We start from the raw sequence: 144,179 nt of genomic DNA, 5'->3' as shown, positions 1-144,179 counted from the left end.
GGAAAGCTTGAGCAAATAATTTAAGGTTAGGAAAGTGTATTAGGAGAGCACCATCAGTGTGCAGGGAGTCTTGCACTTCCCCCAGGTTGGAGTGCATTTATGAGTGTGTATGGAGGGTGGGCGGATTTGACTTTTGTTTTGTGTTAGAAACGTCAGAGGAATCACCCAGAGGATGCATATCTGGTGCCAGGACCTTAGCACACTGCATAGCCTGCTCTCCAACAAAGATGAGTAAAATAAAGGTGTGAACACAGAAATGGCTAGCTGCAAAGGAGATAAAACTGAAATGGGATGGACTTGTGTTGCCAGAATTTGTCAGACCAAAATATGCATGAGTGTTTTCCCTGGCCTGGAAATGGATTAGATGAGAGAGAGTAGTCAGGGCTCCTCTGAGCTTCTACTCCGGAGGGCCCCTTAGAGGGCTGAGGGGCCTGCGAGATGATGTGGGAGGGCTACCGTGAGATGTCTAGCAGCTGAGAAAGAAGTCATAAGTGACCAGCAAGGAGAGAAGGATATTTATTTATTCAAATGTAATGAGGGAGATTGCAAAGAACTCATAAGTGCACACTATGACAGAAAAAGTCAACTTCAACTCTGGCGGAGCCCAGAAAGCACTGGAACTCACCATCTTATTGGTGGAAAAGTAATTTGCCTATTCTCTTTCCTCTCCTCCCTCCTTTCACCACTTTCTGTTCTTCTCTGGATGGGCCCAAAGCAGCATTGGTTAGAAAAACATGTTGTAGTGGTAAAAGCAATCAGCCAGGACAGAGGGGAAAAGCCAACCACTCCTGTCTTCGCCTTAGGGTGGGCTGGAGAAACTATCTAAACTAAGGCTTAGATTGTGACATAAGACTGGACGTATCAATCACTGAACTGAGACTATTTTGCAATTACATGACATTGGAGGACTTTTTATTATTTGAAAGTAACCAAAGAGTAAGTAGAACCTGCCCCAAATTATGTCCACAGAAATGGGAAAATGTAGTCCTGCAAAGTGAGGTTTTACAGAAGTAACAGTGGTGAAGAGGAGATTATTGTGTTGCTTTTCTGATTTCGATCTAGTACTCTTAACTATTCAATATAACAGATTAATTGAAGATAAACTTATGTGTGTCTCTTTTCTTCCTTTCTTTATATGCATATTTTCTATGATAGCTCTGCACGTGGTGTAGGGAAGTGATCAAGCATAGTATCACCGCAATGCATTGACCATGAAGCCCACCAAATTTGCTTTACAAACAGAAGATAGCAGCAGCATATCTGCCTTTTAAAATATCTTTGGTGAGATATTTAATGGCAAGTTAAAAATGAACAAATCAATAAATACTGCCCTATTGCCACTCTGGGTGACTTAAAATATAAAACCTATTTTTGAAGACTATGAATAATTAAGTTTATTCATTTGACCCAATGTTTCTGGATGTAAAACAAATACACAAAGCTTACTTTGAGTTCTTCTGAATGGTTACTAGAGGTAGCTTCACACTGTCTCACTGTTGAAATACCTTCTACGTCTATGAATGAATAGGTCAATGTTGGAAGGAAAGATAAATATTGCTAAGTCCAAAACCTTTGACTCCACAGGTAGACAAACAAACTCAGAGTGGTAAATAGGCATGGTGATTTCACATATTTCCATCTCTCCACTCTAGTGGAACTGACTTAAAAAGATCTAGAGTCTCTTTTCATTCCACCATTTACCAGCTGCACTACTTGTGGAAAGGCACTTGATGTAACAAAAGCTCTATATTCTTATTATAGAATGGGAGAAGTGCTATCTCTCCATCTCATAGAGTTGTGTTGTAGTTGGGATGATGGACATGTGTGAATTCACTGGAGAACCTGTACCTTTAATACATTGTTAATGAAAACAATAGCTTCCATGCTACTAAACTACAAAAATTTTGTTAGCTACCTGCTTAATGATATAATAAACAATAGTATTTTTTCATAGCAATATAACATCAAAATTAAGGGGGACTGTCGGAAGAGCTTGCTATCTACCTGGAGCCCAGAAAGAAGATGCCAGCCAAAGAAGGTCACTTGTCCCACAGTTGTAGCTTATCTGCAGTAGAGTTGAAAGATGTCTTCACCGGAAATTAATGTAAAGACATAAAGAGAGGTTAGAATTTATTCTGATTTAATTATCTTTAATACTTTCCTCTTGCTGTTTTTTCAAGAGTTTACTGGTTAAAGAAAAAGAGTTTACTTGTTAAAAAAGTTCACTTGTTAAAGAGTTTACTTGTTTAAAAAAAAATGTAGTCATTATTTTGACAATAAAGACAAAAGCACTGACACCTAGAGGTATTTCTTAAGTCAACAGTAAGGATCGAATAAACCACCTGCAAAACCTTCCCAGAAGCAGCCCATTCTAGACTATACTTTGAAGAATGGACTAAAAGTTGAGCCAGGTTAAGGATGATCTCTGACAGTGCCAGAGATTTGAAATCTCACTGTAGGGGCACCAGGGAGTTGCTGTACAACTTCCCTCATTAGGAACCTGGAGACTCTCTTATGGCTCACTTAGAGATTTGACCACTTGGCTTTAGACACACAATTTCCCATAACATCATTGAGAAACTTATAAAGACAATGGGAAAATATGCTTTAAGTTGGCCATCCTGACAGCCAGGAGTAGTGACCACTGAACCATGACGTTACATGTATTTGGAAGTATTCATTGTATCTGTATACTCTTCATTTTTCAAATTACAACAATCCTGAGTGGTGATTTTGTCATTGTTTACAGGGAAGTGATTATACCATAACTATAGAAATATGTTACAATAACAAAGTATAAAAGAAGTAACAGATGGGTATCTATTGCAGAACAATTTTGCCTTTCCTTAAATGTGCTTATAGTAAAACGAAGAAATGCAGATTTAAAAATACATGAGTAAAACATCTTTAAGAAGAGGTTTTAAGCATTTATCCATTAAACATCAAATGGTCTGTTTTGTTTTATTTCTGCAGAACATTAAACTTTTTTGTATCACCCAATGAAAGTCCCTGGTTGGATATATTTCTTGCTGTAAGTAACCACACCGATCACTTTGTTCAACCTGTTTACTTTACAGATTAATAAACAGAGGCCAGTTTACAGTTAATCGTTAGGAAAGGCAAATATAAAGCCCTGACATTTAGCCCTAGGTTTTTCCCCATTTTCTACACTGGATATGTTAACTCTGCTCTTTATTTAAATGATGCATTAACGTTATGAGTTGCAGGTGACTGGCACCAGACATAATGTCATTTTTCTGATTACACTCTATTCCCTACAAGATTTGGCATATGTTTTTCCTCCCAAGCCCTTCAATATTACTTTGCTGTAACAAAAAGTAATAAAAATTGCACTGATAAAATAAGGCATTATTTGAATAGTTTTTATCACTCTCTCACAAACAAAGGGTTCAGGTAGTTGGACAGATGGCTCAAGGAGAATTGAGAGGGTTTAAAAGTAATGAGGGGTTTGGAAAAGAGTCCTGACAGGAAAAAATTGAAAGATTTTGAGGGAATACTAAAAGCCCACCTCAAAACAGTAACAGTGAGTTTGTCATGGGATTAATCTGTGGGGTGATGCTATTTTTTTGCTGAGTTTTGCCATGGTCTCTTAAAGGGGGAGAGATATGGCCAAGTAACTGAGCTTATGTTAAAGGGAGTTTGTAATAGATTACAAAACTAACTACAACTATTCACTGCTCTCTGACTCCACACTCTTTGCAATGCAATACTGCACCTCATCCTAAGGCATGGAGTCTACTTCTCTTCTCTTCAAATCTGGGTGGTTCTTGGGACTTGCTTTGATCAGTACAATGCAGCAAAAGTGATGATATGCAGGGTTACATGCCTGGGCTCCAAGGAGACTTGCGTGTCTTTTGTCTTTCTCTCTTGAAATCCCTGCTTACTCCATAAGACCAGGCCCAGGCTAGCCTCACTGAGAATGAGTGAGCATGTGAGCAAGACCCAAGTTGACGCAGCTGTTTCACCTGAAGCTCCCAGTGATGTGACGACAAGCACAGCCACTGTCAGGAAAGCCACCCAACAGCTCGCTGCTGAGTAAGATACATACTCTAGTGTGGATGAGTGAATGCATGAAAGATTCCATTCAAGACAGACTCAATTACTCACTTGAAGAATTATGAAATAGATACGTGATTGTTGTTTCAATCCACAAAGTTGTAGTGGTTTATTACACAGCTCCTTTTAGTGCTTATTAGGGAAACTGCTTTGGAAGAAACCAAAGTGAGATAAGAATAGGGATGATAAACTTAGTGGAGGTGCACCAATATTGCTAGAAGGATACTGAGGCAAGACACTAAATAAAAGGAAAAAGTTACAAATCGGGCTTTCGGGGAGCAGGGTGCCAAGATGTATTTGAGGAGCTCCACATAGGTGATAACTGACCATTGCTTTTGTAATCCATGGCTACATCACTTTTCACGTCTCTGTGACCCTTCATTCAAGTGTTCAGAAAAGCAAATACAGATAGGTAGAAGAAAAGAAAGAAAGAAAGAAAGGAAGGGAGGAAGGGAGGAAGGAAGGAAGGAAGGAAGGAAGGAAGGAAGGAAGGAAGGAAGGAAGGAAGGAAAGAAAGAGGAAGGAAGGAAGGAAGGAAGGAAGGGAGGAAGGAAAGAAGGAAGGAAGGAAGAAAAGAAAGGAAGGAAGGAAGGAAAGAGAAAGAAAAAGAAAGAAAAATGAAGAAAGAAAGAAAAAGAAAGAAAGAAAGAGAAAGAAAGAAGAAAGAGAGAGAGATGTCTTCTGATGATGAATGAATTACTTGGCTACTCTTGGGTCAGGAGTCCACTCTGATGCAACCACACTCAGCTATGGATATAGCATAGATCAACACTGCCCATTAGATCTTTCTGAAGTTACACAAATGTTATATAGTAGGTTATGAACACAACTGCAAGGACCCAAATATATTGTACTGTTTTCCTAGATAAAGGAAATATGGGAAGTTCAGGAATGATAAACGTATCTATTTTATTTAGTTGGAAAAAATTGAGAATGAGTAGGAAGGTATAGTTAGCATGACTGGTAGGCCTTATAGAAGACAAAAGAAAACTTCCCCTTAGTCCTCTGAGGGTTCACTGGAAAATCAACTCACAAAAGGCAGAGTAACAGGAGAAATGGAATACAAATTTATTAGTGTGCATGGGGGAAATTACAGAGCGATTGCCCCACCATGCAATGGGGTAGAAATGGTTCTAGACTTTCTTAGGGGTGAGGGAGATGGGGAGTGTGGACGACCTTAGGGAAGTAGTAGATAATCTTTGGAAGAATTCCATGGGCTTGAAGAACATACAGTGGCCTGGGACAAAGTCTGCTGCGTTTACAGAGCAGACAGAGATTTGTGAGAAATCTGGTCAGGTGTGTTGACAGACTTCAGTCTTTCTTCTTGCAATATGAGTTCAGTCAATAAAAACTCAGGAATAGAAACCAGAGGAAATTGGCAGGTGCAGACTTTAGGCAGATAAAGGAACTTCAGAGAACAACTTTATCCTGTGCTTTGGGAGAGACAGAGGACAGAGAGATAAGAGGTTGGGGAAGGTCAGAAAGACCTTGAAGCTTCTTCTCCAGTTCAGCATGTCAATGTGCCATATTTTGATGTATCTGTTTTTGAGCCCCAACAGACTGAAGTTTAAAGTAAGAAGAGTTTTAGCACAAAGTGAAAAAATTAGGATCTGCAAAGGTTTGCAAATGGGTGGATGGATCTGCCAGGACATGGGCAACAGGAAAGAGGAGTTGGATTACGATAAGAAATCTTCTCTCGTTTCAGTGTCTCCTGGCTCAGCAGTTTTAACCATGGCTGCCTGGTAAGTTGACAAGCCAACCTAGACAACTGCAGTAAAGCTGCAGGATCAAATAAATGGCTCCAATTCTAGAAACTGGCAGACCCTCAGCGTGACAGGTTACCTATTACCACAGTTTCTTATTTCCTCTTTTTGTAATATTTTGTGCATTATTGGGAAAAAATGTAGAAATAAGTGTTTATATAATTGGGAGAATACCCCACTAGAAGTAAGTCTGGAAACTAATACTAATAACAAGTGGTACTGGAAATTACACTTGTATAAGCATTCAATTTGAGCTAGAATGGGAACTGTTCTAAAACACACACGTGCACACACACACACACACACACGCACGCTACTCCATCTTCATAATACCCACTAGGAGGTAATATTACCTTGTTTTATCTGATGTTATTATCTTTATTTTGCAGATGTGGTAGCTGAGGAAGAGACAGTTTAAATTTGCTAGAGTCAGCCTATGGTAACTGGGCAGGCAGGATTTGATGGATGGACTGTTCATCTAACCACATACTGTACTACTGCATAGGGCTCAATGTATACTATTAATAACCTACTAACAGAAGGCAAAAAAAAAACACAAAAATACAAACAAAATATAGATTCTGAAGACAATATAGTAAGAGAGAAAATTTCCTTAAGTCATTTGAGAAAGGGTGTGATGTACCATGTACCAACCGTGAGGTACATAATAACATGGCTTTGTGGTTCACCATGTGGGCTCTTGGGGCAGAATACTTGCATTGAAATCTAAATTCTGCCACCTACCAGGTGTATGTCATGTTTACCCTCAACTTCCTTATTTGTGAAATGAGGCTAGCAGTACAAACCACACAGAACACTGTTGTGAATTAACATGCTTAGAACAGTGCCAGGCACATGGTAAGCACTGGATAAAAGGTAAATTTTATTATCACAGGCAAAACCAGAGACTTAATTAAAAACTCATCTTGCATAATTAAGATCTCCACAGGCTGAGAGCATTAGTAAAGACTGGAACAGAGAATGTTTTAGGAAGTAAGCCAAAATTATACAAAATTGGGACTTGGGAGAACTACTGCTGTTTAAGTACATTAACATCAGACCAGGGAGAATCCTGAGTCACATGCTATAAAAGTTAATGGGGGTTTGGTATTTTTTTAAGTTAGGAGTAAAGCTAACTAAAATCAAATCTGGATGTTTCAATGACTGCTAGCACAGCCTCATGGCAAAAGGTAGGTCTGGAAAGTGAGACTGGAAGTTGAAGGCTATTGCTCCAGGGTGACCTGAGTTAGTGAGGCCTGGCTTACAGCTGAGGCAATAGGCGTCACAATGCAGTCCTACCAAGAACTGTGGGGACTTGCATCTGCAGGACATGGTGCCTAGAGGCAGATAAGATGAAAGAAGAGCCAAACATGACCCCAGAAATACAGCTGTGGGACTACAGGAGGTCTGTTTCCAGGCTAGAGGTTGAGAAGACACTGCAGCTTAGCAAGGCATGGTGGAGAAGAAAGGGGAAATCCAGAAGTGGGCAGCAGAGGAATTCTGACAGATGACACAGAGGAATCCAGAAAAAATATTTACCCTTGACAGGTCATATGTTTTAAGTACGATTGTCCTGGAATAACGTCAATCTCCCTGGCCTGGAAGTCATTATGTACTTCTGATTGTTCTTGGAATAAAACCTCCAAATGTTCACAGATCGGAAGAGGTAAGGCATGCTCTGCCTCCTCACCCGGCCTCTTTTCCACCTTCCTTTTGTCTATTTGTATTTGGGCCATAATGCGTCTTACTTAAAAATGGCAGCCCTAGGCCGGGCGTGGTGGCTCACGCCTGTAATCCCAGCATTTTGGGAGGTCGAGGCAGACGGATCACCTGAGGTCAGGACTTCGAGACCAGCCTGGCCAACATGGTGAAACCCCATCTCTACTAAAAGTACAAAAATTAGCCAGGCGTGGTGGTGGGCGCCTGCAGTCCCAGCTACTCAGGAGGCTGAGGCAGGAGAATAACTTGAACCTGGGAGGCAGAGGTTGCAGTGAGCCAAGATCATGCCACTGCACCCCAGCCTGGCAACAGAGTGAGACTCCGTCTAAAAAAAAAAAAAAGGCAGCCCTGTGCTTCTTTTCATACCCAGATTTTTCTCATTTTCCTCCCACCTCCTTCTCATAGTGAGATTTCCATTCAGATCTTGCTTCAGTGATGTGTTTTCAAAGAAATGAACCTTTGACCCTCCTTATATGGTCTCTTAACCCCTCATGGCAGATTCACCTACCTAATCTGTCCTCTGCATTTTTCCTGACATTCTTCCTTTTCCATTGCATAACCATGGAGGCATATGCATGTGCATGGCTGAGAGCATCCATAAAGGCTGAAAAAGAATACATATTTTCTTCAAAATCAATGACAAGAAATAACAAAAGAAACTACTCTTTTAATTGCATGGCTAATAATATTTATAATTTTATTTTGTTTCCTAACCATTTTAGGAGAGTAGGTAAAAATGAATAGCAAGTTAATTCTGTATGGAATAAACTCGTAAAGCTCGAAGTTAAGCCAGTTTGTTGACTCACAGCGAGTTAGTTTCCTTGGTAACTACATATCTTCCATTTTCAAATGGACCTCTATTTGAATTTTCTCTAAATGCAGCTTGCATTCCTCATCAGGATAGGTGTTCATTACAATCACACTGTGTTTGGAGCCGAGTGGGGAGGAGAGTGGCATTTTTTCCGGAGTAACAGCTGTGAAGATGAACAGATGCAGTTGATTAGCTGTGCGGTGTTGCTGATTCTAAGTAGTTGTTATGAGTATTGAAATGTGGCTGAAATGATACTCTTGGCAATAACAATTTCTGTAGCATCTTATTCCTATTCATCACATTTGTAATTCTTGTGTTTATCCAGTTCATGGGAATTTTCCTTTTATGACTATTTAGATTTCATTAGTCATCTCTTCTGTTAACATACCAAGCCATGGGTATGTTTGTTAGTAAATGATCATGAAGGAGAAATATGAAAGGAAATAGACTTCTTGAACTAAAGAGCCAAAAAAAAAAAAAAATGAGACAATGCATTCTTATCTATCTGGAGTCTGGTATTGAAATAATACAGAGCTATAGAATAAATATGTTAAATTAATAAATATTGAGCCCCCAATCACTCATTGAGATTAGGGTTTGTGATTTGGATGGTGCCCCAAATGAGAACAGGTTAAATCCCTATGTAAGCCCAAACCGTTATATGTGTTGTGTGCTGTATTGAAAACACCAACTGTCTGTCATGCTCATCTTTGTCCCATCAAAAAAATATGCGTCTTGATGTGTATGAGTGCATACTGACAGCACATTCTTTGTAAGAATATTGTAATTTTAATCTCAGTAGAAGAGACGACGACTGTCTACTGCCTTTGGAATATATTTATGTGACATATCTGATGTCAGGATTTGCCTTCAGACCCATTATAAAACTCAAGGGAGGGGTATAGGGAAATGTATGAACTTGACTTTTTGTAGTTTCTCAACTGCTCTCTTCCCCCATTAGAAAAACAAAACAAAAGAAAAAAACGTACTGGCCTGGCGTGGTGGCTCACGCCTGTAATCCCAGCACTTTGGGAGGCCAAGGAGGGTGGATCACCCAAGGTCAGGAGTTCGAGACCAGCCTGGCCAACATAGTGAAACCTCATCTCTACTAAAAATACCAAAAATTAGCCAGACATAGTGGCAGGCGCCTGTAATCCCCAGCTACTCAGGAGGCTAAGACAGGAGAATCTCTTGAACCCAGGAGGCAGAGGTTGCAGTAAGTGTTGTACTCCAGCCTGGGCAACAAGAGTAAAACTTTGTCAAAAAAAAACAAAAAACAAAAAACTCTATCATTAGCCATTTCTTAGGTCAGGGTAGAGATAAAATGGGGAGACTTGGCTTTGGTTTGGTGTGGTTAATGGTGATAAGGTTGGTTCTTAGGTTCATAGTTGCATTTCTGTCTTTGTATGTCTGTCCTCCAGTCTTCCTTCCTATGATGTATGCTTTTTGTTGCTGTTTTATAGAATTTTTAAATACACAGCACTCGACATTAATGAGAGTTATCTCCATGTAAATATTAAATTATAGCTTTGATCAATAAGATATATGAAGGCATAAAATTAACTTAGATTTTATATATTCACCTATGTAGAATAATTTGAAAATGTACAGAATTGAGTACTTAATAAAAGCAAGGAATGTGAAAATTCACCTTTGGCAATGTCAATATAATGGGAAAAAGTCAGGTTGATTAATTAAAATGGGGAGCTAATCGAAATCCTATATAGGACAACCTGACACTTGAGTGTGAGAAGCTTTTTCTATTTCATTTCAGTCTGGAATAATTACATTATGCCACAACGTTCATGTGGTACTGAAATAACAGTTACTGTTTATAAGCTCTCAATGTGGATTTAATGTCAAAAAAATCCCAAACTTACTCCAAACATTACCATAGGCAACATTATAGCAATGTGTCATATTTGACTAGACTACACATTAGACTAAAAGGGACCTGTATATACATGTTTTCACCCATGTCTTATAGCCTTAGTTGCTGAAGAACACACTAAAATGTGCCACTGATTTAGAATGACATGAGAAATCTCATGAGAATGTAAGTTAGAGAAGAAACTATTTCAATGAATGTGTCAAAAAAAAACCACTTTTAGAAAAACAAGAGAAGTATTTGGGTGGTCTAGTGACAGAAAATTCAGATTCTGCAACAGTGATCTAATGAACTTCTATCGGTTGTAAGACCAATATTGGGTATTGTGAGTGAGCTCAGTCTAGGTTTATACAGATGACAGTTAATGAGGGTCTGTCTTCAGTTAGTTGCTGTCATTGTGTTCAGTTTCAACAGAATGGTATTATCACAATATTCCTTATGTCCATGTACATAATTAATTTTAAGTTTAAATGAATTGGGAGGAAATCTTGATTTATAAAACACCAGTTGAGTATTCAGGAAGTTTTTTGTTTTAACCATTTAGGCAAACAGGTTTTTAGATCTGGGAACACTGGGACAACTAATCATGTCTTAAACATCTTAAACATTGAGTGTAGCCTGGATGCAGGGACAAGGTAGATCAGTCTATAGCCATACTGCCACATACCAAGCAATGCATAACCTGCTCTTAATTTTTCTTGACAAGGTCCTCCTTTCAGTAGTAACTTCTTCTCTTATCCACAATTATTCAATTTTAAAAAACGGCAACTTGAAGGTTTGTAATAGCTTATTTAGTAGTAATACTTGATGGAAAATGAAATGAAGCTACTTATAATGTCTCACTTAGCGTGAAGATTCATACATTTCTATACAGAATATTAATGACTGATTCGAGCCTCCTTCCACCAATTGCTGCAAGAGGTGTTTACTACGTTTCTATAGCTGAAACATTCTGGGTTTTGGGCTAGATTTGGTCCCAAGTGTTTCGGATAAAGTATTGTACACCCATATAGCTGCTACCTCTATGAGTATTGAAGCACACACACAACTTCCTTTTGGTATTAGATGGCCTTGGATGTTCCCTGGAGAGCCACATTCCCCCTGACCACATGATTCGCAGCCATCCTGGTGGGATGAACAGTGCAGGCACAGCAGCCAGGTCATCAAGGGTGCTGCCCAGAGCTTGAGCTGATTACTGTGTGAACTGCAGTAATTTTAGTTCTATTCATGTTTTACCCCTCATGTGCAACATGCACATGGCCATTCTTACCCCATGAGTTAGCTTTAGTAATGGAGGTGATATGTCTACGTACATAAAGCTCAAGAGACACAGTAAACACTTTATAAATGGCAATTATCAATATAATATGGGATTTTAAAAATGTTAATGATTCAGTAAAAAGAGCAATCCTATTAATGCAAAATTAAAATTGTTTTTGTTAAATAATGGAGTGACTAGGTCATGAAAAGTTTCTGAGAGATCAGTAATTTATAGAAGAGCTTCCGGGAAACTAAACTGATGACTCCAAGCGTACACAATACTTTTAAATAATTCTATCCTTCTTCCTTACATTTGAATGTGGAATTAGTACTCAGAACTCTGAAATTTGGATATAAATCACACAAGGTGGGAAAAGATATATACACAGAAGCAAGATTAGAAACAATTTTCATTTAAAAAATGAACACCACAATCCATCATGGAGTGTTAAAACCATAAGTCTCACCTAATTTTAAGTAAATTGAATGCATACATGCATATTAATAAAATAAATGGTGATAGAAAACACTTTAGTATAAGTTTCTAAACGTGTTTTTCAGTGTTTAGTGCCAACTTGACACCAATAAATAACAACCCTGTAAAATAAGCCATATTTTAATCTCATATCCACTTTGAAAATTAATATATTCCTTTATAATATGAACAGGGAATTATCTATGGGTAAAAGCATACAACAAACTGACAAAATTAGTATTAAATTGCATAATTATTATTAATTTAAATTGTACTCTAAATCTTTGGAATCACTTTTTTGTTTAACGTAGATTTCTTTATAATGTCGTTTTAACAAGTGAATTTAGTTATTGAAACTAAAATGAGAAAAAAGTAATTATGGCAAACGAAATTGTTTAAATTTCAAATGTACAACAGCTAATTAGTAGCTCAGTCTAATTCCATCACATAAGTACTTTGCTTTGTAATTCTAGAGTCAGTAAGGAATTAAATTCTATCCATAATGGATTCACTAGAAGAAAAATAAAGCCTCCGGAAGTCAGTTTTAATGTCTTTTCATTTGGAGTAGTACTACTATCCATGCAATTATTATATCAGCAAGAAAATCTCTCGCTTCAATAGTTCTAAACATTGCTAGCAGAGCAGGGGCTCTTAAGGAATGTCAAGGTTAATTATTTAGCAGTAATGACCGTTGTGGAGGACATTACTACAGCTTCCAGTATAATTTTTAGCAGGGTGGGGAAATATACATATATAATTATTCAGTTCGAATTGTAAAGTTATGGCTGTAAAGGCTGTAAAATATTTCATCTTAAGACAACAAGATATTTATTAACAGCTACTATTTTATATGTGTGTATCAAAGCATGATTGTCTCGTACAGTCATGTACTGTCTATGTGTATACTATATGATATGCTTGTTGATCATTTAGGTTTTCTAAATGATTTTGTTTCTTTACTGTTTTCTTCTGGGTATTTAACTTAGTGTTTCCAAAAATATTTACTATACAAAGAAGAAAACTGTGTGATGATACACCCTCACTGCAGAGCACTCTTCCCCTCTCTGCACCTGAGGTCAGGGAGGAGGCTGTGGGGCAGTGGGAGCGGCAAACAGACCCCCATGCACATAACCAGCTGGGGGCAATCCACTGGAGGGCTGCAAAGGCAGAGGCCACATCCGGAATGCCTACGCCTCACCCTGCTCTATCAGTTTTTCAGACTGTGTTTTAACTCTTCTCCAGCATAAAGTAAAAGAGTCTAAATCCCAGAATGCATCATTTTCATAGTCTAAAATTAAGACCGTTACAGACATTTATATTTTAAATTTGAAAATTGATGGTCCATTTCATGGTTAAATTGTGGGATATATAGAAACACTTTGTCACAAGAAATGAAAACATTTAATTTAGAATATATTTAATTTTTAAAACATGTAGCAATTGAACCTAGATGGTAATTTACTGATGTGAATTATTATATTCAGCTTTTCTTTTGTAGAATCAAACCAATTATTCCTGGCATGACTGAGGGGATAAATCTATGTGGCTGAGGCTTTGATTATGAAGACTCCAACATACCAGAATCAAGGAGGCTTCCATGTTTTATGGATAGAAGAGGGGGTGCCAATATCTGACTTTCTTGAATAATTATTACTGCTGTTATTATTATTAATATTTTCATTATGCAGTATTTATATTTCATGATGATTGATAAACCTTTGTATTCCTATCAACTTATCAACTTCATAGTAATTAACATTCACATTTTGCCTTATTAATTTCTTGAAAAATGCAGAAGTGAAGTTGTTAGTAGTATTTATCAGAAATACAATCTATAGCAGTGGCACCAGGGACTGGTTTTGTGGAAGACAGTTTTTCCACAGACCAGGGGGCAGGAGAGATGGTTTTGGGATAATTCAAGAGCATTACATTTATTGTGCATTTTATTTCTATTATTACATTGGAATATATAATGAAATAATTATACAACTCACCATAATGTAGAATCAGTGGGACCCCTGAACTTGTTTTTCTGCAGCTGGACTGTCCCTTCTGGGGGTGATGGGAGACAGTGACAGATCATCAGCCATTAGATTCTCATCAGGAGCATGCAACGTAGATTCTGCGTGTGTGCAATTCACAATAGGGTTCGCGCTCCTATGAGAATCTAATGCCCCCGCTGATGAAAGGAGGTGGAGCTCAGGCAGTAATGCGAGTGATAGAGAGGGGCTGTAAATACAGATGAAGCTTCACTTGCTCACCCGGCTCACCTCCTGCTGTGTAGCCCAGTTCCTAACAGTAACGGTCCATGGCCTGGAGCAACGGGACCCCGATCTAGAGGATATCTTCTTATCTCCTTCTATCTTGCTATTATCAAACTGTAAAATATTACCAATCATATTCCATCACTGATTTTTATGTTTGCCATTAAGGTTGAACAACTTCTCATCTGCTCAGTAGCATCTGATTTCTTCTTTCTTGATTAGACTATTGATAGTCTATGCCTATTTTTCTCCCCCCTTAATCTATTTCTTTTACTCTTAAGGACCCATATTTATTACATTTTCTGAATATGTATCTACTGTCAATTTATTCTTTGTCACATATTCTGCTTGTCTGTGGCTTGGCTTTTATCTGTGTAAGGGATCTTTGGGTAGCGCTAGCATTAATTTTTAATGTAATACTTTAGAACATATCAATTTGTATTTCACTAATTACTTTTTGTGTCATGTTTAACAAGTTACTCCCTACCCTACATTCATGAAATAGTCTCTTATACTTTCCTCTAAAATATTTATAGTTATTTCTTTTCCCCCTTTATCAATATAACTTTAATGCATTTTACCTTTTTATTAGATATAAATTTGGTTCCAGTGATGAGGTGAATTCACATAAGATTTGAAGCGGAGCCATGTTCTTTGTCCCACTGCTGCTGAAAAGAAATGCAAGAGACACATGAACATTTGTGACTCCCCTCAAGGCTGCAGTGCCTAACTGAACCACCACATATTGAGGTGAGAGATGGCTGCGACCCAGAGAGCAGAGGTGGCACTAGATGCCAGCAGATCTGTGGCTAAAGGGAGGGCAGTGGTTGTCAGCTACTTTCCCGGAGAGTGTCCTCAGCCACCACCCTCCAGTGCCCCAGAGGAAATTAATTTTAGGGAGGTATTCTCTTTCCAGTATGGAGCAGCTTTCTGTTGATCAAATTTGGGAGCCTGTAAGTTGCTTTTAAAAGCCAATCTTTTTATGAGCCATAAAATTCCTTCAAAATATTACTAAGATTATATTTCTGAGTAATGTGATAATAAGGAAATTGCAACACCGACGCTTTCTCTTCCTAAGTTGTGTCTTGACAAATTTTCTTTTTTTTTTTTTTAAGATGGAGTCTCGCTCTGTTGCCCAGATTGGAGTGCAGTGGTACGATCTTGGCTCACTGCAACCTCCGCCTCCTGGGTTCAAGCGATTCTCTTGCCTCAGTCTCATGAGTAGCTGGGATGCCAGGCGCCCACCACCACGCCCGGCTAATTTTTGTATATTTAGTAGAGACTAGGTTTCACCATCTTGGCCAGGCTGGTCTCGAACTCCTGACCTCAGGTGATCCTCCTGCCTCAGCCTCTCAAAGTGCTGGGATTATAGGCGTGAGCCACTGTGCCTGGCCAACCTGACAAACTTCCTAATTTACTGGCTTCTGTGCATTGCTCATCCTTCTCTCTCATTTGTTAGTGGCTAGGAAAAAGAAAGAAGTTTGTTATCTGAGAAATGTGAGTCCTTTTAAAGTCTCAGGCTAACAGAGGCATATAAGTGCAACACCAGTCTCTTCTCACTCTTCCTGGAGCTAAATAATGACCTGTTGAAGCCACTTGCTATATGGGCTTTACACTGACTGAAGCCAAGTTACCATAAAATGCCATATGCTGGACACCATAACCCATACCCTATAGTTCAGCGATGTATAGCCAAACCCTATCCAATGTTATCTCTGCAAACCAGTGAGAATTTCTGTCAACAAACTGTGTCAGCCCACTCCTTGTCCTCTTTTTGCCTACAAGAAACTGCTTGTAACAGAGGTCCAAGGGAACCCTCCCAAGGCAATGCCGAAGTGCGTCCTGAGAAGCTGTCCTCACTTAGGCTCAAGTAAATGCTTTAAAATTATTGTTTGTGCCTCAGCCTCTTCCTTTAGGATAACACTAATTAGGGCCCTCTGAATCAGCTGGTTGGAGAGAAAAGAGCCTGATCTTTGCTTTCAGGTTGGTTCCCCTTGTTTCAGTGAAGCAGGAGGAATTTGGGGAATGGCGCTAATGTCAGTCCTATTTTCTGCTGCTTTGAGAATAGAAACAAGTGCCTTTTCTAATTTTGTAAGACCTCATTTTACGGATTCTTAAAAATGTAGATTTCAGGCCACCCAAGGTGAGCCTCCCTCTTTTCAGGACTCCCTTAGTTCACCTGTTTGCAAACTGGCATCCCCTTGCCTGAGATAAGCTCACTTGTAGTGTTTTCCTCAACGCAGCAGAGGAGTGTCTGACACCCACGAGCATTTTGCTTTTCTCAATCAATTTCTCTACAGCTTGAGGCTCTTGGGCAACCTGATCTGTTTTCTGATCATTAAAGTGGCTGTTTTAGGAAAGCTTTACTGCAGCATGACAAGGGACAGTTTTCCAGGCTGGAATATCCGTTTTCTTACTGCCCACTGTCCACTCTCTAAGAAAATAGATTATGGTTCCATTCTCCACCCTCACCGTCTTCAGAAAGAAAAAAAAAAAAAAGTTGTATCTGGGAAGGGAGAGCCCAGCCCACCCAGTTTTAGCTAGGTACATGGCAGCCAAGCTCCAAACTAAATTTCACATGTAGGGAAGTTTACATTTTTCTCCTTAGGGGTGAGTCTGTTAAACAAACTGATAGTACACACATTAGCAGAAAAACAGGCTTACGAATTTTATTATGTGCACAGGAGTTATACAATAAATAAAAAATCTCAAAGAAATGACCAGATGGTTGCCCTTTTTACACCATCTTGAGGTTACAGGAAAATTGGGTCCGTGTGTCTTGTTCAGATGCTATCTTGGGTAGTCACCCCGCCCCTGAGGTCTGATGGGCATTATTTTGACTTGAGGGGATAGTGATGGACTAATTGTTAGCAGTCACTCCCCCAAGCAGGAGAAACAATGGGGGCTCTGAGCCTGGTTTGTTTCAAGATTAGCCTCTGGGAGAGAATGAGAGAATAGCCCAGTACAGTTTATGGGGGAAGACAAATCATGGGATGGGGAGAAGAGGAGCCTGGCCCCAACGGTGGTCTTGTTACATAGATGAAACCTCACAAGTAGCTGTCGTCAGAGAGAATATTCAGGAAAAGTTTCTTTAAGACATTTACGGTCCTCAGACTCTCAGTTAACCTTTCCTGGATCCAGGCAAGGGGGCAGACCTCAGAGACAGCCTGGCTACATCAGGGCAGATTCTCCACGGACGTATCAAGGCAGCATATCTACGCTCTCCCCGCAAGACAGTTTTGCAGGGCCATTTCTGTCTGCAGGTCCACTGAACAGCCATCCCAAAATATGCCGAAGTATATTTTAGGATGAAAAGTTTTGGCTTCCTTTATTCAGACCCCCACCTTATGTGAACACTGTTCAGTCTTCTGCCCCACAAATACTGAACTCAGAGGCACAGCTGCTGATCTTGGTCCCAGATCCCAGCAGGCTGTAGCTGCAGGTCTCTTTCTTGCTTTGCTTTTCTATTCTATTGATGGGACATAGAAACAATTTCCTATGTGTGAGCCCAATTCCATATTTTTGGTTTTCTCTTTTTATGTTTAGTCTATCAATTTAGGTGTTTGGAGAAGATAGAATGCATCAAAGTAAAAACTTACTGAATTATTTTGCTTTCAAATTGTGGGATATGGCCCTCGGAATAATTTGAAAACATGTCAGAGTAACAAAGTTTTATATACATTGTTCATTTCCTGGAGCATAAAGTGAATGAACATTTTTTTCTTTTTTAGACATTGTCAAATTTAAGAGCTTTCTAACTAAACCTACATATTTAAAATGATAAGTGAGTAAGAAGCTGAGGGAATATGTTCCCCATGTGGGAAAGCTTTGGAGGTCTTTGGAAGTCAGAGGTGCTGAAGTTATATTTACAGGTATCATCTTGTAACCAGACCCAGGTTTGGCTGCTCATCACTGAAAGCCAAACACAAGAAGCAAGGGTTGGTGGGAGGAAAAACAGGTTTAGTTCGAGAGCCAGCAAATTGAAAAGATGGTGAACTAGCATCCTAAAGAACCGTCTTAAATTTTAAAACTTACCATAAGGTTTTTTAAAGGGAAATTCGGTATGGGAGAGTGGGAGGGGTGCAGGGTGCAGGGTCTGTGTGTCTTATTTGATGGTTATCTTGGGTAGTCACACCTCCTGAGGTCTGATCGGCATTATTTTGACTTGAGCAGATGGTGGTGAACTAATTATTTGCAGTAACTCCCCCTAAGCAGGAGGATTCCACAATGGGAGCTCTGAGCCCGGTTTGTTTCAAGATTAGCCTCTGGGATTTCTAGGTAAGATCATAATTAGATATGGATGCACTGCCAGAGGAGAGTGTCTAGAGAGAGAAGAAATAAAGAGGTGAGAGGGGAGGCAAGGATGAGAAAGAAAGTGTGTAATTTTTAAAACTGAGATCCCCGGTTACAATCTCTGGCTGATGGGACTGTTTCTCCCCTTTCATTCTTGTCACTTTTATTTTTCTCTATTGAACATGCATTGCTTTCATATGAAAATTATTTAATTTTATTTGGTTTTAAAAGAAACTTCTAGGAAGCTACTCTACAGGCGTTTTTAACTTTTGCTATAAGATTGTCAGAAAAATAAAAATAGGCTGAAGATGATAACGATAAAATAGTTTTCAGCTGAAATGTCATAACTTTCCTGCACTATATTGTTATGATTCCCTCCTCTTGGAAGAAGAAGTGCAAGTGTCATAACAAGTTTAGATTAGATATTATTTGGGGATTATCAAATCAGGCCAGAGGGAAGACTTATTTTGTTTTGTGTTTTAACATTAACAAAAACACTCTGTCTTCCCAAGTCAGGTTATCTGGTGGTGCTATGGTGAGCAGCCATCGTCTCTGCACTGACTCTGACTGGCTTGCAGGAGAAGAGAAATGAGTGTGAGGTAACTTGCTGCTTTGGAGATGTTCCCAGGCAGGACAGCTCCACAAGGAGCAGGAGTGGGATATGTGTGGACCTGCACCAGGAAGAGGGCAGCTGGCCTGTGATGACTGGCCATTAGAATGAGTGCCATTAGAATTGCCTTTTTTTCAACTTGTCATGAGACCCAATCCTGTTTTTCTGCCTTTTCTGGAGAAAAGAAAGAAGGGGACCTGCAATATTAAGCCAACATCCATGAGGAATTGTCAACACCTCACCCACCATCAGTTGTATTCATGATGAGACAAACTGTCCAGAGAAAGCCACAGCAGCTCAAACCATTTTGGTTCAAAGTAGTCAATTAAAGTACTATTCACTTTTGTTATAGATTGTAGTATGAAAAGTATTTAGTTTGGTACAACAATAATATGTGTTTGCAGGAGGAATTCAAAAAAATTAAAATTTGCTGGAATATTATTGAAGCTAATCCCAACTGTCTTCTGCAAACCTCCCCTTTATATCAATTTGGCGTAGCTTTTCCAGTTGGCAGATAGAGATAATGAGATGACTCTCCTCATTGGTTGCATAACAGAAGCCCACACAGATCCCAGGGAAAGCTCTCCCAGGCTTGAGTGGGCTTTAACATATCGTTTGGTATTAGTGATCTTTGAGGGTCTTATCTTCCTGCTAAATAAATCATCCCAGCTCCTTTAAGCCTGGTGTTGTTTGTAATTTTTTAAGTTTCTTTTCTCTTTCTTTCATTTCCAACCAGTCAGCTTCGAAGAGGTCAATTTACTCTACAAATCATAGCCCCCAAAGTTACCCAACATGGATGAAATTACAGTAACAATTTTGTTAATGAATTATGTCAAATTAAACAAGCCAGGCACAGAATGACAAATACTGCATGATCTTACTCACATATAGCAATCAAAAAAGTTGATCTTAAAAGTAGAGAATAGAATGTTAGTTACCAGGAGTTGGAGCAGTTGGGGCAGGCTGGGGACATGTTGATTAAAAGATTCAAAATTTCAATTAAATGAGAGGACAAGTTCAAGAGATCTATTATACAACATGGTGACTATAGTTAATAGTATAATGTATTCTTAAAAGTTGCTAAGAGTGGACACAGAGTGTTTTCACCACAAAAAAATGATAGCTATGTGAGGTAATGCATATGTAAATCAGCTAGATTTAGTCCACAATGTATATACACTTCAAAACATCATGTTGTACATGATAAGTCCATACAATTTTATTGTCAAGTTTTTAAAAACAAAAATAATTTTTAAAGCAGGCAAAAATACTCACCTATGTGTAGTTTGCTGCTGTAATGCAAAATAAAATTTAAACATGCTTTGGTAAAATATTTTTTAACACACAAGTACGTTGTTACTTTATGCATAATAGAGAATACCAGTCCACATTTGTATAGAGCCAAGTGATGTGTAAAACATGCTTTCTCATTTCCTGTTGTAAATAGAATCTCTACTTACAGAATGCTTAGAGGAAGAAAATGCCTCTGATCTTTCAGTGCAAGCTCTCTGTGTTATTTTCTTCTAGAAATATTTATTTGGGCTAACTTAAAAAATGTTAACATACTGAAAAGATTTTCTGAATATAAGAAATACTTATTAGTATAGAAAATCTAATTTTGTATTAATTACAGTAATATTGTGCTTTGGAAAAACCTAATGCACCTCTCTAATTGCCTAAATTAAACTTAGAGCATAATTAAGTGCTGGAGAGTTTCATATTTCTTACCTTAAAAGTTAATTTTAATGCTACTGCCAAATTACGTATGTAAAAGAGATCCCAGCAAACCTCAATATAAGTTTGCAACTTGGAGATTTCTTTGTTTTCCAGTCTTTACCTCAGGGATTTCATTTTACAACTTTCACCTTCTAGAGGTGAGATCCTTACACATTACATAGGCATCTCTGCCAATTTAGATGCCACATACTATGTCATTGGATGCTCCAGCCATGCAATTTTCAAATTTAACAGGTAATTCAGGGCAGAAAATTACTTTTTTTTAAAATTTTTTTTATCAGTTATCATTTCTATTATTTTTCTAATTGTATTACTGTGTGTTCTCTTGTACAACAGGCTACTTACCTGAGACTCAAAGACAAATATGTTTCTCCCCATCCAATGCATATTTTAGATTTGTTATTTATTTATTTATTTATTTATTTATTTATTTATTTATTTATTTATTTTTTGAGATGGAGTCTGGCTCTGTCCGCCAGGCTAGAGTGCAGTGGCGCGATCTCGGCTCACTGCAAGCTCCGCCTCCCGGGTTCGTGCCATTCTCCTGCCTCAGCCTCCCAAGTAGCTGGGACTAAAGGCATCCGCTCCCGAGCCCGGCTAATTTTTTGTATTTTGAGTAGAGACAAGGTTTCACCGTGTTAGCCAGGATGGTTTCGATCTCCTGACCTCGTGATCTGCCCGCCTCGGCCTCCCAAAGTGCTAGGATTACAGGCGTGAGCCACCGTGCCTGGCCTTAGATTTGTTATTTTAAAGATACTAAAATAGTTTAATTTTTTTGAAATCTTATTTGTTTGTTTTCTATTGTTTTGTTACTTTCTAGTATTTACTTTGTTACTACTCTATAGACTATTGTAAATCTTCTCTTAAAAATTAAAGTGTAGAATACTTTTGTTAAAGAAAAATATTGGTTTATATTTCATTGTTACCAATGTTTTAAAGATTCAACAATTAGACCATTTAACTTATTTATGTACTTTTCAGCATTGCTATTAATGACAAAAAATATGTCAATAAAGATTCATCAGGAATTTACAAACTGAACATTGTAGGAATAAACAAGGTGGGTTTGAGGGGCAGAAGGAATCTGTATGATTGAAATTGATTGTATGAAAGAGAGTTTGAGGGTTATAGGAGATGTGGTCAGTGGAGATCTTGGTAAGGGCTTTAATTTTGTTCTATAAGTGAAGGGGAGTCATTGGAAGGATTTTGAAGGAGTAATGTGATCTGATATGCAGGTTTGAAGATCATTGTCAGCTATGTGAAGAAAAGAACAGCGAGAGGGGCTGGTGCAGAAGCAGGGAGCCCAGAATGGTGCTTGCTAAGGAGTTCAGGTGAAAAATGGGGATGTCATGGCTTAGACACTGAGAGGTGGAGGACAGAGGAGTCTAACAGGGAATATATGTTACAGAGAGACATGGAAGAATTTACTGAGGAATACATTTGAGTTATAAAATAAAAATAAAAGTAAAAATCACTTCTAGAATATTTAGTCCCAAGAAAAATGAAGAGTATTATCCCATATACTCTAGTTGGAGACCCTGTTGGAGAAGTGAGTTTGGGAAAGAGATGCAGAAAAGGAATTTTGCTCTGGACTTAGTAATTCGGAGGAGCTTTTATTTTTTACTTTTTTATTTTATTTTTTGTTTTTTATTCTTATACTTTAGGTTTTAGAGTATATGTGCACAATGTGCAGGTTTGTTACATATGTATCCATGTGCCATGTTGATTTGCTGCACCCATTAACTCGTCATTTAGCGTTAGGTATATCTCCTAATGCTGTCCCTCCCCCCTCCCCCCACCCCACAACAGTCCCCGGAGTGTGATGTTCCCTTTCCTGTGTCCATGAGTTCTCATTGTTCAATTCCACCTATGAATGAGAACATGCAGTGTTTGGTTTTTTTGTTCTGGAGGAGCTTTTAGACATTAAGTGAGGAATTCAAGCAAGCAGTTGGATATATGAGTCTGGAACCCAGGGATATAGCTGGGCTAGAAAATACATTTGTGAACAATTGGTGCTTGAGTTGTACTTACAGCCACCATGATGAATGACAATATGTACCATGAGAGAGAATCAGCATGAAGACAGAATTCTCCCAGTATGATGCTCATTTACATTTTCTTCTGGTGCTTTTATTATTTTCATTCTCTCTATTTGGTACATATTTTAGTTTTAGGGAGAAGATATTTAAAGTCAGCTTGTTTTTTAGCTTTAAAAAGTGTTTTGCAGGGGTCCATTCCAAGATGGCCTAATAGGAGCAGCTCCGGTCTGCAGCTCCCAGTGTGATCAACATAGAAGACGGGTAATTTCTGCATTTCCAACTAACGTACTTGGTTCATCTCATTGGGACTGGTCAGAAAGTGGGTGCAGCCCACAGAGGGTGAGGAGAAGCAGGGCAGGGCATCGCCTCACCCAGGAAGTGCAAGGGGTTGGGGGATTTCCCTTTCCTAGCTGAGGGAAGCCGTGACAGACTGTACCAGGAAAATCGGGACACTGCTGCCTAAACACCACGCTTTTTAGCAAACAGCACACCAAAAGATTATATCCTGCACCTGGCTCAGTGGTTCCCACGCCCATGGAGCCTTGCTCACTGCTAGTCCCAGATCAAACTGCAAGGTGGTAAGCTTGGCTAGGGGAGGGGTGTCTGCCATTGTTGAGGCTTGAATAGGTAAACAAAGAGTCCTGGAAGCTCAAACTGGGTGGAGCCCACTGCAGCTCAGCGAGGCCCACCTGCCTCTATAGACTCCACCTCTGGGGGCAGGGCATAGCTGAACAAAAGGCAGTCAGGTGCCCCTCTGAGACAAAGCTTCTAGAGGAAGGATCAGACAGCAATACTTGCTGTCATGCAATATTTGCTGTTTTGCAGCCTCTGCTGGTGATACCAAGGCAAACAGGGTCCGGAGTAGACCTCCAGCAAACTCCAACAGACCTGCAGCTGAGGGACCTGACTATTAGAAGGAAAACTAACAAACAGAAAGGAATAGAATCAACATCAACAAAAAGGACATCCACACCAAAATGCCATCAGTAGGTCACCATCATTAAAGACCAAAGGTAGATAAAACCACAAAGATGGGGAAAAACCAGAAAAGCTGAAAATTCTAAAAACCAGAGTGCCCCTTCTCCTCTAAAGGATCGCAACTCCTCACCAGCAATGGAACAAAGCAGGACAGAGAATGACTTTGATGAGCTGACAGAAGTAGGCTTCAGAAAGTCAGTAATAACAAACTTCTCCGAGCTAAAGGAGGAAGTTCAAACCCATCACAAAGAAGCTTAACACCTTGAAAGAAGATTAGACAAATGGCTAACTAGAATAAACAGTGTAGAGAAGACCTTAAATGACCTGATGGAGCTGAAAACCATGGCACAAAAACTACATGACACATGCACAAGCTTCAGTAGCCAATTTGATCAAGTGGAAGAAAGGGTATCAGTGATTGAAGATGAAATGAATGAAATGAAGTGAGAAGAGAAGTTTAGAGAAAAAAAGAGTAAAAAGAAATGAATGAAGCCTCCAAGAAATATGAAACTATGTGAAAAGACCAAATTTACGTTTGACTGGTGTACCTGAAAGTGATGGGGAGAATGGAACCAAGCTGGAAAACACTCTTCAGGATATTATCCAGGAGAACTTCTCCAATCTAGCAAGGCAGGCCAACATTCAAGTTTAGGAAATACAGACAACACCACAAAGATACTCCTCGAGAAGAACAACCCCATGACACATAATTGTCAGATTCACCAAGGTTGAAATGAAGGAAAGAATGCTAAAGGCAGCCAGAAAGAAAGGTTGGGTACCTACAAAGGGAAGCCCATCAGACTAACAGCAGATCTCTCAGCAGAAACCCTACAAGCCAGAAGAGAGTGGGGGCCAATATTCAACACTCTTAAAGAAAAGAGTTTTCAATCCAGAATTTCATATCCAGCTGAACTAAGCTTCATAAGTGAAGGAGAAATAAAATCCTTTACAGACAAGCAAATGCTGAGAGATTTTGTCACTAAGAGGCCTGCCTTACAAGAGCTCCTGAAGGAAGCACTAAACATGGAAAGGAACAACCAGTACCAGCCACTGCAAAAACATGCCAAATTGTAAAGACCATCAATGCTAGGAAGAAACTGCATCAACTAATTGGCAAAATAACCAGCTAACATCATAATGACAGGATCAAATTCACACATAAAAATATTAACCTTAAATATAAATTGGCTAAATGCCCCAATTAAAAGACACATACTGGCAAATTGGCTGAAGAGTCAAGACCCATCAGTGTGCTATATCCAAGAGACCCATCTCACATGCAGAAACACACATAGGCTCAAAATAAAGGGATGGAGGAAGATCTACCAAGCCAGTGGAAAACAAAAAAAAAGAAGGGGTCGCAATCCTAGTCTCTGATAAAACAGACTTTAAACCAACAAAGATCAAAAGAGACAAAGAAGGCCATTGCATAATGGCAAAGGGATCAATTCAACAAGAGCTAACTATCCTAAATATATATGCACCAAATACAGGAACACTCAGATTCATAAAGCAAGTCCTGAGAGACCTAAAAAGAGACTTAGACTCCCACACAATAATAATGGGAGATTTTAACACCCCACTGTCACAATAAGACAGAAGGTTAACAAGGATATCCAGGACTTGAACTCAGCTCTGCACCAAGCAGACCTAATAGACATCTACAGAACTCTACACCCCAAATCAACAGAATATATATTCTTCTCAGCATCACATCATACTTATTCTAAAATTGACCACACAGTTGGAAGTAAAGCTCTCCTCAGCAAATGTAAAATAATAGAAATCATAACAAACTGTCTCTCAGACCACAGTGCAATCAAATTAGAACTCAAGATTAAGAAACTCACTCAAAACCACACAGTTACATGGAAACTGAACAACCTGCTCCTGAATGACTACTGGGTACGTAATGAAATGAAGGCAGAAATAAAGATGTTCTTTGAAACCAATGAGAACAAAGACACAATATACCAGAATCTCTGTGACACATTTAAAGCAGTGGGTAGAGGGAAATTTATAGCACTAAATGCCCACAAGAGAAAGCAAGAAAGATCTAAAATTGACACCCTAACATCACAATTAAAAGAACTAGAGAAGCAAGAACAAACAAATTCAAAAACTAGAAGAAGGCAAGAAATAACTAAGATCAGAGCAGAACTGAAGGAGATAGAGACACAAAATCCCTTCAAAAAAATCAGTGAATCCAGGAGGTGGTTTTTTGAAAAGATTAACAAAATTGATAGACTGCTAGGAAGACTCATAAAAAAGAAAAGAGAGAAGAATCAAGGAGACACAATAAAAAATGATAAAAAAAATGATATCACCAATGATCCCAAAGAAATACAAACTACCATCAGAGAATACTATAAACACCTCTATGCAAATAAACTAGAAAATCTAGAAGAAATGGGTGAATTCTTGGACACATACACCCTCCCAAGACTAAACCAGGAAGAAGCTGAATTGCTGAATACACCAATAACAGGCTCCAAAATTGAGGCAATAATTAATAGCCTACTAACCAAAAAAAGTCCAGGACCAGATGGATTCACAGCCGAATTCTACCAGAGGTACAAATAGGAGTTGGTACCATTCCTTCTGAAACTATTCCAATCAATAGAAAAAGAGGGAATCCTCCCTAACTCATTTTATGAGGCCAGCATCATCCTGATACCAAAGCCTGGCAGAGACACGACAGAAAAAGAGAATTTTAGACCAACATCCCTGATGAACACCTATGCAAAAATCCTCAATAAAATACTGGCAAACTGAATCCAGCAGCACATCAAAAAGCTTATCCACCATGATCAAGTTGGCTTCATCCCTGGGATGCAAGGCTGGTTCAACATATGCAGATCAGTAAACGTAATCCATCACATAAACAGAACCAAAGACAAAAACCACATGATTATCTCAATAGATGCTGAAAAGGCCTTTGACAAAACTCAACAGCCCTTCATGCTAAAAACTCTCAAGAAACTAGGTATTGATGGAACGTATCTCAAAATAATAAGAGCTATTTATGACAAACCCACAGCCAGTATCATACTGAATGGGCAAAAATTGTAAGCATTCCCTTTGAAAACTGGGACAAGAGAGGGATGCCCTCTCTCACCACTCCTATTCAACATAGTGTTGGAAGTTCTGGCCAGGGCAATCAGGCAAGAGAAAGAAATAAAGGGTATTCAATTAGGAAAAGAGGAAGTCAAATTGTCACTGTCTCCAGATGACATGATTGTATATTTAGAAAAACCCCATCGTCTCAGCCCAAAATCTCCTTAAGCTGATAAGCAACTTCAGCAAAGTCTCAGGATACAAAATCAATGTGCAAAAATCACAAGCATTCCTATACACCAATAACAGACAAACAGAGAACCAAATCATGAGTGAACTCCCATTCATAACTGCTACAGAGAGAATAAAATGCCTAGGAATCCAACTTACAAGGGATGTGAAGGACCTCTTCAAAAACTACAAAATACTGCTCAACAAAATAAAAGAGGGCACAAAGAAATGTAAGAACATTCAATGTTCATGGATAGGAAGAATCAGTATCATGAAAATGGCCATACTGCCCAAGGTAATTTATAGATTCAATGCCATTCCCATCAAGCTACCAATGACTTTCTTCACAGAATTGGAAAAAACTACTTGAAAGTTCATATGGAACCAAAAAAGAGCCCACATTGCCAAGACAATCCTAAGCCAAAAGAACAAAGCTGGAGGCATCATGCTACCTGACTTCAAACTATACTACAAGGCTACAGTAACCAAAACAGCATGGTACTGGTACCAAAACAGAGATATAGACCAATGGAACAGAACAGAGACCTCAGAAATAATGTCACACCTCTACAACCATCTGATCTTTGACAAACCTGACAAAAACAAGAAATGGAGAAAGGATTTCCTATTTAATAAATGGTGCTGGGAAAACTGGCTAGCCATATGTAGAAAGCTGAAACTGGATCCCTTCCTTACACCTTATACAAAAATTAATTCAAGGTGGATTAAAGACTTAAATGTTAGACCTATAATCATAAAAACCCTAGAAGAAAACTTAGGCAATACCATTCAGGACACAGGAATGGGCAAGGACTTCATGACTAAAACACCAAAAGCAATGGCAACAAAAGCCAAAATAGACAAATGGGATCAAATTAAACTAAAGAGCTTCTGCACAGCAAAAGAAACTACCATCAGAGTGAACAGGCAACCTACAGAATGGGAGAAAAGTGTTGCAATCTACCCATCTGACAAAGGTCTAATATCCAAAGTCTATGAAGAACTTAAACAAATTTACAAGAAAAAATCAAACAACCCCATCAAAAAGTAGACAAAGGATACGAACAGACACTTTTCATAAAAAGACATTTATGCAGCCAACAGACACATGAAAAAATGCTCATCATCACTGGTCATCAGAGAAATGCAAATCAAAACCACAATGAGATACCATCTCACACCAGTTAGAATGGTGATCATTAAAAAGTCAGGAAACAACAGATGCTGGAGAGGATGTGGAGAAATAGAAACGCCTTTACACTGTTGGTGGGCGTGTAAACTAGTTCAACCATTGTGGAAGACAGTGTGGCAATTCCTCAAAGATCTAGAACTAGAAATACCATTTGACCCAGCGATCCCATTACTGGCTATATACCCACAGGATTATAAATCATGCTACTATAAAGACATATGCACATGTATTTTTATTATGGCAGTATTCACAATAGCAAACACTTGGAACCAACCCAAATGTCCATCAATAATAGACTGGATTAAGAAAATGTGGCACATATACACCATGGAATACCATGCAGCCGTAAAAAGGATGAGTTCACATCCTTTGCAGCGACATGGATGAAGCTGAAAACCATCATTCTGAGCAAACTATCGCAAGGACAGAAAACCAAACACCGCATGTTCTCACTCATAGGTGGGAATTGAACAATGAGAACATGTGGACACAGGGTGGGGAACATCACACACCAGGGCCTGTTGTGGGGTGGGGGGATGGGGGAGGGATAGCATTAGGAGGAATACGTAATGTAAATGACGAGTTAATGGGTGCAGCAAACCAACACAGCACATGTATACATATGTAACAAACCTGCATATTGTGCACATGTACCCTGTAACTTAAAGAGTAATTAAAAAAAAAAGTTGTTTTGCTTCACTTTTCTTTTCACATCTATTCTTATTTAATACTCCCCTTAGGGGTAATGCTAAAATTCCCAAGTTGAATTTTCCCTTATTTCCTTTAATTTTGTCACATAAAAGACAATCTGGATTAGATAAGGAAAGAGTTTATTCAAAAAGACTGTTGCAGCTGAAGGAAAGGATTGTTGCATAAAGGAAAGCAGACATTGCAAGAGGGAGAGCACGCCAAGGGTAAGATCTGAGGGTCTCAACTTTCAAGCAGAAAGAGCTTTTCTTATATATGGAGGGAAAAACAAGGCTAGAAGTAACTGGGCCTCTTGGAGTTAGGTGAGTCCAAGGAGTGAAAAGTAAATTGGTGAAGATCTTTTCCCTGAGGTCAGTTGATTCTTTCGGGGAGTTCGTGTAGAGAGATTGGTCCACTTGCTGTTGCTGCTTAACCTCAAGGGTGGGTCAAAGGCCAAGGGCCTGGGGGAGGCATTTATCCTGACTAAAATTTGGTCAAGTTAATAGGCATTTGGTTCAGATTGGTGGAGACAAACAGTTCAGCTAATTACTTGGAAGACAAAAACAGGATTCAGAGGACCTGCGTCTGGCCTGGTCACAGATATACAAGGGGGTTTTATCTAAATCATAAGGAGAAGGGTGGTTCTTTACAGTAAGATGACTCACGAGGATGGAGTTGTTGCTTAACCATCACTGCTTTCCAGGAGCTCAGACTCCGGTAAAGTACAACATTGTCTATTTCAATACAATGTTTTCTTTTTATTTTTCTTTTGCATCTTTGTTCTGGGAGAAAAGTCTAGGGATTGTTCTTGACTCTGCTGATTCTTTTCCAGTTTAATTTTTTATTCAGTTTCCAATAAGAATTTTTAGTTTGCAACTGCATTTTTTATTTCCTTAAGTTTTGGGGGGTGACGTAATCATTGATTTCTCTATCTGTCTCATCCTATTTTAGGCTTGCCTTTTAGATCTCTTTTACAGAAGCTTTGTCTTGAATTCTATCGTATACACTAGGACACTGTACATTTTATTCTCGCGTTTCCAGTAAACATTCAGAGCTATGCCTTTCCTCAGACTCTCCAGAATAAAGCTTGGATTTCTCATGTGTTTTATAAATCACCTTGCTTATTATTAAAACTTTTATTATTTTTTTCCCTTTATTCAACCACTGACGACCTGTGCTGGGTTCTGCTCTTTTTTCCATTGCTTGTTGTCAGAATCCTCTTTTTGAATCCAAAACTAGAGAGCAGGTTTGTTAAACACATATTTCAATTTTCACTCTGTAACCTACTTTCCCAGAGTAAGACTTAACTTAGGCTTGGTTCTCTGACACTCTCAAACATTGACACATACATGGAGAGTGTGGAAATGCACTCTAATTATTGATTTTCCTTCCCCTGTCTCCTCCATAGGTATTTGTCAAGATGTGATTCTTCCCTGATACTCAGTCTGCCAAATTTCTGATTTACGAGTTTTCTGTGAGATAGTCCATGGATTCAAAATGACAAATTTATGTTTCAGAGATAGTACTGCTTTGGGTTTGGCTGGTAGGGACCATGAATCCCAGAAGCCAAGGATACTGTAGGAAACAAATGACTGATGAAACTACCGTCTTTCAGGTGGGCAAGACTCAGATAATAACACTCCAGTCATTGCTGCGGTATAATTCCCGCTTCCATTATTTTGGTTGTATTGTTAGTGGGACAGGTCCTTTTTAGATTTTTGGAGTAAGTTAAATTATAATTTTAACTTCTTGTGTTATGCTGTTTCTTTTTGTCATACTCTTTAACACATTTTTAGTCTTTTTTAAAAGATGCGGCTGGCAGGGAGGTGGGAATTATGCTTAAGGGAGGCTGGAGACTGTGCTGAGAACAGTCAGCTATCTTCCATTTCAAACCAAAAGCCAAAATTTACCCAATAGGAGTGGAAAGGAATATTGAAACTATGCTGCACAATAATCCCCTCTCAGCCACACATATAATTTAAATCAAACAACACCAGAATCATGGCAAATTGGGCTACAATTTTTAATGTACTAAGACGTTATTCAGTAGCAAGTTAAAACTTAAAGAATGCATTTTAACAACTTTTAGAACTATTTAGTCAATTGCAGTAGCAACATGCCTAGGTTGTATCTACTCACTCAAACTGAAATAAAAGAATTGGAGAAATGTGTAAAGCATTCAAGCAAAGTAATAACCTTTCAGAAACACTGGTATAAATAGGCTTCGCATCACCTTCCAATCCAACTGATATGTAGTCATTTAGTCTTTGCCATTCACATTTTATCTCTTTTAAGACTATCTCTATAGTGCTTCTTTTTCAAATATTTTAGTCCAACATTCCATGCTGATATCGAATTACCTGATAGGAATAAAATAAAATGCTGTCAAGGTATATAACAAATACTGTGGCTGAATTTTCTAGAAGCTTTTCTTGAGTTATAATTTTCACATTATAATACAATTATTCTTATGCAATTAAAGCAAATGAGTAAAAATAATTTAGTATGAATTTAACGACTACATTTTAAATATTTGATTTACAGCCTTCTATATATGCTTTTTCATATAAACATAAGTGTTAGGTTGATACTTAACCAGACCCAAGAATGTTCTGGTTAATCATGAATGCATTAATCCTTAAACAAGTTCTGATTGATTTGATATTTACATAGAAGTTGTGTATTTAAAGAGTGTCAAGATGTTCAATAGACGACTTTACAGGATGTATTGTCAACAATACCACTACAAGACAGATTGACCTCTTATGGTGATTTTAGCTATTGTCTGTCCACAACTTAAGCCACATACAATTACTTTTGATTTTTTTCCCCTTAACACTCTGTATTACTTTTGCTTTTATTTCCATAGTAACCAACTAGCACAGGAATGTTCACACAGTTCTGTCAGCCTCAAATCTCTTGCCAAGTTACTCTGCTGAAAAGGTGCTACCTTTATCATATGCATGGCTCAGTTTTCTATTGAGTTATGTTTCTGGTTATTTAATGTGCATTATTATAAAATTTTATTTATTTTTTATTTCAAAAGGTACCATATTAAAAATTTAACAGTTAAATCCATTTATTATAGCAGCTAATTTTATTTTTCAAATTTAATAATGCTTCTTCATATATCGAATGTGTGAGTGTCTTTTAATCAAGATAAATAGGCTTCATTTAATCTTCGAACATCTAATATATTTTGGAATGTTAATAGTCATAAACAGGATTATTGAACTCTGTAAACCGTATTTTGTGGGGAAAACATCATGGAAGTAATTATTTTAAAATAAGATTTTAAAATGTAGACTGTACAAATTATGATTGATTTATAAGAGAGAGGAAGATTTATTCTGATTTGGGAGGAACCTCTGCATAAAGGAGCACTTGCCAGAAAAAAAACTTAGGGGAAGATACTTCAGAAGAATAATAGAATCACAGAAGACAGGAGATTGGGAAAAGGCCTAGGTGTTCAGAGAAAGTAAGAGACATAACGGTCCCAAAGTAGAGAATAATTGGAATGTTAGATGCTTGAAAATAATTTAACATAGACATCTGAATGAAACTGCAGTTTGTGAACAGAATATTTTGCTAAAAGTAGGAAACTGCCTGGATTAGGCAATCAAGGGCCAAAACATTCCTGAAGAAAGGAATCAAAACGTGTTTTTAAAAAAATAAAAATGGCAACGAGTTGGGGAATGGGATTCAAGGGAAGGGTATGTAGAGGGAACACATTTGGAAACAGCTATGTGGTTTAAGGAAGAAGTGGTGGTGGCCTGAACTACAATGTTCCACACAGATATGGAGAGTAAGAAGAGATTTGAAAGATATTTGATGTATAGAAGCTCCATGACTTATGTGCAGATGGGTAAGGAGGAAAGAAGAATCAAGAATGAAGTAGCTTTGACACTTAAGAGTGTGGCCATGCCTTCAATGGATAAAACGATACTAAGAGGAGATTTCTTGGAGTGGGGAATGAAAAAGTCTCATTATTTTGGTTTTATATTTTCCAGGTGGCCTAAGGTTTTTTGTTTTTGTTTTTGTTTTTTTGTTTGAGGTGGAGTTTCACTCTTGTCGCCCAAGGCTAGAGTGTAATGGCATGATCTTGGCTCACTGCAACCTTCACTTCCCGGGTTCAAGCGATTCTCCTGCCTCAGCTTCCTAAGTAGCTGGGATTACAGGTGCTGGGATTACAGGTGTGAGCCACTGCACCTGGCTGGTCTAAGGTTTTTTAAGCAGTCACACGTATGTGTGTTGTACTTTAAGACTAGCATTCTGATATTACCTGTTATTAGTGTTTTCTTGGTACCCGAGGTTTGTTTTACTTAGGCATGGAAAGTCACTTAGACTCAGAAGAGAAAGAGGTTTTGATTATTCTCACGGAATAATCAAATTCTAGAGAATCCCCCCAGAAAGAGGAGACAGTGCACGCTACAAGGCCACCAAGTGAGATGGGAAGGCAGAGAGGTAAAAACTGTAGATGTCTGCCTTTACTCTGGTTTCCCCGAGGAGAAATGGGAAAGGCCAGAAAAGCAAACTGAGCAGCTTTAGGATTGGATAGCTTTAGTACTGGATAGTTTCAATGATTTCTGCAGGCTCTGAGCTGCAGGGGTGGTCCTAGTTGTCTAGTACCTGACCCTGGTGTGCCAGAATTAGAGTGCCCAATAAAAAGAGGTGTTTGGGGTGTGGACTCTGGATGGGTCAAGGTGTGCCTGGGAAAGTTCTTTGCTGTCTCTAGGAATTAGCTAGCCTTGGAAGTGACAGCCCTTCCAGTCAGGAGAGCCCCAGATGTCAAAGCATCAAGAATACAGAAAATAAGAAAATATCGGCAGGGAGTGGTGGCTCACGCCTGTAATCACAGCACTTTGGGAGGCCGAGGCAGGCAGATCACAAGGTCAAGAGATCAAAGCCATCCTGGCCAACATGGTGAAACCCTGTCTCTATTAAAAATACAAAAAATTAGCTGGGTGTGGTGGCATGCACCAGTAGTCCCAGCTACTTGGGAGGCTGAGGCAGGAGAATCGCATGAACCCAGGAGGCAGAGGTTGCAGTGAGCCGAGGCTGCACCACTGCACACTCTAGCCTAGTGACAGAGAGCGACTTCATCTCTTTCTTTCTGGATTTCTTTCTTCTCAATATATAAACTCTTCTCAAAACATCACCTTTACTTCCATGACTTTACTTCATTGTATTAACGATATATATATACAGTATTAACTATATATATATAGTATTAAATATATATATTGCATTAACTATATATATTGTATTAACTATATATTATATTAACTATATATAGTATTAACTAAATATATTGTATTACCTATATATATATTGTATTAACTAAATATATTGTATTAACTATATATATATATAGTTGTCATTTGGAAAGGCATGACCTGAAAAAGAGGGCCCATCAGCACAAGCAGAAACAGAGGCACTCAACTCCTTTCTTACCACTTTAACAACAAAGTGATGAAATATCTGCAAAAGGACACCAAAGAAATACACTTTTTAAAAAATGCTATGACTGGGCATGGTGGCTTACAATTGTAATCTCAATGTTTTAGGAGACAGAGGGAAGAGGATCACTTGAGGTCAGGAGTTCACAACCAGCCTGGGCAACATAGAAAGACTCTGTCCCTACAAAAAATAAATGAATAAACAAATTACCAAGCGTAATGACCTGCACTTGTAGTCCCAAAGAAAGTCAAAGAAAGCTATATCTGTTATGTAAGTGTGAGCTTCATGTTGAAAGACTATCTGTATGTGGTTATGATGCCTATGCCTGTAATCCCAGCCCTTTGGGAGGCCAAGATGGGCAGATCATGAGGTCAGGAGTTCAAGACCAGCTTGGCCAGTATGGTAAAACCCCATCTTGACTAAAAATACAAAAATTAGCCAGGCATGGTGGTGGGTGCTTGTAGTCCCAGCTACTCGGGAGGCTGAGGCAGACGAATTGCCTGAACCCAGGAGGTGGAGGTTGCAGGGAGCCAAGATCATGCCACTGCATTCCAGCCTGGGAGACTCCATCTCCAAAAAAAAAAAAAAAAAAAAAAAAAAAGAACATTTCTTCTTTAGATCTCTTTGTTGTGTTGTACAAACTAAATTTTATGCTGCAAAAATGGACAATCAGGTACCAGTCCTGTAGTCATTGTCACTCAAAGATCTAGGCTGACAGAGGTGTCATCCCAATAAGCACCTGCGGTGTCTCCAGAGCAGTGGGAATGGACCACAGCAGCCTGATGGACGTCACTTCACTCATATTTCACCGAATAAGACAAGCCACATGACCACATTATCTTCAAAGAATGAATGTGCAATCCTGCACGGTGCGTAGAAGCTGGGAAGCTGGGACTATGTGGTAAACAGAAGAACGATATCTCGGCCTACTTTTCTTGCAGCAAATATTCTGCTCACTTGTGCTCCCACAGGAGAATGCCCTCACTCACTCTGTAAAGGAGACAATCCCCAAGCGTTATCCTACGCCATGATGCAGGAGCAAGATACCCCAATTTCAGTACTTGAAACACCAAAGCTTTACTGCTTATGTGCACTCCCCGTCCAGAGGTGGATGGGGCTCTGCTCCAAATTGTCGTGATCTTCAGGCCCAGGCTGATGCAAGCCACCATCTGGAACATTGATAGTCATAGTAGAAACACGTGTCCTCGGGGTTGCAGCCAAAATGGACACATTTTGTTTCCAGAGCAAAGGCAGGGAAGGGATTCCTAAGTTTTCCAAGACCCAAGAAGTCTCAGAAGTAGATAATAGGGGGAATGGTGGGGAGTGAGTGAGGAGCAGGTGCCCCGGTTGGAAAAATGTAGGGTGAAGTAAGGAACCCCCATCAGGGGTTTTGCAGACACTGGGACTGGTATAGGCTATGGCCCCCTTATCCCACAGAACTCCAAGCTTAGAAGGCTGAAGAGAAGAATGTTGGCTCACCCCTGCATCTCCATCCAGGTCCCAGAGAGCAGCCTAATAAAGACCCTTCAGAGATGGTGGTCAGAGTCCCTCCCTGCAGACTCATGGTCAACACCACCCCTCATCCACACAGACCACCACCTGGGGCTGCAATGACCTCCCTCTCCCACCCTATCTGTCCCCCATCTCCCCTAACTCAAATCCTTTGCTTCATCAAAGGCTCACCTCATTTCACTTCCTCCCAGTTTTTCATTGTTGCCTGAGTTCTTCGAGCCCACACATTCTCCTCCATACATTTATCATTTTTAGGTTTATATTTGTTGGAAGATCTGCAGAATGAGTATAACTGTGAGATGTCACTCAGTAACTGGGAAACTGAGGAGAGTTAAGATTTGAATAGGATTCCTTCAACTTTTCTCAACAATATGGCATCTATTCTTTATCTTTCCTGGATGATGCCCTTTTTATGTCTGGACAATCCTTTAATTTAAATGAGTCATCTTCTACTCTTTTTAAAGTCAAGATGCTGTATAAGGTGGTTGTCGTATCCTACCTTTGACATAGGTTGCTGGCTTCAGGAAGCTAAGCGGTGATCTGAGAATCATCCATCTCTGCAGAATACTGACTCCCATGTGGGAGAAGCATTTGAACGCTGGCTCTTCAATGCTGCTCATTGTGGTCATCTTGAGAATGCCGACCTAGAAGGTGAATATAGTCATGAATGTTTAACTCCAGGGACAAAACCCACCAAATTAAGGGTAACAAGGCCGCTGAAATCCATACTCATAGTGAGTCAAGGGCTGGGACAGGTCCCAATGTGTTTGTGCGGGTTTTCAAAATCATAAGGTTTTGTAAGGTTATGAATCACTATGATGGAGGAGGAAAGTATATTTCTAGGATTAAAAATGAGATTCAAGTGAGAAGTAAAAAGCTTTGGTCAACAAATGGATGCAGGCATGTGGTGATAGTTTTCCTTCTTTGTCAAAGTTGGCATATATCGCATTTTCAGTCAACTTATTTTAAAATCTGCAAGGCTCATGGGTGTCTGTAGTCACTGTATTACTTCAGCAAGCAGAGAGGAACTGCACAACTGAGAGACAGCCCTTCTATTGTTAAAGCTATTGTTATTTGTTGTGTGATTTTCATGAAATTATAAGAAATTTTGTTAAAATCTTGTCTCTTTACTGATCACTAAACATACAGTAGTTACTGCATACATTATTTTTAGAGCTTCCAGATGAAATCTCAACTTCTTTCATACCAGTAAGTTCTTTACACTGCTGATCTTGGGAATTTACATGAGGCCAACTTTTTGCTACCCAGGCTACTTTCCTTCACCTAGCTCCAAAAGATGTTACATTCCCCTGGTGTGGCTGCTGCATTGCAAAATCACACTCATAGTGAATATAATTTGCAGAGGTTTTACAGTGGCTTTGGGGAAATTAAAAAGTAGATTTCGATTACATTTTGTGACTTTCAAGCTTTAAAGATCTTATCAAGAATTAAATTAGGCTAACTTTCTCCATTTTTTTTTCTTTTTAGGGAGCATGCATTGAAGTAGTTCTTTTCTTCAGTGGTTGGGATAAAAACATCTTAATTTAGGTGTTTTAAAGGGTGATAAAACTGACCCTGCATGTTATAGACCAATCAGCTTCATTAATGCTGCAGTTAAATTGCACATGAGAATTTTACTGCAGTAGTTGGAGCTGATGAAAAAATTTAAAAGGACAGATCTAATATGTTAATGGTAGTTATGTAATTTCCCAAATATCCCAAAGCAAAGCAATTTTTCTTATCGAACAATGGTCTTGTCTTCACTCATATTTCAGTTTCAGTGTATTTATTCAAAGCAGGATGACAGGCAAAATGTAATTTGTGTAACTGTCACAGACAAGACTCACTTTTGTTGGAATCCCAGCCTGAGCTACTTGCAGTGACCTCTGATTGCTTTCTGGTCTTCACTCAGGGCTCAAGATATTAAAAATTCACAGCTTAGTCAACAATAAAGTATTATTTGAGAGGGATTGAAAAGCCTTGCTTCCACTTTATTAATGTGTACCTGATTTGCTTAGACAAATGTATTTACATACACATCTGCATGCATGACAATAAGTATTTGTCTCTGAATGAATGCTTATATTCATGTACAGCCAACACTTGCAAGTGATTACAACGTGTCCAGGATTGTTTTAATCGTTTTGTATATATTCATTCCTTCGGTACTCAAAAGAAAGCAGCCTCTCAGTGCATGAGCCCACGTGTCTATAAATAGCATGTGAATGTAAGGAAAATGAGCCTGGGCCGTAGAGATCTAATCCGGAGTGCGCACACACCTTCTGGACAGCTCCCCGCACACCTGCTGCATCATCTCCGAGAGTGGGGCTTCAGCGATTGTATTTTTAACAAATTTTTAGGTAATGCTGGTGCTTACCAAAATTTATAAATCACTGTTTCACACAGACATTGTCTTGTTTTTCTTATATCATTTTCGTAATAGGAATTCTAAAACTGGTAGTTAACAGTTTTTGTGTCATGACATTCTGTGGCTTCAATTCAATCCTTTCTGACATTTCAATAGTTCTCAGATCCACTCTGCACACAGTAATCATGTCTTAAAGATTAACTACTCCACACTCTAGAAAGCTGTTATCACTGATCATATACTCCCACTACTGATAACTTTCTTTTCAACATTTATAGGTTTTTTACTGCATCCCCTTATAAAGACCTCCTTTCCTCTATGTAATATCATTCTGCATGGCCTGGTCCATTCTCACTTAAGTCCACATTCCCTTTTTTAATCATCTAGGCACAAAGGCAGTTCTCATGCACCCCCATTCCAGTTGGACCCTCGCCTTGTCACGCAATCGTGTGGCCAGGTAATGTTTTTCTCATGGTCCCTTGGAGGACTCTGCCGCTCCATCACTGGCCTGTGTCAGTCTGTCAAGCACAGCATTACTGTCTTTGTAGAGGCTGGTCCATCTTTTATGAAGAGATAATCAGCTTTACGTATCTACAGGTGTTCTTTCCTATCAGGTGAGATTATAGCAAAACAAAACAAAACTGGGCCTTTGTTACCTCCAGTATCAGTTACCTCCTCCCTGCTGGTGAAAGCACGCAGCTAAGTCATGACACTCTGGATGGAGAGCTCTGATCTACGCCAGGCTCTGTTTCTCACGTGCCAGGGATCCCGAGCTCTCTCTTCCCACCATGACGTGGGGTCTTTTATCTGCCGTTTCAGGCTCGGGAGAGAATGAACAGCTCCCAGGCCGATTCACCCTTGGAAATACAAACAGACACTTTCTTGATGATCTTTTTAGTTTCATTTTCAGATTTATTTGTACAGACAGTTTCCTTGTAACATCCTTGGAACTAACTTTTAACCGGGTGGCACAAAAAAAAAGGTATTTATTACATTTTTATTGCTAAGTATAGATTTTTAGAAGCAGAGATTATAAAATATCAAGAATTGGATTCCAGCTCCAATTCTTCATTTCTCTGATGCCATAATGTTAAATGGAGCTAAATGCACATACATCTCTTACTATAATGTGTGACTCTGGAGAGGCTATGTCAAGGTCAATAAAGGGCATAGTCATCCATAAATGGAAGTCATATATGTCACGTTATTGGAGACATCCCCAAATGGCAGTTAGTTAGTTTATTTTATAGTGTATCACAGAATGGTAGAACTTGGAGGGACATTTTAAGATAATCTCTTCTGATACCTTTATTTTAAAGATAAGGGAATGAAGTGCAGGGAAATTACAGTATTTGCCCAAGGCTACAGAACTACCTAATTACTATTTTCCATAGTATAATAAATATATATTTAAAATTTGCATCCATTTTCCTACAGAGAGAAGGTATGCAAAAGGAGTTTATAATTCATAAAGTAGAGAATACAGGGGCATATGTAAACATGAAAATTGTTGCTGAAAAAGATTGGGGATTTTTCAAACTCATAATTAATTCATGCTCTATCATTCTTTTTTAACTTTAGGAATTTGAATTAAAATCCTATTTTCATATACCTGTATATGTAAATACTCAAACAGACAGGTTACACAGAGACAGGTTAACTCTGTGTAAGAGTTATGGTTGGTTGCTTAGCTTTTATTCTATTCTATTTTTTGTTGAATATAGCAGGGCAGTGGGGGAATCTGAGAGCTGATGTCACTTGTAGTGTCTGGTAAGTACTTACCTTCTCAGTAGGGTAAGGGAAGCTGGCCATAGAACCACAGGACAAGATTTCCAATACTAGTTCTAATGAGACCATGAGGCAAAGTGAGATGAGAACAATTTGTTAGAATTTAAAGCTGTTTCTAGATAGCTTTCCTTCTTGAAGTTAAATAAAAATGTACCTGTAGAATTATGATCTGCTGCTTCCTTTTCTTAAAAATAAAACTTTCCATATGAAGTTATTTAGTCCTAAGTCTGCTTGTAAACTTCAGCAAATTATTCTATGTCTTTGAGTCTCAGTTTCCTTATGTAAGAATTAATTGAATAAGTGCATATACATCACTCAGAGCAGCACCTCACAAAGTGTGTGTGATCTTCATCATCTGCCATAATAGTTGGTAGCTTGAGTAGTAATAGTAAAACTGTCCACAGGCATAAATTTTCAAGGAAACATCAAGTTCCTTGGAGGAGAAATATTTTAAATTGGCTTATGTTTGTTCTACATCTGTTTTACTTCACTTATATTCTACCATTTGGCAGCTTCTCTGACCAACCTTTTCTAGCTTAAATTGTCATCTCTTTCCTACATTCACATTAATGATGTCTTGGAGTTTCCAGGACTATTTACAATAGAGTACTTTGTGACATTGATAAAGCAGGCATCATAAAACAGGTATGGGAGTAGATAGTGGCAGTAAGTAGATAAAGAGTACAGTTTTGAACATGTTAAGATGAAAAGCTCATTGAAAATCTACATGGGCTTTGTCCTACAGGTCATCTGGAATTGGTGTCTGTAGCCCAGGCAAAAAATCAGGATTAGAGTAATGGCTTCGTCTGAAATTATTATTACAGATGCAATATTTTTATTTGTGGAAACGAATAAAATCATAACCTAAGAAGAATAGATAGAAAAGAGAAAAGCACCAAATTCAAAACATTAAGATTAAATAGGCCAAACACGTAAAAAGAGAAAGAAGGTAGTGCGACATCATTTCGGGATGTGGGGAGTAGACCATAGTAACCAATGCTCAGGAAACTGGAACTCTAAACTGGATTACGCTTTCAAGGATTAAGGATAAAACTTTGAGGAAAAATTTCCCCAATTCTGTAATTTCCGTAAGGTTTTACAGATGGGTAAGAAATTTACAGAAAGGCAGATAGTTAGGAAATATCAGAAATTTACTTAAATATCTGAGAAGAAAAAAAGTATGAGAACTTGCAGTGTGATTTTCAAGAAGAAACAGAGAAGCGTAGGTACTCACTGTGTATTTATTGCTTTCAATGTATTTTTATTTATTTCTATGCAATCTTTCCCTTTGGCTGTAGTGTTTGCATGTTTTTGAATCCCCTGTTTGGGATCCTGTGTTTCCATATACCATTCTGTGCATTGCACAAAATGTAGTTTTCAGCAGCCTTTTAAATCTTTTTGTTTGGGGTCACTGGGGATTAGACATAATTAACAAATGTAGCCAAGTGGATGCAAATGCTACAGTCCCTCCAGGTCCTGCTGAATATATCTGTTATTCTCTCTGCTATAATTATATCCATATACTCACATGTTTCTTTCCATTCAGAACTTACACATTTATTCTAATCTTTCATCTAAGAAATATTTATTGAGCATCTTCTAAGCATTTTTGGACCTCTGAATCTAATAAAGAAATAATATATAACTCAGACCAAGTCTCCCATTCACAATTAAAAAATATTGAAAAAAAATACAAAGCCATCTACCGGATTGAATGGGAGAGCTAACACATTATGGAGGCATAACTGGCTGTGATCTGGGGAAGGATTAAGAAAAGGCAAATTAGCTCAGTATGTGGTGCCACTTTGGGGCAATGGGATTTTGTTTGCTCCAGAATGAACAAAAATGAGAGGATCAAAGGTTGCACAGAACTTTTGACAACCTCTGGAGTCTCAGAGGAAGAGACAGTAATCTAGAACCTCCCAAAGTGTCAGATCTATGGTTAAAACTCTCCACTTTGGGCTGGAAATTCACATGAAAAACCTCTGACTTCTTCTGGGCAAGGGTAAGGCAGACACTCACAGACTGCAGCTCATGTTTAAGTCATCTCAGTTTCTGAAATTGAATCAAGCTGCTTCTGGATTATTAGCTACTGATGGAAGTACAGAGAAATTCTCTTTTGAAGGAGGAAATATCCTAGTTTCTAAATTATTTCTGCAAACAATTTTGGAAATTAAATGTCTATTTTAAAAGAAAAAATATCCAAAGAAGATGAGGAGATGACAACAAGGAAACCAAAGAAAACAAAACAGACAGCAGATAAGACACAAAACAAAAAAGCAAGACTTCAGGGACTCCAGATATGAGGTTATTTGATACAAACCTTAAAATATATGTGTTTAAAAGAACTAAAAGAAGATGGAGGATTTTGGTAAACAGTAAGAGTCTATGAAATTATAAGCAAAAATAATAGAACTAAAAAATAACTAAAATTAAGAACTAATGGGTACATTCTACAGCAGCATAGACACATTTGCAATAATAACAAATTGAAAAATATACCCAAAAAAATTGTTCATGATGGGATACCAACGGTGAAAGAGAGTAAGAAACATACGAAAGAGTGTAAGAATTCTAATATACATTTCGCTGAAGTCTTAGAAAGAGAAGCAGGACTAAGAGGTAGAAACAAATTTTTGGTTATATAGACACTGTAGAAAAGTAAATATAGCCAGAGACAGAAAGAGAAAATATTATCTTCAAATGTAAAACAAACTGATAAGTACATTTTCACATATGGAAACTAGAAAAAACTAGAATTATATTTATAAGGATCTGGGGAAAATTGCCTACCTAGAATTATATTGCAAATGAATATATCTTTTAAGAATGAAATGGAAATAATGACATTTTCAGATTAACTAAGAGAATTCCTCATCACCCGACCCACAGTAAAATAAATACACATGAATTACTTCATGCTAAAGTTAAATGACTGGCAGGAAGTTCAGAGATTTAGCAAGGGATAAATAAAATGAAAATAATGAATAGCTAAATCTAAGTGAAAATTGAACAAAACAAAATGAATTTCTGTTGGGGCATACACACAGGCACATGCGTATATAAAGGGAGATCTCTGTCTCTTTCTCGCTCTCTCTTTACACACTGAGAAAATACAAAGGATTTGTATGGAGCATACACAAAGCACTGTTACACTGAATAATAAGACAAGGAATATAATTTGTAAAAGTGTGCAAAATATTTAAATACACATTTTACCAAAGATATACTAATGACTAATAAACAAATGAAAATATCCTCAACATTATTTGTTGTTAAGGAAATGCAAATTAAGATAACAATGAGATAAAGATGCATTTTATTGTATGTCAGTTATATCTCAGTATCCTGTTTAAAAATATAAAAAAAATTAAATGGGCTAAATACTGTTATTTAAAAGCAGATTAGCCAGACTAAATAAGAAAACCAAACCATACTATATAATATTTAATGAAATATATCCATCATGTAAAGATACATAAAAAATGAGAAGGAAGTATAGAAAAGCTACACATATAAATAACCAAACTAATTTTTTTAATAATGGCCAAATGAACCCAATTAAGGTAGAAGGAAGGAAGCAATGCAGGAAAGAACAGGAAAATAAAACAAAAAAATATGAACATGTATGGTATGTTGCTAAAGCAGTCCTTGGATAGACATGCATAGCTTTGAAAACCTCTATCAGGAAGTAAGTAAGATGTCAAGTCAATATTCTAACTTCTACTTTAAGAAACTAGAACAAACAAAGCTAATTAAACTCACAATAAGTGGAGAAAAGGAAATAGAAATTAGAGGAAAAAAGAACTAGGAAATAAAAATTATGAAAATTAATAAAATAAAATAATTGAAACAAAACAAAATTCACAAACATTTAGCTATATTGAGCTGGAAAATAAAAAGAATAAGACACAAGTTTCCAAATATCAGAAATAAAGAAGGGGACATCACTATTGACTGTACATATTTAAAAAATTATAAATGAATATCTTGAATAATTCAATTAGACACCTAAAATAAAATGATAAACTCTAAGAAAAACACAAATTAGCAAAACTAACATTCAAAGAAACGAAGAATATGAATATACATATATCAAATAACATCATTTAATTAATAGTTAAAGTTTTTCCTGCAAGAAAATTCCAGATCCAGACATCTTCACCAGTAAATGTTATTAAATATTTAAAGAAAAGGTAATAACAATATTTCAGATATTCTGTGAACAAATGGAGAACACCTCCCAACTCGTTCTACAAGGCCAGTATTACCCTGATACTAAAGACAGACAAAGACATTACAAGAAAATAAAACTACAGATGCCCAGCCCTGACAAAGACATATGTAAAATCTTTAACAAAATATTAGCAAATAAAATTCAATATCTTAGAAAAAGGACTATAAATCATTAACAAATGTCCTGTGTCTCGGGAATGCAGAGTAAATTTCACACCTAAAAATCACTTAATGAAATGCACAATACAGGCAGGAATAAAATAAAGAACAAACACTACATGGTCATCCCAATAGATGAAGAAAATGCTTTTGAAAAATAAAAAACCATTCATGAGAAAACTTCTCAGTAAACTAGCAACAGAAAAGAAAATTCTCAATCTCATTAAGTGTCTCCAGAAACACAGTAATATAGCAGGAGAGATGTGAATGTTCAGTGCTTTCCCCTAAACAAGACAAAGATGTTGACTTTCACCAAAAGTAAAATAAAACCAACGAAAACAAAAAAGACTCTAGATTGGACAGAAAGTCATAAACTTGACTTTTTTCACAAACAGACCTCAATCCTGAATGTAGAGAATCCTTGGGAATTCACACACACACACACACACACACACGCACACACACAGAGTTAAAACTAAATAATTAGTTAAAGTCTCAGAAAATAATGTCATGTAAATATCATTTGTATTTCTATACACTACCAATAAAACAAAGAAAATAATATCAAGAAAACAAAATCTATATCATCAAAAGGAATAAAATATGTCAAAATAAATTTTTAAAAAGCAATATGAAATGTATGATAAAAAAGACAAACATTACTCAGAGAAATCTAAGATGGAAATGAATTGAGAGGTATTACATGTTCATGGGGTGGATGCCAATTTTTTTTCCAACACTGACAATAAATCAATGTAATCACACACATACACAAAAAAATACCAACAGGCTTTTGTGGGTAGAACTTAACAAACTGACCTAAAAATGTATTTAAAAATGCAAAGGACCCCAAATAGCCAAACCAATTTTGAAAAAGAAGACCAAAATTGCTGATACAAGCTATCCAATTTTAAAATTTAGTCTAAAGCCACAGTAATCAATAGAGTGTGGGACTGGTGCAAGGAAAGGCATAGAGATCAATGAGACAGAACTGAGACTCCAGAAATAAGTCTTCATTATTATGGTCAATTGAATTTTGACTAGCATGCCAGAAAAATTCATGGAAAGATAGTATTTTCCCAAATGATGTTGAGGTAATTGGATATTCTCACACACACACACACACACACACAAACACACACACACACACAAATAACTTCGATCTTTGTCTCACACCATGCACAAAAAATCAACTCAAAATGGAACATTGACCTAAATGTAAGAGCTAAAGTTACAGAATTTGCAGAAAAACATAATAAGAGAAAATGTTAATAACATTGAGATGAGCAAATTTCTTTCAATATTACAACAAAAGCAAACTCATAAGAGAATGATTTGATAAAACTGAATTCATTAAAATTAAGAACTTTTGTGCTCCACGTACATTAATGAGGTGAATTTTTTAAAAAGTCACAAACTAAGAATACATTAGTATGTTATATATAGTGTTAATGACATTCGAATGTGTAAAGAATTTATAACTCAATTACAAGCAGACAACTCTATTCCTCTTTTCTTTTTTTTTGAGACAGGGTCTCACTGTGTTGCCCAGGCTGGAGTGCAGTGATGTGAGCACAACTCTCTGTAACCTTGAATTCTAGGGCTCAAATGATCTCTCTTGGTCTTCCAAAGGGCTGGGATTATAGGTGTAAGCCACATTGCCTGGCCAGTTTACCATATTACTTGGCATCCTAACCTGGGAATCTTCAAAGATAAATGAAAATATATGTCTATACAAAAATATATAGTCAAATCAAATATTCATCATAAGATTATTCATAATATTAAAAAAATGGAAATAATTTAAATCTCTACCAACTGGTGGACTGATGAATAAAATATCCATACAATGGGCTATTCTGCAGTAGGAAAAAAGAAGAAAGTACTGGACAAAATACAGAAGTGCACAATGGAATCATACAATATATGTAACCTTTGCCATCTGGTTACATTTATTGTATGATTTCACTTATATAAAATATCAAAAAATGCACGTTTTATAGATAGAATGATTTGTGATTACATAAAGTTGGGGTGGATGTGGGGATTAACCTAAAAATAAGCACAAATAAACTTTTGGGAGTGCTGAAAATGTTCTAAAACTAGATTTTATTGATGCTTGCACAACTCTACAAATTTACTAAAATATCACTGAGTCACACGTAAGTGAAATTTCTGGCCCATCATTTGTACCTCAATAAAGTTAAGTTAAATGTTAGTTGAGTTAAAGTTAAGAATGTGAAACAATTAAAAATAGAAAAATATCAGGGATATAGACTAGGAGAAAAATAATTGCCACATAAATAAGAAATATGCCTTCTATTCCATGTATCACATTCTATATACAAAAAGCATAAATCAATAAAAATGAAACACCATATAAAAATGCACAAGTGAATTCACAGGTCCTTTTCAAAAGATGATATTTAATTGCTCAATAACCACAGGAAAAAGTCCTCAACCTCATCACTGCTTAACCACATTAACATACCATTAGAGTAACACTAAAATGGCTAAAATCTTTGTCTGAGGAAGTATTATTGCTTTTGAGTATATCAAGCATGTGGAGCTTGCATGCACTTTTGGAGGAGGTAGGTGTACATTGGTACACAAGTCTGGAGACCTAAAGTGTGCAGCACACTCAAGAGATGTGGCGAAGAGACTCTCACAAGGACTGCAGAACATCCTCAGCAAAGCCAAAGCCTGGACACAAACCACGTGCTCATCAAATTATAATTGATAAATACATCATGATATATAAATTCAATGGACTGCAGAAATAAGCACCAACAACTTACAGGCATCTACAACAATGAGGTCCTATCATAGAAACATAATGTGTAAAAGAAGACAGGTGTAAAATATATATTGTACGATTCTACTTCAAAAACTTAGAAGTTCAGAATACTATAGGATTCAAGAATACAAGCTCATGTAGTATAATTATAAAAAAATCAAGGAGGTGACTAATAAAACAAAACAATTAAGGAGTGGAAGGGGTATTGATTGTCAAAAGTATGAAGGGATTCCTGGCAATTGGCAGTGCTCTCGGCTTGCACTGGATGGTGGTTATGCCAGTCTTTGCTTTGTGAGAAACCATTCATCTGCACATTGATTCTTTTGTGCCCTTTGTCTATACATACATCTGATATTTCACAATGATAAAGAAGAAGGAAACCAGAATTTTGTTTAGTATGGTACTTATATGGAAGTGTATATTTTTGGTGGAAAATTTATCTCAGAAGAAGAAATAAGTGTTTCCGGCCAGGATGACATCTGAACACTTTTTAGAAAATGGTAATCATCAACACATCCATAACTTATTAATGTACCTCTCAAAAGTTTTCTGTGTTTAAATATTCCTTTGGGAGAAAAGGGGCTACAGAAAATGAAAAACAAGTGTGCTTGGATAGTCACACCATGATATATTAATTATGCTTCTAACTTTCTACATGCTGTGACACTCCCATTGGCAGGGGAAGGGAGATTGGAGATGGTTAAAGAAAACTATTCCATTGCTCAGATTTATGATGTTTTGGTCTAAGTAATCGACATCATGGTGTTACCAATAAATATCTGCTAACAAGTCTAATAAATTGGACTTTGCCCTATTATATTAACATGCTTTAGGGAGCAACCCCCATCCTATAGGCTTAATAATATGATTTTTGTCCCTAGCCCTTTCCCTATCTCTGGACAGGCTGGTGTCTCCACTGAACATGAAGCAGCAGCTGACCACTCGCCCTAACATAGGCCTGCTGTCTATCAATATTTGTAATTTCTTGTGTATATGTGTGTTTATTTCATAACTCCCTTCCCCATCAAACCGTATTCCTCAATAAACAGCATGAGTGTACAGACCCCATTGCACCAGGAACAGTGAATTTGTTAGCTGAATAATTTAATTTCAGTGCCCCCTTCGCTGTCCATGCCTGAATAAAAAGAGTCACAAGAAAATAGATGTTTGTCTCCTTGGCTTTAACACCAATAATAAAGAAATTCTCTCCAGCAGCCTATGTGGCCTGAGAATTTTTCTCTTGTTTCTGTGCGAAACATTTTTCTCTTGTTTCTGTCAAGTATGACCTTAAAGAGGAAAGTCGCTAAACCAGTGGTGTGTAGGAGATGTGACTTCAAGCAGCCGAAAATTCCCTCAGCCATTTTTTACAGTTTGCATCTCGGTGTAACCAGTTATCTGTATTTTCTGGGTTCACATAAAATTCTAACTTTTTGAAGAAGGAACACATGAAAAAGGAGGAGACCAATTTTGTCATTAGCATATCCACATTTCCAATGTATAATATTCCTTATGTCAGAAAACATAAATTGTATAGCAGCAGAATGATTAACTATATTGACTCCATAACAAAACACTTCTGAACCACCAAAACTCATAGATGTTTGAATAAAATAAATAGAAGAAAAAATCTTCAAGGAATAAATAGTGAGACTCCAGTATCCCAAACAAAAATAATTTTGTATGTAGGATTCTGGAAAAAATAATTGCTCAATAATTTTCCTGACAATTTAATCATGTCTAACTGATTGGCAACTCAGTGGAATAGATAATTTTTGAGATACAATTTAAAACTTTCTCATAACAACTCAACAATAAACATAAACCAAATCAAAAATGAACAAATAACTGGACTACACACTTATTTTAAATGTTTGATTAATTAATTATTTTTAACTTCAGATTCTGGGGTTACAGAATGTTTGTTACATGGGTATCTTACATAATGGTGGGGATTGGGCATCTGGTGTTTCCATTATGCAAATATTGAACACTGTACCCAGTACATAATTTTTGAACCCTCAGCCCTCTGTCCTACCCTCCCCTATTTTGGAGTCCCCAGTGTCTATTATTTCCATTTATTTATTTATTTATATATATTTTTTGAGATGGGGTCTCATTCTGTCACCAGGCTGGGTGCAGTGGCGATCTTGGCTCACTGCAACCTCCAACTATCCGGTTCAAGTGATTCTCCTGCCTCAGCCTCCCGAGTAGCTGTGATTACAGGCACATGCCACCATGCCTGGCTACTTTTTGTGTTTTTGGTAGAGACAGGGTTTCACCGTGTTGCCCAGGATGGTCTCGATCTCCTGATTTCGTGATCTGCCCGCCTCGGCCTCCCAAAGTGCTGGGATTACAGGTGTGAGCCATCGTACCCGGCCTATTATTTCCATTCTTTATGTTCATGTGAACCCATTCTTTAGCTTCAACTTGTCAGTCAGAACATGTGATATTTGATTTCCTGTTTCTCAGTTCACTTAAGATTATAGCCTCCAGCTCCATCCATGTTGCTACAAAAGGATGTGATTTTATTCTTTTTTAATGGCAGAGTAGTATTCCATGGTATAAACATACCACATTTTCTTTATCCAATCAACTCTTGATGGACACTTAGGTTGGTTCCATAACTTTGCTATTGTCAATAGTGCTGCATATACATAGAAAAGCAGATGATTTTTTGGTAGAAGGAAGCCTTTTCCTTTGGCTAGATACCCAGTAGTGGGATTGCTGGATCAAATGGCAGTTCTATTTTTTGTTCTTTGAGATATCTCCATGCTGTTTTGCAAAGTCGAACAGACATTTCTCAGAAGAAGAAATAAAAGCATCCATCAAACACATCCAAAAATGCTGAACATCATTAATTATCAGAGAAATGCAAATTAAAACCACACTGAGATATCATCTTAGCCCAGTGAGAATGGTTATTATTAAAAATTTTTTTAAAAAGCAAAAAACAGATGCTGAGGTGGATGTGGAGAAAAGGGAATGCTAACACACTGTTAATGGGAATGTAAATTGGACTAGATATTTCTACCAAAAAGACTTACAAACAACCAACAAGCACATAAAAAGATGTTCAACTAATCATTAGAAAAATGCAAGTCAAAACCACAACGAGATAGCACTTCACACCCATTAAGATGAGTATAATGAAAGCAAAAATGTCAAGTATTGGCACAGTTAAGGAGAAAATAGAACCTTGTACATTGTCGGTGGGAATGAAAAATGGTGTAGCTTTTATGGAAAATTATATGCATGTTCCCAAAAAAATCGAAAGAAGGAACTTGGACAGATATTTGTACCTCCATGTTGTTCATAGCAAGATTATTCAAAATAGCCAAAAGATGGAAACAACTCAAATGTCCATCAATAGAAGAATGGATATACAGAATGTGATATATAGATACAGTGGAGTATCAATCAGCCTTAAAAAAGGAAGAGGATTTTGACACGTACTGCAACATAGATGAACCTCGAAGTTAATACACTAAGTGAAACAAGCCAGACAAAAAGAACAAATATTATATAATTTCATTTATATGAGGTACCTAAAAAATTCAAATTCATAGAGACAGACATTAGAATATGGTTGCCAGGTATTGGGAAGACAGGTAATGGTGAATTATTGTTGAACGGTTTCAGAGTTTTAGTTTGGGAAGATGAGAAATTTCTGGAGATGGATGACGGTAATGTTGCATAGCAATGTGAGCATATTTAATGACAATGAACTGTACACAAAAAAATGGCTAAAATGGCAAATATTATATTAGGTATATTTCTACACAGCAAAAAAAGTTCTCTAAGTTTACTTCTTGACAAAATATTGTAGTCAATGTGCGTGCTTTACATGTCCTTCCCACTTTGGAGTATGTGAGGCTTCTTACATTTTTTTATTCCTGAGCACTACATATCTATCTAGATCTAATTCTTTTTTCTGGATACATCATTCCTTTCTGTTCTTCTTTCTAGGCACCCAGAAGTCTTCTATTTTCCATTTCTTTTAAATTTAGTTTTGGGTACATTACTTACATTAGCTAGTAGAACTTGTTGCTTTCAGCAGAAGCATTTCATTCCCATTGTTTGATTCTCCAGCTCTCAACTCCCTGTCGGTAAAGAGTATGGAAGCACATACTGGTATAAAGGGAAAACTGGAGCCTTTGCATGGAGAAAAAATGCTGTGAAAATCACCCAAACCTGAAAGTAACTGTACATGCAAGAAATAAACTTTTGTAGTTTTAAGCGCTTTCTGATTGAAACAGCAAATTCAAACACCCATCATGTCATCAAAAATAAAAACATTTGACACTATCATATGTAAGAAATGGATGACTTCTTTTATGCTCTACTGGTAGCAGTAAAAATTGATGCATATATATTGGAAGATCAATTTATTTATGATATTTAAAATGCACACATCCCATCAGGGAGTGATTTCACATCTCACTACATGATGTGGAGAATCACTCCCACATGCCGTGAAGACATACATGTAGAGATATTCGGTATAGCATTGTTTTTAACATTCACACATCAGAAATAAATGTCAATTAATAGAGTAATGACATAGAAATTATGTTTATAAACAAAATAAAACACTAGGCTGCCTCTTAGGGAACATAAAATAGCTCTCTATGTGTGAAATAATGAGTTTCAAGATATGGTATTTGAGAGTCTCATGATAATTTGAGCTCAATGATACAATTTATGTAACACAACTTCAAATTCCAAGTATTTAAAAGGAACTATTAGGTAAACTCCTTGGTATGTAGGTCTAGAAAGATTCCACCAAGATTTACAATTATAATTACAGTTCTAACATAAGTGAGAGGAAAGGAATTGGAAGTGCTGCAGAAAAGGACTTTGTCTTCTCTAACAATGTTTGATTTATTGTGGCAGGGATCTATTCACATATTCCTCATGTATTCACAACACAATACCTGTGAGTTCCCCCTTTGGTGATAGAAGACTAGGTAATTCAGACCAACCAGGCCTATGAGAAAAACTTCAAAAGCCAAAAACAACTAAATAACTGCTTCTGAAATAATGAGAGAGCTAAAAGGAAGTGAAGAATTACACAGTCAAGATCCAGGAAAGAAAACGTCTTTGGCGAGCTGGGCATTTGGGATCCCAAATTTAGATGCTGATTTAAGAAATTACAAGCTGAAAACCTGAGCAAGTTTTGGAAGTTTTGACAAGTGTAGACAAACACAAATTGAAATCCTAGAACCCACCAATCTGAGGAAGGACTGTTCACCCACATATTTTGGGGACTGAGATGTGAAAGGCTACATCATCAATAATGATTAGACCAGATACAGCCAGGCACATAATGGATAGGAACTTATAAAAAGTTATAAAAAGATCAATTAGATAATAGAAATAGACCAACAAAAATCCAGATAATGAAGTTTTCAAATGCAAATTTTAATATAACGAAGTTAAGATATAAAACAAAAATAAAGAAAAAAGCAGGAATTTCAGGAAAATACTGAAAAAAATGGAAATTCTAAAATGAAGAATTAAAGTAACTGAAGTTAAGGAATCAATGGAAGGATTTAACAGCTGGTTAAACATACAAATTAAGACAATGGTATACTGAAATGAGGAATAGAAATAATACTCTGTGAAATGTGAGGAGAAGAAATTAAGGTGTAAAGTGTAAACTATAAGATTACAGGGTTGCTACAAGAAGAGTGCCATTAGTAGAATCTCAGCCAGAAAGGGGAAGATAGTACAGTGACAATATTTGAAGATATCATAGCTGAGGATTTCTCAAAATTGACAAAGTACATCAAGCCAAGATAGAAGATGAATTATGAACCACAAGCAGGACATACCCAAACAAACAGAAACCTAGCCACATAAAAATGATATAGCTAAAAGACAAAGAGCATGTGTATTAGTTTGTTTTCATGTTGCTGATAAAGGCATACCTGAGACAGGGAAGAAAGGAGGTTTAATATGACTTACAGTTCCACATGGCTGGGGAGGTCTCACAATCATGGCGGAGGGTGAAAGGCACTTCTTACATGATAGCAGCAAGAATGAGGAGGAAGCAAAAGCAAAAACCCCTGATAAACCCATCAGATCTCATGAGACTTATTCACTATCATGAGAATAGCATGGGAAAGACCAGCCCCTATGACTCAATTACCTCCCATTGAGTCCCTCCCACAACACGTGGGAATCCTGGGAGATACAATTCAAGTTAAGATTTAGGTGGAGACAGAGCTAAACCATATCATTCTGCCCCTGGCCCCTCTCTAATTTCATGTCCTCACATTTCAAAACCAATCAGGCCTTCCCAATAGTCCCCCAAAGTCTTTTAACTCATTTCAGCATTAAGTCCACAGTTCCATGTCTCTTCTGAGACAAGACAAGTCCCCTCCACTTATGAGCCTGTAAAATCAAAAGCAAGTTAGTTACTTCCTAGATACAATGGGGCTACAGGCATTGGGTAAATACAGCCATTTCAAATGGGAGAAATTGGCCAAAACAAAGGGGGTTTAGGCCCTATGCAAGTCCAAAATCCAGCGGGGCAGTCAAATCTTAAAGCTCCAAAATGATCTCCTTTGATTCCATGTCTCACATCCTGGTCATGCTGATGCAAAAGGTGGGTTCCCATAGTCTTGGACAGGTCTGCCCCTGTGGTTTTGTAGGGTACAGCCTTTCTCCCGGCTGATCTCATGGGCTGGCGCTGAGTGTCTACGGCTTTCTCAGGCACACAGTGCATGCCGTTGGTGGATTTACCATTCTGGGTTCTGAAGGACAGTGGCCCTCTTCTCATAGCTCCACCAGGCAGTGCCCCAGTAGCGACTCTGTGTGGGGGCTCCAACCCCACATTTCCCTTCTGCATTGCCCTAGCAGAGGTTCACCATGAGAGCTCTACCCCTGCAGCAAACTTTTGCATGGACACCCAGGTGATTCCGTGACATCTTCTGAAATCTAGGCAGAGGTTCCCAAACCTCAATTCTTGACTTCTGTGCACCCACAGCCTCAACACCACATGGAAGCTGCCAAGGCTTGTGGTTTGCACCTGAAGCCTTGGCCTGAGCTATACCTTGGACCCTTTTATTCATGGCTGGAGCAACTGGAACACAGAACACTAAGTCCCTAAGCTGCACACAGCACAGGGACCCTGGGCCTGACACATGAAACCATTTTTTCCTGCTACACCTCTAGGCCTGTGATGAGAGGGGCTGCCTCAAAGACCTCTGACATGCCCTGCAGACATTTTATCCATTGTCTTAGAAATTAACATTTGGCTTCTCATTACTTATACAAATTTCTGCAGCCAGCTTAAATTTCTCCTGAGAAAATAGAATTTTATTTTCTATCATATTGTCAGGCTGCAAATTTTCCAAACTCTTATGCTCTGCTTCCCTTATAAAATGGAATGCCTTTAACAGCCTAAGTCTCCTCTTGAATGTTTTGCTGCTTAGAAATTTCTTCCACCAGATACACTAAATCAACTGTCTCAAGTTCCAAGTCCCACAAATCTCTAGGGCCTGGGCAAAATGCCTCCAGTCCCTTTGCTGTAATATAGCAAGAATCACCTTTACTCCAGTTCCCAACAAGTTCCTCATTTTCATCTGAGACCATCTCAGCCTGGACTTTATTGTTAATATTGCTATCAGCATTTTGGGCAAAGCCATTCAACAAGTCTCTAGGAAGTTCCACACTTCTAGAGTTCCAAAAACACTAAAGTTCCAAACATGCCCACATTTTCCTGTCTTCTTTGGAATCCTCCAAACTGTTCCGACCTCTGCCTATTATCCAGTTCCAAAAAAGCTTCCACATTTTCGGGTAACTTTTCAGCAGTGCCCCACTCCACTGGTACCCATTTATTGGGTTAGTCTGTTTTCACGCTGCTGATAAAGACAAACCTAAGACCAGGCAATTTACAGATGAAAGAGGTTTAATTGGACTTACATTTCCACGTGGCTGGGGACGCCTCACAATCTTGATGGAAGGCAAGGAGAAGCAAGTCAAGTCTTACATGGATGGCAGCAGGCAAAAAGAGAGATTGGGCAGGGAAACTCCCCCTTATGACATCTTCAGATCTCATGAGACTTATTCGCTATCACAAGAACATCAGGGGAAAGACATGCCCCCATGATTCAATTACCCCCTACTGGGTCCCTCCTACAACACATGGGAGTTCAAGATGAGATTTGGGTGAGGACGCAGCCAAAACATATCATTATGAGAAAAATTAATAAGCATTCAGAGGTAGAAGAGAGATTACCTTCAAAAGACAACTAACTGACTTTTCAAAAAAAAAAAAAAAAAAAAAATAAATAAAAGCCAAAACCAATGGTAGGCATTACCAAATTTGAAAGAAAATGCTGGCAAAACTATTATTCCTTATCAACTATAAATGTGTGTTATGGATAAAGCTGAAAAGGAAAAAAAATAGTGACAGTAATCCTGTGCCAACAAGTATTCAAAAGAAAAGTAATCCATGTTTTAAAAAATCAATCAAAAACACTGCTTGATCTCATATGTAAGAATAAATTCCAGGATGATTGTTGATCTTAACTTGTAAAAGATAAAATTTAAAATCATAGTGCTTCCCATGTTCATTGCAGCACTTATCATAATAGCAAAGACATGGAGTTAACCTAGGTGCCTATCAATGGTGGATAAGAAGAAGAAAATGTGGTGCATATTTACCATGGAATACTACACAGCCATAAAAAAGAAAATAATCATGTTTCTTGTAGCAACATGGATGCAGCTGGAGGCCATTATCCTAAGTAAATTAACACAGGAACAGAAAACCAAATAATGCATGTGCATACTTAGAAGTGAGAGCTAAACACTGGATACTCATGAACACAAAGAAGGAAACAATAGATACCAGGGACTGTTAAAGACAGGAGGGAGAGAGCAGGGTAAGGGTTAAAAAACTAACTCTTAAGTACTATGCTCACTTCCTGGGTGATGGGACCAATTGTACCCCAAATCTCAGCATCACACAATATATCCAGGTAACAAAGCTGAACATGCACCCACTGAATTTAAAATAGAAGTGGAAATTATAAGAAATAGATAAATAAAAATAAAACAATAGTCGTTCTAAGAGACATTAAAGAACAAAAATCCTGTGTCATGTCAGGCTGAGAAAGGTATTGTAACATAAAAGTGTAAATCATAAGTGAAATTTGATTAAAATAAACCACCTTAATATTAAAAAAAAATTAATTAAAATTAAAATTTAATTAATTTAATTAAAATTAAAATAAGAAATAAACCACCTTAAAATCAGAATAGCAAGCTACCAGACAACACAAAAGCAAAACATTATGACATCAACAGGCGCTTTTCAAAGTAGGTACCTTCTGTGGTAGGCAGCTTCCAAATTGGCTTCCAATGATACCTACCTCCAGGTAGTCACACGCTGACCAATTCCCTCCTCTTGAGATTAGCCTGAACATGGATACTAATTAGATTCTGACTATAGAACAGAGCAAAAGTGAAGAAAAATCGTTTCCAAGATTAGGTTTTAAGCAGACTGTAGCTTCCAGCATGGACACCTGCTCTCACTCTTTGTCAGCTCTTTCTGAGGGAAGCAACACGTATGTGTCCTGAAGGGCACTGTGGGGAGCCCACAGGGTAACTGTCAGCGAGACCTAAGGTCTTCCAATCACAATTTTAAGGGACCTGGAATTGGATGTCCCCACCGCTGGGCCTGGAGAAAATTACAACCCCAGTGGATGCACTGATCATGGCTTTGTGAAAGACCCTACAAAGACACTTGCTAAGCTGTGCTCAGACTCCTGACCCAAGGAACTGCAAGGCGACACGTGTGTTGTCGTAAGCCAGAAGATGTTGGGTAAGGTATTAGGCACCAATAGATAATTAGTACAAACCCAGGTGTTCAATAAATATTTATAAATCAGCTTAACATCATTATTCATTAGGAAAAACCAAACTGAGATACTACTATACACTTATCAGAAATACTAAAACTAGCAATAAATTCTAACATTACTATATACTGACGAAGATTTCAAGCAATAGAAATTATCATGCATTGCTGGTTGAAATATAATTGGTATAAACATTTTGGAAAACAGATTAAATATGTGTATAATCTTTAACCCAGCAGTTACACCTTAGTCCTATAGCACACATGAAAGAAATGAGCACTTGCAAAAATGACACATTATATTGCTCATGTCACTGTTGTCTTTATTTATAATATCCCCAAACTAGAAACACTTAAAATATGGATCATGGTTAGAAAGGAAAAATTAGTTATATGAACACAAGGAAATACGGTAAACTACCAATGAAAAAATACACAAACCGTTACTTGCAAAGGCACAGATGAAGTCACAAAATAATTCACAGCATGAAGGAATGATTAGTACAAAAGAACATAGGTTGTTTTATAAGGCGAGGTCTAAAAACAGGCATTTGGTTATCATCTAATCTGATGAAGGCCTAAATAGAACAAAATGTGGTGGTAGGGTGAATTTACTCTTACTGCTTAGGCTGAGACGTCCACCTTCTGCCCTCCCACATCAGTGCCCCTGGTTCTTAGGCCTTCAAACACAGACCAGGACTTACGCCAGTGGCTCGCCTGGTTCTCAGACCTGTGGGTTTCTCCTGAAATGTATGGCTGGCTTCCAGGGCTTGCAGACAGCTGGTTGTAGGACTTCTCAGACTCCATAATCAGGACAGCCAATTCCTCATGATAAATCTCTATCTCTGTATCCATATATATCCTGTTAGTACTGTTTCTCTAGAGAACCCTGACTAATACAAATATTAAGGCATGATTAGTGAATGTCAGATGTGTAAGGGGCCATCTAAGGTATTGGAGGTAAGGATTTTCTAAGCTCCATGGGGTTACACAGATGTCCTGTGGACTTTTCTGTATATTCCTTATACTTCCAAAAATTAAATGTAAATAAAAAGCAATTATTTAAAAAGAGAAAGAAAACCTCTGCCACTTTTCTGTTTCATAGAGGGAAGCTTATTTTCACTGCCAATGGCATGTCTAAATTGAACCCTATCAGCCTTTGGAAGGAAGACAGTTCTCTCCGATTTTGATGACATGTTGACTGCATGCTTGTTTCATTGTCAATCGTCAGATTTGTCTGCTATTATAGATAATTTAGTGGGAATCTGAGAGAAGTCTTACTGGAAACCAATAACTTGTTGAGAAAATACTACCTCTCTAGAATTTAAATATCTCTTTTTTAGATTAAAGTTATTGAAAATGAATAAAGTGATTTATTATAAGGCACCACTATTTCTACATGTTAGTAAAAGTTATTAAAATGATAAAATGCCACTTCTGTAAGATATAGTAAAACACATAAGCTATACATTACATTTAGAAGTTAGTGGTGGCAATAAAATTGGTAGAAATCTTTTTGTAAAAAAGTAAAACATATTTAAGATCTGTAATAGAGTTTATTTCCTTCAGAAATATGTTTCTTTGAGAAATTTATCATGAGAAAATAATATGTTAATAATATTAGAAGCAAAGATAAATTGAAAATGACTCAATTTTAAGTAGTAAGTAGTTACAACTATTTACTGTAAAAAATGAGACACTAAGAGAAGACTAAACAGAAGATGTTAATGAAATTATTGAAAATGTAAATGTATACAATTGTTGAATTCAATAAAATATGAAACGGAAAATTGTTGATAGAATGAATGAAGTGGTGTTAAAAAAGAGGAGTGACTATGTTATTGTGGTTTCATATATTTTCTTTCTGAAATTTTCAAATTAAAATAGTTCAGGTATTTACATCGACAATGAAAAAATAAACGTCTATCAAGCATTTTAAATGTCTAAGGCACTCACTACACACCAGCACTACATATGCTGTTTTCCTGGTTGATGTTCTTAAAGACAGAAAAGTTGAGAGCTGAAGATTATTTGGGATCAAATTATGAGGCATCACCATCAACCTCTTTTACTATTACTAAAAAATGACTATTACTACAACTTTGTCATCTGATTTGATTTACATTTCTATGCAACCTTAGCCAAATGTAATAACCATCTTGGAAGCAATTCTGACAGCATAAGGGTAATACCACTCTTAATTTGTTTTTTTGCAGTTATAGAATGAAGTATAAGGAGACCCATAATTTATTCCAGTTTTCCAGGTTCTGGCTGTGTAATCTTTGGTATATAATCTTTCTATTTCTTCCTTCATTCCCTGAAAAATGAGTGAATTCTAATATAACAGTACATTTATAAGGTATCTTCACACTTCCAGTTTTTCTGGATCGGTGTAAAATTTCACTAGCCAAGTAAGCTTGTTATATTAATTTGTTACTTTTATAATTCTGATTCTGAAAACATTTTTTCTAGTTAACAGCAAACTGGAGCTTATTTGCAATTACCACGAAACTCCCTAGAGACAGTAGTTATAATGGTAATTAGCACCACAATTTGAATCAGATTGATCATTATCTAAAAAATTAACTGATTTGCTAACATTTTGATGATTTATTTTCTTTCTGAGATGACAGCTTACCCAGTCACATCTAAAATTATCTGTGAATTGTATAAATTCACCATCAATTTCGAGGTATTTTAGTTTAATGTTGCAGCACAGGATTTTTTTTACAACATTACAGTTAACCTAATGGAGCATGTTTTGGTTTTAAGTTTTAACTAATTGACAGAAATGTTATTACACTTCTCATTGGAAGTCCTGCATTGGACTTCTCTAAAATACATTATTCTACTCTGCTATTTTAAAAATCCGATTTATATTTTATTCTCTGCTGGCTAGCTTAGAGTGAGATACAATAATTTATATAGGCACTTATCTTTTTCTTTTTTGTTAACTTCTGTAAAAGACATACAACATGACAGCATGTTCTATGAAGTCATTACTTTCCAGAAATACCCTGCAGTCATGGAACACAGACTAAAGTTATTTGACAAAGTTTTGCAATTAAATTGACAGCATGTTAAGGTCTAGAAGCATAGCCTGTCATCTTTGCATTTGATTGGTCTCTTATAATGACTCTCATTCATATTTTTAAAAAAGGCTTTAACATGTAAACAACTTTTCTAGTTGCCTAATTTTTACAGTTTCTTTTAAGATCTTTTGCATAGGACAGGCGCGATGGCTCAAGCCTGTAATCCCAGCACTTTGGGAGGCCGAGGCAGGCGGATCACAAGGTCAGGATATCAAGACCATCCTGGCTAACATGGTGAAACGCCCCCTCTACTAAGAATACAACAAATTAGCCGGGCGTGATGGCAGGCACCTGTAGTCCCAGCTACTCGGGAGGCTGAGGCAGAACAATGGCGTGAATGCGGGAGGCAGAGGTTGCAGTGAGCCACGATCGCGCCACTGCACTCCAGCCTGGGTGACAAAGTGAGACTCTGTCTCAAAAAAAAAAAAAAAAAGATATTCTGTATGTGTTTCTTTATTAGGAGTAATCAGGTAACCTGAAGAAGGCAAAACAACTTAAAGACATTGTCTGCTGCTATGGGACCTGCAGGGACAGGGTAGCTGTTACAGCCAGGGTCCTATATCCAGGGAAGTGGATGAGCTACAGGGAAAGACATACTTCTAGGAAGGCTACCAGGGCTGGAAAACATTCATCAATTCCTTCTTTCTAGACGTGTTATCTTGTGTGTTTTTTCATTTAGGAGTCTTATGCTTCCTACCTGATTAAGTGAAAAAATTTACCTGAAAGTCTACTTGCTCATCCATCATTCATTCATTCATTCATTCATTCATTCAGAACGTACTGCAGAACTCAAGGTTCGGCGACCTAGAGGAGAGGCCTGTACAGACTATGAAGACTGCGTTTTATTTCTGAGCCAGCTCAGAATGCATAGGAGAAACAGAGAGGAAGTCAACACACCACTGGGCAGCTCCTTCCATCAGCACCCTGGGCGTTGGGATGGCAAAAGAAGGAGCTCTCTAGGCTTCGACTGCCCTGCAGGAGGCTGGGCCAGCACAGGGTGCTTCTGCAACTGGGTGCACACTGTCAACACAGTTTTGGTGCCTAAAAGTGGTGGTTGCAAAAAGCAAAATCTTAGAAAACTTATGTATTTAAAATAGGCAAAGTGGCCATAGAATAAACAATGTAACTAAATATGTTTTCTGGCTTTCTGCATTAAAATATGTTTGCTGGAAAATAACTATTTTCTTCAAGAAATAATTATTTAAAAATAAAGAATTATTTAAAAATGATATTTTGAATACAATTGACTTACTATAAAACTCTTACTATAAAACGTTGTATTACAAATTGAGTAGTCATTCAGAGTTTTCATTGCTTCCTAGAATAATGCACAGTACAAATATACAATAAAGCTTCCTGCAATATTCCCATATAATGAAATTCCATTATTAATATTTTTTGATATTTTCTTTAAAATGTTCTATATATTTTACCTATTTGAGAACATATGTTATATACAGTTTTGTCTTCCTTTTTCAGCAATGACCTCTTTGCCTTAGGCCATCATTGAAAGCTTCCTGAGGCCTCCCCAGAAGCTAAGCAGATGTCAGTGACATGCTTGTATAGCCTGCAGAACCATGAGCAAATTAAACCTCTTTTCTTTAGAAATTAACCAATCTCAGATATCCCTATAAGCAATACAAAGAATTTCTGTTATAAAATTCTATTTCTATTCTATTCTATTTCTGTTATAAATTTCTTGTGAAATCATGTTAAAATATATTAGTTTTTTCCTATTACACCTTTAATAAGTTGAAAAATTTAGAGAATACAAAAAAATCAAATACTGGATTCAAAACAAAAAAAAATTGAAAATGATGCCACCCCAGCTGATAAATTTGTGTTAACCACATGGCTCTCTTTCTTTACCTCATAATTCAAAATTAAAATCATTAAGCTATAATTATTCCACAGTCTTCTATTTATATAGTCTCTTTTTATGCATGAATATGTGATATATTATTTTTTACAAGAGGGTGATTCCACTATGAATATTGTTTTGTAACCTGAATCTTTTACCCAAAATGTGTATAATGATTATTTTCTGATTTCCCTAGTCTTATAAAAACATGTTTCATATTGCTGCAGATGAGAAAAAAAAGCATATATACATATATATAATTTCATATATACTATTTCTAACATTCCTTAAAAGCTATATATATATGATAAATGTGCTTATGACTCTGGGAAATTTACTTAACTCTTTTGTGCTTGAATTTTCTCATCAGTAAAATGGAAATGAGGATAATACAGCAACAGTTAGGTTACAGTCAACAGAAACCAGTCTGGGTATTTCACTTAGGAAATCTAACATGGGAAATTGGTCATTCAGTTATTGGAAAGCTGAAAAATTAATAATCCAATAATGCTGTAGTGAAGTGAGATTAATATCCTCAAGAAGCAGGTATGGCCCCTAGAACTTGGGGAACAAAGGGCCTCCAAACTGGCAGAACCTAAACAAAAAGCCAACAGGTAAAGGAGTGTGAGAAATACACAAATTCCCAGGACACGCATCAAAGCACATAGTATAGGATGGCCCCAAAGCTGAGAGACCACAGATAAATAACTAGCACAAGTCCACATCACAGGGATGGTGAGAGAATTAAATGAACTGATACACACAGAGCATTTACAGCAAAGCCTGATAACAGGGTAAAAACCAAATAACTGTTGACTGGTATTATTATTACTTAATTAACTTAAATCTCTCATTACTTATTTTCTTCATTTTTTATCTTAAATTTCAAAATCCTTGTGATGAATTAGCTGAAGAAAAATTGAACTCTAAAAACTACATGGTGCAGGAAGTCTGAGCAGTCACTCACTCTGATTGTGTTTCCCTTTTCTCCAGTAAGAAGATGCTCCCGATTGAAACTTTATCAAACCATTAAGTTTTTTGTTTGCTTATAATTTTGAGATATTTTTTTTTTTTTTTGAGACGGATTTCCTTGGTTCTCTTGCTGGGTGTTTGCAACCTCCGCCTCCCAGGTTCAAGTGATTCTCCTGCCTCAGCTTCCCAAGCAGCTGGGACTACAGGCGCCTGCTCCCATGCCCGGCTAAGTTTTTTGTATTTTTAGTAGAGACAGGGTTTCGCCATGTTGGCCAGGCTAGTCTCGAACTCCTAATATTAGGTGATCCACCCGCCTTGGCCTCCTAAAGTGCTGGGATTACAGGCATGAGCCACCGCACCCGGCAAGATGGCATTTTTAGAACAACAGACATGACCACTATTGTTTTCTGCTGCACAGTAGTGACGATGTGGAAAGAAGGCTGGAGGTGTACACATTAAATTCACGGCAGAGCCACACAGGAGGGGTGGAGAATGGGTGCCAAGCAGACCACGCTGCACAAGTCCCTGTGTCACTGCAGGGTTCTAATCAGAGAGTGGCTTCATTTGACTTATGTTTATAAAAATCACTTTCACATCTGTTTGCAGTCTGATTGGGTGAGGATGACAAGTGAATAATCAGGGTGAGGATTTAGGAGTCTGTTGATGTAATCTAGGTGGGAAGTGACTGTGCCCAGACTCAGCTGAGGAAAGTGCACCTTAATGGAAAAGCAAGTTTTGAGATCTATTTTTAAGAAATAAATGACTCACAATAAGTAATACTTCCTTTAGAAAAGAAAGGAAATTATCTCATCAGTACTTCAATTTTTATATATTTTAGCTGCATATTTTATTCTATTGTCTATACAGAAGACCTAGTTTTACTTACCATTATTTGAAAATAGAAATTGATGACTACTTTGATCTTAGAAATGATAATTCCTATGATATATACATATCCAATATATACTTATCTTAGAAATATATATAATGTATATATTAGTTGTTATTTTAACATATTTCCAACTATTTACAAGCAATGGTACTGTAAATACCACGGCTTGGTTGGTTGTAATTTTATTTGACTGGAATGAAAGAAAGACTAGAATGCCTTACAAAAAAATTGAGTGTTAAGGAAAACTAGCATGAATAAATGCTAAATATTTCAATTAGGTCACACTGCGGCATAAGTTTCAGATTTAAAATGGCCAATTTTAAGTCCTTTCAGTGCATTTCCTTATTAATAGATTCAAGAAGAGAAACCTATAAGGAAGACACTTAGTAAGTGAGATACTTAGGACTTGAAATAGATTGAGAAGAAATGTTTGTTTCAGGATAGTAAATGCTACTTCCCTTCGGAGGCCTGGAATGATCTGAAATATAATATCTATTAGCAAGTTAAGCAATATGAGTATTTAAAGAATAATGCTGAAAGATACTATGAAGCTCTTACTTCTACAATGGAGGACTAGTCTTATACTTTGGGAGTTAAAAGCTAAACAAAATTAGGTTAAAATAGCTAGAAATCTAACTTTTGGTCATTTTAGAATTAGCCTATGAATTGGAAAAGTAGTGTGATAAATAGCCTCTTCCTGCCCTCACTATTGTTACAGTTACTAACTAGAAAGCAGAGAATAGAGTGACTTACTTAACAAAAGCTGAGTGACGGTCAGTCAGTGATCTCTTCTGGCACCTCCATAAACAAAACCAGAAGAGAAATCACAGCAGTTTCTACCACATCCAAGTTCTTAGAAAAAAAAAAAAGAATGGAAGCATATGGCAGTCAGTAGTTTTGTCTTAGTCTATTTAGTATCGCTAGAAAGTAATACCTGAGGCTGGATTATTCATAAAGAAAAGAGGGTTATTGTCTTGTGATTTTGCAGGCTGTACTAGAGGCATGGCCGCGTCTGTGTCTGGAGAGAGCCTCAGCCTCCTTAGGCTGCTTCCACTTACGACAGAAGGCGAAGGGGAGCTGGCAGGTGCGGAGGTCACAGGGCAAAAGAGAAAGCAAGAGAGAGAGTAGGGAGGTGCCAGGCTGTTTTTAACAACTAGCTGTTGGGAACTAATAGAGAGAACTCACTCATTCCTTGAGGCTTGCACCAAGACATTTATGAGGGATTCACCCCATGGCCCAAACATCTCCCACCAGGACACACTTCCAACACTGGGGATCATATTTCAACATGAGCTTTCAGGGTGACAAACATTCATACTATAAAATATTCCTTTCAAGATGTAAACATGTTAGTTTATTTTTAGGGTCTATCAGTCCACAGGATGTTAAAATGCTAGCACCTCTAATAATTTATTGTCTAGAAATGCCAGAGAAAAGTTAAAAGTCAACTACTTCAGATCAATCTATTGCATTAAATAATGAACATATTATAAATTTGCACATTACTATTTGGAAATAAGTTGATATAATGCCTTTAAGATGTCACCTAGGGCTGGGCGTGGTGGTTCACGCCTGTAATCCCAACACTTTGGGAGGCTGAGGTAGGCGGATCACCAGGACAGGTGTTTGAGACCAGTATGGCCAACATAGTGAAATCCCGTCTCTACCAAAAATACAAAAAATTAGCCAACGTGGTGGTGTGCGCCTGTAATCTCAGCTACTCGAGAGGCTGAGGTAGGAGACTTACATGAACTCTGGAGGCAGAGGTTGCAGTGAGCTGAGATTACGCCATTGCACTCTACCCTGAGTGACAGTGCAAGACTCCATCTCAAAAAAAAAAAAAAATATGCCACCTAGAAGGAAAAGGCTGACAAAATTGGTTTACCTCATAATAGAAACTATGTTTCTTATAATACACTAATTGATTTACTTCCATCAATAAAGACCCAAGTGGTCCAATCTTTCAAACAACATCAGAAGATGATATTAGAAATCAAATTTCAAATGAGTTTAGAAAACATATGCAAAATATTTAAGAAAATAATCTGCTGGAAGATAGCTGTGGTGGTTATTTGGCCATTTCCTCAATGCACATGCTGATTTCAGGAGAGGATACTGAGAAGCTGAGGAGCACATCAGAACTTTGGACAAACTCACAAGGGTAATGCGATACATTCAGGAGTTCCAGTCTGCTGAGGGAGATCTGCTAATCCTTCCCAGGACTTTAGGCCAGGCCAAAATGAACTAAACTCACATCTAAAGGAAATTCTTTCATACAGTACAACATGAATGAATCTGAAGGATGCTATGCTAAGTGAATAACCCAGTCACAAAAAGACAGCTTCCATTATAGGAGGTATCTAAAGCAGTCAGACTAGATGCACCAGAAAGCAGAGCAGTAGTCAAAAAGTTAGGAGCAAGTGGGGAAGGGAGAATGGGGAGTCGTTGGTTGTTGAGTACGGAGTTTCAGTTTTCCAGGATGAAAAGCGCTCTGGAGGTGAATAGTGGCAATGGCTGTATTAATTAAATGTAATTAAATACATTACAAATGTATTTAATACCCCCAATACACTTAAAAATGGCTAACATGATAAATTGTATAGTATGTGTCTCTTACCACAGTAGAAAAAATTGGAGGAAAAAAACTGAATTCTTGATTAAATTAAGATGAGATCAGTTTGCCAGAGTTCCTGATTAACTCCTGAAAGGAAAGCTAACCTCTAAAGGAAAATATCATCCAAGGTTGCAAACAATTTATAAAATCTTAATAGTCATTGACCAGCAAAAATCATGCATAACCAGAAATTGGAGGAGGTAAGATGTTATGATATTCAAATAACAATAACATAAAATGAGAGCACACTCACAGAGGATCCAGATAAAAGTATTATCATGGCGGGCGCAGTGGCTCACGCCTGTAATCCCAGCACTTTGGGAGGCTGAGGCAGGCGGATCACGAGGTCAGGAATTTGAAACTAGCCTGGCCAATACGGCGAAACCTCATTTCTACCAAAAAATATAAAAATTAACTGGGTGTGGTGGTGTGCACCTGTAGTCCCAGCTACTCGGCAGGCTGCGGCCGGAGAATCACTTGAGCCCAGGAGATGGAGGGTGCACTGAGCCGAGATCACACCATTGCACTGCAGCCTGGGCAATAAGAGCAAAACTCCATCTCAAAAACAAACAAACAAACAAAAAACAAAGAATGATGAATACGGGAAAAAGCATCAGAGACACAGGGTACCAGTGAGGGGTCTAAAGTACATGTAATTGGTGTTCCTGAAGAAGAGGAGAGAGTCCAGGCAGAATTCACAGCCATGGGGATTACTATATAAATCCCAGGCTGGAGAAATAAAAAGAAAATTACATCTATTCACTTAGAAGTAAAAGTGTTGAGGGGGTACAAAAAATATAACTTCACAAATAATACATTACCAAAAATTAGACTGACACCTGACTTCTTAATGGAAACCATGCAAGACTGACATGAAATGATGTACTTGAAATCACCACAGGGAAGGTCAGAGATGCTGGAAAAAATAAGAAGAAACAAAAGTGGAAAACAAAGCAATAATAACCTATGTCACAACCATAGAAACATAGAAAAGCTATTGAAGGTCCTTTAATTTTCTGAGAATAAGTACAAGAAATAGCTCATTAGAATTTGTTAAGTCAGAGGTTCATGTTGGAATCTCCAGGGTAACACATGAAGTAATATTTGAAAAGAATGTAACTTCTAATATACCAGAGATAAACATTAGAATTACAAACAATACTCTGTCACCTCAAAAGAAGGTCATATGTAACAGAAATAGAAACAGAATACTCGGAAGAAGTAAAAGAAAAACAAATGAGAAGAAAGTATATTAAACACAAAAATATCAAGTCTCACATTAAATATAAAAACTAAGATTATCAGACTAGATTTAAAAAAAATCATGTACTGCTTTAAAGAAATACCTAAATTTATAAGGATATAGAGATGGTGGAAGTGAAAGAATGGAAATCGATTTATAGAAAAACACAAAAGCATAAAGCAAAAAATAAATAAATAAATTCTGGATGTACTATAATAATATACTACACAAAGATCCAACAAAGTAGATGTTATTATGCATTATTAGAGAGAAAGTTGAACAATATAATAATAATGTTTGAAATCACCAGACAGATACAACTGTTCTAAATTTTGTGTGCACCTGATAACAAGCTTCACACTACAGAAAGAGGTAATCTATAAAACTCAAAGGAAATATTTTCTTAAATCCTAACTGTACTAAGGGATTTTCATGTCTCTCTGAATATCAAATAGTCCAATCCAATAGCAATTTCGAGAGCACTAAGGGCTTACATAGCATGATTTCAAAAGCACACTCGTTGATATTCAAGTGGCACTATGCCCCCAAACTGTAGAATACACCTTGTTTTCAAGTGCACAATTGACCGTGTTGAATAACAAAGCAAGCCTTGACAAATAGACAAGATGGAAATCACATAGAGTATGACACCTGATGAAGGTGCAGTTAAAGTAGAAATCAATCATTAAGAAGAAAGACGAAGAGTAGGAGGGGAAGGAGAAGGAGAAGAGAAGGGAAAAAGAAAACAGCTAGGTCTTCATTTTCCCCGCTGACTTCCCATCCTATTATCCAGAGGGAATGCTGTCAATTATTTTACATTTGCTTATTTTTCTTTGAACCTAGAGTTTTGTTTTCTTCACATCCTCCAACAGATCTATACAACAGCTCTCATTACAATTCTTACACGGTCCAATGTGTCACGTCCTTGGAGAAATGACTGATTCCACTGCAGGGGCAGAGGAAATGCAAGATGAAACTGGAGCCAACACCAAGAAAACAAGTGTTTAAAAAAGACAGAGACGGAAAAAATAAAAGATCAATGCATTCAAAAGGACAAAGGAGCCAACCTGAAAGAGCTTCTAATGGCAAATGCTGAGAAAATGTAAGCTACCAAATCGTGATACTATTGGATTTTAACACAAAGAGTACAACCCATATCTGTGCTGATATAAGTAAACCATAGCATAAACGTTAAGTGGGGGTAAAGGGGCACATCTTTCTTATAGAAGAATATCAAACAGTAATCATGAGAGGAATGATGGAAACAGAAAGTCACCATCTCTGTGGTAAGCTGACCAAAAATCCACAAACCCAGTCTAGTCATGAGAAAACATTAGGCAAACCTAAATTGGGAGACATCCTACAAAATATCTGACCATCACTCCTCAAAAGTTTCAAGGTCATGAAAGCTAAGGAAAGACTGGGAAAGGGTCATACATGAAAGGAGACTAAGGAGATAAAAGCAACTCAAGGTAATATGGGATCTTGGATTGAATCCTGGAAGAGAAACACCAGCGATTTTGCAAAATCTGGGTAAAATCTTTATTTCAGTAATAATACTGTACCAATGTAAATTGCTTAGTGTTGATAAACAGACCATAATTTGTTACATGTTAACATTGTGGGGAAGCTGAGTAAGGGATATACAAGGACTCTAGACTTTATTTGCAACTCTATAAATCTAAAATTATTTCAAAATAAAAAAAGAAAAATAAAAATCAATAAATAGAATTCTTCAAAGGTAATATCATAAACGTGATGGTTTCAGGAGAGTCATAGTAAGGGTTTGTCAGTGGAGTTTCTGATGAAGTTTCTTTTTCTCTCATAGCCTGGATTTTTGGATGGAAATTATTCTCCATACCAAAGAGAAATCTGGGAAGAATATGCTGCAAAACTTGCACATTTAAATTTCACACATGGTATTAATACTCTGGAATTAATTTTTTGTAATTTGTTTTATATGATAATTAGTGAAAATGGCATAAATATATTTATAATATAAAGTCTTATATTTTTATTATAAAATGTAAATCTATCTATATTTTACAGATAATTAAAACATAAATTAAATAGTATCTACCTAAATTTCTCATTTGCAAATGCCAGCATTTTATGAATTTATGTGTTAGGTAGTAAAATAATATATTCATTATTCTAATTGCCTATTCTTGTTATTTATATTACATATAGATTGTTCTTTTTAGATACCCATGGAATATCTCTGTGATATCTTATATTTAGATTAATCAATTGTCTTTTTTCATCTATTTTTGCAATTGAAAAACTGAATGAAAATATTGATTCCTACATAGAGAAAGATTCTTTATGGGAATAAAACTCAGATTACTTTCTTAAAGATATTGGAATAAAATCTGTTTTCATAATAATATGGGAAAAAACTACATGTGTAAATTGAGAATTTTTAAATTAATCAAAACAGAAAAAATAAAAATTATATTTTGAGGTTTATAAAGATAAATTCATTCATTCTTTTTGTAGAGTCATGTAAAATACCACTATTTTCTCATAATTTAAAAGTACTAACTTAAAAATCTAAATATTATGTAGATCGTGTACAAAACATTTTCAACCACTTTGACACTGTTTCAGTATTAATCACATTATGAAGAGCATATTCTTCAAATAATGATTACAATGATGTTAGCAATATAATTTTTCTTTGCATTGTTTATATAGATTGTATGCACATTTGTATATGTAGAATCTCAAAATATTTTTAAAAACCCTCAATTGTGTAAAATCCTTTCAATAAACATAGGTATTTTAATCTTGATAGCATCAGGCCTCTGAACCCAAGCTAAGCCATCACATCCCCTGTGACCTCCACTATACATCCAGGTGGCCTGAAGTAACTGAAGAATCACAAAAGAAGTGAAAATGGCCTGTTCTTGCCTTAACTGATGACATTACCTTGTGAAATTCCTTCTCCTGGCTCAGAAGCTCCCCCACTGAGCACCTTGTGACCCCCAACCCTGCCCGCCAGAGAACAACCCCCTTTGACTGTAATTTTCCACTACCTACCCAAATCCTATAAAACAGCCTCACCCCTGTCGCCTTTTGCTGACTCTTTTCGGACTCAGCCCGCCTGCAGGTGAAATAAACAGCCTTGTTGCTCACACAAAGCCTGTTTGGTGGCCTCTTCACAGGGACGTGAGTGAAAGAAAGTATACTAGAACTAATTTTTAAAGTCAGCTAAGGAGGTCAGCAATGTAATATCAATAATTTTTTAAAACTTGTATTAAAAGTTCAAGATGCAATTTTTTGAGGGACCATATTTTTGCTATATCTTTCAAAACGTACATATGTGCACACATACAGAATTATCATATTTCAGTTACATATTTATATTTGTGTTGTTTAAAGATAATGCCTGATGTAAGTAATATCTTGACAATTTGGGAACCACCACCCAAGGTTTAAATTTTCAGTAAATCAGAAATTGTAGTTACAAGTTATTGCATGGAAGGTTTTAACACAGGTGTTCAAATATGAGCACTAATAAAGCCATGACATTTTTTATTTCTGTATTCTCTTGCAAAGGTACTGTAAACACAGACATAAATTACAAATGCTATTTTGGGGGATTTTTCTGGTTGAAATTTCTATTAGCATCACTGTGTTCGGGATGTGATATTGATAGGCACCAACCAAGGAAGCTGTCCAGATTTGTGGCTTCTTATAAGTGCTTTGTGGGGGTCACTGATCATTTTTGTTTTGGTTTGGTTTAACTATTTCAGAGCTGGTTAGCACATGGCTTCTGTCTATGTGATTCCAAATCTAACATTAGATAATCTCTTTGTTGAGGACCCTTAGTAGTAATTGTCTTGTTTTGCATGCCTAGCTAGTGTCTACATTCAGCAGGAGGTACAAGAAGAACTGAAGTCTCCTCCATTTCCACCACTCATTTCAGAGTTAGTTTCAGGAAAGCCCTTGGCTTGGACAGCTGAAGAATCAGCACGTTCTGGCCTGGACTTTGTGGACAGATTTGCCTTGCAGACAGAGCTCAACAGACCCCCAAAGGGCTGTGCCTGAGAAACGTTTGTAATGAGACCAGCTCCTACCCTGCCCACTTTTTAGCATAGCCTGTTTCCCAGACTCCCCTGTTGTACCCCAGGAAATGCATTGCCCCTTCCTTAAGTCCTGACTTTAAGCACAGAGACCAGGGGCACGGTGTCATCTGAGGCACTCTCTGCTTCTTCAGCCCATTCCTGTTGCTTGCTGTACACTGAGGTTTTGAGTACCAGAGCTTTTAATACTAAAGTCACCAACTTTTATAATCAATACCTTATTATAAGGTATTAATAACATAATATCCTCACCTTAAGGATGATAAAGTGTGAGATATGGCAAAGTTTCTCTTCAAACAGCCTGATCAGTCCTTCACTCTTTAATTTCCAGTACCTCTCCCTTTCTCTTTCTTTTCTTTCCTTCTTAGCTTCCCTCCCTCCCTCTTTTCTTTCTTTCTTTCTTTCTTTCTTTCTTTCTTTCTTTCTTTCTTTCTTTCTTTCCTTCCTTCCTTCCTTCCTTCTTTCCTTCCTTCCTTCCTTCCTTCCTTCCTTCCTTCCTTCCTTCCTTCTTCCTTCCTTCCTTCCTTCCTTCCTTCCTTCCTTCCTTCCTTCCTTCCTTTCCTTCCTTCTGCTATTACTACATGGCCAGGCATGCCACAGCACCAGTGGTGTTATAAGCACCAGCTCACATTCCTTTCCTTATTGGGGAAAAGACTGACTCTGTAGCTCGCCACAGACAACTGCTTCCCCCTCTCCCCTCTCTCCCTTACGTGCCCACCTTATCTAAAAAAAAAGTTTAAATATTTAGACAATTGGGCCTAGCTTAGATTGTGAGAGGTCTGACCCCAACCAATGGGGAAAGGGCACAGGGGCAGAATTTGCATCAGGAATAAAAACTTTCACTCTCTTTGTTCTGAGTGCTCTCTGCTCTCGCGGTGACTGGCCATATGGGATGCACCCCTCTGTGCAGAAGGAAATTTGCTTTGCTGAGAAACCCTTTGTCTGAGTGCTCATTTTCCTTACGACTCCAAGCTCTTTCTAACATAAAGCTCATGACAAATTCCTCATGCACATTTACTGCAAATGTTAATCCATTTTAAATGCAGTCAATACAAGAAAGAATAATTGTCTTTAAGTGTTTTTACTGTGCACATCAATGACAAAGGTCAGTAGCAAAAATTAGTTTTACATAAGTTTTTCTATTTTTTACTAGTGATGGTTTTAAGTCTAAAAACAATTTTACTCTTCTCCCTAAAGGACTCTAATCCAAGTAGACAATGATTTCTACACCCCGTCAGTAAACACAATTTTTAAAAAGTTTTGTAGGAAAATACGTCAGTCTGAAAAAGATACCTGTAAGGAGAAATATTTAGTATACATAATTTAAAATGGAGCAGCTAAACTAAGTTTTTATAGAGATATTGTATATTGCTTGTTTAACTTTTTATCAGGTAAAGCAATTTTGTATTTCTAACATTAATAAAACAAATGTTAATAACATTATCATCACATTCAAAGAATTATTATCATCATTATTAAGATAGTTTTAAATAATATTTTTATATGCTACTCTCCCTGGATTATAAGACCAAAATTACCATAATATAATTTTGTTCAGCTGTATAACCCTGGACAGCTACCCAGCTTCTCTTTTCCTTAGTTTTGCTATCTGGAGAAGGAAGATAGAGAAGGAAGACAGGAGGCCCTGCCTCAAAAGACTGCAGTTAGAAAAAAAAAAAAAAGTAATAACATAAAAAGCACCAAGAAAAGCACCTGACACACATTGAGCCTCAAAGAATTGTCCATCATCATCACTATCGTTTACACTATAAAAGCCCATTTATCTTCTATTAAAGAAAGAAACAATTATTCTGACTCTTGTTAAGTCAGGAAGGCTGGGCTTGGTGGCTCATTCCTGTAATTGCAGTAATTTGGGAGGCTGAGGCGGGCAGATCACCTGAGATCAGGAGTTCAGCACCAGCCTGACCAACATGGTGAAACCCCGTCTCTACTAAAAATACAAAAATTAGCCCAGCCTGGTGGCGGGCACCTGTAATCCCAGTGACGCAGGAGGCTGAGGCAGGAGAATCACTTGAGCCTAGCAGGTGGAGGTTGCAGTGAGCTGAGATCACACCACTGCTCTCCAGCCTGGGCAACAGAGTGAGACTCTGTCTCAAAAAAAAAAAAAAAAAAAGATAGTCAGCAAGACTTTCCTCAGAACCACAGAGATGAGCATAGGGATTTCTTCAAATACAAAAAGGAAACGTTGGGATTTACAGCCAAGGAGCAGGGTAGGGGTCATGGGACAGAAAATGACTAAGAGGAAAATCAGGGGTGAATAGGATTCTGGCTAAACAAATCTGAAAGGATTCTTGCTGCAGGCAGGCCAGGGTGATCAGACACCATTTGGGGGATGGGAGGGGGTGAGGAATTTGACCCAATATCCGGGGTGATGTAGTTATCATAGGTGTGGATGCTTCCTAAAGTGACTTAGCAGGATCTTTTAAACCTGGGTGACGTGGGTCTGACAAAGACAGACACTGGAGGCCGACATGAGTTTTTATTTTAACTCATGAAAAGCTCATTGCTGTTGGTTGTAATAGATGTAGTTTACCCAATCTACATTTTTATTAACTGACACCGACCAAAATATTGACTCATCCTGCAGCTATTTGATTTTGGGCTTTAAATTGATCTGGTATTCCCCCTGGGACTCCAATTGGGTCTCAATAGACGTGAGCGTCAAAAGACCCATAAGGGGCATCTCTCGCTTTACAGTGTCTTATTTTTCCTCCTTCTGGCTGATGAAATGCCAGGGTGAAAGGGATAGCCAAATGGACTAAAGCACAAGTGCCACTCCAGTTATTCGGCAGAGTGCCAGTAAAGGCCCACCACAATACCACCACACATCTGCTCAGGGAGGAACAAGGGCTGACTGATTGACAATCTCTTGAAAACTCTTAAGCTCACTGCATCCCTTCAGGTCTCCAAGGAATGCTAAGTTTTCTCCCTGTCATGAGAGACACGAACTTAGTGTTGGGAGATGGAAGCTGGATGGTCCTTGGGGGCTGACCCACAGGGTGCCAGACTTCGGGATATAGCAGAGAGAGTTTGGCATGACCTATTAATCCAGGCTGTAGAATCCTGGAAAAGAGCTATCATGCAGCCCACACCTGGTCGACCGGAGGACCACCCTAGTGGAAAGGGGACAATCTGGGCCTCTGGTCTGCCACATGCACAAGCATAACAATTGCTTTTGTTTAACGTGTGGATGAATATTTGATCTATTCCAACCAGGCATTTGCATCTTGGTATCCTGTCTTAATTGCCAAAGTTTGTTTTACGTCTTTAACTTCTATGATCCTGTAGTTAAATGAATGTATGGTTTTAAGAAATTACAAAAACCAGTTGGGGCAGTCCATCCTTGCTCTTTAACGGTCCACAGAACATTGGACCAACTATGGCATAAAAGCTCTACATCGTGGGGCAAGACTCCTGGTTGACACTGGGGTCTTCATGGAAATCTCCCCAGATTAAACGGTTCCAATTTACTAATGCCCAGTCTGAGGAGAGTCAGGAGGGACAGAGGTACTTTTCTGAAGTAGATAGCTGTCTTTGATTTGGCGAGTCCCCACAGGGTGTAACAAGGCAAGCATTAAATGCAATACTTTGAGGTGAAATTGACTTGGTTATGTTAATAATTAGATATTCAGCAGTGTAGTGAGGAAAGAAGAAAAAGTAATAGAATAGATGAAAGAGTTAAATTTTTCTTAGCTTTAGTTTGGTAGGGTTTTCCACTGGGACTGTGGCTCAGGACTCTGGAGGGGGTGGCGCTTTGACTCGGGTGTGATGAGTCCATCCCTTTTTCGCTGTACTAACAGCAGTCTCTGTAGTTAGCAGCACAAGGTAGGGTCCTTCCTAGGCTGGCTCAAGTTTTTTTCTTTCCACCCTTTGATTAGAAAGTGATCTTCAGGTGGCCGGGCGCAGTGGCTCACACCTGTAATCCCAGCACTTTGGGAGGCCGAGACGGGTGGATCACAAGGTCAGGAGATCGAGACCATCCTGGCTAACATGGTGAAACCCCGTCTCCACTAAAAATACAAAAAATTAGCCGGAAGTAGTGGTGGGAGCCTGTAGTCCCAGCTACTGGGGAGGCTGAAGCAGGAGAATGGTGTGAACCCGGGAGGCAGAGCTTGCAGTGAGCCGAGATCACACCACTGCACTCCAGTCTGGGCAACAGAGCGAGACTCCATCTAAAAAAAAAAAAAAAAGAAAGTGATCTTCAGGCTAGTGCTTACATAACTAATTGTCTCTTGGTGGAATTCTTTCTCCCAACCTAGACAAGAACTGAGGATTCCTGCACTTCCAGGTAACAAAGGCAGAGTCTTTGTCATTCCTTGGTCAAAACTGGGCTTCTTAAGATAGCACCTATATTCCTTTCTGGAGGCTGCTGAAACAAATTGCCAGAAATGGGGCAGCTTAAAAAGGAGAAATTTATTCTCTCACATTTTCGGAAGCCGAAAGACTGACACCAAGGTGTCAATAGGGCTACATGCCTTCCGAGGGTTCTAGAGAAGAACTTTTCTTGCCTCTTCTGGTGTACAGAGGCCGCCAACAGTTCCAGAGTTTTCCTGAGTGTTGGTCACATTACTGTGGTCACTCCCTTCCTCTTCACGTCAACTTCTCTGCTCTGTGTCCCTCTACTCTGTGTGTCTCTCATGAGGACACTTGCCACTGAATTTAGAGACAACTCAGATAACTCCCTATAGCATATTTCCAAATTCAATGCAGAGCTGAATTTTAAATGCTATATTTCATTTTTTTCTGGTTTGCAAGGTTTCCTTTTTGTTATAAAATGAGTTAATAAAACTTATTAAAATAACCTAATTATGCCAAATACTCTAAACATATTTAAAGTAAATGCACAGCATTCAAAGATAACAAATATTTGAACATAAGTTGTTTGCAGAAGCCTAAGTGATATATTTTAAACTTTTTTTTGCATCATTTACTCCTAATAAGTGTTTGGAGCTAAGAAATCCAGAGCTTTTAAAAGGTCCACTTCCAGTGTCTCCCATGTTCATCCAATTACAAGCTATTTTAGGTTATTTTTGTTTCAGAGACAGATATTTAATCTTGTAAGAAATGGCAGTCATGATCCAAATGGAAATATACTTAAATCATCTTAATTGAGTTGAATCACCCAGCTACTGGGAATTTTCATGTGGAATTTTCCCAGGTAAAGAAGCACAAATTGTTGAAGTGCTTGAAATTATTTTGTACTTTCCCTCGTTCATGAAGTTTTTATATCCTTTTTTCCCTAGTTTTTTTTTGTTTGTTTGTTTTATCACTTTCCCTTTCTTTCAAACTAACTATAGTGGGAACATAATTCCTTATTTTAGGAGGAACAAGAAGTGAATTCATGTAAGCACATCATGGGAAATCTCTTATCCTGAGAAATAGTTTACACCACCTGCCTTTTGCAATCAGATGCATTTCCTGCATTTCTCACTGAGCTCCATAAATTCATCTGTAAATCTGGCTAAGGACATTCTATTTCAAGCATTACCTGAGTGTAAATAGTGGGCAGGGATTTCTTTGTAATCTACAATGAGTATGCAACAGAATGCAGATTTCAACTTCATTTTTTATTTTTTCTGACTCGAGAGCTAGAGTATCTGCTAGGTTCTGTGCTATTCATTTAAAAATTAAATATTTCTAAGTTGAATTAAAATATAAACAACCCAGGACATACACTGTTTATGAGAAATATACCTTAAGCAAGATAGAACCAGAGTAAACAGCTAATCTACACAAGGCGAATATGAATTTTTAAAAAAATGAATGGATGACAATATTTATATCAGAAGAACATGTGATTTAATATTTCAAATAGTGTTATATTTTATTAGTAATGTATACAATCACAAAGATGAAAATGGCAAAAGCATATTTTTGTGATAAAAACATCAACATATAGAAAATGAAGTCTGTGGGAAATAGATAAAAGAATATTCAAAATCAATATCCTCATGTAAAATATTAGTATAATTACTTCAGTTAATGGCTGATAAAATAGGAACATTAAAGAGAGATGTGGTTCTTAAATTATTAAGTAGTGGGCTCTAACAACATGAAAGAGACCTCTCTCCAGTGTGTAATTGTTGCACATTGCTTTATGGGATTCAGGAACCACCTAAGGCTCTAGTTTTGGAAATTCCATTGAATTAGCTATAAATAATATATACTTAAATTTTTGGAAAAAAAATCATATTAATGTCAAATTTTACATTTTAACCTATTTTTCTCATAGAAATCTTATCACTTATTTCAATTTTTATTTATTTTTAATCTATACTTTGGTAAGCTTCTTGAAAACAGGTGTTATGTCTATTTAACTCATAATAGTGTAAAAACTATTATGTAGTATCTATCAATTCTTTTTTGATTTTTGTTTTTTTATTAATCTAGGACTTTGTACAAAAAAAGTCGTAGAAACAAAGACTAACGCTGCAGAGTATCCATGGCATCTAGATGACAGTCTCAAAATGTCATCTCACTGAAAGTCACTAGGGCTCTGCAAGAGCAAGTTTAGAGTGCAGTCTGGGCAGTAAATGTACACAATAAGCCTAATGGTCTCATCACAAAAAGCAAGGAAGCTACCACTGATCGCCAAAAGGACACATTTGACAGATTTGTTTAAATACATAAACTTATAAAGACACAAAATACACACACACACACAAACACACACACACAAATACACACACACACAAACTAATCCCACAAATATTCATGCACACTCACACCCCTAATTTTTCCCATTGGTTGATATTTACTAATTAACTTGTTATCTAAATAAATTTGAAAAAAAGAAGCATTTCTCTTTATTTTCTTGTTCACATTTTATCTCAGGCAACCATAACATTGATGAAGATATGTGAGTAACCAAATACTTGATGAGAAAATGTGTCTTCTATAGAATATTTTATTTTTTAAATAAAAAAGGAATGAAAGAATTAGAACAGACCCATTTGCAACTCCTGTTGAGCTAATGGATTTAGTCAGCGGTCATCAATAGCTGCTTACACACACATAAAGGGAGACAAGCATTTACCAACTGGCTCCTTTAGAGAGGCAGAGAATGCCAACTATGACACATTCTTGTGAAAACATCAAACCTGAGTCTGATTAAGATCCTGGATACAATCACGAATTTCTAACAATTACAGGGATCAGAGGAACATATGAAGTGGCCCCACAGTGATGCAGTCAGCAAAGTCCAGGCTGTGGAAAAAAAAAAAAAGCTACAGGACCATAAAACTTAAGTCCCTCAATGAATAATTTGAAAAGTTATTAATATACACCATATAAAAGATTTAAAAGACACCACCAACCAATTTCAATATGTACTCCATAATTTGATAGATTCTTGATTTGAACAAATAAGCTAAAAAACAAATTGAAATAAAGAAAAATGAACACAATGTAACGATATTAAACATAAATTTTTAGGTGGGATACAAACATTTTATTAAAGCTTAAAAAATGATCATGTTTTGAGATATATCTTAAATTATTTCCAGATAAAACAATATGGCATTTGATTCAAAATAATTCAAAGGGAGTGAGGAATTTTGTAGGAATAGAGTTAAAGTAAGATTGTTCATGATTTGTAAATGTTGTAAAATCATGGCAATTAAATAGGGCAAATAGCAGTTTATTTTGTTATTTCTCAACCTTTATAAATGTTTAATATAGTCCTTTATTAAAAAGTTTTTAAAATGTACCTCGAACTAAATGACATTTTTGAAATAATTTGAGTAAAGAATTTTAATAAATGTTTACATTATTCAACTAATTTTTTACAGTTTATTTGCCCACAAACAGACTTTATTTTTGGTGAGTCACATTTATCGAGTCTTTCTGAATTATTTAAATTAGTCATCACAAATTCGTAACTCTTCATTTGCCCATTATTTTTCAGCAATTTAACTGTTTAATTATCACAAAAACTATAAGTGATATAACTGCAAGAAATAAGCACAGCTGACTTTTAGTAAGTAAACAGCTCAGTTGCTAGAAAATATGTTGGAAATTTATAAGATGTCCTATTAGTCATTCACTTGCTGAGCATTAGCAGTATGATTTCTCAAGGAAGTAAAGATTACTAATCTGGTAAATTGATTAAGCACAAATTGCTCCTACTTCTTCGCAATACATCCAGAAAAATCACCTGATGTCTTTCTGCAAATAAGGCTTCACATGAAATTATAGGGCCATTGATACCTAAAGAGTTCAATTAAGTGTCATTTTCAAGTCTTCCTTTTATTTTCATCAATAAGAAAATAACATAAAAGGCCACTTATTATGTTTGGGGAGCACAGCTAATGGTCTTATCCTTGATTCTTCACTTTTTTCTATGTCAAAATCCACAGCTAGGCTGGGCATGGTTGCTAGCACCTATAATCTCAGCACTTTGGAAAGCCGAAGTGGGAAAATCCTTTGAGCCCACGGTTTGAGACCAGCCTGGGCATAGTGAGACCCCATCTGTACAAAAGGATAAAAACGTTAACCAGGAGTGGTGGTGTGCTCCTGTGGTCTTAGCTACTTAGGAGGCTAAGGTGGGAGAATCGCTTGAGCCCAGGAGATCAAGGCTGCAGTGAGCCGTGATCACACCACTGCACTCCAGCCTGGCTGAAAGAGCAAGACCGTATCTCAAAACATAAACAAAAACAAAAATCCACAGCTAGATTATCAGTTAATCAATTATAACCCAATTTATTACTCTTCTTGGCCCAGCAGTTGATGTGAAATAAACTAGTTAAGGACTGTTTCTAAAACAAACAAAAAGCAATTATAGGGAGGTCAGGGCAGGATCTTTACAATAAGCTTAAAAAGTGATAGTTTTACAGCCCCATGGAACATACATACTGGAAATGCAGCTTTAGACTTACTCAACATGAAAGACAGCAGGAAAGATCAAACCCCATTGTAAAACCAGACTTAACAAAAATATCTCCCAGCTATGTGTACTGGCTTCTTGCTGATGTCACCTGCTGAGCAAGTAGCCAACTGGCAAAATAAATCTGCTGAGCGTGTGATTAGGCGAGCACATAGACGCCAGAAGAGAGGCGTTTGAACCCTGCTAAAGGAAAAAAAGGAAGTAGAAAAGACCCGTACCATTCCCCAAACGCCATGAGTATTGGAGGTATGTTCCTCTTTTGGGGAACAATGTTAGGAGGAATTGACTTTTAGAGTCCATGTACTAAGGATGAGTTTCTATAGAAACCCTTGGACTCTTCACCTTTGAATGCCCTACAAAAATAATATATACTTATCATTAACTTATTGTGATTTTTCCATTACTCACAGTCAAATGCATTTTTATCAACTGTATAAATTGAATCCTCAATAATATTAAATAAATTATGAAACTGTAATATTCTGTGACATATTACATTTGATCCATAAAACCTGCCTATCTAAATGAGAGTATAATTTTAATTGTTGCAAACTAGTATATTTTATATCAAAAAAGAATGACAGGATATAGTAGTATTTAAATAATTACAAAATAAAAGCATTCGCCTGAAGCAGCTGTTAAAAATAATAAGCTGAATACAAAATTAGCTCATGTTATATAGTTTATGGAAAAAGTGTGTTGTAGAATATGGATTTCATGATTATATATTTTTGTAATTATTTGTTCTTGAATAGCTGATTATTATAGCATAGTGTACCATATTTTATCAAATTATATAAATTTGAAATGTCATGCTGTTATGCCAACAAAGCTGCTAATAATGGTTAACTCTGAGTAGAAGGATTAGCGGAGTGAGGGCATATTCATTATTTTGACTGCATTTGCATCCAAATTGTTGATTATTTTACAACAAAGATGCATTATTAACATGATGTTTAAAAATAAAAGAAAAACTTATAATCATTCCACCTCATTATGAAATAAATATACATTATTTTTTAAATTTAGTATTTTCATGCCTACTACTTAGAAAAAATATAAAAGCATATTACGGCTGCATGCAAATTTTTAGTAAAAAATCAAATTTTCAGCCATAGCAGTTTCTTTCAGAAAGCCATTTGCCAATAAATATGTTTCAGTGCATTTTCAAGGAATTTTATTCTTAAGAATATTTCTTAAGAAAATAATATGATACTTAAATATCTATATTTTTCAATCATATTTATATATTTATAATTAAAATACTAATTGCAACATGCAAGTTAAAAATTGATACAATTAAAAACAAATCATGTATTCTTTGTGAGGCAGTGGTTATAAGAAATTAAATTTACAAACCAGATGAATTGCTTTTCACATGAAAATGATGACTATGCGGAACCAAAGCTAACACAGAATGAGCTCTTCATAAGTGTCATGTACTTCTCCAATAAATGTTATTTTTGCTTATTTCAGAGGAGAAGTCTTGAGTTTAGAGAGTTCTACTTGCCTGCCCAAGGCCACAGAGGTAATCAGGAACAGAGCTTGTATTTTAGACCCATTCTACTGACTTCAAAATATTTAAAAAATATATTTATGATAAAGTAGAGGAATAAATAACTTGCAAAACCAGCAACTGAAAAAACTAATTTAATCTTTGCATGTTCGAGCTAGTTGTCTTAGGTTAGACTACAACAAAATACCATAGTCTGGGTAGTTTAAACAACAGACATTTATTTTGTACAGTTCTGGAGACTGAGAAACTCAAGATCGAAGTGCTGGCCCTTTAGGTCCTGGCGAGGACTCTGTCTGGCTTGCAGATGGCTGCCTTCTCCAGTATCCTCACAAGGGAGAGAGAAAGGAAATTCTGGTGTCTCTTTCTGTCCTTATAAGGGCACTGATGACATCATGGGGATCCCAACCTCAGGACCTCATCTAAAGCTAATTATCTGCCCACCTCCTAATACCATTACCCTGTGGGTTACGTCTTCAACATGTAAATTTCGGGAGGACAGAAACATTTGATCCATAAAACCTGCCTATCTAAATGTCAACATAATTTTAATTGGTGCAAACTAGCATATTTTCTATCAAAAAAGAATGACAGAATATAGTGGTATTCAAATAATTACAAAATAAAAACATTCACCTGAGTCTATTCTTACCATACACTTCTGTGGAACTCTGAATTTTGAAATTAATCATGGAATCATAGAACAAATCCAGGGCATATGAAGCATCTCATTTCCATGTGCAGTTCCACCGGATTCCGTGTTCTCTGCACAGAGTCCCCACAACCAAGCCACTGGCACACATACTAGGGTACTGGGGACTTCCACCCAAGTGCAGACGCGAAATCATGTCATTAAATGTTAAATATGTACCTAAAATTGTATAGTTTGCATGATAGAGTGTAAAGGAAATATATCTTTGGATTTCATATACAATCAAATTTGGAAACTTGCTTTTTTGAACATTTCCACATGAGGTGTGATCACTTATATCTTGCAACGCACCCACCCAAAAACACTGGATGAGAATGTTTTTTTCCTGGTTTTGCAAAGTCTTTAGCTAAGAAAATGTGGCCTTTAATTAATCTCAGATAACTGTATCAATAGAGTGTTGGTCTTTTTGCTCTACTCACTAAGGAATCCAAATACAATTCTGCCGGATTATAGAAATTTTCTTTAGCTTTGGTTTATATTTAATTATTCCAAGATCTCTCCTTTATTACCTGACCTTTTCCATTTTATTCTTGGGCTTATTGTTTTTAAAATTATATTAAGTATTTGTCGTATCTCAAATCATCTTGGTTCATTTGAGAAGTCTATATGGTATGTTTTAAAATTATATTTATTTATATATTTATTTTTCAGAGATGGGGTCTCACAATGTTGCCCAGGCTGAACTCCTGCACTCAAGTGCTCCTCCTGCCTCAGGCCCCTAAGTAGCTGATACTACAGGTGTGTACCACAGCATCTGGCTATTTTCTGAGCATCATTAAGTAGCTAACGAAGTAACTTACAACTACTAGGCTTTAAAAGTTACCTTGTTTCATTATTTTGGAAGACAGAACATGTCCTATTACTGAATATCATCTTAAAGAGTATTCAGATTTCAAACAGCATGTTAAGTATCAAGATTTTGATGATTAAAAGATACCTGCTTATGACCAATTGGCTGAATTTGAATGGACAGCCATCCTCTTTTAAAACATTTTAAATAAACACAGAAGCTCCTCCTGCCCTTGCTTTCTGTGCTGATTGATCTAGAAGGGGCCATCTCCATAGTCGTGTTGCCTCATGTCCATGTATAAACTGCAGTGCCACACTAGTTTACACAAAACTCACCACCTGAAGAGAGCAATTTAAAGAGTAAGAGAATTTGCTTATAAATACCGAGTTACTGCCACGCGGTGGCTCACGTCTGTAATCCCAGCACTTTGGGAGGCCGAGGTGGGCAGATCACCTGAGGTCGGGAGGTCCAGACCAGCCTGACCAACATGGTGAATCCCCGTTTCTACTAAAAATACAAAAATTAGCCACATGTGGTGGCACATGCCTGTAATCTGAGCTACTCAGGAGGCTGAGGCAGGAGAATTGCTTGAACCGGGAGGCAGACGTTGCAGTGAGCCGAGATCACACCACTGGATTCCAGCCTGGGCAACAAGAGTGAAAGTCCGCCTCAAAAAAATAAATAAATAAAATAAGTACTGGGTTACCTATTACCTCTGACACTCAGTTCCTGGAGACAAGAGGGTCTATGAAATGTGCACAGCAATGTGCAGATGTATGCTGCAGGCTGTGCTGTCAGGCAATCTACAATCTACAGAGCTCGACCCTGCTGCTCGCTCTTTGTAAGTTAACTTCCAAAATCTAACTTTTTTCTCATTTGCATTAAAGATAAGGATAATACAACGCAGGATTTTTGTGAGGGCTCGATTTTGCAGTACATGTAGGAATTAGTCTAGAGAAGGCTTTTTACACGGTGGCAGCTGAATAAATGTTATTTCCCTGCATTATTTTTTTAATTTCATTTTTAGTGTGATTTTAATAGTGTATGTTGCACATGCGTGTGTTAACTGTGTATTTGTATTGTACTATAACATGGGTCTTTTATTTAATTTTTTTGAAGATCAAACATTCTGTAAGGTTTAGTAATGGAAAAACAAATTATGTATAACTGAGCAGTTGGCTATCCATCTAAAGTGAAGGAAAACCTTCCTAAAGGGGCATCACACTTTTGGGATAGGAAAGAAGCCTGTGTGTAGAGAGTGAGGAGTAAGCACTGGTGACTGGCATTGTCCTGGACATGTTCTGAGAGGGATTTTATCAGAACAGAGGCCCAAGGGTGAGTAGATCCACCTAGAGCAAGCTGACCAAGATGATGCAATAATGCCTGGGAGCATGACTGAAGCAAAGTGCCTGCCATCCAGGCAATCACAACACAATTCTGAACCTCACACCATCTGCACTGGGAAAGCTGGCTGACTGCATGTCGATTACCTGAGAGGAGCAATCCCCTGTGCAGGATCTGTAACCTGCCATTCAATGGCCATGCTCAAAATTCCCCAAGACAATAAGCCAATGTGCCCCATGTCCAGGGCGTTTTGGATAAAGGGTGCCCACTCTTATGGTTGGGTTAAATTAAGCATGAAAAGAACTTTTTCGGCCAGAATAACAAGATACTACAAGATTAAAACCAACCCATCAAATGGCTATCAGTCATATTCAAGGATAATATTAATACCAACAATTTCATAGGTATTTGTGCATTGTAAGAAGTTACTGCAGTCACATTTATTTTCCTGCAAATATAAATGTATGCTTGACTCTAAGTTTTCAAGATACTCTTTAATGAAGTCATTGTTTTACTTATGTAAGATGACTAATATCATTTTACACAGTGAGCTAACCTTTTATTATGCAAATCATAAAAAGGTAAATAATAAAAATAATATCCTATATGTGATACAAGGCTTTTCTATTTCCTTTCTGTTCCTGTGCACCTGCCGTAATGGCATTCTTTTGTTGCCTCAGCCTAAGATATATATATATTTATACACACACACACACACACATACACACACACATATACACATATACTAATTCTGCATCCTTTGTTGCTATGGCTTTGCTTTTCTTCCAACATAATAATTTACGATAAAATTCTGCTATCTCAGCAGGAAGATTTTACTTCTATGGCTCTTGGGGGCTTAACAGATTGCAAATTATTTACCCTGTAATTCCTTCAGAAGACATTATTTCCTTTAATTTTGTTTAAAAACTCACAAATAATCCATATTGATTTTAAGACACATAGGTTCACTGAAAGTTTGAAAGTATGATTCAATATAAATTTTTTTTGGTAATTTTAAACTGGTCTGCAACTATTTTGTTGAACAGTTTTATAACTGTCCACTTCTTATAACCCAATACGGTGTGTTTCCAGGGAAGAGTAAACAATCTTTACCTTCCATCTGTTTCAATTTTCTCTTCTTGTCAGTTACCTCTTTCCTTGGCTAACCATGGAAACTCATAAACATCAAAGTTGGTTCATTTGTATTCCTGTTTCCAAACATCAAATAAAGCCATCCATAAATTAATTTTATGAGCAATTAAGTTCTTCCAAGTCAATACTTTCTAAATTGATTTCTCTTTTACAATCAAGACACAGTTTAGCTTCATTTTATAACATTAGGCACAGCTCTCAGATAGTTTTCCATTTTAATTTTGGTGTCTACTTACTTTTTATTTTTTTAAGTAAAAATAAAATTTGGCAAGAGAGAGAGTGAAAGAGAGTAAAAATACTTGAAAAAGGTTGGTGAAGGGGAGGGCTGATGCCATGACCTGAAGAACTAAGTGGTGAAGGCAAAGGGGTACCTGCAGGAGGGACGCTGTGGGGGTGGCCTCCAGAGCTGACACTTAGCAGGCACAGGGAGGGGATTCAAATCAGCCAGCAGCCCGGGACAGACACGGGACATTCAGCATGTGTTATGGATGTCAGGAGATGTGGTTTGGGATAAACATTTGGCTTCTCCAAAGTCTTCGTATGGTCACCTGGAAGAAATTTTCACATAACATTGACAACTTTGATTCTAAGACTGTTTGAAACAATGCTAGAAAAAAATAAAAAAAGGAAAGTGGGGAGGTTCCCCCAAATTGTATGCCTGTTCCGAAGAAAAATATACAGTGTTGGTCCAAGGAGAAATAGAAAGTCAAATATTACTTCAAATGGTTGCTACAGAGATTAAATAAAATGAGATGATAAAAGGGTTAGCACAGTGCCTGTTTATAATAAGCTGCAAATGTTTACGGATCGTATGCTTATGACTGTGATTATCATTACTATCTGTATCAAGGTTGTAATTGTAGTAGCCTTTTCTTTACTCATACTTCCATTCTTGTTTCATTTTATCTATGTTCTTTACTTCTCTCCTTTTTAGGAAATTACTGCTGGCTAAAACTTTTTGTCTGATCTCCATGGGGGAAAGGGATGGTGCAGATTCAAGAAATAGCTCAACTGTTGGAATTCTGACTACACTGCAAGATAGAGTCCCCCAAGCTTATCGACTAAAATCAGGCAAGACCAGGGTACATCAAAAGCTTTAGATCAATTTGTTGAAGGGAAGGCTGAATCCATTATCAAAACACCATTGCAATAGCATAGTATAACGGTGACAAAGGAAAAAATCAGATACATGGGGAAAACGAGTACCTAAGTGTGAATCCACACGTGTCATTGAAGAGATTAGTATTAGGTTGGTGCAAAAGTAATTGCAGTTTTTGCCATTAAAAGTAATGGAAAAACTGCAATTACTTTTGCACCAACCTAAAATGAAAAAATGAAACAAGAATGGAAGCATAGCTAATAGCATGAGAAAGAGCTTGTGAAAGCCAGGAGCCAGGAAATAAGATGCATCCCTTCTCTGGAAATCACTCTTTTATGCACACTATGGCATATTTAGCATGAAGCAGAAAACACCTGTTGTCGGTTTGGGCTGCTATACCAAAATAACTTAGACGGGGTAATTCATAAACCACAGAATTTTATTGTCCACAGTTTTAGGGACTAGAAAGTCCATGATCAAGTTGCCAATAGATTCAGTGTCTGGTGAGGGCCCCTTCTTTCTGGATGGCATTTTTTATGTGTCCTCACATGGCAGAGGGGCAGAAAGGACCCAAGAGCTCTCTTAGGCCTCTTTGGGTACTCATCCCATGCATGAAGCTCTATCCTCATGGACTAATCCCCTTTCAAAGGCCCTACTTTCTAATATCATCATCTTTGTGATTAGGTTTCAATACAGGAGGCTTGGAGAGACACAAACACTCAGACCACAGCAAACCCATTTTTCTCATGCTCTTCATTCTGGACGGGGCAAAGCCATGGGCTGTCTGGGTCCACCCTCTACAACAGCACTATCTCACTTAGGAAGCCCTAGCCACCTGTGGGTAGTGACATTTTGACAGTCATGAGTCTGAAAAAGGTTATGTTATAAATGTAAAGCACACTCCATAGTTTGAAGACTTGGCACACAGAAAAAAATGTAAAGTATCTCATTAACACTTTTTAATATTGTTTATGTTGAAATGATATTTTGGATGTTTTGTACTGAATAAAATATATTAAAATTAATTTTATCTGTTTCTCTTCACTTATCTAAATATGCCTACCAGAAAATACAGAATTGTATCGATGGCTAGCATTATATTTCTTTTATGTAGAACTGCTCCAGGGATCTTGCTCTACGCTCCTAGTTCTGACTATAATATTTCAAAGTACTGGGCTTGGCTGTCATGTCATTAGGAGTGCAGTATTTCCCTCAATGCATCCCTGTTCAGATGCTCTGTCAAGGTAGTTATTATATTAAGGTGTGGTCTTCAGGGCAGGATGTGATTGAATCCGGGAAACTGACACAAAGGAAGAAGACATATAATTAAAGTTAAACAGGTCATGAAGTTTCCATTATAAAGTTGTCATCATTAGCCCAGGCACACACACTCCACCAATTTAAATTTATTTATTAAATTTAATTCTCAAAGCACTGTTATGAGCTTGATACTACTAGCTTTGTTTTATGGATAATAAAACTTATACTTCCAGAAGACCAGTAACTAGCCCGAAGTCACAATTTAGGCAGTGGAGCTAGAATTTCAGTAGAGTTCCATGCTGAACTCAGTGCCACAGTCTCTACGAGCAAGTGCCTACTGCACCCAGCTCCAATACAAAAGCATCGTACCCAGGAAGTGAATAGTCTAAAAATTTCTTCTCAAAGGAATTATGTAAGGACTCAATAGGTCTCCAAATCCATTTGTGTCTTTATTTGGATTTCAAACTATCTCCTAAAGCTAAATGTGTTCAGGATGTACTATTAAATGAAAGGATCAAGAATCTCTGAATAACTTCTAGTCTTAAAGAAAAACAGCATACACATTACAGCAAATTAAACATTCAACTGGAATTAATTCAAGTAAAACTCAATACCTGACCTAGTTTTGAATGTTTTAATTTGAACAGTTGTAAACAAGTTGTGATTAATATACTCCTTCAGCCTACATTAATCGATTTGTGCTTAATAAGGAAAACAAAGACGATTAAGAACTAGTTTTTGTTCTTTTAGACTAAATAGCTTGTAGAAGAGGGAGGGAATGCAAGAAATTAATGTGATGAATTTTTGTAAATGCCATCATAAATGTACAAGATAGAAAAGTGACAAAGTTAAAATATTAACACGGATTGGAAGAGAACAGAAAATGCTTAATGGAAGACTATATGTAACAAGACAGAGAGGTGAAACAGCAATGCACAATCTGGAAACCTTAGATCCTGGCAATACCTTTTTTGCTCCCAATAACATCCAACAGGGGAGGTCAGGCTGGTATTGAGTAGCAACCTTGAGGAAGTGTGGAATGTGTCTAACCGTAACTGTGGGGATGGAAGATGAAAATAACATTGAGGAGATACACAATGAATTAATGGATTGCTGAACATCTTAGAGTCTCTAATTATCTTGCTCGTGGGCTTTTCTTTGCTCACACTCAGCTGCTAAATCATAACAGCAAGAAAGGCAGACGGGTGATCAGTACTGTAGTGTCAACTTATACTATCAGAGCAAGATACAGTTAAGGAGGCCAGGTGTTGAAGAGTTTCAGCAAAAGAGTGGATAAATTGGCATTCTGAGGGATTAAACTTCTTAAGGAATAAAGCTAAGAAAAGGTTGAAGAAACGACAACGGGAGTGGCCAAGAGCCTGAGAATAGTATATCTTGACTGTCCAAGTAGAATAGTATATCCTGACTGGCCAAGTACAATGGGTTAAGTGAGGGATAGAGGTGAAGATAGATTAAAAAATAGGTTGCTAGAATTCATACTTTATTAGTTTATTGATTTTTAAAAATTTGTATCCCTAAATACCCGTAAATGGCATTGCTTAAGCAGTATAATACTTCAGATGGAAAGATTACACAGCTAGTATTTTTCTGTAAATTTATCCGGGGAAAATAAGTTAAAAATACAAATAATAATGATCTGGCATTGAAATTTACCTCTGCAGAGACTATAAAAAGGCAATATACTATTAGATGACAACAATGAAATATCAAAGGTCATATATTCTTAAAGATATTGTTTAAATTTAATATATATTCTAACAAAATATCCAAAAATTCAATTCCTTTCACTTTATTTCTTAAACTGTTCATATATAAGCAAATAATCTATGCTTTTTTAAAAAAGAAAATATTTGCTGAGTAATGATTAACATAAAGTCAGTGCAGAAGTGTTTGCGCAAATGAAAGGGAAATTCACCCGTGGGGGATTCCAGCAGCAGGGACCCGCTTGCCCACTCCTTGGAGAGAAGGACTCCAGTCTTCTGCTGTGGGTTCCTGTGAATTTCTCTCATCCCAGAAATTAGTCCTGCTTGGGCCCAGACCTGATTTCAAGAACAGGTTCAGTAGTTTTAACAGCAGAGAATCTCAGTGGCCCCCTCGGTCTCTTCCCCACTCCTCCGTCCCACCGGACGCCCGTATCTCGGGCCCTTAGTCTGGGAGCTGGGATTGCGGGACTCGCGGGGCTGCGCCAGGGCTGTGCCGTTTCGCCTGTCCACGTCCCCTCTGGTGGAGCCCCAGTAACCGCCGCTGAGCCGCACACAGCGCAGAGAGAAACCCACCGCAAAACCGGTGTCTGGGTACCCGCGTCTCCCCGCATGTCCAGCTTTCAAGGAAACAGGAAGAATTCTGTGAATTCCACCCACCGGGCATGGGAAAGTGCAGCATTCCCAGTCCCGCCCGGCAGCTCCGCGCACTAAACCCGGGCCATGGCTGCAGCGCCCCGCAGTGAGGAACCTGAAACCGCGGAGCCCCAGCTGCCCTGAGCGCCCGGGGGTTTCTGGTCTCGTTGATAATCCCTGCAGCGTGGAGTGCTCTCGTCCTGGGTACTCTCCAATCTATTTTGGCTATCTAGTAATAATGGGGGGAGGGAGGGATGACTTCAGAAAAGAAAGGAGAAAGTCACGACAAAGAACAAAAATAAACTCATTGTAAGTACAGAGCGGGAAGGGAGACAGCTGGGGCCAAATGGAAGCCGGGAATACTGGTGCGGGGAAAAGGCTTTGCGAGGCCGCCAAAAGCTGAGCATGGCCTGAATTATAGGGACAGATTCAAGGTGCTGCAGCTCAACAGATTTTAATCTTCTTCCTACTAGTGAGCATTCGAAGTTACTGGTCCTACGGAGCATTTTCTTCCATATTCTCTGATTTAGACATAACTGATAAAAACAATGATATACCAAAATTAAAATATGAGCATAGGTATCTATCTGTATATCTGTAAATATAAAGGTGAAATGTGAGCTTCTGAAGTTTATTAGGTAGTAAAAATTGAAGAATACTATTAAGTCACGTATTGGCAAATTTTGTTTGTTGACATAGAAAGCATGCTTCAAACTGTGAGTAAAATTGATTTCTGAGATCTATGTTCATGGAATAGAGAATAAATTCTTTTTCAAGAGCAAGAACCCTTTAAAATTAAATATAATGCAATTTGTCGAGAAGACCCCTTTTCAAGGACTAGATGATTATCTCTGTTCCTAAAATAAAATCTCATTTCATAACCGTACTGAATTTTATAGAAGAGGATAAAATAGGAGTTGTTACAGTAAGCATTTCGACAAATCAATTGACACTTCAACTAAAATCAGCTTAAATTTACACAAATAGCCGTCCTTTGAACAGCACTTAGTGTCATGCCAGCCCCAGTGCTAGGTATTTTTAATGCATTATGTCATTTATTATTACAGTTATGGTAGAGATGAAGAAATGAATTCTGAGATTTAACAAATTAAATAATACCCTAGTGCCATTTTTAAGATTGGCACAGGTGGAATTCCAGCCAAGGCGTTCTGATCCCAAGGCCCTTGCTATGAAGCTCTCAGTTATTCTCCACCCTGCCTTTCTCAACAAGGCAAATGGAGGAAACTTTAGAATAGATCCATATTTATCCAAACAAGTAGTGGATACATTTTTGCATTAATGTCTCTAGGTGGAATGCTCAGTTAAAACTTTGTAACAAAGATCAGCATCATAAAATGTTACAGACCCTTACACAGACCCCCATACAGACCCCCACGCTCAGTCTCTCATGTGTGCATACAACAGTGTGAGCGCCTCCAAATACATGCAACACTCATTTCTACATTCAGGTCATATTGTGTCCGGAATTGGTTCCTTCCAGTGGGTTCTTTTTTTTTTTTCAGACGGAGTCTCGCTCTGTCCCCCAGGCTAGAGTGCAGCGGCGCGATCTCGGCTCACTGCCAGCTCCACCTCCTGGGTTCACACCATTCTCCTGCCTCCTCTCCCCCAGTAGCTGGTACTACAGGCACCCGCCACCATGCCCAGCTAATTTTTTTGTATTTTTAATAGAGACGGGGTTTCTCCATGTTAGCCAGGATGGTCTCGATCTCCTGCCCTCGTGATCCATCCGCCTCAGCCTCCCAAAGGGATGGGATTACAGACGTGAGCCCCCGCGCCCGGCCCCACTGGGCTCTTGGGCTTGCGGACTTCAAGAATGAAGCTGTGGACCCTCGCAGTGAGTGTTACAATACTTAAAGATGGTGTGTCCCCAGTTTGTTCCTTCTGTTGGGTTCGCGGTCTTGCTGACTTCAGGAATGAAGCCGTGGACCTTCACAGTGAGTGTTAACAGCTCTTAAAGGTGGCACACCCGCAGTTGTTTGTTCCTCCTGGTGGGTTCGTGGTCTCACTGACTTCAGGAGTGAAGCTGCAGACCTTTGTGGTGAGTGTCACAGCTCATAAAGGTACCAGGGACCCAAAGAGTGAGCAGCAGAAAGATTTATTGTGAAGAGCTAAAGAACAAAGCTTCCACAGGGTGGAAGAGGACCCCAGTGGGTTGCCACGGCTGGCCCGGGTGGCCAGGTTTTATTCCCTTTGGCCCCACCTACATGCTGCTGATTGGTCCGTTTTACAGAGAGCTGATTGGTGCGTTTTTACAGAGAGCGGATTGGTGCATTCACAAACCTTTAGCTAGACACAGAGCACTGATTGGTGTATTTACAATCCTTTAGCTAGACAGAAAAGTTCTCCAAGTCCCCACCCCCCCAAGAAGCCCAGCCAGCTTCACCTCTCAATATGATGATACATTTACAGCTCAGGAGAGGTCTGATTTTGGCCTGATGAGAAGGAAGTCACCATTTTTTATCATACATGTAATGGGTTTTCCCAGAGCAATACCTTTTCACGCCTTCTATTTGCCTTCCAGTGGTCTGCAGGAGTCCCTGTTTTGGAGCTGTCCATTTTGCACTGCAGCTTCCTTGTCTTGCCAGTTTCAAAGCTCCGTGGTCCACGTTGCTACCAGTTATCTATGTTCATCGGCATTACTCTCACTAGAATTAGGATTGAGAACTATTTTCTTTCTCTCTTTCTCTCTCTCTCTTTTTTTTTTTTTTTTTGGCCCGCAGAGAATCATACTTGAATAACTGGCTCTGTTCAAACCTTAATCTGTTAGATTTTCACCTTGTAAAAGTGTAAATTAGCACATCCTTTTTACACAAGTCTTTTCAAATTTTTTCTCTCTGGCAAATAATACTGTTAATAAAAACTAAAAAGTAATTTTTTTATTTTACTATTTTACCACTCATTGCAATTATAACATAAATTATTGAATATTAAGATCATTATTTCCCTTCCCTTCTTCTGTAACTCACGTGCTTTTTTTCTCATTTCGTGTGATTTAAGGCAAGCTAGCAGGCTCTTCTGTCTGGTCTTCCTCTGCCATTAAATTTCCTCCCAAGCACTCCTGTCTCAGTGACCAGTTTCTCTCAGCTGTTATATCATGTATAACTGGTATTGCTCCTTGAAATCTCAGACAGAGTGAAGCACCTCTTTCTTCTCAATAAAATTGTAAGCCTCTCAAACCAACAAATGCTTTGTGAGACAAAGAACCTACGACTGATGAAGTTCTTTCTCTCCCTCATGAGGAATAATGTCTTTCTAGTTGGAACTGCTTTCTACTTCTTTTTTTTTTTTTTTTTTTTGAGACGGAGTCTCAACTCTTGCTCTGTTGCCCAAGCTGGAGTGCTGTGATGTGATCTCATCTGGCTGCAACCTCCACCTCCTGGGTTAGAGTGATTCTTGTGCCTCAGCCTCCCATGTAGTTGAGATTACAAACACACACCACCACACCTGGTTAAGTTTTGTATTTTAGGTAGAGATAGGGTTTCACCATGTTGGCCAGGCTCGTCTCAAACTCCTGACCTCAAGTGATCCAACCCCTCAGCCTCCCAAAGTGCTGGGATTACAGGTGTGAGCCACCACGCCTAGCCAAAAACTGCTTTCTTTGATGGTGTCTTTAAATAAGTTGCTTTTTGTCTGATTGTGGCACTAAGCACAATCAGTCCTTGTGGTTACTGGGATTTCATCTTTAGTATCAGGAACATTAACTGGCCAAGCAATGGTGTCATCTTAAAGTATAAGACTATCTCTCTGTTGATAAGAATTTGGTGAACTAATCTAAGCCAGCATCACTGTATATAAGGAGCATACTCAACAGGGATTTCTATTAAATTAATAGATACTAAAAAGATTAATAAATAAAATATACAATTATTAAACAACCATAACCTAAATATACAAAATCTGTTTGTATTTCACTAATTATTTTGCCAATTCAAGATGTTTTCTGTAAGTTGTGTTAAAGTCTAAGCTTCTGCAAGACTATTCTTGTTCCCACAGCATTTTGTATGTTTAGGTATGTTTATGTCAGATGCCTATATATTTATGACTGTTATAATCCTCCTGATGAATGGACTCTTTTATCACATATGATTACCTAGATTACCTACTTTGGCTCTGGAGACATTTCTTGACATAAAATCTATGTTGTCTGATGTAAGTATTACTAGTCAGCCTTCTTTTGTTTACCATTCACATGGAATGTATTTTTCCATCTCTTCACATTCAGCCTGTCTTTAAATCTTGAGTTTTATTTTTGTAGAAAGCAAATAGTTGGATTTTGTCTATATATTTACCTTTACAAACAAGTTTCATCATTTTTTATGCTATTATGTTGTTGTTTAGTTGTCCTTTCATGTCAACTTGAAAAATTAACTTTTTGTAAGGCAAGTCAAGTAGTGAGGCATTTCTTTAGTTTTTGATTGTCTGAGAAAGTCTTTGTCTCCCCTTCATTTTTGAAGGACAACTTTGCCAGGGATGGTATACTTTTTTGGAAGTTTTTCTTTGTCTTTTTTTTTTTTTAGAGAAAACAGTTTATCTCATTCCACTCTTTTCTGGCATACAATGTTTCTACTGGAAAACCCACTGATAGTGTTATAGAGCTTCCCTTGTATGGGACAACTCATATTTTTCTTCCTGCTTTCAAAATTCTCTGACTCTGACTTTCAACAGTTTGATTACAATGTATTTTGGTTTGGGTTTTTTAGGTTCAGACTTTTGGTGTCCTCAGGGCTTCCTAGATCTGAATGCTTTTTTCTTTTCTAGATTGGGAAGCTTTCAGCCATTTTTTTTTTAAATAAGCTTTCTTCTTATTTCTTTCTCTTCTGCTTCTGAGACTCTCAAAATATATTGATCTAGTTGATGATGTCCCATCATTTCGTAGGCTTTCTTCACACATTTTCATTATATTTTCTTTATTCCACTGAATAGATGACTTCCTATGATCTGCCCATGTGTTCATAATCCTTTCTTCTACTTATTTATTCTGTTGTTGAACCCCTCTATTGACTTCTTCAGTTTATTTATTGTATTCTTCAGCTCTATAATTTCTGTTTGGTACTTTTCAATATTTTCTATCACTTTACTGAAATTCTTATTTTGCTTATGCATTGCTCTCCTGACCTCAATGAATACACTTATGCACATTATTTTCTGTCAGATAAATCACATATATCCTTTTCATTAGGATTGGTTTATGGAGATTTACCTTTTTTAATTAATTTTCTTTGTCTGCATCAGTGCATTAGATAAAACAATGACTTCTCTCAGTTTACACATACTGGCCTTTTACAGGAGAAGACCCTCATCGATATGCCTAGGTAAAGATTCTGGTGCCTCTCAAATGTCTGTGCTGGTCTCAACCACCACCTTTGTTTTTAGCAGCCCCTGGAGTCTAGAGTATGTCAAGTCCCATGAGTGCCCTGAGACAGGCAAGATAGAAGCTAGTCTCTTAATAGAAGCCAGAAAAGTTGGGGCACTAGATGTGTGTTCTAATAACTTTTCTCTGCAGAAAGACAGAGCTGCAATTCTTGCTCACTCACTTTCTACTAAGCTGGAGAGGGGAACTGCAACAAACATCTACATGCTTGTTCAGAGTGCACTCTCTTTTAAAACAGTTATTTTCTCTCTGTAGCCCTCAGAGGCCTAGCCAATGTGAGGCCTCATCAGTTCTTGGAGACAGGCAGGTTAGAAGCCAGTCATTCAGTCCCTACTGGAAAAGTAGGGAAGTCAGATATATAGTAAAATGCCTTATAGTGAGAATTGAGAAGAATTAGTTTTATTGCTGGGGCAAGCTATGAGCAAGCAACAGGAAGTGCCCCCACACACTCATTCAGGCTTTCAGGGGAGAAATGATTGCCTGTCCCATTAGCTCCCAGAAACAGGAGAGTTAAAAACCAGATCCTTGGGAAGCAGATGGAAAAAATGAGGCACCAGATGTATAGTATATCACCCAATCAGAAATGAGGATCTGGGTTATAGTCTCTGTTCATTGTGCTGAACTGAAGGGATCAGCCACAGTGAGTGCTTGCACTCTCATTCAGAACTATCCTTTGGCTCATAGTCCCTGGAAAACTAGTGAATCCTGCACCCACTGACTTTCAGAAACAGGGAAATTAGAAGCCAGACCCTCATATAGCAGCTGGAAAATTTGCAGTGCTAGATGTGTGGTTCAAATCTTTCACTCCTCAGGGAAACATTGGAAGTTGTGACGTTCCTCCTGATTGCATGTCCTGTGCTAGGGAAGGAGTTTATATTGAGATTGTGACTCAGATTTTCGTATCAATTTCAATATGGGTATTGTCTCACTCTCTGAATGTGCAGCAGTTCAAATACTTACTGGATTTCTCACAAAGAGAGTTAATCTATGTCTAGCTAGTAAGTTGGGGGAAGGGAGAGTCTGAAACCTCTTACTTAATCGCCTTGAAGATCATCCCTTCTCCCTACAGCATTTAAAACATGTTTTACTGACTTTATTTAACATATGACATTTTATGAACTATCAGAACTTCTTAAATATTGCGTTAGATCGCTATAGCTGTAATGACAATGTACCACAGATCAGGTGGCTCAAACAGCAAAATTCTTTTTTTCTCTCACAGTTCTAGAGGCTAGAAATTTGACATCAAGGTGTCAGCAGGGTTGGTGTCTTCTGAGTTCTCTCCCCTTGGCTTGTAGATGGCCATTTCCCCCCTACATCTTCACATGGTCTTTCTTTTGTATATGTCTGCATCCTAAAACCATCTTCTTATAAGGACACCAGTCATATTGTATTACAGTTCACCCTAATGAACTCATTATAACTTAGTCACCTCTTTAAAGACTTTATCTCCAAATACACTCACATTCTGAAGTATTGGGAGTTAGGAGTTGAACATAGGAATTTTGAAGGGACACGATTCATCCCATACCACTCAATCCTCTGGCCCCACAAAGTTTATGTCCTCCCATGCAAAATATGTTTACCCATTCCCAACAGACCCATTTGATGCTTAACCTATTCTAACATCAAATTTAAGTGAATGTCTCATCTAAGTGTCATCAAAATCAATTATTAGTGATATGAAGGCATTGTTCATCCTGAGGCAAAATTTTTCTCTAGCTGTGAACCTGTGAAACCAGACAACAGATTTGTGAATTCCAAAATACAAGGGTGGGACAGGCATATGATAAACATTTGCATTCTAAAAGGGAGAAATCAGTAGGAGAAGGGGGCTACAGGTCCCAAGCAAGTCTAAAACTTAGCAGGGCATATCCTACAATATTTTAGCGCAATTAAGTGAAATACCCTGGAACGTAAGTTGAAAAAGGAGGGAGATTTCACTACCCCGAGTGTTGTCAGGACTCTATCTTTAGGGAGACATTATCTCTAGCTTCCAGGGCTGTTGTTATGCAAATACGTTTTTAGATGCTCAGAAGACTTGGAGAGACACCAGAATTATAAATAATTATCTTCCAAAGAAATGATGTCAGATTCCGTATTCAGAGAGTTCAAATTCCCAGTTTCAAAAAGTTGAAGCCTATTCCTTACAATGTCTAACTTCAGGTTGACTGAAACAAGAGATGAGAATTTTATAAACACTGGGATACACTAAATTAAAAGTACTGAAAGACATTAAGGGGGGAAAAGTTTTTTCAGTGTGATTAGGTCGTCAATGTCTGCTAACTGGCATTTATCAAAGTCAGTTTCCAACCCTGCCACAAAGACTCTAGGACAGAGGTTCTATCCTTCTTGATGATGACATTTATGAGGGAGGCTTGCAAGGTCCTTAAAAAAACATTTTAGATTGCAGAAGATTTACATCTCAAAGAGCAGAGAAAGGTTACAAGTATATTCTAGTACTTCAGAATGTACATTGCGTGTTTACTAATGTAAATGTTCTAAGATAAAGTTCAGGGGCCTATAGTCAGGTTTTGGCTGGAACAGATCTGGCGTGTTAAGGGAGCTGGAATCATCTGAGGGCATGGCCTGGAGCTGACAGCAGCCATCCTAGAGTTTGATCTAGTCTCTTAGTGTGGGACAGTTAGATGGACCTGTTTGTACTGGGTGTGCAGTTCTCAGTAACAAGAAGCTAAATCTAAAAACATAATATATTGATATATTTGGTATAACATTTTAAAATAAATGCATATTTTAATGTATTACATGTTTTCAAAGAATGAATAATGGCGAAGTACAAATAATATCATAGAGTCAGAAGTGTCAAAAGTACATAACGTCACTAGGGGCAGGTGAGAAATGGGATCTCCACATTTGTTTATGGAATGAGGACATTGTGTAAGCAAAGATTTCCTTTCAGTGTTAGTGTGAGAATATTCTCCTGGATTAATCTATTAGATATTCAGTAGAAGATGGAAGGCAAAATTTACTTTTCCTGGAGAGTTATTAAATCATTTCTGTGCAAGATTGTGAAGGAGAATTATTGACAGCTAGAGCACTTGGAAGATAATCCTGTTTATAGTATGAATTTTCTGGTATGATGTCTTTTTATTCTGGTGATGGGAGTATGCATTTATCTAAATCTTGAGACTATATATATATATATATACATATATATATACATACATACATATATATACATACATATATTTAAGTGAAATACAAAGGCATCAACTCAAAAAATATTTATTATATTTAGGAAGTATTATAATTATTCTGACTTTAAATGAAGTTAGTTAAATTACTTAATGTTTCCTAAAGACATTTCCAGTAAGTGATTTCATCTTCATATGTCATCTTAAACCATTTAAAGAGGCTATAAGAAATTTTATGTTGGATCAAGAGAAGTAAGGTAAGACAGTATCGCTAAACAAAGTAAAGACAGAGAATCTTTTATTTCTGAGCAGTAAGTGCCAAAGAATTCCTTGTGGTTATAAAAATATGCCTGAAAAATATAATTCCCAAAGAGCCCTCATTGTCTGGCCTCTGCGTGTCATTATTATGATCTGCTGCAGCTACACCTCAGAGAATTCAAGATAATAAGTATAAAGTGGCATCAGTGCTGCTACCTTTTATTTTATAATAAAGTTTATGTTTTTCATTGTCAAAGAATACATGTAGAAATTATTGAATGTGCAAAAGATACGGAGATTGAGAAGCATGTATTGTCTTATCTACTGAAAGTATTCATTCTAATCATTTTATTGAATGTATGCCTTAAGTATAATGCTAGAAATATATAATTTTATATGATTGTTTTAAATGGCTCTTTTGTCTATCAATGTATATGTTATTTTGGAAAATGTAAAAGAGAAATTAAGGGGCAATTATGTTAAAAAATTATTTAAAACTTACTTCTTAGAAGTAGATACAATTAGTACTTACATTTGGGTGTGTTTAGTCCTTTTATGAATAATTACATATCTTAGCATATATGCATATTAATTTGGATATTTAATGTAGAAGTTTTTAAAATTGTCAAATAAAATAAGTAGGATGGCTTAGTAATATCTTATAAAATTGCATGCAAATTTTGTTCACTCTTGTTTTATCTAATAATTGTAGGCACATGTTAAGTGAGGCCTTTTCTGCCCCTTTTAGCCGAATTGTACCTTAATCTCAGGACCTCATTTAATCTAAGCAGAATGCATATTATTTCCAAATGTCTACAGGGAAGCATTAAGTAAGATAAGGTCACTTGTACTGGTAGTATTAATCAAAAGAAGAATTTAGTATGTGGGATGAGGGAAACATTGGTTCCAAATAGTAAAAATAAAATATTTGGAGTCAGTGAATTTAGATAAGTGAACATGGGTTAACAGACTTTGTGTGAGGACAAAATATAAAACTCTGATAGCATGCTGGCATTCCTGACATGAAGTGATGTGAGCCAGGAAAAGCTGGCTTTAGGAAAATGAAGTAGGGATCCTAGTAAAGCTATACTGTACCTGAGAAACAGGACCCCACCTTGTGGTAATGATAGCATAAAATGTGCCTCTCTATGAACCTTGAGATCCTTTTTCTGTTAGCAGATCTTGATGAGGGCCACCCTAAAAGTCTTTTCAGATTTTTATTCTCAGGGGTGAAGGGTTAGGTTTTAGTGGGATACTCATGTCAGTGAATCCATTTACGCCATGGTAATGCTTTTTCCAACTAAAGATTATTTCAAAAGGTAAAGAGTGTAGGAATATTTTAAATTCTTATATTTGCATAAACAGGAGATCAACCATGCCACTCTTCTCAGAATTTAGTTAATTTGGTTTCAAGAGGACATGCTAGATTTAATGTCAGCAAAGTAAAGGCAGAATTTGAGGGATCAATCACTGGTTCTTCTTTATATCAATTTGTTTAAAATGTTGTTTCCTTAAGTATTATTTTAAATTATGCCAAACATCATTCCTTAACAATGCAGGAAGTCACACAGAACTCCAGAATTGGTATGATTATTTTAACCTGAAAACATGTGTGGATTTATTTAAATTTATCCTACTTGAAATTTGTTGAGCTTTGTGGATAGCTAGATTCACGTATTTTGTCTAATTGGAGACATTTTCTGCTATCATTTTTTCAAATATTCTTTCTACCCCTTTTTCTCTTTCTTCTTCTGAAATTCCAGTAACACTTGTTTTGGTGTCCTTGGTGGCATCCTACAGGTTCCCTAGGCTCTGTTTAATTTTCTTCATTCTTTGTTCCTTCTGTTCCTCAAGCTGGATCATTTATCTAGTCTTCATGTTTACTGACTGCTTTTTCTTTCTGTTGAGATCTTCTGTTAAACACCTCTAGTACATTTTTAAATTCATTTTTTATAATTTTCAGCTCCATAATTTCCACGAGTCATTTTTATCATTTTTTTCTCTTATCAATAAACTCATTGTGTTCATATATCATTTTACAGATTTCTTTTCACCTTTGGTCCATGGTTTTCTTTAGCATTTTGAGCATATTTAAGAAAGTTGGTTTAAAGTTTTGTCTCATAATTTTAATGACTGGTTATCCTCAGGAACAGTTTCTGGCAATTTCTACTTTTCCTTTAAATTGGCCATATTTTTGTTTATTTGTATGACTATTACTTTTATTGTTGAAAACTGGGCATTTGAATTTTATAATGTCATAACTCTGAAAATCAGATTTTCCCTCTTTCTGAAAATTTACTGTTTCTGGTTGTTCAGATCTGCAGTCATACATTTGTTTTATACCTTTTCCACACTTTTATTGAAAAGAGTATAATTCGTCATCTGGAGTCACAGAAGTCTGCTGCATTATCTGAGTGGTCAGCCAGTGACCTCACCTGAGACAGATTTTCTTAAATGCCTGGAGAGAGACAGAGAGAGAGAGAGAGAACACTACTCTACTTGTCATTATGTTATTACAGCTTGGTTCTAATACAGCTGAGCTGGGATACTGCTCAATGCTAAGCAGGCTGCCTACGGGGCTCCCTTTTCCTTCACCCTTTGCTTGAACAAAGCCCACATATCTGCCAGACATGCAGGTCTACGTCTTCTCAGATCCTTTCTGAGCATGCATCCAGTCCTGGGCATATGCATCACACTCTTTCTTCAGAGCCCTTCATTCCATAAGAGACCTGCTTCCTTGCCTTCTCCTGCTCAACAGGCTTGAGCCTTCATACCACTTGCCCCATCTTCCATATCTTGGCCCAGGTGGGTGCAGAAAATATATATTTATATCTTTCTACAGACAGTATCACTGCCCTAGGTAGAGGGGAGGAGCAGCAAAACAAAGATCAGCCTCTGTGCTAGTCCCTCAGGGAAACAGTAGACATGTCAAATACAAAACCACAGCATTTTAAGAACAAAGCCCTTTTCACTACCCTGGCAACAGCGAACAGCACCAGAAATGCAGAAAACCCTCCCCCTGGTTGCTGCCACTGCCCTAGACAATGAAAGATGGTAGGCAGGTGGATGAAAGTGCCACAGTACTCTCACCAAAAATCAGTTGTCCTTTTCTCTATTGATAAATTCTCTGGTTGCTGTTAAATTTTAGATTAGGGCCGGGTGTGGTGGCTCACGCCTGTAATCCCAGCATTTTGGGAGGCTGAGGCAGGCGGATCACCTGCCAGGCATGGTGGCACATGTCTGTAATTCCCATCTACTCAGGAGGCTGAGGCAGGAAAATCACTTGAACCCGGGAGACGGAGGTTGCAGTGAGCCGAGATCGCCCCATTGCACTCCATCCAGCATGGTCAACAAAAGCAAAACTCTGTCTCAAAAAAAAAAAAAAAGTTTTAGATTAGATTCTTGAGTTCTACAAAAGTTGATACTATTAGTGTTGTCTAGCCTATGGTTGTAAATGGTATGACATTCTCTGAATGTCCCGTTCTGCTATTTCCCTCTATCTTTACTTTTCTATGTCAAATTTTTAAAATGTTCATTGTTGATATTTTAGGGATGCCATTTTCAATCTTTAACATTTTTCTTTTTCCTTTTCTTTTCTTTCTTTCTTTTTTTTTTTTTTTTTTTTTTTTTTTTGAGATGGAGTCTTGCTCTATCGCCCAGGCTGGAGTGCAGTGGTGGGATCTTGGCTCACTGCAACCTTTGCCTCCCAAGTTCAAGCAATTCTTCTGCCTCAGCCTCTGGAGTAGCTGGCACTGCAGGTGTGAGCCACCAAACCTGGCTAATTTTTGTATTTTCAGTAGAGACGTGGTTTCACCATATTGGCCAGGCTGGTCTTGAACTCCTGACCTCAGGTGATCTGCCTGCCTCGGTCTCCCAAAGTGTTGGGATTACAGGTGTAAGCCACCATGGCCGGCCTCTTTAACGTTTTTATTAGTTATTTTTCTAATTCTAATATGTCCAACACTTGTTATATTTGCTTTTTTAATTGTTTTTGAATTTTTCTCAAAAGCAATAAAAGAGCGAAATTTGATTTTGTTGTTGTTGTTCTGTAATTAGTTACTGTTAGAACTAATTCAGTAATGTGGTTTTGTGTGAATGGTTAAGAGATCCTGTACTGCTGGGCTTCGGGAGTATCTTCTGCTTTCCCATTTCCTGTCTGTAAGTTTTATATAAGTTCCTTAGCTTACAAATTTTTTCTCCAGATAAGCAATATAAACTCCAACTTCAGATCAATTTAACATACAAGATCAGAGTTTGGATTTCTCATGGTAAATTTTATTGTACTTAACCTGTAGCCTAGACAGTAGCAAAAATCTTCTTTGTCTTTTTGAGTCATCAGACAGATGTTTTTTCTAAGTTCTGCTAGTGGTTCTACCTTTTATGAAGGTTTTTAACCTTCATGTTTTCTTTCAGGTGTATTTAAAGCCATCATTATGCATAACACAGTCTACGTTTTCCTGTGTGGCTCTCAATTCTCTTTCCAATAACTAGGTATGTCCTTCTCTTTTTTACAAGATACAGAGTGTACTCCTAAAAAACTTCTAGTTGCACAATATTTCTAAAGATCTAACAAAATCCTACATAAACTTATCTCATGTTGCTGAAGTTGAACTATCATTATTGACTCTTTAACCCACTTTAATCTGCGTCTATTCATATCCCTTCACTGAATTACCAAATTCAACAATATCACTTATAGTCTTATTTTACTTGATCTCTTAGAAGCAAATGGTATGATAAATCAATTTCTTCTTTTTAAACACATTTCTGTTTATTCTCTGTGCCTGTATATTGCTTTTCCCGTCTGATCAGTATTTCAGTATTTTTTTCAGATACTCCTTGAATAATCTTTTGTTATTGAAAAGTTTCCTACAGTTTATTGCTTGATTCTTTCTAATTTCACTGAAGTCAATTATTTTTTGTTACTTTTGATATTCTAGACTTGATTTCAAGAGGCAGGAGAAAACTATTTTATCACATTAACTTTAAATAGAAGACAAAGAATTCTCAGCACTGTTTAGGCTTTTGGATGGATAGGTTTTCTACCTCAGTAGCAGCTGATAACTAACACATCTAAGGCATGTCCATGGATATAAAACAGGTTAAACCATGCCCTAATTGTGTCATCTGAGTGGTAATGGTGATATGCCCAGTAACAGAAAAACGATTCCAAAATCTATTCAGTTAAATATTTTAAAGCACTTATTTCCTCAAGAAATCTGAGTAAAACCAATTCCAGTGGGAGTCTCTTGGCTTATGTATTAAGACTATTAATAAATATAGATTCCGGGACAGAGCTGCCTTGTGGCTATAATCAGAGTGATTGTGGAAGCACAGATTTCCATTGACATCTGGTTGACCTAATTCTCCTACACTTATAGAGATTGGTAACTGAAGGGAATTTTCAATAGCGGAATATTTCTCCAGGGCACACCTCGTAACCATTTTTGTAAACATAATCGTGTTCATAATTTTGAATAGATTACATTTTTTATTGGAGAAAATTGTTACACTGACAATTTTAATGCTTCTTCAGAAAAGTTTGCTCTTCTTTCTGCTAAACGATTCAGTTTAATTAACTTGTAAGTTTTGTTTCCCTCTGTAAAAATGGAAAACTACCTCCTCAAAATAGATCTAACACATTTATTCTTTTTAAAAAACTTTATATGGAGCTTATGAACCTCACATTTACATTTTCAAGATAAACAAATTTTTAGTCCATAATGCTCAAACATTCTGATAGAAAGAATGTTAAATTTTCACAACAGTGGGAAGAATGTCAATGGGAGAGACATGGCCAGACCTGTCTTCCCCTGCCTTAAAGAAGAGGATGGCAGCTGCCAAGTCACATGGGATTCAGGGACACAGTGAATTTCCTTCTTACTTTATAGATGCATGAAGATTCTCTTGACAGGGTCAAGAATAATAGCATCATTGTTCCAGGGAGCTTTATTTTATTTATTTTTTTTTTGAGATAGTAAAAATTTTGTTTGATTAAGGAATTGAGATGTGCTATAAGTTACAGCACATTTGTAAAGACAACTGCAGTTCAAAGTTAAAGGAGACACTCCAGAGAAAACCTTAAATCAGCTTGTTTTACATTTTAGGGCCTTTATCTACAGCATCTCACTTCTGGCCCAAAATTCTCTATATAATTCAGAATGCTTTCAGTTAGAGGTATTAGAAGTCCTTATGGAACCACCAACATTTCTAAATAGATGATAGATGGTTCACTAGAGGTCCAGATAATAGAATGAAGGCAGTAGTTATGAGAATGATCATGATTTCCAGGAACCTCAAACACAGGAACCACACACGGAAAACTACAATCAGTTGACATCAGAAGGATGTTTCACAAGGATGAAACTGCAAGGAAGATAATTGCCAAAGTACAGGGATCATTAATCTTTCCATAAAACATAGTAACAATGGCCAGATACAAAAGAGGTATTCACAGTTCTATTGCTGTGTTACCAAATTCTCACCAAAAGGTAAAATTTTTAACTATTAAAACATCTGTAAATATAGTGCACTCTTTCTTACTTAGAAAATTACAATAAGCCTAATAATTAGCATGTGCTATATAGGTGCATGTGCTGACGTTCATGGTAATTGCACCGAGTAACTGGTTACATCCCTCAAAATTTCTTTCAAAAAATATTAGAAACATTGCTTTTAAGAGTTAAAAGTAGGTAAGGTGTCAAAATAAAGTGGTTTTCACTATGTTTATAAACTACCCAACAATAAAACAAGTATATTTCACATGTCCCGGTAAGATCATTTTGATTCTCCCAAAGTTGAAAGCCTGATAATACATATGTTGCCAACAAATCCACATCTGTACATGTAACGGATATTAACATCAGTTACTAAATTGATTGTGAGTGACTTTTGGGTGGCAGCAAATGTTCTGGAGCCATAATGTAATTTTCTCTTTTGGGAGAGGAGTCAGCCAAGGTCAAAAGTTGTCAAGAACTTGAGAGGATATGGAAAGTAGAAGTAATGTTGGAGTAAAAATCAAGACAAAAAGAAATGATTTAATGTGGCTTTCTGCCTCTTCTCTTTCTATATTTATTCTATTCTCTCATCCAGATTTAGTTTTGGAGACAGTGGAGGATAAAGGTTAAGAAATGGTTTATTCCTTGCCTGACTACTTGTAGCTTTGTAGTCATAGACAAGTTACTTAATGTCTTTATATTGTTGGATTTTCCTTTAAAAGCCCAATTGTTCACACTCAAAGTATAGGATAAAAGCATACTCTAGCTCAGAGGGAGGACCTTCTTCCTAATTTCCCCTTCTCTAGCCTGTGGAACTAGAAGTACTTCATGGAAGATGCCATCTGCCAAGAACCTTGAGTGTCTCTGCTCATTCTTGCTCATTATTCCCAGAAAGCAAGATGGGGCTGGTTTTGATCTGGACCCTGCCTCAGGGTTGTGTTTCCACGGAGCAAACTTGAAGGATTAGGCAACAAAATGATGCTTGTTTTTATTCACTGTAGAAGTGGTAAATCCCCCAGCTCAGTGTTCCTATCCAGAAATACTGCACACCGCATGTCCGGGCTGGGCCTCTGTGTTACACTTGGGGAATGAGGAACCAGCATGAACACCGAGCATTATGCCTGCGATTCCACCACTGCTCTTCCTGTGAGTCTCACAGTCTTTGACTTTGATTCAGGAATCTTGTGTCCACGAAACTATGTATGGCAGGCTAGTTTGTTAGCTTAAATGCTGCAAGAAATTTAATTTTCTCACACCTTTCACAGTTATTAGTAGTCACACTTCCCTATGGAAGTAAAATAATTTCATTTCTCAAAATTGAAGAGGTAACTTTTTTAACTTACAGAGAATGAACAATTTGCAAGAGGGATTTCTGAAGTGCATAGAGCCTGATCTGGAAAAAAAATATTGTAGGACAAAACAGAGACTTTGGAGTGTGTTCATAAAAGAGCAGGAAAAAGAGTTAGCATGTGTATAGGAAGCAGTCTTAGTATGGAAAAATGTAAAGGTATGGGTAGTAAGGTTGTTATGGTTCAAATGATAAACTGAGTGTGCAACAATTGGGTTTCCTGATCCATATATTGGAAGACAGATAAGAGGCCTCACAGGATGGCTCATGGAGAATGATCCATAACAAAGGAGTGCTATTGCCAGGGGCTGATTCAAAACCCTTTGAGATGAAGTAGTGAGAACAGTGACGAATATTCCATGATCAACAAAACCACTAAGTAACAACTAACATTCAATACAATATGCCATCAATGGTTCATAGCTATGAAGAAGTGGGATAATCTGTTTTGAATTGCTTTATTTTAGAGAGTAAAATTTAACAACTTAAAAATATTGCTAGGAAAAAAACCAAGCATACTGTACAAATCCATTTATTAGCCCTTTTTTTTTTTTTTGAGACGGAATCTCACTCTGTCACCCAGGCTGGAGTGCAGTGGCGCAATCTCGGCTCACTGCAAGCTCCGCCTCCCAGGTTCACGCCATTCTCCTGCCTCAGCCTCTCCCAGTAGCTGGGACTACAGGCGCCCACCACCACTCCCGGCTAATTTTTTGTATTTTTTAGTAGAGACGGGGTTTCACCGTGGTCTCGATCTCCTGACCTCGTGATCCGCCCGCCTCGGCCTCCCAAAGTGCTGGGATTACAAGCGTGAGCCACCGTGCCCGGCCTTATTAGCCTTATTATAAGCTACTTACAAATTGGTAAATTTAACCTGTGGTCATGAATTCAATAAATATGGTTAGACTAGTTTAAGGAATACACCACAAAAAATAAATGAAGACAATTTCAGTGTGTCTTATAAAATCAGAAGACAGACACAAGTTCCCAATTAGCACAAGTAGGATGAAAATATTGATTAAGCTTTTGCATATGGGTAGGATGGTATAGTCTATGGCAGGCCAATGCTCTCATTCAAATAAGCAGGAAAAACTGGATGAATTATGAAAATCATATGTTTAAAGGCTTCAGAGAAATTCAGAGGCAACCAAAGAAGGAGAGAATCTTTTATACAGCAGCTGAGGATCTGCAGCTATCCATGGAGGCATTTACCAATTCAAGGAAAGGCCAGAGTCTAAGAATTTAGGATTGGCTCAGCCAGTAGACATTACTAAAAGACACAGAGGTGAGACAGTACCACCGTCAATACTAGTTGTCACCAGCGCACCTTATTAACACACATTTGTGGGATGTCTTCCTTCCTCTGGCCCACTTTCTAACTTCTCCACCTCCATCACGGACACATAAGTGTTCTCTGGAAATCTCCTAAAAAAACACTGAAATAAACGGAATTATTTAGCAGTCAAGCAAGATGTTGCTCAGGTGGGTAGGAAAATTTGGGAAATTCAGGTAAAGGTGAATTTAGACACTAGAAATTTCAATACTTGTTAAGACAGGGGCCTTTCTTTTGCTCTGCTTGTGATATTTGTGTTATGAGTCTATGTTACTAGATTAATTGTAAAATCACTTAATCACATGAAATACCTCTAGAGTTTTTACTTAAAATGTATTCTATTTAAAGATTAATTTCAGGATAATGTACCCATTCTTAACATGCATTGCTTTTTGTTTGTTTGTTTGTTTGTTTTGTTTTTTTCCACAAAAGAGCAAGGCAGTCTCTTTTCCTGCTTAATGTTTATTTATGTTTCCCAGCGGCATTTTGTGATATTTCTTAGAGGTCCTGCATAGCAAACAGTTGTTCCTAGTTTTCTGAAATATTCACCTACTACTCTGAATGAGATTCTTAATTGTGTAAATTGTTTTGCCACATATGCTACAAAGGATATACTTTGACTTTTCATTTGTTTGATTTCCCAACATAATTAAGTCTCCTTTTAGTCCTGGTGTGTTTCAGCAGATTTGCTTGGGATTTTGGTTACAAAATCTCTCCAGTGACAAATAATTATAATGGTACTTACTTGATTGTTATGTATATGTTTAATTGCTTTATTCGTACTCTATTTCAATGGCTAAAATCCAAGAAAATATTTAAAACAAATAACCTTGCATTCTTAAGGCCTTTTATTGGTAAGACCTGCAATGTTTCAGTATTTTTATGATGCTTGCTATTGAGAGTGTACCGTACTAAGGAAGTGAAATTAGATTATTATTTTTCTTAATGATTTATTTCTTTAAAATGAGAGGTTGTCAAATTTCAGTTGTTTTTCTATGCATAGTAAAATACTAAGAAGTCTTTTCTGTTGAAAATTTATCCATAGTGTAATTAGCTTGCATTATTTTAATAAACTTTATTATCATGGGGAATTATTTCTTTAGATATACAGAACACTTCACTACCGGGTGTGTATATATCATGATTGAGGACCTCATGGTTTTATGGTGATTTTTTTTTCATCTGTTACCATCAGGGCATTATTGGTCTTACAAAATGTATTGAGAAAAATTTCTATCTTCTGTGTCCAGAAAATTCAAAAAAAATAAAATTTATTATAATGGAAATCATCTAATCATGAAAAACTTTAATGTTATTCTAGATCATGTAACCATCTGGCTGGTACTTTTCTAAGAGACAATTTTACAACTATCTTTTTTTATTGTCTGTTCAATTTTTTGAATACTTTGAGATAATTTTAGAAGTTATTAGTTTTTATGGGAACTTACTACAGAAAATCAAAATCTAAAAACATAACAAGAATAAGCTATAATTTTGTAAGCCTCAACTAAATGGGTTTATTTCCAAATATTCTATTCCTTCTCTTTCATTTAGTGTTTTTGGCTCTGCCAATTTATTTATTTATTTATTTATTTATTTATTTATTTATTTATTTTTAAACAATTTTTTAAACTTTGATCATTCATTTCCACCAGATTTCAGTTTCCTAATTTAAAAATAGTTCCTTTTAATTTTCTTATTTTTCTGACTTTTCAAAGTTCGTTTTATTTTAGATTTTTAAACCCTCTTAGTTAAACTTGTAATTCATTTATTCTTGGGCTTTTAAATGTGAGCACCATTTGTGGGATAAGTATTCCCTTTATAAGCCTTTGGCTAAACACTGTTTTTCACATTTCATTCGAGTTTGTCCACTGAATGTTGTGCTATGTTTGTTTACGATGGCATTAAATAGACTGCGTTATTGTTTCTGCCAATAGTTATGCCTGGAAGACTCTCACATTTCTCATGTTCCTGATTGCACCTTACACACCACTATTTAATATAGTACTTTCTTCTCCCTTGTTCCTTTGAAACTATTGTTACCAGAAGCTACAATCTCCTGAGTGGATGTAGAAAATGAGATAGATCATTAGGCTGTCTGTAGAAAGAACTCTGTGGGGAACAAATGTGATGATTTGTATCTTATTACCAGGCCTGATTGTCTGATATAAGGTTGGAGGGTGGGCATGGGGTGGAAGCTAACGCCATTTTCTGTTTTTCAAACATTTATGGGTGAATTTGCTACCAGTTATTACTTTTCATGGCCTATTCTTTTGCAATTAGTGGTAATTCTTCACGATATTTGGTACATTATTGAACAATACGTGCTGTTTCAGCATAGGTTCTTCTTGTTTGTTTTTTTTTGTTTGGAGTTTGCTAATTTTAACAGGAAGATTGAAAAAAGATGAATCAATGCCATGTAATTAACCAAAATTGCATTCCAGCTATCTTCTGGATAGCTTGTTTGCAAGCCTCATTATATACATTGAGATAAGGATTTTTATTGGAGTTTATGATATGTTAATTTATCAATAATTTTCTGATTCTCTATTTAAGAAAGATCTTGGATTGGCCAGAGAGATATAAGTTTGAACAAACAATATTGGGTGTACTTGTCTGGACTTATGCCCAAGGACAATTTATGTTCAGGGAGATGGATATAAATTGCTGAGGTATGACTGCTTTTGCATTACATACAGTATATTGGCAAATAGTTTAACAATCAGATGTTGGAAAAAGCATATACATATATGTAACTGATATATAACATATATATAAATAGATATACTTGTTTATTATAAGTATTACTAATATAAAAGATATGTAACATCACTCAATTTACAAATAAAAATAAAATATTTTTGATAACTTAATTTAGCCATCTGATTCTCACAGAATGTTTAATTGATTTTTGCGAAGCTTTTCTTGTGTTTGTAGCTAACTTACAGTTGAAATTCACACATGACTATAGTTCCAACATAAATATTGGTTGATTTTTTTCACATGACTAAGAAAGATGAACATAATAAAGACATACACATGTTGGAGCTTTGCTCATCAATTGTTGTTGAGAGTAACTTTATTGAACTATATATGATATTACTTTTGTAGTACTAAATAATTTTCAGCATTTTTGTGCTATTCATAGTGTAATGGCTGCAGACACATACCACACTTTTAAGCTTAATCTGTATTATCTTTAGGTAGAACACTTCAAAAATGTATAGGCAGAATTTCATTTCTTCATCTCTTTCCTAAGTATAGTTAAGGTAACAATACATCAAGCCCTGATGTGGAGAGTTTTCAGATTTCCGGGTGTGACTCCTCCTACTGTGGCTAATGTGAAGCTGGACAACATGACACACAGTGGCACCCTACTGTGCATGGTTTCTCCCACACAGGTTCTGAGGAGGGATCTAACCACAGGGTGAAGAGGATAGTATAAAACATAGAATAACTGGAAAAGGAGGTTTAACTATGTATTAACTTGTTTTTGTAATATATTTATTTTGCTTTAATCTTTAAAAATTGCCATGTTTTAAACCAGCTCATAACATTTCTGAAAATTTAACAGTTGTTTCTGTGAGCCCAGGTGAGTCAGCCACCACACACCATCGATTCCATACTCGTCCTGCCATCTCAGCTCAATTAACCGGAGCCTGCACCTTCCAGTGGTGTGTTCGCTAAGTGCTGGCAGTGCGGTCAGTGTGATTACTTTGGTAAAGTAATTCACAGCAACAAGAAAATGAGTCCCACTTATTTACTTGTATTCATAGGAAACTTATTAACCCAAGGTTTGAATAGAAGCCATTGGGGAATAATTTTGAATGGTGATTTTCTTTAGCCCAGGATAAATTTATACCAATAAACTCTCCTTAAAAAAATCTCACAACTAGCTTGCCTATATAAAGAAAAACACAGAACAGGCATTATAGCCAAACAAATAATCAACTCTGTCCCCATAAAGGCAAGTCTCCTCTCAATAAACACAAAATCACAAACATGAAACGCACTGTTACACAATGTTGAGTAAACATGTAGAGTTAAACATGAGGAAAAGCATATAAGGGAATTATGAGTATAAAACTAGAGGAGAATTTCAAATATTCCCATAGTCCACGTAAACATTTTGTGTAAACTCTTTCTATCCCCTGCTTTCCTTTCTCAATTAGGTGTTATGAATGTGAAGAACTGGACAATAATTTGTCAGTTAAATTGCAAGTCAAATCACAATAAACTAACATGATTACAATTATATTTTAATTTAATTATACAATTGAGGTTCTTTAATGTTTCATTAACTGAGTGAACTCAATTTCAATGAGAGCAAATTTATTGATAACGAGGACTGATTTGCCATCATGTCTATACGTGAGTTAAGTACTGCATGTAATGTATGTTTTCCGGACTCTCCTCAACACTTCTTTGAATATAACCAATAAAACAACACACTATTTTCTTATATGCAAGCATATCCATTGTGAGAAAACTCTACTTAGGATAGTAAGATAGCTTTGGAGTTTTAGTACTTCCCTTGTCTGAGATGACGAGTAAATTTGAACATTCACCTTTAACTTACTGACCCATCGAGGTCTCTACCAAATTTAGATTGTACCGAGGCGTGTACATTTTTAAAGTTTTTTACCTAAAGCGACATTGTTGCTAGGGGTGTTTATGTTTTAATTTGACTTATCTTTTGATTTTTCTCTTTAAGGTAGGATAATTCTCCTTCTCTATCACTGAATTCACAAATTAACCTTAATTGCCATGACAGTATTATTTCTGCCTTAAAGCAGTTTCCTTATTAGAGATACGTATTTTAGATAGGTTATACAAATTGCATGGACTCCACATATCTTATTTTTGTGATAATAAAATTAAATGTTATTAGGAGGAACATCTTTCCTACTATACTCTTACTATATCTTTTAATGTCATATTTCTTATAAGGCATATCTTTCGAATATTTAAATTGGATTATTAATTTATTCTTATAGCTCAGGGGCAGAGTTTAAATTTATATGCAAATGTCACCACTTCTAAAGGTCTGAATTCGTCTAGTTTGTTGAAGTGTGACTTTGCATCACAGTCCCATAGTGTGAATATAATCGCCTGGAAGAGAAATGACTTTCTCCAGATATCTTTAGTATTAATAACTGAACAGGAATATTTGAATACTTAGAGATGTATAACATCTATTTTATAATTCCGTAAATATTTCATATGAGAAAACCTTGCAATATGCATTATCATTCACTTTCAAGTTGATATCATAAATATCAAGATTAAGCCAAATATCTCCTTGAACTTATGGTCAAGCACTAATAAAATTAAAATTACAAAATATGCATAAAATAACATGTAAAGAAAAAGAGTATTTTGACATAATCCCTTGCAGAAAAAAAATATATGTACAAGTTGATTCAGTCTTATTTTGAAATAGCACCAAAAATAAAAATCGTGCACCCTATGTTAACCTATTTTTTAACAACAATTATTTATACAAACTTATCATTCATATAGTGCTTAATAGTCTTTTTGGGTCTTCAGAAAGATTGAGAGCAGTTTAATGCATCCCCTTTTCTAACCTTAATATGATCACAGTGTGCTATTAAATCATCCCTAATGGTTCTGTTTTTCAAGCTAAGTGCATCCAGATTCTTTTTTTTATAATAAATTTTTCCTGCAGGTCAAACTGCCTCAACCACTGGGCTATGGAATCATTCCAGGGCAAGGACCAGGTCTTATTTATTGTCACTCTGTCTCTCACAACTCATACCATCACCTACATTTATAGTAGACACTCAATAAATATTTGTGGAATGAAAGATTTCCAAATCAAAATCAGTACATCGCTTAGCCCCAATCATGTATTGGGAAAGGCACTAGAAATAAACATAATTAAACACAATCTTTACAACTAGAGGGATTTCAGACATGGACAGAGCATGTTTAGAAACAAAGTAATAAATGAAATCGTGAAATAGTATACAAGTCCCAGTGGAGTTCAAAGAAAGGAAAGAAATGTCAATCTCAGAAAACCGAAAATGACTTGAAAGATAAAAAGTAAGATAGACTCTGCAATAGGATTGTGTGGGACCTGAAGTGGAAGAACTGTAATATTCAATAACCTGGATCCATGGAATAGGCAGCAATTTTCCATGAAATGCAAGTAATTGAGTATTTGTAATGACCCCAGTTGAAGGGAAGTTTATGTCGGTGTAGGAATGAGTGTGGCATGGAAACTCATGGCTGGTCAGGCATTCTCACAGCATGCACCTTATCACCCTTCTGTGTCTCCATGGCTGTGAAATGCCACTTCTGTTTTAAACTTACATTTGTATATATAGTTGCTTTATCTTTATGTTTGTATGTATTTGGTCCTAGGTTTTGGACTTTGCATTACACTCAATCAATTCATTGTCTATTTTTATGCTATTATACACATATTAATTCTTCTAGATTTATAATTAATTGGATTTGATTGTATGGTGAGACTTCTTTGTTATTTTCTGTTTTCAATGATTTGCTGAGTGAAGAGGTGTGGGAATGAATTTGGTTTGCAGAGGATGGGGAGAGATGGAACAACTTCTATAGGGTGTAGAGAGAGTTTCTAGATAAGCTTACATAACAGTTTTCCTGGCCAGGATTGAGACCTTAGCCAGGATTGAATGAGACTGAATTGAGACCCTAGCCATGAATCTGAAAATGCGTTACCCTTAAGCCATGTGGCTTTTTCCCTCAGCCCTCAGAATTCCAGATCTGGAACTCAAAAGGCAAATGGTAACATGTATCCAACCATGAGTTGTGGAAGTTTTGAATGTTAGCAAGAAAGTGGCTGCATCCTTGGGCCATTGGCTTAAAGCTTCTATGAGTGTAAATAAAGTCACAGTTGAGGTATTGTACTTGGTTAACAAAAGGAAACATCTGTGTTTACAAAATAGAAAGACTAGGAGTCAGACAGTGGAAAAGAGGAGAGATAATGCTAAGAGGAATATTTCAGAATTAATTTTCAGTGTTAAAGATGTTCCTAGTAAGGAAAACATAAAAGTGTGGCCATGAAGGTCCACGAAAAAGTGAATTAAATACGTTAGTCTAGGAATTAAACAGGTCTAAGAAATCAGAGGTTAGAATGTTACAAGTTCTTTCTTCAAAGATGTTGAAACCCCACCCCGCCTCCGCCACCCCGCCTCCGCCACCCCGCTGTAGTGAGAGATTTTATTCTGAAACATGGGAATGAGGTCCCTGTTTTGTTCTGTTTCTTTGTTTGTTAGGCAGGAAATGTGATAAGCAATGCATCCGCGAAATCCTAGATAAGAGACGTGAGGGAGGAAAGAATTGGGATGAGAAGAAATGCGGCAGTTGCGGTTATCTCTGGAATTACCTGAGCTGTTTGCACAGCTTCATGCTGGACATGATGAAGATTCTGAAAAAGATTATTTGGATTGCTGAACACGTACTTAACAAAAGAATTCTATCTAGTTTGCTAGAGTCAATCATGATTACACAAGTAACATATAGTGAGGTTGTAATAATGACATCCAATACTTAATGGTTAAGAAATCCTTGGCTTACTTATTTTTCAAGATATTATTACTTAGCTGCTATTTCTGTGTCATATGTTTTCTTCGCTCATGCCATTCTAAGCTGGGATGATATCACCATGTATCTGGGCCCTGCTCTCCCACTCTCTGTATGTACTTAATCAAATAATTTATATGTTAGAAATGGATCGATTTTATTTTAAAGGGTCTTTAATTTCTTTCTTATACTCTGCCAAATTCTCACCAGTGGTTACTCAAAATTAAACTAAGATGCTCTTGGTGTGCTCCAGTCCCCAGTGACAGCACTTATGGAAGCATATCCGCCCCTCTCACCTCTGCTCTTGCTGTGCCATGGGGAGGTGTATTTAGATTTTGTAAGTGCACACACAAGGCGGCACTGTGGATTTTGGCAGCACTGCCAAACACACTCCGTGGCTTGGGAGTCTACTGTGCTGTTTTATGCCTACCAGCAATCATTCGGGCTGATACTGCACATATTTGGCACTCACTGAATTCCTGTGACTTTATTCCCATTTTGTTTATTTAATCTTCTCTGTGATATTGTGGTTGTGGGCCACAAAGTGTTAGAAGAGGAAGAAAAAGTGAGACCACTTTGCTTTGTTTGGCTGGAATACATCAGTTGAGGCTGGCAGAATTTCTGTGAGTAAAAACAAAACATGTTTATCTTATTTTTATGACTTCCCTAGCTTAGCAACTGGACAAATTTCATTCGGAATTCCTGTTATAAAGCACTTTGCTGTTCATCAAGCAAACGTGAAGTACGTCTTCTGTGCACAACCCTCTCTTCTGGGTTTCCAAACTAAAAGCTCATGCTGCACCCAAGAGTTATATGGACTTTGGATTTTGCCTCGCAGGCTTGCTTACACTTTTTAAAAATTGGTGGTTTATTTATGAATACTTAAGTGCACCCAGATAACCAGCTTGGAGCTTAGCCTTATGTAGGAAGACAGACTTACTTCAAGAGAAGAGCAGGGAATAATTTTTTCTGTAAATAAGTAAGCTGAAATGGTATCTCATTATTTAATTCAATTTGTTCATGGATTTATTGGATGTTTATCTTTTTTGTGAACTGCTTCTTTTTAAACTAATTTAAAAATATTTTTGCAGAATTAAAATTTTAGTATTTTTGGCATTATGTTCATTGCAAATGTCATCATATTTTATTAAGATTTTAAGATGAATAATCAAAGGACATTTTATAGGCTTTTGTCATTCAAAAATTTCAAATTAATTTTACAAGTCATTGAAATTAAAAATAGGGCATACTCAAAATGGATCAAAGACGTAAGAATGAAAACCATAAAATGCCTTCGTGTGTATACTCAGTCATGGGACTGCTAGTAGAATGGTATTTCTCTCTTTAGGTCTTTAAGAAATCTCCACACTGTCTTCCACAATGATTGAACTAATTTACACTCCCAAATGTGTATAAGCATTCCTATTTCTCCACAACCTTGCCAGGATCTTTTTTTCATTTTTTTATTTTTTAACAGCTATTCTGACTCGTGTGAGATGATATCTCATTGTGGTTTTGATTTGGATTTCTCTGACAATGTTGTAGCAAAGACATGGAATCAACCTAAATGCCCATCAGTGATAGACTGGGTAAAGAAAACGTGGTACATATACACCATGGAATACTATGCAACCATAAAAAAGAATGAGATCATGTCCTTTGCACTCATGGATGAAGCTGGAGGCCATTATCCTTAGCAAACTAATGCCAGGACAGAAAACGAAATACCACATATTCTCACTTATAAGTGTGAGCTAAGTCAGAGGGTGGAGGCTGGGAAGAGAGTGAGGATCAGAAAAAATAACTAATGGTTACTAGATGTAATACTTGGGTGATGAAACAATCTATATAACAAATTCCCATCACACATGTTTGCCTATGTAACAAACCTGCACACCCTGCACATGTGCACTTGAACTTCAAATAAAAGTTTAAAAAAATTGAATGTGTCAATAAAAATTGAAAACTCTAAACTCTTAGAGAAAAACTTGAGGGGGAAACCTGATGGCATTAGATTTGGCAACAATTTCTGGGATATGACATCAAACAAGAGCATAGGTACTTCAGGAATGAGGTATTGCTTTTGGTTTCCTGTTTTTCTAAATAGAGGCAATCATATGTCAGGGAACCAGCAGGGAGATTCGGCCAGCTGCGGAGTGTATGTACTTCAGTTATGCATTCTGGACCTGGGGAAGTAACCACAGGATGGGCCTGGAACCACCATGAAATGGATCTGACCTACATCTCCATGGATCGCTTGCTTCCATGAGCCCTACTTTCACTAGAAGGCCACAGGGATGTTTTGTGTCTCTGGGAATTAGTGTTAGGCAGGGCCAGTAATCAGTAGACCCTAAAAAGTCTGATTATTTCCTTTCTTCTAATTCACAGTTATTCCGGTAAAAGACCATAAGGCCCTTTAGAGAAGGCTGCAGAAAATAAGATGAACGCTATACATTTTTGGCAGTATAGCAAAATTCATTTTCAAGATGACCCAGCCTCCCTTTCATTCAGGGGATTCTCAGCCTGTAAACTGGCTCAAATATGAGCATTTATTGAAGGGCCAAACTCTGTATTTGAAAATTCAACTTAGAATTATGTTCCCATGACCTGTAGCTTTTTTGCTTATACACATTGAGTATTAATTCAGTAGGCTTCCTATCTATTTAACTTTAGGGACAGCATGATCAGCTAGCTGACACCATAGGGTTCTACAAGTCAGATGTATCTGATTGCTGCTTTGATTCTGAACTCTGTTGTGGTAATCACCCATCTTATATCTTTGGTAATTAAATGTCACCTCTGGCCCCTGCCACTCCAGGATTCAGTTACCCTTATTATATTTATGGATTCCAGTTCAGTGAACAGCAGTTCCCATTGTAATTTCTGACCTACAGGGAAAAGCAACCACGGAGATCCTCAAGGATGCTGGGGTTCCCATCTCATTCTTATTCCTCACAGACGTGGAAAAAAAATACGTCCTCTGGATCCTTCCAGGGCAAGTAACCAAGCATCACATGAGAAATCTACTCTTCTAATCTCACTAAGCCTTTCAATACCTTCCTCTACAGTATACCAAGACAGTTCTGGCATTTAATGTCATTTAGTGTTGGCCACCTTTTAGTCCATGTTTTAGCCAATCAAGCAAATAAATTAATTGAGTTATTCCTGATCTCGAATACTACAACATTAAATCCAGAATCTCTGCTTTGTGGGCTCATATCAATAAATTTGGCCTGATTCAACTTTATATTCTTTCCACCATTATTCTACACCCTTGATTTCCATTCCCACACCTATTCCCTAGATTTCTGCTTGGGTAAATTGGAAAAGCCATGCAGTTATTTTGGAGTGTAGCAAATCTTTTCATGAGTCTTTTTAGGACGTACTGAGACTGAGTCTGGTTGTAGGTCTAGAAGCAAAGCAGCATGGTATAGATGGGTCCTGAGGAGAATCGTACTGTCTTGCATGGAAAATCCTCCAGCAGATGCCATTATAGGCTCATCAGGCACAGAAGCATTAACCTTTACAGGAGTGGAGTGGTAGCTTCTACTGGCAAAGAAGACTCGGGTGAATTTAAAGGATAGTTGTCCTCTCCTTCATCTGGATCTACACATATGTCACAACGTCAATTTTCAGGATTTCATCACTTTACAATCAATGCACCCACTTTAAGAGCAGATACCTTGAGAAACTGGGGATTCTATTCCCATTGTAATTCTGCCACTCACAGGATGAGACTCGGGGTTTGTTTTTCTAAGATCTCAGCTCTGTGACTGCAGGAGATAAAAATTTCTTTCAAAACATACATAGAAACTTTCAGGTCATCTGTGCAGTTCTTGAGCTAAGAATTTGAATTTCTAAGCCCATCCTTTTCTTTCTCAACTTTGTGCATCAGAAATAAGAACAACTGGCCAATCATGTCACACTCAGGAGCTTGACCTAAACAGAGTGAGATATTAAATGCATGCAGAAAATTGCTCATTATACCAAGAACAGCATGACCTTAAACAGAATGAAAAATGACAGTTACAGATGCCAACACCAAAATTACAAAAATGTTGGAAATATGTCTCAAGAATTTTAAAGCAGATATCATAAAATCTTTAGTAAGAAATTATGAATACATTTTAAATCAATGAGAAAATAGAAATTATCTTCTAACACATTGAATACTTTGGCCAAAAAAGGAGATCTAAAAATATAGAAATTTTAGTCAAAATAAAATGACTGAAAAAAATCTTCAGTGGATGAAGTCAAGAGCAGAGTGGAGAGGACAGAAGAAAAAATCAGTGGACCAGAAGAAAGAGCAATTAAAATGACCAATCTGAACAATAGAGACCTGTGAGACTTATAGAGACCTAGAAATTCATGGCATTGGAATTTTAGAACATCCGCAAAGACATACCATATCCAGGGTTATAAAGCAAACCTCAATTAATTTTTAAGAATGAAAATAATAGACATCATGATCTCTGATCCCAATTAATTCAAATTAGAAATCAATAACAGAAAGATAAAAGAAAAATCTCTAAACATTTGGAAAGTAAACAAATTTCGAAATAATCTGTGGGTGAAAGAGAAAATCTCAAGGAAAATAAAAATGTACATTGCACTAAAAAAGAATGAAAATACATTTCCAAATTATAACACAACTAAAGCAATTTGAGAGGAAAATTTCTAGCACTAAATACATACATTAAAATAGAGAACAAATGTTTAATCAATAACTTAAGATCTCACCCAAAAATTGTAGAAAGGCAAAAATAAACTAAAAGATGGATGGAAATAAAAAGATAAATCAACAGATTTGAATACAGAAAAACAATAAAGGAAAGTCAATGAAACAGAGAGCTTTTGTTAAAAAGATCAATACATTTGGCAAATCTCTACATAGGATAACAAAGTTAAAGAAAGAGAAAACACAAATTACAGATTTATAAGTTCAAAACGAAAGAAACGGTATCACTATTGGCTCTGCAGACTTAAAAAGGATAGGAAATACTACAAAGAACTCTACATATATAACTTTTACAACTTTGTTTAATTCCTCAAAAAACTACAAGCTATCACAACTTGTTCAATATGAAATAGAAAATTTGAGTAACCATGTGAATATTAAAGAAATAAATTTCTTGTTAAAAAATTACCTAACATCAATTATTGTAATTGTAGTACATTTGCAAACACTTAAGAAAATGACAATTCTACAATGCTTTAGAAAATAGAAGAAAGCACATAGAAATTCATATTATGAAACTGGTATTAGCCAGATGCCAAAATCAGACAATGACAGTCCAAAATATAAAATTATGGACCAATATAATTCATAAATATAGATGGAACAAGACTTAATAAAATATTAGTCGGTAGAATTCAGCATCATATGAAGATTTTTTGATACAAAATAACAAAGTAAGATTTATTCCAGAGATGCAAGATTGGTTCACATTTGAAAATCAATTAAAGTCATGCATCATATTAACAAGCTATAGGATAAAAATCACATAATTGTGTTAATTAATGCAAAATGCATTTTACAAAATTCAATATCCATTTATAATTTTTGAAAAATCCTCTTTGGAGATTAAAAATGGAGGGGAACTTCTTATTCTGATAAAAAGCATATACAGGCCAGGCATTATGACTCACGCCTATAGTCCCAGCACTTTGGGAGACCGAGGTGGGTGGATCACTTGAGATCAGGAGTTAGAGACCAGCCTAGACAACATGGCCAAACCCTGTCTGTACTAAAAACACAAAAATTATCTGAGCATGGTGGCACACACCTGTAGTCTCATCTACTTGGGAGACTGAAGCACGAGAATCACATGAACCCAGGAGGTGGAGGTTGCAGTGAGCCGAGATCGTGCCCCTCTCTCCAGCCTGGGCGACAGAGCAAGACTCCATCTCAAAAAAAATAAATAAATAAATAAAAATAAAATATATATATATAACTCACAGCTAACTTTATACTTAATGGTGAAACACTGAATGCATTTCTGTAATATTGAGAAGAAAATAAGGATGCCTGCTCCACCACTCTTACTCAACATAGCACTGACAGTTCTTGCCAGTGCAATAAAGAAAAATAAGAAAATAAAGTTCCACAAATTGGAAAGGAAAACACAATTGTCCCTATTTTCAGATGTCATGTTTGTTTTTGTAGAAAACAAAAGAAATCTACAAAAAAAAATCCTAGAAAAAGCTAAGTTCAACAGCTTGTAGGATACAAAATAAAGATATAAAAATCAGTTGCTTTTCCATACACTATCAATGGGTGTATGGACACAGAAATTAAAAACATGATACCATTTCAAATCACTCAAAAATAAAATGTCTGAATATAAATCTAAGAAAACATGTGCAGGTATTGCGTGTTAAAAAATATAAAAATGAAAAAGGTCAAGGATGATCTAATTAAATGAAAAAAATATCATGTTCATATAGTAAAGATGTTAATTCAACCCAAGTTGATATGCAGGTTTAAAGAAATTTCTATCAAATGGCAGAAAGATTTTTTTGTCCCTAAAGACAAGATGATTCTAACATTTATGTGGAAACGCAGAGGAACAATATCTTAAACATTTTTTAAAAAGAATAAAGTAGGAGGAGGGGCCAGGCGCGGTGGCTCACACCTGCAATCCCAGCACTTTGGGAAGCTGAGACGGGCAGATCACGAGATCAGGAGATCAAGACCATTCTGGCTAACACGGTGAAACTCCGTCTTTTCTGAAAATACTAATAAAAATACAAAAAATTAGCCGGGCGTAGTGGCGGGAGCCTGTAGTCTCAGCTACTCCGGAGGCTGAGGCAGGAGAATGGCGTGAACCCAGGAGCCGGAGCTTGCAGTGAGCCGAGATTGCGCCATTGCATTCCAGCCTGAGCGACAGCGAGACTCCTCATCAAAAATAAATAAATAAATAAAATAAAATAAAGTAAGAGGAGTCACCTACTGGGTTTCAAGACCTACTATATAACTACACAATCAAGATTGTGTGATATTTAGAGGAATAGACACTAGGTCAATGGAAGAGACTAGAGGACCTATAAATAGACACACTGAAGTATGTCTAACTAATTTTTGACTAGGGTGCAAAAGCAAATGAATGGAAGAAGGATAGCCTTTTCAAAAACGGTGCCCAACATGGTGAAACCTCGTCTCTACTAAAAATACAAAAATTAGCCGGGCGTGGTGGCACATGCCTGTAATCCCAGCTACTCGGAAGGCTGAGGCAGGAAAATCACTTAAACCCTGGAGCCAGAGGTTGCAGTGAGCCGAGACCACGGCACTGCACTGCAGCCTGGGCAACAGAGCAAGACTCCATCTCAAAAAAAGAAAAAAAAAAATGGTGCTAAACCAATTAGACATCCATAAGCAAAAAAGGAAACTTGACCTAAACCTTACATTCTATACAAAAATTAAAATTTATCATGTGTTTAAATTCATCCTGTATTTAAAGAAAAAAGTTTAATTTTTAAAACACTTGGGAACAAAAAATATTCAATAAAATCTTTAGTATCTAGAACTAGGCAAATAGTTCATAGAACTGACACCAGAAGTATGAATGATAAAAAGAAAAATGGATAAGTTGGAACTCTTATTTTAAATTTAGGTTTTGCAAAATGCAAAATAGAAGATGAAAATTAAAGCTATAGACTTAGAGAAACTATTTGTAAACCACCTATATGACAAATGACTAGTACCTAAAATATATAAAGAACCTCAAAACTCAAGAGTAAAACAATAAAATCACAAAATGAACCAAAGTCATGATCATCATTTCATTAAAGAGGACATAGAGATAGCAAATAATCACATGAAAAAATATTAGACATCATTCACCATTAAAGAAATGCAAATTAAAAATCACAAAGTGATATCACTCTAAATGTCAGGATGGCTAAAATAAATAATAGTGGCAACACCAAATGCTGGCAATAATGCAAAGAAACCAAGTCACTTTCACATTGCTGGTGGGAATAAAAAATGGTACTGGGAAACATTTTTGCAGTTTTTTATAAAACTGAACACATAACAACCATATGTTCTAGCAACTTTACTCCTGGGCAATTGCTACAGACAAATGAAAACTTAAATTCACACAACTTTTTGTGTGATGTTCACAACTTTTTTGGCAATAACCAAATACTGAAAACAATCTAAATGTCCATAAACTGGTGAATGGTTAAACAGATGATGTTCACTCATACAATGAAATACTATTGAGCAATACAAAGTAACAAATGATATATGCAACCTTAATCAATCACTAAAAAATCATGCAGAGTGAAAAAAGCCAATCACAAAATGTCAGATACTGAATGCTTCCATTTATATAACATTCCTGAAATGTAAAATCTATAGAGAATAGAGAACATGAGTGGTTGCCCAGGGTCAGAGATAGGATGGAGAAAATGAGGTGGGTAGGACTCTAGATAGGTAACATGAGGGACCCTCTGGTGATGGAAATGGGCTGTCTTGTCACTGTCAATATAAATATCACCATGTTACTGTAATACATTTTTGCAAGATACTACTAATGGAAGAAAATTAGTAAATAGTACATGGCATCTCTCTGTATTATTTCTTACAATTACTTGAAAATCTTTAACACCGCAAGAGATTTGCTAGATCCCAAGCAATAGATCCAAACTAAGATAAAATCTTTGAAATATCAGATGAAGAATTCAGAAATTTGATTATTAAGCTACTCAAGGAGATACCAGAGAAAGGTGAAAACCAACAAAAAGAAATAAAAAAAAAATTCCGGAGAGATAGATATCCTAAAGTAAAACAAATCAGGACTTCTGGAAATAAAAGATACACTTAGGTAAAAACAAAATGCAGTGGAAAGTTTCAACAATAGACTAGAACAAGTAGAAGAAAGAATTTCAGAGCCTGAAGACAAGGCTTTCGAATGAACCCAATCAGACAAAGATAAAGAAAAAAGAATCAAAAGAAATGAATAATGTCTCCAAGAAATATGGGATTGTGTAAAATGGCCAAACCTAATAATAATTAGTGTTCCTGAGGGAGAAGAGAAGGCTAAATTTGGAAAACTTATTTGAAGGAATAATTGAGGAAAACTTCCCTAGCCTTACTAGAAATTTAGATATCCAAATACAAGATACTCAAAGAACTCTTGAGAAATTCATTGTAAAAATATCATCACCATGGCACATAGTCATTTGGCTATCTAAGTCAACATGAGGCAAATAATTCTAAGACCTGTGAGATAAAAGCATCAAGTAACCTGTAAAGGAAAACCTCTCAGACTAACAATAGACTTCTCAGCAGAAACCTTACCTGTTAGAAGGGATTGGGGTCCTATCTTTAGCCCCCTTAAACAGAATAATTGTCAGCCAAGAATTCTGTATCCAGAAAAACTATTGTCTGTATTTCAGACAAACAAATGCTGAGAGAATTTACCACCACCAAATCAGCATTACAGGAAATGCTAAAAGGAGTTCTAAATCTTGAAACAAAAGCTTGATATGCACCAAAATAGAATCCCCTGAAAGCAAAATCTCACAGCACCTATAAAACAATAACACAGTGAAAAAATACAATATATCTATGTGACAACTAGTATGAATACAACAGCACCTCACATTTCAAAATTAATATTGAATGTGAATGGCCTAGTTCTCCATTTAAAAGATACAGAATGGCAGAATTGATAGAAAAAAAAAAAAAACAACTAAATATGTGGTGTCTTTAAGAGACTCACTTAATACATAAGGATTCATATAGACTCAAGGTAAAGGGGTGGAAAAAGATATTCCAACAAATGGAAACCAAAAGCAAGCAGGAGTAGCTATTCTTATACCAGAATAAACAGACTTTAAAGCAACAGCAGTTAAAAAAAAAAAAGACAAAGAATGACATTGTATAATGATACAAGAATCAGTTCTACAAGATTATAATCCTAAATTTATATGCACCTAACCCAGGGCTCCCAGATTTATAAAACAATTACTTCTAGAGCTCAGAAATGAGACAGCAACACAATAATAGTGGGGGACTTTAATATTCCATGACAGCACTACACAGATCATCAAGATAGAAGTCAACAAAGAAACAACGGACTTAAACTACATTATAGAACAAATGAACTTACCCAATATATACAGAAGATTCTTTCCAAGAACTGGAGAATATACATTCTTCTGACCAGCACATGGAACATTCTCCAAGATGGACCATATGATAGGACATAAAACAAGTCTCAGTAAATTTAAGAAAATTGAAATCATATCAACTATTTTTTCAAAACACAGTGGAATATAACTGGAAATCAACTCCAAAAAGAACCCTCAAAACTATACAAACACATGAAAATTAAATAATCTGCTCTTGAATTATTTTGGGGTTAACAATGAAATCAAGATGGATATTAAAAATGCTTTGCAATGAATGATAATAATGAAACAAGTTATCAAAACCTCTGGGACACAGCAAAAGCAGAAGAAAGAGAAAAATTCACAGCATTAAGTGACTACATCAAAAAGTCTGAAAGAGCACAAACTGACAACTTAATGTCACACCTTGAAGAACTAGAGAAACAAGAACAAACTAAACCAACAACCAGCAGAAGAAAATAAATAAGAAAGATCAGAGCAAAATTAAATGAAATTGAAACAAAAAGCAATACAAGAGATAAATGAAACAGAAAGCTGGTTATTTGAAAAGATAAACAAAGTTGATAGATTATTAGCAAAGTTTACCAAGAAAAGAAGAGAGAAGATCTAAATAAGCTCAATTAGAAATGAAACTGGAGATACCACAGCTGATATCACAGAAATACAAAAGATCATTCAAAGATACTATGAACACCTTTATATGCACAAACTAGAAAATCTAGAGAAAATGGATAAATTCCTGGAAACATACAACCTTCCTAGGTTAAATCAGGAAGAAATAGCAACCCTGAACAGACCAATAACAAGAAGCATGAATCAGTAATAAAAACATTGCCAACAAAAATAGGTCCAGGACAAGATGGTTTCTCAGCTAAATTCTACCAGACATTCAAAAAAGAGTTAGTACCAATCCTACTAATCCTATTCCAAAAGGCTGAGAAAGAGGAAATCCTCCTTATGTCATTCTATGAAGCCAGTATCATCCTAATACCAAAACCAGGAAAGGGCAAAACAACAACAACAAAAAAACTATAAGCCAATATCCTTGATTAACATAAATACAAAAATTCTCAATACAATACTAGTTAACTGAATCCGACAGCAAATCAAAAAGATAATATACATACTGATCAAGAGGGCTTCATCCCAGTGATGCAGGGATGATTTAACATAAAGAAGTCAATAAATTGATACATCACATAAACAGAATTAAAAACAAAACCATATGATCATATCAATAGACACAGAAAAATAATTGGTGAAATCCAGCATCCCTTTAAGGCAAAACCCTCAATAAAATAGGCATAGAAGGAATACACCTCAAAGTAATAAAAGCCATATATGACAAACCCACAGCCAATATCATCATGAACGGGGAAGAGTTTAAAGTATCCCTCCTGAGAACTGGAACAAGACGAGGATGCCCGCTTTCACCCCTTCAATGTAACGTAGTACTGAAGTCATAACCAGAGTAATCAGGCAAGAGAAAGAAATAAAAGACATCCAAATTGGAAAAGAGGAAGTCAAACTATCACTGTTAATGGATGATATTATTGCATACCTAGAGAACCCTAAAGACTCATCTAAAAGGCTCCTAAATTTGACAAATTGATTCAGTAAAGTCTCAGGTTACAAAATTAATGTACACGATCAGTAGCACTGCTATACACCAGCAATGACCAAGCTGAGAATTCAATCAAGAACTCAATCCATTTTACAGCAGCTGCAAAAAGTATAAAATACCTAGGAATAATTTTATCAACGAGGTGAAAGATATCTACAAGGAAATCTACAAAACACTACTGAAAGAAATCATAGATGACACAAACAAATGGAAACACATATCGTGCTCCCAGATGAGAAGACTCAATATAGTGAAAACGACCATACCACCCAAAGTAATCTACCAATTCAATGTAATTTTCATAAAAATGCCATCATCTTTTGTCACAGAACTACAAAAATATTCTAAAATTCATATATGGAAACAAAAAAGAGCTTGTATAGTCAAAACAAAGCAAAAAAACAAATCTGGAGGCATCACACTACCAGACTTCAAATTATACTACAAGGCTATAGTTACCAAAGAAACATGATATGGCACAAATACAGGCACTTAAGAACAATGGAACAGAAAAGAGAACCCAGAAATAAAGCCAAATACTTACAGCCAACTGATATTAAACACAGCATACAAAACCATAAATTGGGAAAATGACACCCTATTCAATAAATGGTGCTGGGATAATTGGCAAATCACATGTAGAAGAATGAAACTGGATCCCCTTCTCTCATCTTATAAAAAATCAACTCAATATGGATCAAATATTTAAATCTAAGACCTGAAACCATAAAAATTCTAAAAAATAACATTGGAAAAACTCTTCTGGACATTGACTTAGGCAAATAATTCGTGACAAAGACCCCATAAGCAAACGCAAGAAAAACAAAGTAAATAAATGGGACCTAATTCTTCTAAAAAAGCTTCTGCATAGCAAAACAAATAATCAGCAGAGTAAACAGACAACTCATAGAGTAGGAGAAAATATTCACAAACTATGCATCCGACAAAGGACTAGTATCCAGAATCTACAAGAAACTCAAATCAGCAAGAAAAAAATAATAATCCCATCAAAAAGCAGGTAAAGGGCATGAATAGACATTTCTCGAAAGAAGATATACAAATGGCCAACAAACATGAAAAAATGCTCAACATCACTAATCATCAGGGAAATGCAAATTAAAACCGCAGTGAGATATAACCTCACTCCTGTAAGAATGGCCATATAAAAAGTCAAAAAAAACAATAGATTTTGGTGTTGATGTTGTGAAAATGGAACGCTTTTACAATGCTGGGTAGGAATGTAAATTAGTACAACCACTATGGAAAACATTGTGGAGATTCCTTAAGAAACTAAAAGTAGAGCTACCATTTGATCCAGAAATTCCACTAGTGAGTATCTACCCCCCAAAAAGAAGTGATTATGTGAAAAAGACACATGCACACACGTATTTATAGCAGCACCATTTGCAATTGCAAAGATGTGGAATCAACTTAAGCACCCATCAACCAACAAATGGATAAAGAAAATGTGGTATATATACACCAAAGAATACTACTCAGCCATAAAAAGAAAAAACATAACGTCTTTTGCAGCAATTTGGATGAAGCAGTAGGCCATTATTCTAAGTAAAGTAACTTAGGAATGGAAAGCCAAATATCGTATGTTCTTATAAGTGGGGGCTAAACTATGAGGATGCAAAAACATACAGACTGATATAATGGACTCTGGGGACTCAGAGTCAGGAGGGAAGTTGGGAATGAAGCGAGGGATAAAATTCTACATACTGGGTACAGTGTACACTGCTAGGGTGATGGGTGTGTTAAAATCTGAGGATTCACTACTAAAGAACTCATCCATGTAACCAAAAATCAGCTGTACCCCGAAAACTATTGAAACAAAAACATAAAAGTAAAAAGTTTAAAGCCATCATAAATATTTAGATATGTTTCTTTATGAAAATTATTTTACTTCTGAAAATATTGTGACCTTCTCCATTTCCTTACAACATCATATATGCTTTCAAAACCCTATCAGTGCCTTAATGCTGATCTTTGGTTAAATTTCCCAGCTAATACAATCAGTGGTTTGTTATCTGGATTCCATTTTATGCCTCTGCAGCTATGCACTTGGTAAAGCATTTTTAAACATTTCTCTTTAGAAATCTCACTTGTAGAAAATTAAACCAATTTCTGTGGTATTATCTTTGTATAGAATGCAACTAAATAAACCACTTTGTAACATGCATTAGTTAAGTATCATGACAGTATTTTGCCCACGGTCATTTAGCTTATGACTTCCAAATGTTTAATTCTCTGTGGCTCCAATAATAATTCAAATCCTTATTACAAGTTTAGCTGAGCAGTTTGCCACAGTTAATAAAAAGGTAATAATAATGATAGCACTTAAGAATGGACAACCGTGTAATTAACTGAATTGTTTACACAAAAGAGAGATAAAGATGCTACGTTCATTGCGAAAGTGAAAATAATGGATAACTGTTAGCTATCTTAGAGGTTTTTTAAATGCCTGTAATGTATTTTAAAATTAATAGAGCAATATATAAAATAATTTCAAGCACTTGTATTCAAACTGTTAAATATTAAAAATAATCTAGAAATTTAAGGATTCTTTTGTATGTTGATATTTACTTGTTCTGAACTAAAATATCCATACAAACTTTCAGTTTAAAATGATATCTAAGTTAGTCCTTGGTATTTTTTTTCTAATTTACTACTAGAACACTTTTAGAAATTGGGTAGGAAAATTATAAACCAGAGCAAGCAAAACTAAGTAGCAGCTGAGTGACAAACTGAACTAATTTTCTATTAGAGCATGATACATTGAACTTAAACAATCACAGGCAAGAAGTGATGCTGACAAAATCTTAGCCACTGAGAAGTGAACCTGTAGTGATGAAAATGTTCTGTATCTTTGTTGTTCTGTATCTTTGTTGTATCAATATAAATATCTTGGTTGCGGAATTGTAGTATAGCAAGATGTTACCTTTGAAGGAATCTAGATAAATAAATGGTGCATGAGATCTTTCTTATTTTTTACACCTGCCTGTGAATCTTCAATTATATCAATGTTAAAATTTTACTTTAAAAAGCTACATTAATTAAGACAGTATGGTATTTTTTGTTCTAATCAGACCTTGAACTAATTGGATGAGGCCCACCCACATTAAGAAGGGTAATCTGCTTTACTCAAAGTCGTCCACCAAATTCAATGTAAATCTTGTTTAAAAACACCCTTACTGGCCAGGCTTCGTGGCTCTCAGCTATAATCTCAGTACTTTAGGAGGCCGAGATGGGTGGATCACCTGAGGTCAGGAGTTTGAGACCAGCCTGGCCAATATGGCGAAACCCCATCTCTACTAAAAATACAAAAATTAGCCAGGCGTGGTGGTGTGTGCCTGTAGTCCCAGCTACTGGGGAGACTGAGACAGGAGAATTGCTTGAACCTGGGAGGCAGAGGTTGCAGTGAGCCGAGACAAAGAAAGACTCCATCTCAAGAAAAAAAAAAAAAAAAACCCAACAAACAAACAAAAAACACCCTTACTGGCTGATTGCAGGGGCAATTGCCTGTAATCTCAGCATTTTGGAAGGCTGAGGTGGGAAGATTATTTGAACCTAGGAATTTCAGGTTGCAGTAAGCTATGATTGTACCACTGCACTCTTACTTGGGCAATGGAGTGAGACCCTGTCTCCAAAACAAAACAAAAACAAATACCCTCACAGAAACATCTAGAGTAATGTTTTACCAAATATCTGGGTAAAATGACCCAGTCAGGTTGACACATAAAATTAACCATCACAGTCTATAATGCATTTTGAGTTCATTTTTGTACCAATTGTGACTTATACCTTAAGGTTCTCTGCCTCTCATGATTGTCCAATTAGTCCAACATAATTTGTGGAAAGAACTGTCATTCCAACATTGAACTGCTATTGTCAAAATCGGTCAATATATTTATGTGGGTTGCTTGTGAGTTCTTTCCTCTGTTCTATTGATCTTTGAGTCTATTCCTATGACAATTTAATTACTGTAGCTATAAAATAAGTCTCAAAATCGCATAGATTCTTCACACTAAATTTTTATTTTTCAAAAATCATCTTAGCTATTCTAGCAACTTTGCTTTCCGTATAAATCTTACAATATGCCTCTGTCTGTCTACAAAACACTTTTTAAATAGATATTGCAATAAACCTAAATACCAACTTGAGATTTTCCATCTCCTTTATATTGGTTCTTCCAATCTGTGGACACAGTGGGTCTCTCTGTTTATTTAGACCTTTTGTTTCTTTCATCTGCTTTCTGTGATTTTCCACATATAATTCCTGTATATTTTGACAAGTTTACATGTAAATATTTCATGTTCTTTGGAGTGAATCTAATTTTTAATGGATTTTAAATTTTTGTTTCCACATGTTCATTACCTGTTCTTTCATTCTCAATCTTGGTTATTTTTATTCTCTTTTCACTCATGTCAATATTGCTACAGGTTTATGAATTTTAAAAATATATATTCAAAGATCCAGTTTTTTGTTTTATTGGTTTTTATCTATTCTTTTACAGTTTTAGATATCATTGATGTCTGTTCTAATTTTACTTTATCCTACAATCTACTTACTTTGCAATTTGACTTTTATCTTTTTCTAGTTTTGCTGAGCTAGCAGTTTAGATGATTTATTCATGATCTTGCCATTTTTCTAATGTAAGCATTTGGTGCTATAAACTTCCTTCTTAGAATTGCTTTAACTGGATCTGACATTTTTTATTATATTTCATTGTCATTCAGTTTTAAGTATTTAAAAAATTTTCCTTAGTGACTTCCTCTTTGAATTACATACTATTTAGTTTTCCGAAGATTTTCCTGTTGTCTTTCTGTTATTGATTTATAGTTTGATTCCATTTTGGTCAAAGAACATACCATATATGATTTAGATTGCTTTAAATTTGGTGAAGTGTGCTTTGTAGCATAGGATATGGTCTATGCTGGTAAATGTCTGTGAGTGTTTGAAAAATGTATTTTCTGCTGTTTTGGGTTGAATATCCTGCGTTTGTCAGTTGAATCCTGTCAGTCGTTTGTGTTATCCAGTTCTGCATTCCTGCTGATTTTTCGGCCTAGTAGTTCTATCACTTGCTGAGAGTGGGGTGTTGATATTCCCAACCATAATCCTGGATTTGTTTGTTTCTCCTTTCAGCTCTATTTTTGCCTCATACATTTTGAGGCTGTTTTGTGTGGTGTATATGCATTTAAGATTGCTATGTCATCCTGTTGGATTGTTTATCATAATCTAACATACCTCTTTGTTTCTAATAATTTTCTTCACTGTGAAGTCTGCTTTATCTGATACTAGTTTAGCCACTTTTTTTGGTTAAGATTTGCATGGTGTATATTTTAATCCTTTTACATTTAATCTACCTGTGATATTGCTTTTGAAGTTTCTTGTAGGTACATGGCATGTTGTTAATCATGTTTACTTTTTAAATCTACCAAACTACGTTGTTTAATTGTTGTATTTTAAACAATTACATGTGATTATTAATATGTTCATGCTTAACTCTATCATAGTATTAGTTATTTTCTGTTTATTTCCTCTATTTCTTGTTCCTCTGCTTTTATTATCATCCTGTGGGTTATTTGAACTTATTTTTAAGGTTAAATCTTAATTTACTTATAGTGTTTTGGGTATATCACTTTCTATAGTTTTCTTAATTGTTACTGCAAATGTTACATTATTAATACATAATGTATTACAGTCCACTGGCATCAATGTTTTATTATTTTGAGTAAAGTGCATGTCCACTTAGCCTCTTGACTTTTAAAATGTAATTGTTTTTCCTCTCTATATATTGATTTCACACTAAATGGTATTATAATTTTGCCAAAACCACCAAATATGATTTATGATACCCCTGAGGAAAAAGATAATATGTTATATGTATTCCCTTTTTTTTGTTCCAATGTTCTGTTTTTCTTTCTGAAGTTTCAAGTCTTTTTGTTATCATTTCCTTTCGGTTTGGAGTCCATTTCATAATTATTCTTTGAAGGTAGATGTGCGAGTATAAAAAGTTATCTAACTTTTCTTCGTCTGTGTGTTTTTTCCTCTTCATTGCTAAAGGATATTTTTGTCAGGTATGGAATTCACATTTAACAGCTCTATCCTTTCATTACTTGCAAATGTTTTGCTACTTTCTTTTTGCCTCTACTGTTTCAGACTAGAAATTGCTGTCATTTAAATTGGTGTTCTATGCCAAATAATGCACCATTTCTTCCTGGCTGCCTTTGAGATATTTCCTTTTTTTAAAAATTTTTTTACAAGTTTAATTATGATGTGGCATGGTATGACTTTCTTTAGGATTATCTAATTTAGGCTTCACTCAACTTCTTGAGTCTGTAGGTTTATGACTTTTGACAAATTTGAGAAATTTCAGTCACTATTTCTTGCAGCACTTTTTCAGTCCCATTCTCTCTTACCTCTCCTGAATATTTGATGATATGAATTTCAGGTCTTCTGTTATTTGCCTATATGTCCCTGTGACTCTGGTCATTTTTTTTAGATTGGATAATTTTTATTTAACTGTTCTAAATTCATTGATTAGATCCTCTGCCATATCTCTTCTATATTGAGACCATCCAGTGAGTGCTTTATTTCAGTCCTTGTATGTTTTAGTCTGTAATTTCCATTTGGATTTTGGCTATAACTTTATTCCTTTCTTGAGACTTTCCAATTATTCATCTGTTTTAAGATAATTCATAATTACTTGTCAAAACACTTAAATGATGACTGCTTTAAAATCCTTGTGAGATAATTCCAATGTTTAATTTATATTGGTGTTGCTATGTGTTGACTGTCTTTTCTCAGTCATTTTTTGATTTTTCTGGTTTTGATATGACTAGTGATTTTCACTTGTATCTTGGAAATTTTGAATCTCATGCTATAGTATGAGATTCTGTAACTTGGTTTATATATATATATACATATATATAGATACATAGATATATATAGATATATATTTTCTTTTCAGTAGAGAGCACTTTCCTAGTAAGGTGTAATATGAGAGCCAGGTGTGTGTCTATGCACCATTTACTTCTCACAGGGCCCCACCACCACCACCTTCACTGTGGGCATTGACTTAGACCAACTCTGTCTTCAAATGAGGTTTGAAAATCAGTTCCTTCCTGGGTCCCAGTGCCAGCAGGAAAGGTAGAAACAAAGGGATGACTCACACTGATGTGCTGTTCTACGCTGGCACCAGAAGCTGGACTCAACTGATTCTCAGGGAGTAGAAGTGGGGGAGCCTTGAGTATGGAGTTGCTCCCTCTCACCACCTGGCCTCATTAATGCAAGCTGAAGGTGGCAACTCAGCTCCTCACTGGCCCTGCTTTCAGCAGAGAAAGTTGGAAGCTAAGTGTTGACTACCCCACCTGGTTCAACTCATTCTGCCTGGGTGATGCTAGGTTGGGTTGGGGACACAGCTTCCTTCTTGGATCTTCTGACATCATTGTTTGAAGGAAAGGACAAGAAGCAGTGGTTGCCACTGTTATGTTCTGCCTCCTTCAGTCTTTTTGCTGTCAGCTGGGCGTGGACCTTCAGGTTCTCCATGGGAGTCACAGCCATCAGTGGTGGGGCTGGAAGGGGAATTTGAGTGCTTTCTGGCCCTGACATGAACCACCTTATTCAGTCTCAATTACCCACAGTGGGAAGATGACATGGCAGTAGGGAGAAAAGGAAATAGTGAAGCCAGGTGATGGTGAATGCAACCTTTGCAACCTTGCACCACCTCAGTTAAATCTTTTTTTTTTTTTTTTTTTTGAGACGGAGTCTCGCTCTGTCGCCCAGGCTGGAGTGCAGTGGCACAACCTCGGCTCACTACAAGCTCCACCTCCCGGGTTGACGCCATTCTCCCGCCTCAGCCTCCCGAGTAGCTGGGACTACAGGCACCCGCCACTGCGCCCAGCTAATTTTTTTTGTATTTTTAGTAGAGACGGGGTTTCACCATGGTCTCGATCTCCTGACCTCGTGATCCGCCCGCCTCGGCCTCCCAAAGTGCTGGGATTACAGGCGTGAGCCACCGCGCCCGGCCACCTCAGTTAAATCTTGTTGCTGCTGATTGGAGGTGGAAGCTCAACTTGACACTAGGCTCTGCTGACGCTCTCTTTATGAGATGATCTGAGCACCTCCTGTGTCTTCTAGGAGAGGGTAGAAAAGCAACTTCCTACTCAGCTCCATAAACACTGCCTCAGGAAAGAAATGGGAGCAACTCCCGTTACCATCATGTAGGGGATGAGAGATCAGCTCCCTGCCAAACAGGCTGACAGCAATCAGTGGGATCTAAGCACTGCTGCCTGCTTCTTATGCAGAGAGGGCAGGTGGGGTGGAGTGAAAGGTATGGAGGTGGTCAGTTTCCTGCCGGGTCCCAGCTAGAAGCTTGTGAGGGCAATGTTTGTTCACTGGTGTTTGACTGAACAAGGGCTGATTATCTGTTACCTGTTGTTAGATCACCCTTTGTCTTAGGGTACAGGCTTTCTTGGAGCCCTTGTCTGTTCCTGTTGTAGCTACTGTGTTGCAGGCTTCTGCAGCACTCTGTTGGACAGGCATGGAAGGAGCACAGACTTTCCCCAAGTTTCGAGGTCCGTAGGCCACATCAGATCCTCTGCTTGTTTGCTATGTTATCTCCAATGTTCGTTGGCAGTAAGGGGACAGCCTAGGGAGAAGGGGTTACTATATCCTGATAGAACTAGATGCCCTAAATGTAGTTTCTAAAATGAATTTGATATCTTATACCTTCTTCTTCTTTCCCAGAGGGTCTTGTTATTGTCCCTTTGATTTTTCCATGTCCTTTTGATTTCCATTTCTCATTCAGAATGAGCCAGTCAATGGTTTTTTCAAAGTCATCTATTTGGATTTCATTGATATTTCTTTCATTTAATGTGAGATGAGTATGAAAAGAATTAACATCTTTAATAATGACCGTTTGATATTTTCCTTTCTTTTCTTCTCTTTCTCTTTTTAAAAATTTCCTGCTTTACTTTATTAGTCAAACTTTTAAAACAACACTTAATTAAATTGTTGATAACAATTATCCTTGTTTAAACAGGAAAACTTTCCATCATTCTTTAATTTTTAAGTATACTCATGTTTAAAATCCACAGTATTGGTTTCTTTTTGTTTGTTTATTTACTGAAAGTGGCATTACAGTGATAGCAAGTCTTAGTTTCTGTATGCCCAAAAATGCATTTTCTGTTTCTCAAACATAAAAGTACCTTAGAATTATAATTCCAGCCTTATAAGGTATTAATATTTCTGTTTTCTGTAAACGTTGCTGTATTTTATTGTAGCCTTAATTTTTCTTGTTTCATATGAAAATACTCTTGTGAATCTGATTCTCCTTTTACATGTATTATTTTCTCTGGTAGTTTTATGAGCTTTCTTTGTATCAGTGACATTTAGAAGTTTCATGAATGTATGCTATTATGATTACTTTTTTCAATCACTATATTCATAAGTTAGCACACACTTTTGTACAAAAGTATCAGGTGTTTCTTCAATCAGTGAAATCATCTTCAGCTAATCATTATCTTTCCATATTTCTTTTCGTTCTTACCAAGCCCTAGCTACACAATATTGCATCTCCTGGCTTTGGTGTTTGCATCCTTCATTTCCTCTGAAGCATTCTGCCTTCCTACTCTTTTAATCTGAGAAAATAATAAAAGTGGCCTATGTACTATTTTTGATACAGTATTATCTCTTTTGTTCACATTAAAAAATGTCAGAGGTGACTATCTACTCTGATTTTTTTTTTTTTTTTTTTTTACCATGGTCTATGCAGGCTCATCATCTCTAATCAGGTTGTTGATTTCTACAGCTCCACTGGTGGCATGTTTTCCTGTGGTGTCTGTATCTCCCTCCTCACAGTGACACGTAATCCCAGGCATCCAATCCAGTCAGAGACACAGGAGCAAAGCCACAGTTCTTCTCTGTATCAGGGTTAAAATAAACCTAAGGAGGATGGGGGCATGGATTGGGCAGTGGTAACTGCAGATAGAGAATTGACCCTGCTTCTCTCATCTCCTCAAAATTTCCAAGTTTTAGGTATCTCAAAGGGGCTCCTTTCTAATATCAGCTATAGAAAATGTAAACAAATGCATGTGGCTGTGTTCCATTAAAATTGACTTACAAGGCAGGCCTCGATGTAGTTTTTCAACTCAAATGTTAAACAATGAATTAGAGGCCTTATGCAATACAACAAAAAGACAAAACAGAAAAGCCTAAAAACAAACGAATAGTTAAATGGTTTTGCAAATAAAATAATTTTGTGTAGAAAAAAACCCAAGATAATGAACAGAAATAAAAACAGTTTAAAAGCAGACATTGAGTTACTGACATTGTTAGCTACCAAAGGAGTTAAGTAAGGTTGCAGCGGGCATAGCAACAGCAAAACTCAATATTCTGTAACCAACAATGATTAATATGGCAAGATTAATTAATGCTAAGATTCTGAGGAATAAATCAAATAAATGAGGTTAAAGAACACTCTAGAGAAAAGTACGATATATTTAAGGATATAAATGTCACTTAACTAAATGGAGAGGTAAATTACGTTCCCTGATAGAAAAACTATATATATATATATATAAGTTAAATTCTTTCCACCAACGTATTTTTCAATCAAAATTTTGAGTGCTTTAAAAAACTATAATTTTATGAGCCAGTTTGACTATTTTTGTGGATGAACAAACTCTGGTTAAAAAGTTTTAAAGAAGGCTAAAGAATTCAAATTTAACCTATCAAGTATCAACATGGTAAAAATAAAAGAGCGTGATTTTGATGAAGAAACAAACAAGTAGACCAATTAAAACTATTGAGCTCAGAAACTAGTATCAACATAAGAATTTGAAATATAACAGAGAAAAATTTTGCAATATGCAGGAAAATTATGAACTATAAAAAATTACCACAACAAAATATATTAAAAACATACAAAGAAGTACTGAAGAGTGGAGTTCCTCAGTGTCGTGTTTTATATTAGAAGGATTTTGAGAATGAATGTACTACCTTGGATGTTGTTGGCAAATTACATTATTTCTTCATAAGTTTAGAATATCACAGAGGATGAAATTTCCAGCACGATTAAACATTGAAAAAAAAATTTTCACATTGCTCTTTTCCAAGAGAATCTAAATGCTGAAGTGATTTCCTACCTTCTGCAAATCATGTGCAAGCATTTCTTTGAAAATCAGAAATTTTATGTTGTGTCTTTTTTCCTTTAATATGACTCCATTCCATTTATTTTACAGAATTTTATCATAATATGCATTATGCTTAAAATTATTTTATTAATCACTCCATTATTTCTGTACCACAAAGTTTTGTATGAAAGTTGATTTTTAAAAATTCTCCATGATTATATATTTCTAAGTTATGAAATAATGTGGGTTGATGTATTGTAATTAGTATTAAAACTTGAGCATCCTGTAGAATTCTATTATAAATTGTAATACATCTTACATATAAAAATGAAATATTACTTAACTGAATCTGCATATCTTAATGAGCAACATCAAGATCTATTTTAAATTATATTTCTTTGTCTGAATGAGCACAACTTGCTGCTTGAATGATTCAAAGTTCGCCATAATTTTTCTGGCTACAGGCACTGTATACATTCACAAAAATAAAGAGATGCTTATGTTAGGGGTTTTCTCGTTGCAGTTTCATTCAATTCTTTGAATTCCTTTTTAGATATATGCCAAAAATGACACAGTGGTTTATTGTGAATAATTACTTTTAGTGGTCTAATAGCTAACAGCTTGGTTAGTTCCTCCTTCAATTTTATTGAAAAAAATTAAACCAAATGACTCAAAAAGTGATTTTATACAATTATTTGCAATTATTTTATTTAAAAAGCAAAAGATGATTGACAAAAGAACACCTTGACTTTAACCAAAAATTAATTCCCAGGATGGTTATTTTTAGAAAAACCAACATGATAATAATTTTGATGATCTGGAAATATGTTTCTTCAAGATATATCTGAACCATAGTTTAAGGACTTCTGCCAGAGGCATCTAAAATAAGAGAACAAGAGCTAGAGGACTCTTTCTGAATAAATTAAAAAAACTTTTTTTTGTTTTTGACCAAATTACCAGCTACTAATGCAATGTCAACGTACTGCATCATACCATCTGTATAAATTTTCAAAACATATAATACTGTATTATATAGAGACACGCATAAGTGCACGCATAAACACACACAATATAAAATTGCATGACATATAAAGTAACTTTATAAAGTTATAAAAAATGTAGGTTTCAGGATTTTTATTATATATGAAGATGGTTTGGGGTGTGGCTCCTACATTTCCTTTAAATTTGTCTTTTTCTAAAATGAAATAAAGCCTGAAACATGAAGAAAAAAGAAAGAATGAAAAGGAAGGAAAAAGGAAAGAAAAGGACTAAGTTATGGAGAAGGGGTTGATTTTAAAATGCTCCTCAAAAAAAAACTAAATAATTAAATATGACTTCCTAAAAAATAGCATATTATATAGAAGATGCACTAGATATATGCAAAAAGATAGAAGACAAAGAAATACTACATGCTATTCTGGAAATGCAAATTAAGCTTCATATTGAGTATCAAACTACATGTTCATAATAAAAGTAGAAAATTCAAAGAAAATTAGAATGGAAAAAGAACATGTTTTATTTATTTATTTGTTCTAGATGCTGCAAAGTCACAGATGACCAAAAAAATAAGGACCATTTCCATATAAAAAATAATTTAGAATTACCCTACAAAATGAATACATGTACAATTTTGACACAATTCTACATTACTAATTCTACATTTAAGTGTTATAACAGCATTGATCTCTGTATTTCAAAGCATCACGTTGAATAACATATATTCAAAATTTTTAATCAATTATACTGTGGTCAAAACTGGTCTAAAAATTGAACAAAACTTTCTAAGTAAGAGAAGTATAACAGAAGAGGTAGCACACAGAAAACTTTGACCTTTGGGATATTCAAGGAGATACTTGAAAAGTCATTCACTTAAGAGCCTCTGAGAAGATGGGTTTGCCTGACTAAACCTTGTTCCCTACTGAGCCTGTGAACTATTAACTATTTTTTGCAGAATAAAAATGATCACCATGGTTATTGGTTATGGTAGACTGGAGAAAATAAGGCCATTAAAAATAACCAACTGTTTCTTTATATTTCTGTGAGTAGGAAAGAGTAGCTGTACAGCTTCAGCTTTCAGGTACATGAAATACTTTAAGCCTCATTTCATAAACAGAGCAGATTAACTACTCTCATAAATCTGAAATAAAATTCATAAACATAATTTGACAGCTGGTTTACAAATTTTCACAATCTAATCACTCTCTAATTTTACTAAATAAAGGAAAGACATAAGCTCAGACTTTGAACTAACTATACACCGTAAAATCTAGTTCAGGTGGCTGTGAGAATGGCTTATGTGATGGGGAGATAGAAGGCATGCATTCTCTCTGGAGCTAGATATTATTGATATTATTGAGGAATTCATCTTTTTTCACATTCATTAACTAGTTCCTAAGTATCACAATGCAGAGAAGATAAAGCATCTGAAATTTTGTTTGGATAACAGCTAAGCCTACATTAAAGAACAAAAAACAACTCTGATGTCAAACCTCCTTTCAGATACTATCAGTGTTCAGAGGGGGCATATATTTTTAAAATTTCTTATCATACAATAAGATCCAAAGACAAAGGACTATATGAGTAGTTTAGTGCCTCATACTTCAGCATTCAGTTGTAAGTCCATGTAAGGTTAAGGAAGATTTATGGAACTACCAAATAATTTCAAATGCATTGCACCTTGACAATTTTACTGTACCATATTTTTAGGTATAAGAGCTTTGCTAAATTCTTGGGATTATATTTGGGTCAATATGCTACATTGATAAAGTATAGAGTAGCCATGAATTCTGTTAGTATAACAATAACTATGGGTCTTTTAAAAACTCATTCTACCTGTGGTAAATTATATATGATAAAAAATCTGAAATTAATGTATCTATTATATAATATCATGGATTGAATGTAATTAGTAACCAGAGAAAAATGAAAAATGTAGCATTTTGTGTGTTCACTTGGGGTTGTTCCTTTATCTCTTAATCACACTACTTGGGTAGCGGGGTTAGTATGGGATGATCTGCACACCTGAAATGGCTGTTGGAAAGTGTAGAGCAGCTTGTAGAGGATAAAAGTTATATTGAGGTGGGGTAAAATAAGCAATATCACTCCTATTAATACTGCTTACAGTTAAGAGTGCTTGTTCTATTTATGTATCTGGCTCATAAATTACAGAGAACATATTGTTCAGTTGAGTATCTAAAATCAGGAAGAATCAGGTCAATAAATAAACAATTGCATGGAAATATAAGAGATAGCCCTGGATATGATTGAAGTATAAACTCCATAACTACCTATGGGACCTAACAGTATATTGAGGTGGTTCACATGTTTATGCAGAAAAAAATACAAAATAGAAGAGTTAAAAATTGAATCTGAATTTTCCAATTTTGGTAGAGTGGGGCTCTGCTATTGGTAATGACAGTGGAGATTAACTTGGATCAACTTTCTCTGTAATAAATAACAGTTATCTGCTGTTAAAAACTAACTGCCAGGCAAGGTGGCTCACGCCTGTAATCCTAGAACTTTGGAGGTCAAGGCAGGCTGAGTCGGGTGGATCACCTAAGATCAGGAGTTTGAGACCAACCTGGCCAACATGGTGAAACCCGTCTCTATTAACAATACAGAAATTAGCCTGGCATGGTGGCATATGCCTATAATCCCAGCTACTCGGGAGGCCGAGACAGAAGAATTGCTTGAACCTGGGAGGTGGAGGTTGCAGTGAGCCGAGATCATGCCACTGCACTCCAGCCTGGGCAACAGAGCAAGGCTATGTCTCAAAACTGAATAAATAACTATGTGAAGACACTGGAAAGCTGCAAACACATGTAAAAATTGCAAAGGAGTAGAAACTTAAAGAAATGGCACTGATAATTGTACATATATTTACTAGATTATGCATCCCAGTTCTCACTGTTGGATCAACAATTTGGAAATAAAAAGTGTCAGGCTTACTGGCTTGAGAAGTCAACAAACAAAGATCAAGGCTGCCAGAATGGCAGAGAAATTATGGCAGAAATCCCTGGAAGGATGATGTCACAAGGGGAAGCCCCAAATCTATATGGAAACCCCACCAAAATAATTGGCTGCTAATACAGATTGCACCTGCACATTGGAGTAGCAGAGGTGGTACTGCATAGTCCACAAAATCCAAAATATGTATCTAGCCCTGTATAGATAAGTTTTGCCAACTTATGACTTACATCCTGCCTCATACCATACATAAAAATTAACAAAAATGAATAATAGACCTAAATGCAATAGGTGAAATTATTAAACTCTTCAAAGAAAACATAGAAGTAAATCTTAGTGGCCTGAAGTTTGGTAATTATTTCTATATAAGATAAATGCACAATAGGATGGCTGAAACAAAAGACAGAAAAAAACAAGTGTTCATAAGGACATGGACAAACTTGAAACCTCATACATTGCTAGTAGGAATATGAAATGGTTCAGCCACTTTAACATTTTGTCAATTTATTATAAATTTAGCTGCAAACTTACCTTACAATTCAGCAATCTTTACATATTTACCCAAGAAAATGAAAACC

The sequence above is a fragment of the Hylobates moloch genome, unplaced genomic scaffold (genome assembly GCF_009828535.3).
Source record: "Hylobates moloch isolate HMO894 unplaced genomic scaffold, HMol_V3 SCAFFOLD_1, whole genome shotgun sequence".
Lineage (NCBI taxonomy): Eukaryota > Metazoa > Chordata > Mammalia > Primates > Hylobatidae > Hylobates > Hylobates moloch.
The sequence above is the reverse complement of the archived record's forward strand: the minus strand, read 5'-3'. Positions refer to the sequence as shown.